The sequence below is a fragment of the Neodiprion fabricii genome, chromosome 2 (genome assembly GCF_021155785.1).
Source record: "Neodiprion fabricii isolate iyNeoFabr1 chromosome 2, iyNeoFabr1.1, whole genome shotgun sequence".
Classification (NCBI taxonomy): domain Eukaryota; kingdom Metazoa; phylum Arthropoda; class Insecta; order Hymenoptera; family Diprionidae; genus Neodiprion; species Neodiprion fabricii.
Genome location: NC_060240.1, coordinates 20,114,963 through 20,259,141, shown reverse-complemented (window position 1 = coordinate 20,259,141; position 144,179 = coordinate 20,114,963). Strand labels below are relative to the sequence as shown.

The 144,179-nt window shown below is 40.6% G+C and overlaps 3 protein-coding genes and 1 long non-coding RNA gene across 4 annotated transcripts; 3 read left to right on the top strand and 1 right to left on the bottom strand.

Annotated features, from left to right (window-relative positions):
- Positions 1-23,321: 23,321 nt before the first annotated feature.
- Positions 23,322-23,672, bottom strand: LOC124175581. The gene has a single exon (XM_046555980.1). It carries the CDS (start codon positions 23,670-23,672, stop codon positions 23,322-23,324), a length of 351 nt encoding a protein of 116 aa, XP_046411936.1.
- Positions 23,673-52,399: 28,727 nt separating this feature from the next.
- On the top strand, positions 52,400-104,113 carry LOC124175000. The gene is made up of 4 exons (XM_046554791.1): positions 52,400-52,529; positions 67,791-67,888; positions 103,427-103,700; positions 103,966-104,113. Exons 1-4 carry the CDS (start codon positions 52,492-52,494, stop codon positions 104,072-104,074), a joined length of 519 nt encoding a protein of 172 aa, XP_046410747.1. The 5' UTR covers positions 52,400-52,491; the 3' UTR covers positions 104,075-104,113.
- On the top strand, positions 94,532-95,485 carry LOC124175006. Its single transcript, XR_006869055.1, has 3 exons — positions 94,532-94,567; positions 94,842-95,166; positions 95,432-95,485. It is a non-coding gene; the product is annotated as an uncharacterized LOC124175006 (long non-coding RNA).
- Positions 104,114-133,445: 29,332 nt separating the features above from the next.
- Positions 133,446-134,876, top strand: LOC124175580. Its single transcript, XM_046555979.1, has 2 exons — positions 133,446-134,580; positions 134,695-134,876. The coding sequence occupies exons 1-2, from the start codon at positions 133,446-133,448 to the stop codon at positions 134,874-134,876; spliced, it is 1,317 nt and encodes a 438-aa protein (XP_046411935.1).
- Positions 134,877-144,179: the final 9,303 nt, after the last annotated feature.

Here is a 144,179-nt window from a genome sequence, read left to right as displayed (position 1 = left end):
GGAATCCCTTGCGTGCCAGATAGTTCCAGAACTGTGCGATTTCATGCATTGTGCATCCCGTTGGCGGAATCTCGACACCGGCATTCGCAACAAGATTACGCGCTTCTGCACGCTGGAAACTGGACCTAGCGAATCTCACCATCTCGTAATGCTCGTGCAGAGCGCCACTGCGGTTCGAGCCTCTCTCGGCGTGAGCCTTGGCTACAACGAGGGCACGAGGTAAACACAACCCGTCACTGTTGACAATCTGCACGACGGATTTTCTAAGTACCCCCGCGTGCGTGATCGGCTTCGGCTTTCCGCGACCATCCGGTACTCCAACACTGTGTACCGTCACGGTGAAGACGCTGTCGACGCCAAACTCTGATGCGCTCTGGGCTACGCTGAAAACTAACTTCCAGAGGTCACTGTACCGCGAATCCCTCACCGGCCGAAACGATAACCACGCAGGACCATGATTAAAACTCTCCGCGCTAAACGTGAAACCTATGTAGTCGCTACTCCGACACGTTGCTACGGCATACGCATGCAGGTCTCTGAACGCGTCCTCCAGCCACTCCACTAGATTAACACCCGATTCAGGGGCCGCGATCTTCATACGCAACTCACGCCCTGTGACCGCGAATTTACGAATGAATTTCGTTGATTCACCGATAACCGTGAAACGGTTACCCAGTGAATCAGCCCCGTCATCGGGTGCCTGACTTGACTCCTTCTCGCTCGCAGCTTCACTCTCCTGCTCCGATTCTCTCCCCATGTTTCCAGAGTATGCACCCTCTGTCTCGTCGTCGTCAGCATCGTCGTCGAATTCAAACGTCACGTCGGAAGCTGTCTGTGTCTCGTCATCGTCATCGGCATCGTCATCGTCTGACTCTAAAGTCACGTCAGAATCGTAACTCGGAGCCCTCCGGGCCCTACCCCCGCCGATCTGTATGCCCGAGGTACTGGCGCCCTCGTTCACGTGAAACGGTCGAACAGTTTGCATAAGACCCCCTGTTGTACATATAAAACAAAAATAAGACTAAACCCCATGGTAAAGCGTTTCAATCCGCAAGTATAGTTGAATTTCGCGGTTTTACTAGAAACGCACACCCTAGAGTACCCGCGTGATTAGCTCCCCTAAAAAATATCCTCGTCCATCGCCGGCGGAGTATAGCTCATCTGAGTGAATATTCCACTCTCGGGCGTCTGCGGCCACGAGAATATTATCGCCTCATCCATTGGGGATATAGAATGATTGTCTCCTTCTTCTTCTGCTACCGCCGGCTCATGAGCATCGACCGGATCTAATTACCCGCCTCACTAGAGAAGAAATTGCTCGTGAGTTCATATCAAAATACCTAGTCTGCATTTTTGTTTTCAAACTTTTCCTATATACCTTGAATTTCCAACACTCCTGACGGACCTGGACGTGACAACACTAAGGTCGACGCCTGTGATGAATCGATTTCAGCAACGGACACAATAACCTTCAGTACACGCGTGAAAGAAAATTTCTAGAACTCTTGGAACATCGCTCACGCACAACGTATTTACACACGGGTACTCCATGATATACGGCATATCGTACGGACAAATCATCTGGACTTACCGTCACGAGCTCCGACAGAAATCGGCTCCTCAGCGGTCCTATCGTTCACCATCGTCTCATTCACCCCTGTCTCTTCCGCAATCGCCAACTCCTCGCAGGCAACACAGCCCTCGAGAAGAGCTGCCTCGTTCTCGCTGGTATCATCCATCATGAATTCTAACACAAGGAAATTTTGATATACCACTCGCGCACAACGTATTTATACTGGACAACCCCCTGCTACGCCACAGCGTACGGACAATCATCCGGACTTACCGTCACGAGCGGTAGAAACCGGCTCCTCGGCGGGCCTCCCCAGTGCTACTCCTTGCGACGCAATCGTCTCATCGGTGACGTCGACGACGATATCGCAAAGAGCCGCCTCATTCTCCGCGAAGTCCTCCAGCATCGCGCGAAATTCTAACGGTTGGAAAACTTGATCTAAATTTTTCCATATTACATATTTTCTTTTATCTTTTTACCCCACTCTGAAGATCCGGTAATTCGAACTCCACACAAACGTACACTGCGCACAACACAAATAACAACTTACCGTTTCGCTCGTTGTACTCAGCCATCAGCGCCCGAACAACGGCGAAGCGGGTGGCACCCCGCTGACGAATCACACTTGCGGCTACACTAAGGCACTCGTAACCCCGCAACGCACCGGTGCTGTGGAGGTGCGCCAGGGCCCGTGCCCCGCAGACCGCCAGAAGCTCTCGCAAATGCCGAAGCAATTCCGCATGTGACATGCGGAACAACAGCTCCTGACGGAAAACAGGGCACATACGCACAAGACTCGCGTTAGCCCTCCTAGTCTGGCTAGCTGCCTTCACCACCGCGTAACGGAGATCGTTAATCGATTGCATTATTTTGAAGATTTTAAAAATATGGCAATAATTGAAACAGAATCGTTGTTTTCAGTAACACTGCGATTTTTTAACTGAGAAGATCTCCGAGCCCACAACTATTTATAAGTTCAACAGGTTGGGTTTTGTTTAGGCCAAATGCTATTACAATACGTTACCACGCCGCTCCTTAAGCTAAGTACTCGTATACGAAATTTTACTATGGTCCGCTAGCGTAAACCTTCCGCGGCGGTTCGCGGTGAGACACCCGCAGCCAGGGTGAAAATAATCCAAAGCCATCCGGACCCAACGCGGAGGCTGCCTGCTACATATGGCAAAACAAATCTATTGACAGCGATAATCATGGTTTTCTCATAATTAAACAAAGTTGTACAGCTGACGTCATTTATCCTGTTGAAAAACTTGCATGCCCTGAAGCCTACTTTGATTAACGGGAGAACGGGTATTCATCCAGACATATGAAATTTAAAGATAAAATAGAAAACGATCCGATGGATTCACTCGCAATTCCTACCTCAAATCGTGGAGCTGATTCGGCGGTTGGTGACGGTTTGAAACAAGTGTATTTGAGAACAATGTTAATACTCTTCTCATGCGACGTCTATGTATACCGCCATCGATAAACTGCAACTGTTTGTACCACCCTCAGAATAGGAAACGAGTTATAAACCTAATGCATACTGGACCTATGGAGATTGTAGACTCATCTTGCGACATCAAAATGATACAGCCAATGAGACCCCCTTTTGTATTCCTTCGTCCACTGAGGCATAACAATCAACATACCGTAAGAGCGTACGTTGGAAAAGCAGGGACCAGCCTACCGTCCGACACAAAGCCCAAACGTTGCAAGTATAAAACGGTCCATGCTGTATACACCCACAGCTCTTCCCATCATCTTTCTTCTGTCACAATGATTACGTATACGTCCCTCGATAGACTGCAACTGTTTGCACCACCCTAGGGAACGGAAACTAGATATAAACCTAATGCAGACCTACAGAGCTTGTAGACTCATCTTGCGAATACGAAATGATACACCCGGTGAGGCCCCCTTCGTATTTCCTCGTCGACCACTAAGGCATAGCAAACAACATATCCTATGGCTGTACGTTGGAAAAGCGGGGACCAGGCTACCGTCCGGCGCAAGGCCCAAACATTACGGGTATAATACGGTCCATGCTGTACACAACCACAACTCTTCTCATCATCTTTTCTGTTACAATGATTACATATACATCCCTTGATAGACTGCAACTGTTTGCACCAGCCTCAGAAACGGAAACGAGATATAAACCTAATGCAGACCTACGGAGATTGTAGACTCATCTTGCGACAACGAAATGATACACCCGGTGAGGCCCCTTTGTATTTCCTCGTCGACCACTAAGCCATAACGAACAACATACCCTAAGGCTGTACGTCGGAAAAGCGCGGGCCAGCCTACGAGCCGTCACAAGTCCCAAACATTACGTGTATAACATGAACCATGCTGTCTACACCCGTAACCCTTCCCATTATTTTCTTCTCTTGCAATGTCTTCGTATACATACCTCGATAGACTGCAACTGTTTGCACCGACCATAGCACCGAATTCGAGCTGTAAACCTAATGCAAGTTTGATACAGGCCTATCGAGATCGTTGGGTTTTCTGGCGACATATTTACATTTGTCTTACTCCCCATCGTGGAAACGAAACATAATCAACGGCGTAAGCTTGGTATAGTCTGGTAAGGAACGCCTGAATCATACGAGGCATTAGAATTTCGTTAATTCTTTTTAGTCACGCTGCAAACACCGTTTTGTAGAGTGGGGGTTACACCCTCTATATTCAAGTGAGATACAGAAGAGCGTCAGTCTTGCGACAACTACGGAAGAATCCTCACGTGAACTATGGCTACATCCAAATCTTCTGCACCAATGGGCAACGTGAATAAAATGTATAAAACATTTACGAAGGCTTTGAAAAAGACTGAGAAAAATCTGCTATTCTCGACAACGTATAGTCTAAATAATTCTTTTACTAAGAAAATAGTCATCGGTCTCGGTCTACGGCTCGACAATCAGTTTGAACCGGTCATCAAACTCGTCAACAACTCCTCCGGAGGCGTGCGTCTGACACCAGCGGCCTGGTCGCGACTCGCAGATGAGTTGGACAATATCTCCGAATACCTTGACATAGAAGGATACACCGATGCCCAATGGTATTTCAATCGGATTGAGCTTGGTGGCTGCAACGTCGAATTGTCAACAGCACACGGTGAGCGAGCCGTCAGATTCGAAATACCTACGGAATCCGAAGTCACCGAATCAGAAGATAAGGAATCAGACTGCCCAGACACGGCCACCCAGGATAAGAACTTTCAGTCACCCGCCAAACGCCAGAAAGTGTATCAACCCACCATTGTAATGCAGAAATCCATATTCAACGGACTTAAAGCTATAGTTGTGTGTGTCGACGAACGGCTACGAAGGCTTCAGCGTTTAGCCCATTCAGTAAACGAGTGCAAGAAATCATACGTCGCATACATAGCCGAGAAAGTGAATCTGACGCAACTCAAGGAACCGAGTCTTCATCGCATCAGGCAAATAGCGGAGAAGGAATACGGCGCTGTCCTAGAACACATCGCGTCGTCAGCGAATCCTGCCTTTGCCGAGAATTACCTCAGTATTGTTCTCCTTGAAATTACCCGGCTGTTTCCATCATACCTCGCTGCTGAAATCAAGCAGGCCATCGAAACTGAGGTTAAAGCCTTAGCCAGTCTCTGAACAAACTATTTCGACACTACCATCATTAAGCATCGGCATAACCTCCTGTCCGCTATTTCACAATGAAGACCAAAGGCACCGTACAACTTGAAATTAATCAAGAGGAAATATCAGACGTATGTGTTACCCTGAGAATTTTTTCGTGCGAAGAGACTCGGATCAACACGGCTACACCCCGCCAAGCGTACGCAGATGCTGTAGATGAACCATTGTACGTGCCCGAAGAACAGCCTTATCCATGGGTGGTACTGTCTATACTCGTGATTGCTATAATTATTATAAGTATAGTGGTGATGTGGGGCGCTGTAACTATAACAAATAAAAACATCCTGCTCCAACAACAAGCAAACAAATAGTAATAAATATGTATGTATTTGCACCTGTGTTAACCGAATAAACCTGCGAGGATGAGATTTGATTTTTCTACGCAATCCACCATTGAGTTCTGTTTCCTCACCCACCCACCCTGATCCTCGTACATCTAAGTATGTCTATAGTCTTGCATTAAGAAAGAGAGAGAGAGTGACCAGGTCTATATTTTCCAAACGCACGTAAACCTTAGGATAAACACTGACGGCTGGGTAAGGTCAGTGATACGAGCACCCGACACAGAGAGCAGGGATGGAGAAAGAACGAAAGCCGGGGTGGAAGACTTGTAACCCCAAACGTCCAAGTCGCAGAGTTCGCTTCGTGAACGGAGGTAGCGGGGCCAGATGTGTAGGTGGCCCCAGAATCGGCCGCACGGCCAGGGGCACCAGGGTAAGGGGAAGGAGATCGTCCAGTGGTCAGGGTGCACAGGCCCAGAGGCCATCCCGTAGAGTCTGGAATCTGATTCGCGGTCAACGGTAGCCGGGGTAAGGGGTCGTCACACGATATTCACCACGTGGCGAGGGTGTCGCGGGCGAAGGGCTGACGAGCCGCGGAACTTCGAGGCGGAAAAACCGCTCCTTGGTAAGGGGTTGCGGGAAAGGGGTGGTCGTCCGGAGAAGCTTCTAGAATAAAATACCTCCTAGACGAGGGGCTGCGGGGGAAGGGGAAGGGGCCCCAAAATTTGCTCCTTGGCGAGGGGCGGCGGGGGAAGGGGATGGCGTCCCAAAGTCACTCCTAGGCGAGGGGCGGCGGGGGAAGGGGAAGGCGCCCCAAAGTCACTCCTAGGCGAGGGGCCGGCGCCGGAGAGGGGTGCGAGGGGGGTTTGTTGTGACGCCCCAAAGTGCCCCTATACTACTCAGGCTGAATAACAATGATAGGACAGACCAGGCCACGATAGATCCTCTATAGCCGCTAATTATTTTTTGTTGTTTTAGCACCGGGTATATACAGGTTGTTTTAATATATCTCGAATAAATTTGTAATTACTTGCCCAAAATTAAAAAAATGCCGAGGCACGACGGACCCCCTCCAAAAATTTAAGAAAATGAAGAAAAAAGAAATAAAATATCCCCGCGTTAATTCTACGTTATCTATGACTACCAATGTGTAACAAAAAAAAATTATTCAATATTCCGGAGCACATAGCCGTTATTTACAATATCATTTTCAAGAATTTTTAAGGAAATTTATTTCTGTCCCAAAAGAATGTTGCATACTTCAATTTAATGTATATTAAACAAACCTGTAATAATATGTTGACATTTCAAAAAAAGTTTTGTTTGGGCGTCCACCGTGTCTCGGTTTTCACCACTACAACTTATAGAACTAAATTTTAATGATATTAAAAAATATTATTAACGTTCCAAAACATTTGCAACTCGAAATTACCAAACACAAATCTGTTATTATCTTGTAGAGAATTTTTAAACTCATTGTCAGAGAATTTGTTTTTCGACTGAAAATGAAGTCCACAATTCAAAAGAATTGCTGAAAGACATGCGAATAACGCACGGGACGTAAGATAATCGTTTACTGATATTAATTTTTTTCTCCTCTTACCATCCCATTTTTTATATTGGCAAACGCGAAGTCAATGGTTTATTTTTCAACTTTCCGCCGAGAAAATATTCCAAAAGATCCGGCGACGTACGCGTTGCGATTTTGTTAACGTATTGAAACGAGCCGGTTTATTTTGAGTAAATGTTTGTGTACATGGTAAAATATTCGAATTGTCGGCTGAGGCCCGGCCCAGTCGCATTTTCTGATTAATATAAAAAATCACGCCGTATAAAGAACATTTGTATGAAAAAACATTCATTTTAGGGTTCTTTTGAGAAAGATTTCAACTAACTGGTATCTTCAATGCCAAAATTAAAAAGGAGATAAGTTTTATGCGAGTTTATGGGTCAACCAATATTTGTTCAACACAATCAGATAATCGCCAAATTAAAATTCATTCGGATAAGGATTCTTCAAATGGCATGATTTCTCAGCTAGGCTGACAAATAATGAGTGCGGCCTGCACTCAATTTTCACGTAATACGCGAGAACGTTCGAGCATATAACTTTCTGATTGCTTCGAGTTTGTTGCAAATGTTTTTTGGTCGTTGTGTTCAAGGACAAACACCATACATACCCGAAGGTGCTATAGTTTTCAATTAAAGCTGGAATTTCTTAATGACAGATTTCTAATATGCTTCTTCTATAAAGGTGTGAGTTGTGTGTTTTCTTTTATCAACGATAGCGATATTTTTATGTTTGCAGTAAAATAAACGAATATGCAAAAACTCGTAATTTAAAAATTATATCATTCGAAACCGCTTTTGCGTATGCGTTTTGGTCCTAAAGGACAATGAGAAATCATCTGTTAAAAAAATCAGTAACCGATAGGTTCAGACGGTCTCGTTTTGATAGAGAATGCCTTACACATACAGACCGGTGGATGATCTGTTGAGTGTGCTTTTGCCATAAAAATGTTGTTCTCATCTGACTATTGAATTCTACGAATTTACTATTGCGATTTAGTAGAATCCGTGCCATTTCTTTATTTCGGTGTCAAATGGCAATATGTTGGAGTATTTTTGTTCAGAATCGTGTATAGAATGGGGCTGTTGAGCCCTTTTTTGCTCTTGAGATACGTAGACGTCTACATTTAGAGGTATGTATATCAAAGTCTAAATCGACAAAGGCACCCCCATAAGATACATTAAAGTTAACTCTGAGTTATCTTCACACAATTGAACAGAGGCTTGTATAGTATTATCGTTCTTTCAAATAAAAACCATGTTTCTCACTTTTTTGTATATTATAATTACATGAAAACTCTGGTAATAAGTAACAGTTCGAAACGGTGGCAGAATGAGTTACGTAAGAGGTGTAAGTTCAACCCTGAATATTTGATTAAGGGGGTACATGTACCTGGAGAGTTTGAAACAATCGATTTATTTTGCACCATCTGAAAGTCCCATGTCTTAAGAATGTTCTCTGTAAATTTCACATTCATATGTACAAAATTGGCATTATTATCTCATTTTGTATGACACGTGTTCGACTGTTCGAGCGCTCGAGCTCGCGGGAAGAATCACCCGCAGACAACGACCGAACCGACCCTTTCATGAAGCTGCCATTCTCACAACAATAGCATAACCGCATTTTAAACGCATTCTTCTCGGAGCAATATTTTCGAAACCGATGGATACGATATTTCGAGAAACGCTCGATAGATTCTTTTCAAATGTACACAAAATAGGTGGATACACACTTAGAGGTCGTTGACGATTCTACTTTTTAAAACTGACCTTTATTTTTTCAAAATTTTCCCAAGACGGCGGAATTTCACACGAATTCTTTGTACTAAGATTTCATTTAGCCGCCATTTATAAATAAAAATTGAAGGAAAATAAATGGCGATCCTCGATGAATTATAAAATATATTGACTTGAACAACTCGTTCCGTAACGTTTTTTTTGTTCCAGATTAATAATTTCCCCGTAAGAGTATCCACTGACTTCTTCGTCCGGCGAGCGTGTCCTTTTTTGCTTTCAAAATTTTTGGATCTCTCTTCACACGCTCGAAAAATATGTATATTGTGCAAGCAAATAGTACATTATATAACAAGGGAATAAAGTCGGAGATTATTTCCGCCAGTAAGTTATTTTCGTTTCGCTCGGGCGATAGGTAATTACCAAATAGTCGACTTTTATTCCTGCGTTGCATATAGTACTATATTTCCGACTCAACTTGTAACGTATCAGGTTCTATCATATTCTATCATATTTGATGCAAATCAAAATTTTTCGCAAATGCGGGAAAAATATATCACTCTCGTCCCGCTTTCCGGATCAAATAAGTTTACATTATCGTTGCGTCGGAAATGAAAAAATGTTTGAAGTCAGCTCATTTCTTTTTATGGGTTATGAAACAAAAAATTCAAAATTTGACTAATTTGCGACCCGGCGGGCACATGTGCTCCCTTTTATACAAGAACAAAAAAAAAAAAATTGTGTAGGAGTAGTGTATATAAGACAGTTCTACATCAAAGATGGCGGCGCTCCCCCCTAGCTCCCCCCTAGCTCCCCCCTAGCTCCCCCCCTAGCTCCCCCTAGCCACCCCCCTGATCATTTTTCACGGTTTGCCGCAAGATGGCTACTTTCATAGGATTTGATACACACACACACACGCGCACATAATGATTCCTGTCGAGACTTGTTTGGCGCTGGAAAGTCGCACATAAATCGGATCGGGTAAAAACCCGCTAGATCTATTAAAAAAATTCCAGGAAATTGCTCTTTGAGATGGTGCCGACAATGAACTTTGTTGGTGGTGATGCACTTAAACCAATCTGGGGCAGTGGGAGTGGTCCCATAAAAAATTCCTCGCACAATATGCGTGTCGAGACTTGTCCAATGGAAAAATTGTAGTGGGGGTGGGTGGTATATAAAGCGTACGTCTATCGTGATCGTCACTCTGTTCTCATCGTATTCTCATTGTGAACTGTTCTCGCTCGTGAAATAACCTCGAAATGCGATGGATCTAGCAAAAGTTGACCACGTCAGCCGCCTGGAGAATCTGCCAACCAAGAAGATGTCGGAACTCGAAATTGGGGGAGTGTATGACGTCATCGGGTTACGACTGGTCAAAACAAAATTCGAGGTACGTGTTCTGGCGACGATCGATGGAGAATACCACGTCTTCTTACCACCGAGAATCGCAAGAGTTCTACAAGAAGATTCCAGTCAGCTGACTGAAATGTGTAGCATGGCCGGGTAAAATCGTCTGCAAATGAAATACCTTGAATAGTCAGTCTTCCGCATACCATCCGTCAGTATATAATCGAGCGCAACATTCCCACTCCTCAACATGGCGATGATCCTAGACGTGCAATGTTTTATTGGTCATAACATGAAGTTTGTACCCAAGAAAGTCGCAGTCGTGAATGTAAACGGGTCAGGTCTGGATAACATCATTTTCAAGCCGCCCTATGATTTGGCAAGCTTACCACTAGAATGTAGAGCTACCAATCTATGGTTGACGCACAATCACCACGGAATATCATGGAATGCGGGCAACAAATCTCACGAGGATGTGACGAAGATTGTGAGAAAAATGGTTGAAAATGCGTGTTACGTATACGTCAAAGGGGGGGAGTGGGGGGGGGGGGGGGGGGAGAAGAAAGCATGGCTGACGGAGATTGTTGGTGGTACGACAAGGGTTATTAATATGGAAGATTTGCACATCATACCCCCTGCAATGGAAAAATTGAGGTATATGGAAGCGGCATCGTGGCACGACGCGAACCATGGATACTCTCCAGCGAATAACCTCCAGCAAGCAGCAGCGCCAGGCTCATTTTGGTATGATGACAACTTTGAATACATCCCGGCATACAATTGCGCCTTTGAAAATGTGCAGCGACTAAGGATTTGGTATTCGAAGGAGTGTACCAGCTCCCTCGAGAAATCCTTCCGTCTGTACAAAGAATTCGACGGTTTAAGGGGAATGATGTCCGAGGATATAGCTTTTTTACCAAAACAATTTATCTGCACGTTCGCATCAAACTCCATCAATGATGCGTGGTATAAACTACCAGAGAATATGAAAATGGACTACGTCATCGCAAATTTCCGCAGATGTAGCATACATTACACACCAGGACCCGATGGCGATATCGTGGATGGACCGAATCCTCTAATTGAAGACTGTTTAGGTTGCAATCGTGTGTATAGATAATATGGACAATATTTACCAAAATAACAATAGAATTCATTACGATTTATACAATTACATTCGGGTTCATATGTAGAATATTCAATAGAATTAATCTCAATTATATTATAGCTTATACATAGAATTAAAAAAATTTACTATTCGATAAAATTATAATCTAGAAATAGTATACATTACAAATATATATCTTCATAACTTTCACCCATTCTCGTCATACAAAATGTAAATGTTATAAATTTTTACTTGTGAAAAATATATAATCAATAATTGTGAATTTAGCGTGGTTTATTCCTCAAAATAATCCATAAAATCATTATCGTTATCCTGTTCGCTAACATTATCACCGTCATCATCATCATCGCTATTTTTGACATCTATAATTATTACGATAGTTTCATTCGCCCATTTTTCTACAATTATTTCCATACATATATCACCGTAATTCATATAATGTTGGCTGTTTGGTCTCACTCGAGCAGCTCGCGCGTCCTCAACGAGATCCCGAAGCTCCTCCAACGAGAACTCGCGTGTTGCTTCGGAAAAGCCCATAATTATCTCTTCCTCAGCCTCCTCATCCTCGCCCCAATCAACGATCGACCACTCATCATCATCATCACTTGCATGAGATGGCATTTTTTTTTCTTTCTAAAATTGATTCGCGATGAAAAATCTGTAAAAAGAGCAAGCCGAAATAAAAAAGTTGATGCTGCTGCGCTCATCATTTATATGCATGATAAATCTCCAATTCAAAAAAGTTTTCACCCATTCAAAATGAGTGATACGGAGAAGGTGTGGAAGATACTAGAATTTCATTTTGATGTAGTGCTACACACCAATCGTCGTCCGAATAATAACCATCATCGTCAGATCTATCGATATCTCCCAGCATTTGATGGATTTGATCAATCTCATCCAGAAGCAAACCGAATCTGATGCGTACGTCTTCGCAACCGTCAGAATCATTATCAAACTCAATGCCCACTTCCCATACATTGACCTCCACCCACTCGTCATCACCATCACCGCCATTCCAAACACCCTCCGTCTCCGCTTCCTCCTCCTCCGCCTCCTCCTCCTCCTCCTCATCCGCCACATCACTCGATGATGATGATGATTCTAGATGATGCTCGCCAGCCAAATTATGTTCAAACTCGCGATCATCATCACCAACACTATCGTCAATACATCGCTCGGGGTCGATAATTAGCGTATCAGCATTACTATCAGTCAATTCATCCTCATCATCCTCCTCATCATAAGCCGCCCCTCTGCACACCCGATTATATGTCGGCGATCGTGGTGGTGAATAAGGGTGGGGAGTTTGATGATTTTCCATCCGTTCATATTTTTTCGATATGATTCTATAATTTTTCCAGAATTTTTATGGATATGATGATAGGAAATATAGAAAAGTTGAAACGTATCGAAAAACTTTGTTAACACACTAATCAAATGCGATAATCATTACGGAATTCAATTCAACATTCACAGTATCGTGAGAGGATTGGCGAAGCACCATCTACATATATATGTGTATTCTATAAAGTACTCACAAAAAATATAAACTCGTTGAAGTCTTCAGATTTTTTAAATGAACACCGTTTTTTTTTTTTTTTCTCACAACTCACTTTATCAAAAACGCTTGTTTTCACACGAAGGATATTAAAAATTACTAGAGAAGTTTCAAACCGCTGTTCGAATTTATACTAAAGGAGTCGCACCCACCCTCCACCGAGCAAAAACCAGCCAGCCAATCATTCGTAGAGCATGCACCACGTGACATACAGACAAAAGAGTGACGCGGGGGAGGCAGTATAGGCTGGGAGAAAATTTTCTCAAGAGCTCGCCAGCTTTTCGTTTGCTGATTTTTGTCTCGTTGCATACCCCACGCTGATATGGTTGGGGATGTGCAGGCTCGGACTTGTTCGCTATAAAGAGTCGTAAAACCCAAAACTGTGTGTACACATACCAGCCGGTCAAGAGCGGGCAAGACAAGATTTGTCTCACACCAAACACTGTTCGCTACCTGCTTTTCGTTAAACGATTTTTCCCACCAGATGTCACACGCTGATGACCGACTTATAGAACCCAAAAACTGTATGTGCACATACCATCCGGTCAAGAGTTGGCAACACAAGATTTTCCAATTTTCGAAGCAAAGGCACCGTTCCGTTTGTCGTATGGGCTACTCCGCGTCAACCGGATCAGTCATCTTTCGGATATTTTTTTAATTAGGCACGTGGATTGTGTAGGGGGAGTTAGATTTTTGTGCCAAAGCGCGAATCTCATAATGCAAAATTCGATTTTTTATTAACAATAACAAATTAGACTCCCATTTTTTTCAAAAATTCATAACTTCGGCAAAAAATGAGATACAATATTTTTTTTTTTTCAAATTACGCAGAAAGCTCCATAGAATTTGAAAAAAAATACGAAATGGTAAAAAAAAGTTGTTATCAATTGTTTATTTAACAATTAATTTTTCAAAGATTTTTAAAACAGTGACTGACACGATCAAAAAATTTTTTTAAAATTCTGACATGTTCCTTAAACTGTACTACAACCTGTGAATTAATTCCCGAGGGGTGGTTTTCTTCGTTTTTGAGTAAAAATATCATTAAAGGTGTCGATGCGCATGAAATTGTGGCGCGCCGAGTCTCTACGTAATGGCGGGCGGCCGGTTGCCGTCCACCGCTACACCGCGGTGGCGTCGCAGCGTTATTTTAGTCATTTTCACGATGTAGGACATGATTGAAGAATCTGAAAAAAATACTGTACCTTCACGGGCCTGCTCAAAGCGATAAGTGAAGTTTCAAGAATGTGTTTTTATTTTAAAATAAGTAGCAAGTTATGTAATTATTATCATTTATGTGCACTCTCATGGTGTGTAACCGTTATTTTGAATCGAAACTTCACTTATCGCTTTGAGCAGGCCTTGTGAAGGTACAGTATTTTTTTCAGATTCTTCAATCATGTCCTACATCGTGAAAATGACTCTAAAATAACGCTGCGATACCACCGCGGGGTAGCGGTGGACGGCAACCGGCCGCCCGCCATTACGTAGAGACTCGGCGCGCCACAATTTCATGCGCATCGACACCTTTAATGATTTTTTACTCAAAAACGAAGGAAAACACCGCTCTGAAATTGATTCACAGGTTGTAGTACAGTTCAAGGAACATGTCAGAATTTTAAAAAAATTTTTTGATCGTGTCAGTCACTGTTTTAAAAATTTTTGAAAAATGAATTGTTGAATAAACAATTGATAACAACTTTTTTTTACCATTTCGTATTTTTTTTTAAATTCTATGGAGCTTTCTGCGTAATTTAAAAAAAAAAAAATATTGTATCTAATTTTTTGCCGAAGTTATGAATTTTTGAAAAAAATGGGAGTCTAATTTGTTATTGTTGATAAAAAAATCGAATTTTGCATTATGAGATTCGCGCTTTGGCACAAAAATCCAACTCCCCCTACACAATCCACATGCCAAATTAAAAAAATATCTGAGAGATGACTGATCCGGTTGACGCGGAATAGCCCGTATACGCCGATCTCGAATGTATATCAATCCCCGAACCTGTAGATGAATTTAAAACTCGTAAGACTTGTGAAATTCAAAAGCATATCCCGCACAGTGTGGGGTACTACGTACATTGCGCATACGATGAGACTTTATCGGAGTTCCACGGTGAACGCGGTGTCGATTGCATAAATTGGTTTATGCAACAGCTTGAAGATTTATCAATTCAAGTAGAGTCGAGCATCAAAAACATAATTCCGATAAAGTCTCTTACCCAAGTACAACGCGATCGTCACATGCGCGTGAAGAATTGTTATATTTGCAAATAACCGTTTACCCCTGAGGAGAAAAAGTGTGACGATCACTGTCACTTCACGGGTGAATATCGTGGTCCTGCTCATCATCGGTGTAATTTGAATTTCAGAGAGTCGCACACAATTCCAATAGTTTTCCACAATTTGTCCGGTTACGATTCTCACTTTTTAATAAAATCCCTCGCGTCAACTTTCCCCGGTAAAATTACACTGCTACCCATAAATAAGGAAACATATATATCCTTCACGAAACGCGTCGATGGAACAATGATGCACTTGAGATTCATCGATTCGTTTCGATTTATGACTAGCAGCATCGATAAACTTTCCACATATTTAACCGATAACGATAAACGCATAACACGTAAATTTTATAATAACCCGACTCAGTTCAGCTTGATAACCCGCAAAGGCGTTTTTCCCTATGAATACGTCGATTGTTGAAGGAAACTCGATGAAACGCGATTATCTGAAAAGACACATTTCTACTCTCATCTCACCAATTCAAATATTAGGGACGCCGATTACGAGCACGCGAAAACTGTTTGGGGGGAATTCCATGTAGAGTCATTGGGGGGCTATTCATATTTATATTTAAAGACCGGTGTTCCTTTGCTTGCCGATATTTTCGAAAATTTCCGCGCTAGCTGCTTCAAAATATACGATGTAGATCCGTTGCACTACTACACTGCACCGGGACTTGCTTTTGACGCGATGCTCAAGCATACTAATGTAAATTTGCAACTTTTAGACAACTTTGAAATGGTGTTATTTATCAAAAGAGCCATTCGAGGCAGCGTAGCGCAATGTTCCAATCGACACGCTCGGGCCAATAACAGATTCATGGGAAAAGATTTTGATCCGAACAAAGCGGAATCGTATCTCACGTATTTTGACGTGAATAACCTGTACGGTGCAGCTATGAGCATGCATTTACCAATCGGTTCGTTCGAGTGGGAGTATCAGCACATCGATATAACGAACCATCCGGACGATTCGCCGATCGGTTACTTTCTGGAGGTAGATTTGGACTATTCTGTGGAACTCCACGAGGATCACAAAGACTTACCTCTTTGTCCCGAACATTTTACTCCTCTAGGTAGTAAAAATGCCAAACTCGCGACCACCCTTCACCCCAAAAAAAAGTATACATTGCATTATAGAAATATGGAACAGTGTTTGAGTTTAGGATTAAAAGTAACGAAAGTGCACAGAATTTTGAAGTTTGCACAATCTCCATGGCTCGAGCCTTACATCACGCTCAATACAGACATGCGTCAGCAATCTAGGAATGAATTTGAGAAAAACTGTTACAAACTCATGAATAACGCTGTGTTCGGCAAGACTATGGAGAATGTGCGAAATCATAAAGATGTCAAATTGGTCACAAAATGGGAGGGAAGAGGTGGTGCGAGAACGCTTATTGCCCGAGCAAACTTTCACAGTGCACCGTATTTGGTACTGATATTTTTTTTTTTTTTTTTTTCAAAGAGGTACGAAAAAAGATCTTCAGAAGACACCGCCATCATTAATACTCCGCCGCCCATCCTACGGCGGATAACGATAGTCGGTAGTGTGGAGATTTTTACCCACTACAAAAACACTCCTCTTCCCCTCTCCCCGCAGATGTTACGGGTCCAGTCCGTGCTGCGTCTTGCGACGCCTACTCCTGGCTACTGGTCCCTTTCTGCAATCTTGTCTTTCAGAAGGTGCTGTGCGTAAGTTGCAACAGCTGACCAGTTTTCTTCTTGTTTGAGCATATAGGTAACCAGGCTTGGGGGGTAGAGCCTGGTGCCTATACTCTCTTCGATGCTGCTCCTGTAGTCCTTCCACCGAACACACTCGAAGAACGTGTGTTCGGCGTCGTCAATTTTGTCCGGGCAATACTTGCATGTCGGCCTGTCATGTAGTCTCATCCTGAAGAGGTAGTCGTTGAATTGGCCATGGCCCGTCAAGAACTGGGTCAGGAAGAAGTCCGTTTCTCCATGGTTCCGAGAAAGCCAGACGTTGATGTTCGGGATCAGGCGTTCCGTCCATCTACCCGTCACTCCCGTCGTCCATCGGTCCTGCCACTCCTGTAGCGTCTCTTTCTTTATTCTCGTTATTGCCTCTTTGGAGTTGTTGCCGTTCTTTTTAGCGTCGTAGAGCTTGGCTCTTTCGAACGCTAATAAATCGATGGGTGCTGCTTCCGCAATGACTAATACAGCCGCTTTAGAAACCGTGCGGTATGCGCAGGTAACCCTGAGTGCGCCTCGGCGCTGCACTGCTGCCATCTCGCGTCGGTATGTCTTCTGTTCTAAAATGTCTGCCCATATTTCTGCTCCGTAGAGCAATACTGAGTGGACTGTTTCTAAGAGGACCCTTCTCTTTTTGGTCCGTGGTCCTGTTGTATTCATCATGATCCTTGATAAACTGGATACCGTCTTGTTGGCCTTCGTGCATGCGTTTTCGAGGTGTTTCCGAAAAGATAGTTTCTCGTCGATCACTATTCCTAAGTAACGCAGTGTCCTGGTAGACCTCAATGTTGTCTCGCCCGTGTCGACAATGAAAGGTTTAGGAAACCATTTTTGTCGAGTCAGGACGACCATTTCAGTTTTTTGCTTGGCGAGTTTCAGGTGGTGCTTCTCAAGCCAAGTTTCAACAGCATTAATGGTTGCTCGAACTAGGATTTCTGCCTCCTCGGCGCTGTCCACCACTAATGTGGCTGCGACGTCGTCTGCAAAGCCCGTGAGTTCCACTTGCTTCGGTAACGGGATTTTCAGGAGCTCGTCGTAATCTGCGTTCCACAGATCGGGTCCCATAATTGAACCTTGCGGCACGCCGGCTGTGATGTCATGCTCTTGTGGGCCTTCCGTCGTTTCCGCTATCAGCTTCCGTTCGTCGAGATAGTCGTTTACTATTGCCAGATTTTCTGGCTCGGCTTCAAATTTGTATTCCAATGCATCCAAAATGTCGCCCCAATTAGCACTGTTGAAGGCGTTTTTAATGTCTAGTGTGAGGACAAGACACACCTTGCGAGCTTTGAGGCTACCAGACCATGCTTCTCTCGCCGTCCCTATGACCTTCTGGATCGCGCCGATTGTCGATCGGCCCTTTCGAAAGCCGTGTTGGTTAATAGCAAAACCTCCGGCACGGTCAATGTCGTTTCGAAGCCTTCCCTGAATGAGCTTCTCGAGTAGTTTTCCGGCAATGTCCAGCATGCAAAGTGGTTTAAAAGGTGTTATAGGAGTTCCCTTCCCATTGTCTAAAAGGACCAATCTTTGCCGCTTCCAGGTCGTGGGGAATGTGCCGGTTGCCAAACATGCATTGTACGAGCTCAGGAGTATTCCTGGGAATTCCAGGGCTACCGTCTTGATCACCGATGCCGGAATGCCATCGGGGCCAGGTGCCTTTCCTGTCTTGATGGTCTTAGCCGCATCTTGCAACTCCTTGGTTGTGAAAGGTGTTGTGCCGTTTTTTGCATAGTGCCTCTTCTTCCGCGGCTGGTGTTTTGGGAACAACTCCGCTATGATACTGTTCATTAGAACAGGCGGCTTCGGCGGTTCTGGTGAGGCTTTTCCAAGTCGTTTGACGACAATTTGGTAAGCTTTACCCCACATGTCTCTGTCAAGGTCATTGCAGATCTCCTGCCACAGTTTCGCTTTGCTTGCTTTAATAGCCCGGTTTAAGTTCTTTTTAGCCTGCTTGTACTCGGTCGAATGTAGGTTTTGGTCCCGAGAGCGTTTCGCAGCTCTCGTCGCTTCTCGACGTAGCTCGTGGCATGTTTTCCGAAGCTCTGCTATCTCTAGTGACCACCAATATGCCGGCCTATGAGAGCCTTGTTTTTTCAATCGTGGCATAGAAGCATCACATGCGGCAACAATCAATCCCATTGTTTTTGACACTAATGTTTCCGTCTCATTACGGGTATTCGGATTCGTGTTGTTCTGGAAAGACGACGAGTTTCGTGTCAGAGAAGTTCGCAGTGCGTCTAAATCGAGCTTCTTGGCATTCCACCTCCGCGGTTGATGATCACGACGAGGTACCGGAATAGCTGCCATCCAAATGCTGAATGTTACATATTGATGATCACTGTCACTGTATTCCTCTGATACTGTCCAATCCTCGATCATATTCGCGATCCTTGGAGTCGCCAACGTGATGTCGAGGATGGATTCCTGATATCCTGGTCTTCTGAAAGTCGTAGTATTTCCGGTGTTCAGCACTATGAGGTCAAGTCTTGCTGCAAAGTCTGCTACTTCGTTGCCTCTAGTGTCGGAGAAATCAGCACCCCATTCAGCTGATTTCGCGTTGAAATCACCAGCTACGATGACGTCCTGGTTGAACTTATCGATGATGTCTTCTATGTTTGCCATTTTCTGGCGGAACACACTAATCCCTTCATTGGGTAGAAGGTAGACGCTCATAATATAGGCTGTTGGAGTTTTGATCCAGACGTGTCCTGGTCCGCATCCGCTGCTGTCTACGGTGACGTTCTTCGTGTTTGCGATCCAGATCGCTGCCGTCCGGGTTTATCAGCGAACCATGTTCTGTCCTGGATGTTTAGATGTTACTCGCAGATGAGGCAGATATCGATCTTGTCTTCAAAGATACGCTGGTGCAGTAAATTTTGCGCCAAAGCGCACCTGTTCAGGTTGCCCTGTAATAAGCGCGTCATTTCGGCCCTCTCGCAGCTTCGGCAAGTGCGGTGCGAAATGCCTTACAAGCTCTGGAGCCGGCGATATGACATAAGCCATCCTGGACTTCTTTGTCCGGCGTACAAAGAAAGCACTTTGGCTTCACCGCGCAGTCTTGCGACTTGTGGTTTTCGCCGCCACACTTGTAGCAACAATTGCTCCTGTCGAGTCCCGTACAGCTACGTGTTTGGTGCCCATACCCAAGGCATTTGAAGCATCGGGTCACTTTTACGACTGGGCGAATGCGGCAGTTCACCCATCCAATTTTTATGCGAGCTTTATCGAGGGCCTGGGTTGCACTGGCCTCGTCTATCTCACAGAAGGCCGCACGTTGTCCTCTTGGTGTAACCTTGGTCAAGTTGACCCGTTTAATCTCCAGGTTTGTCGTGAAGTCCCGCTTGAGTGCTTCACGAACGTCAGTTTCGGTAGAGACTCCATCCAGATCAAGAATCTCTATCGTCGTCAGTGGTGTGAGTGTTTTCACCGTGCCGATGTTTGTGGTTGCTGTCTTTATCGCGGCAGCAAAAGCTGCGCTGTCTTCAGACTTGCGGCTCATCTCCAGCAGGACGCCTCCGCGCTTTGTTTGTGTGATAGACTTAATGTCTACGCCAGTCTTGCCCGGGTCTACCTTGGCCTTGATCTCTTTAAGGAGTTCGGCGTACGTGCGCCCCTCTGCTGGTTGGACAAGAACAGCCTTTGTTCTTGGTTTCCTTCTGTTCGCCTTACGATGGCTGTTTGCCAAAGGGCCATCTTTAACGTTTGGCTTTTGGGGCGCTTTCGCTGTTACTGTCGAGTCTTGTGGCACTTTTTCCTCCGTTTTTCTTCGCCGAGTCACATCCGCCCAGATGTTGTCGTTGGCCGGTTTTTTAGATGCTCGCGAATCTTGACCAGAAGCGGGGCTAGGTGTGGGTAGCGGCCTTTTTTTGGAGTTTGAATTCTTCAAGGTGGCTTCCGGTGTCTGCTGCGCATTTGGTTGGGGCTCCATCTGAGGAGATGTTTGCGTTGTTTGCGCCGTCCCGCTTGGTACCGTTTTCGGAGCACCAGTGTAGTCTTTTAGTGCCAGGTGATATGCTGTGTCGATCGACCTGACTAACTTCTTTATTTCTCCGTGAACGTTGGTCCTATCCTTGATGTACCACGCTAGCTCTTCAATTTTGGAGCCTAGTCTCTCCATCGGTGTTTGCCGACATCCACTGGTCAGTGCAGAGTTTACTCTGTCCCGGTGGGATGCGACCAAAACATTTTTCCTTCGTGTAGCTGGTGGGGCAATGTTCGTGCCCTGCTCGACGTCCATGAAGACGTCCTCTGCAGTCTCTTGGTTGTTGTTGTTTGTGTTATTTGTAGTCTCCATAAGTTTATGGAATACTCCAGAACAAAAGGTCGTCTCCGAACGCGATGCCTCCGGAAGTGAGGGGGTGATCACTCTAACAGCTACCCCATGACTGAGAGAGCGTGTGGCTATTGGAGCAGGGAAAGGCATCTGCTCCAGCCGTGCACCATATTCCATCACAGGCTTCCTCTTGCTCCCGTGGGTGCGGCACGTAGATGCCGGGAGTTTCCACGTACGCCGCGCTATAGGGATCATATCGCACATCTCTTTCGAGCAGCATCACCAAATCCGCTTGCGTACGTAACCCTTGGTCAGCTGTTGTGACCAAACCCTCCATCGCTGAAGGGGAGTTGGTATTTTTTGCCGCGGGAACTATTTTATTTCTTCTCCGACCCACACGAATACACGGCGGGCGGCTGTTTCCTCTTCAGCTCCCGTGTTGCTCATTTGGCACCACCCAGGGAGCACATATGGATTAAGGATTCCACGGACGCGAGCAACTTTACTCCCCAATGATATGGTTATCGTTGAAATGAATCGTGTCAAAGTTCACTTCGCCAAACCTATTTACGTCGGCGCATCAATTCTAGATCTGTCAAGAATCTTCCTCTACGATTTCCACTATAATTATATTAAAACCAACTTTTCGAATGAACAAGCTAAATTGATGCATACCGACACAGACAGCCTTATTTACAAATTCAATGTGCCTAATATCTACGATATCATCAAACCTGATGTAAATACAATGTTTGATACCCCTGACTATCCGCCCGACAATGTGTATGGTATTCCCCTTAAAAACAAAAAACAACTAGGGCTAGTGAAGGATGAAAATAATGATAAAATTATGACAGAGTTTTTGGGACTGCGAGCAAAGCTGTACACATTTACTACAATGGGTGAGGAAAAATGTGACAGTGGCGTAAAAGTGAGTAAGCGCGCCAAGGGTGTGAAAAATTCATCGATGAATAGCATCACGTTTGATAATTATAAGCGCTGTCTGACGGCTTACCAAGAGTTGACTCTTCCACAGTGTTCAATACGCAGCAAAAAACACGAAGTAGGCACGATTGTACAAAAAAATTGGCTCCGAGTTGGCAGGATGACATGCGGCAATTGATACCTGGACAGACCGACACCGTACCTTGGGGGTTTGTCCCAGCCCCCCAATAGCTATAGGATAAAACTGTAGACCTAGAATTGATGTAAATATTTCATGTTTGACGCCTCGAACGATTCAACATCGGGCGGAAACGTTTCATGATCAATACGATATTTAATGGATTTGAAGTTTCAAAATGCGAATTCATATACTCGACAATTATTTACTCATTTATTATTAATATATCAAGCAATTATTCACATTTATTCGTTCACCACGAGAAAAGTTTTCAGGAAATCAATAAAATTGTTCAGAAAACGAAAAAAAGTTTTCAGAAAATGAAAAAAGTTTTCAGAAAATGAAAAATGGTTTTCTGAAAACGAAAAAAAGTTTTCCAAAAAATAAAATGTGTAATAATCGTATGGAAAAATTGCATATTATCATTATCATTATCAATATTATTATTATTAATATTTTCATAGTACAGAGTATGGCACATGTGCGTACAAAGGAGATAGAATGTGGAAATATTTGTATATTCAAAATCTTTTATTGTAATTCGGAAAATACATACAAATCATGTTAAATGTCTATTTTATTCATCCAACTATTGTGCGAACTATCAAAACCCAACCACTTTACATAGAAGCCCCCCTCGATGGGATGATCTTGATGATCGGTAAGTTTGTAGGTGGATAGATTGGTATGTTTCACCTCACTCACGGTGAATATTTTTGTCGTCCAATTGGGTGTATAGCCTTTTTCGAATATATTCTTGTATTTGCTGATTCGAACTCGATCGCCTACACTGAATTTCTGCGCTCGATCGCTTCGTTTGATTTGTCGGGGCTTGTACACGCTACGATACGGCTGTTTTTCATTCGTCGTGCTAACATCCACCGGTTTCATCCGAATCGTGCGATGTTTGGTGTTGTTGTAGGACTTCATCAAATCATCAGAAATATTAATCCACTCGTACTATCCTTGGAGAGTGAACCGCTTTCACATTTTATTTTTCAATGTTCGATTAAAACGTTCGCATTTCGACGCCTTTAAGTTGCTAAATGTTGATTACATGTTGATATTGTGATGCTTCACCAGGGCTTTAAATTCGCTGTTGTAAAATTCTTTGCCTTGATCAACGTGTAGATGTGCAGATATACGGCTCTGGATCAGTACAGATTTCATGGCAGCAGTAAAATCTTTCCCACTCTTGGACTTTATCGGCACCGCCCACGCGTACTTGGAAAATATATCGATGATTGTTAATAGGTATTTGTATCCCTTGTTGTGCGTGCTGTATGCGGTCATATCGACGAGATCAGCTTGCCAGGTCTCATCCAGTCCGCGTACATCTACGAATCGGCGCGGATAGTTGCGTCGAGCCTGTCTGTGAAGTTCGGCAGCTATTACAGTCTTCATTGTTCCCAACTCTTAACCTTACAGTTTTTCGAATTGTCGTCCAACCACTCTGGTTCCTCAATCGATACTAGTTCCCTGCTGGTCTGTCCCGGCGTCGGTGTTGCTTGCTCCCCAATATGTTTGATGCAACTCAACGTGTTTTCTATGATTTTGTTATTTATGCGTAGCTGTTCCAACTCCTCGTTGTGATTATGCGCGGAACTCTCAAAATTTGATTCAAAAGTATCCACAATATCCACAGCCATAGATCGTAAAGCAGTATGGAGAACTTTTAGGGAAAGGGCATCGTTTTCCATCTGCGGATCAGCGATATTACATAATCGTTTGCTTTCTATATCGTACTGATTGTCGTTGGTGGTTTTGAATCCGACACCCGGAGGCCCTCGAATAAATTTTTTACCACCACCACGCTCCGAATGTCGTCCGATTATTTCTATGCTCATCACTGGACGGTCACTGAACAAATGATGATATTATGTTTACACGCCGCTAATAAACGATTCCGGCCTCGCGCAACTCTTCAATGATGGAAACTATTTCGTTGGAATGGTTGGTATTGCCTGCAGCCTGTGACGCCATAAGCAGCCGGAGGCGATCTACAATTTCAGTTGGATCATCCCAGCAGACGTAATCAACATCTTGCCCGTCCTTTCGCGCAATCTGATAGTCGGGTAAGCCTTTACCTGATTTTTTCGGCGAGCCAACGTGTTGTGCAATGAAATTTCTATACTTTGCGCTTTTTGAATCATCTCGGAGGCTTCCATCGACTTGGTAACGTTTTCGATGCGCATTTGTCGTCGTCACAATTTTTATATAATTATTCCTATCCACATCATTTACAATCAATGCATCGGGTCATTTTTTAAACAGTAATTCAAGTAATCCAGGTGTTCTCTCATAACTTTTATCCCCCACATTGACCAGATTATCAGTGAAATTGATCGGCGTATCACCAATCGTCATACCGTTTGTCAACTTTCGAACACCGTATGTGGTATCCAAATCCCTCTTTTTACTTAAGCTAGACATTTTCAAATATTGCGCCGTGGAATCCGTTGTTTTCTTCACCGGCGTACTTGTAGTAGAAATTTCACCAAACTTCAGTGTTTTATCATTTGCATCCATGAAATTCCCTTCATCCATATCCTCATCCACCTCATCATCATCACCATCATCATCCCCGGTACTCTCGTCATCTTATTCTTCTTCTTTTTTTATTGTCACATCTGGTAGTTCCGTTTTAATTTCACGTTTAACATGCTGCTGCTGCTGTCTTGAGGTATTGACCAATTCTTGCAACGGTGTTACTAAAGGCTTGAATACCTCTCCCATAACCTGTTCGGTCGTGTCCTTGTCCAACTTGAGCATCTCATGCTTCCGCCGTATGACATCGGATGCTTTTGATATTTCACTCAATGTATCGCTATGCTTACGAATCTTGGCACTCTCCATGTTGCCGGCTCGATTGTTGCAACGAAACTGTGCAAGTTTACGTTAGTTTATGCTTATAAAGCAGTCACACCCCTTCCTATATCGCCCCCCATTGATTCCGCTATCCTTGTCAATTACGATAAAACTGTAATTGTCATCATTCCAGCATGCCGAGCACAAGTCTTTGAATTGCTGATACGTCATGTCCGCGTTTACATGATCGTTGTAGATATGTTTCAGATTCATATCATCCTGCCAAAATAGCACCAATAAGTTTGCATTGTCACGCACTAGGTGTTTTGGAATGCGCGCATACGTTTGACTTAGATAAAAGCTATCGATTTCGCGATGCCTGCCCATGCTGAAGTATGCTCTGATATTATCCTGCTTTTCACAAGCCACATCGTCGAAAATCATAACAGAGTTGGGGCGAGCATGTTCCGGTTTTACAACCTCATCGTTCTCGCGAAACGGGAAATAACCCACTCCCTGCACGGGTTCTAGTAACTTTTGCTAAAATTGATACTTCGGCTGGATGAGAGATTTCGAATCGACGTAGACATTTTCGAATCGCAATCAATTGCTGTGGGTGATGAGTGCGAGAAGAGCGTTAGTTTTACCGCGATTGGATGGCCCGCAAAAAATTGCTCTTACGGTATTTGGCAGCAATTTTCCATGTCGTTTTCCTATCTTCCTCTTACCACGTCGAACCATTTTATCAAAATTCGTGATAGGTAGTTTACCGGGCTGATCTTGAAATCTCATGATGCTTCGTTAGCATGACAACGAGAACTAAGATGACGGAATATAAATTCCTCCTTTTATAGAAGTCACGTTAGTTGTTGCCCGACTATGAGGACGTGCACACGGAAGAAACGCGGTGGTGGTTTGTTGAATAAGATCATCAATCATCTCCCAGTTGAATTGCATGTGCCAGGGTATCAGTACTGCGGACCTGGAACGAAATTGGCTAAGAGGATCCAATCCGCTAGATGCCGCGTGTAAAGACCACGACATTGCATACGCAAAGAATCGCGATATCGCAGCGAGAAATCTTGCCGACAAAGCGCTCGCTGAGAAGGCGTGGAATCGCGTCTTGGCCAAGGACGCTAGTGTGGGTGAAAAGGCTGTACCCTGGAAAGTCACCAACACCATGAAAGCTAAATCTAAACTCGGAATGGGCTTAGCTGCGAAGCGGTTGAAACTTGGAGCGGCTGCGAAGAAGAAATCTAGAACTGGCGGCAAGAGTAAAAAGCCAAAGAGAACTGTGAATCTTAAATCCATCATCACAGCAGCAAAGGTCGCCATGCGACCGGGTTATGAAGCCGTCGAGTCGGCGTTGGCGGGTGCACGTGCGGCCGCGCGTGGGACTGGGAAGAATGTTCGTACGCCTCGCGTTATACCTGTGCCTGACAAGATTGTCGGCATCCTGCCGTTTCTCATTCCAATTCTGGCCGTTCTAAGCGCTACTGGGGCTCTTGCGGGTGGTGCTGCGGGTATAGCTCAAGCTGTCGATGAAGCCAGTGTCAACAAACATCAGTTGAACAAGGCCAAACGGCACAATGCAACAATGGAGGCGATTGCTTCGGGCAAGAGATTATACCTGCGACCCTACCGCAGCGGAATGGGCCTGTACTTACGTCCGGCAAAAAACTAATAAAGCTACTACACCGAGCTCTCACCGACATTGATTTACGCAACTATGCTAAAAATATGAAAATTTTTCATTTTCGTGGTGTTTTCATGCGGAATGATCTGCCAAAATCAGGACCGAAAATGCTGGAATCCGCAATTATTAATCTCGACGATGAAAACGGTCCAGGGACACATTGGGTTGCGTACAAGAAAAATGGTGACCATGTTGTGTATTTCGATAGTTTTGGTGATTTGACACCGCCTAAAGACTTGATGAGGTATCTCGGTGTTGGTAGCGTTGAATACAATCATAAGAGGTATCAGGAATATGATACTGTGATTTGCGGCCACTTGTGCCTCAAATTTCTCAGCGAACAACTATAAAAAGACAAGTGTTACATGAGCAAGCATTAGTCATGCCAAAATCGTTGACGTTAACACTGTCAGGCACATCCTCAGTGCTGGAGGCTCAATATTTCCCCCAAATCGAGTTATCACCAGAGAAGAACTATGTTCTCGGATTCGTCAAGTTCCTGACATTCAATTCAATACCCAATATTCATGAGAGGTGTAACAAATATACCTGAAACGAGCGGACAACAGCAGAGAGAGCATCGTGATACCCACGGGAAGCTATGAAATTGAGGATATTGAAAATTTTCTGCATAAGGAGCTACCCTCTAACATCACCCTTAGTCTGACAGCTAACAACAACGAGCTGAACAGTGAAGTCACATGCAATCATGTGGTAGACTTTAAGCCCAAAGATTCCATCGGCCGATTATTGGGATTTAAGGCGGTTGAGCTATAACGAAACGTTACTCATAAATCTGAATTACCCGTAGCCGCACTGAAGGTTAATACTTTACGCGTTGAGTGTAGCATAACTACGGGGGCGTACATAAACGGGCGTCAAGCTCACACGATTCACGAATTTTTCCCAACCGTTCCATCAGGATATAAGATTGTCGAAGTGCCCACCAACGTCATTTACCTGCCAATCGCCGTACAGTCGATACACTCTTTACAGCTGAGAATAGTTGATCAAGACGACGAGCTGATTCATTTTCGCGGCGAAACGATTACTGTACGTTCACACGTGAAATCACTCAAATAATGGGAATCGTGTTTGAGACGAGAAAGTTGGGCAAAAGTTATGAAAGTCAAACGTCATGGCCAAAAATCATCAGTCGCCCGACACCTCTGACAACGTTTACACCGCCTACGAGACTGACACATCTGAACGTTCGGTTTCTCCAGAGCCTGGGTCTTCGATTACGTGGAAATTTTGGAAAATAAGAATTCGTGTTCGCTGCATCCTGTATGTGTTACCATGGAAGAAATAATAAGAATACACAAAACTGTGGTATTCGACGAATCGATCGCGCACTCTGAGACTCATGCTCATCAGCCGTTTGCATTATCCACCTTCCAGAACAACGATGAAATCCATCTTGTTGTTCAACATCAAGACTTGTGTCTACTGCCCAGTAAAAGCTTTCTACACATTCATGGAAAAATCACAAAGGATGATGGTGTGGCAGCGGTGACGGTTACGAAATTGATCAATATGGCTATTTAGCATTTGTTTGAGGAAGTTTGCTACGAGTTGAACGGTGTAGAGATTGATCGGAATCAAAATGTTGGCATCACCAGCACTATGAAGGGTTACGTATCCTTGACTCCAGGCCAGCAATATAGTCTGGAGAATACCGGGTGGTTGAGTGGGGATAAGGAACTAACCGATGCCGCCGGAAATTTCGATGTTGTTTTACCGTTAAATTATGTGCTAGGCTTTGCCGAAGATTATCGTCGAGTCACCGTCAACGCTAAACACGAGTTAATTCTCACACGTTCCAACACTGATTTGAATGCCGTGATTCAGGCCTCCATCAAGGAAAACTTCAAAATCACCCTAAATAAAATCAAGTAGTTGTTGCCCTACATCAAACTGGCAGACGAACCGAAAATCGAGCTACTCAACTACATCGCCAAGGATCCGGCTATATCCATGAGTTTTCGTTCTTGGGAAACGTACGTGTATCTGATGCTCCCATCAACAACGCGGCATATATGGTCAGTCAAGACATCGACGCAGCTTGAGAAGCTGAGATATGTCGTTCTAGAATTTCAAACTGCAAGGAGAAACGAGCCGCTGAGAAATGCTGGCGTATTTGATCATTGTCGGATCAGAGATGTAAAACTCTTCCTCACCTCACAGTGCTATCCCTACGGAAATATGAATCTTGATATATACAATAATCAATACGCCATTCTCTCTGATATGTATGTTCGGTTTCGAATGACCTACTTTAACAAAGAAGCTGAGCCTTTGCTATCGAAGCGTGAATTCATAAACCAAGCTCCCCTTATCGTCATCGATTGCTCCAAGCAGAACGAAACATTGAAAACTGGACCTGTGGACATTCGATTGGAATTTGACTCTAGCATTACGTTCCCACCACACACTTCTGCCTACTGCATGATCTTGCATGACCGCTTTGTTGAATATAATCCGATTAGTGGTACTGTAAAAAAATTGGTATAAGTCAATTTTGGAATAATAATATGTTTAATTAATATGGATATTGAAAATAATATGTATAATTTTACTCGTTAAAATTTAGAATAAGATAATTCAGAATCGAATAATAAAACTAAACGTAATTGATGTTAAATAAAAAAATTATTAAAAGCATTTAAAACGCCACTTTGAACCTTCCTTCAGGGGTCATTTCCTGGAATTTTTTCAATAGATCTAGCGGGTTTTTACCCTATCCGATTTATGTGCGGCTTTCCGGCGCCAAACAAGTCTCGACAGGAATTATTTTGTGTGTGTGTGTGTGTGTGTGTGTGTGCGTGTGTGCGTGCGTGCGTGCGTGCGTGTGTGCCAAATCCTATGAAAATAGCCATCTTGCGGCAAACCGCAAAAATGGTCAACGTAGGGGGGGCGGCTACGGTTAGGGGGGAGCTAGGGGGGAGCGCGCCATTGTGTGGTCCAGAACTGGCATATATACACTACTTGTAGGGTCTTCGAGCAATTATCACTCTTACGCAATTCCAAAAAGAACAATATCATCAAAATTACTCTGCTCAATCATACAGTTATTCCACCCATGCCCTCAATTACAGAATAATGAAACAAAAATTTGAGTATTCTTTCATCTTGGATCACAATTTGCCTTCTCTCGTGTACTAGCCTTGTAGTGATAACCGGCAATGATGAAGACGTTCTCAACGGATCGCAGCTCTCGAATCGCAAGCGAATATCAACAATAATGGGATCCACTGCTGAACCATGCGGTCAACTACGGCTGCGTTTGTTGGGCAGCGTCTTGCCACCGCCGCCGATGTATTTTCACGAAACGTCATCCGCCGCCCCGTGAAAATCCAGCCTGTCTATAAATGTTACCGATTCTATACATGGCCGTATGATTAAGTCGCCTGACAACGCAGAGCCAGCCCCAATTGATCAAAAAAACCAAGAACCTGGCCCCCCCAATTTCACCTTTTGTAACTTTTTCCATCTTTATTTGTAAATAATTTTCGTGTTGGGAGGGCTTCATCGATTGAGCATTGCTTGAGGGTCACAACAAATAATGGCATTTAAACAATTTGTGGTCTTAAATACACAAATGACCGCACATCGTTGGGAAATATAAAGTCGGGTATTTCTTATTAGATTCTTACAAAACTCAGAAAATTTAGTCATGATTCAAACATTCAAACTCTTCAAGGAACACATCGTTAACATCAAACTCTTGAAAGAACATCGCTCAGATTGAAATTCTTTAAGGAACATCGAAGAATTCTTTTAATATAATATCGATGTATTGAATAATCGTAGTACATGTCTTGTTCACATCTTCGCATACACGTCTTTGCATCTTCGCACGAACACATCTTCGCATACACGTCTTTGCATCTTCGCACGAACACATCTTCGCTTTGAGGAATCATTCAATTATGTGCTGCAATACTCCTTCTGTAATAAAGAGTAAGCAAATTCACGACAATATGAGATTTGAAACCGCATGATACGTTATGAATATTCTATATAGTTCAAAAATAATCATTTTATTATTATTACCATTTTTATTGAGAGTACTCTCCAGCAAATCATTCATGCAGTCTTCAATCGCAACCTTTTCCATCAGAAAAATGATCACATCAAGAAATTAAATTTTTTATGTTCACAAACCATGCCAAAAAATATCTAAGCTATTTCCATTAAAAACTACTCAAATAATTACTATAAAGATATTATAAATATGCCATTATTATTATTACCCACCTTTTTATGCGAATTCTCTTTATCACCTTCATCAACTTTTAATGACCTTTTCAATGACCTTCTGAATCCTTTTCTCAGATTAGCAGGTTACATCACCTGATCATTGAGTATCTTGAGAACTCCCATATCTTGAGCTTGTAGAAATTCAGAGCCATCTACAATGAAAATTCGCCGACATTGATTCACAAGCCTCTTATGGAAAAACTGACAGATACGAATGAAATATTACGAACATTTATCTTCCTTCAGTGTAGCCTCAACTTCAATATGGACCCCTTCAACCATTGCATCATCGTGTAAATACTGTGCAATATTAACATTTAGTTTGAAGGTCCCAGCGGTGATAGCTCCTGAGCCATGGGTAGCGTGTCCAGTTTTTTGGTCCACGAATGGAACTTTGATGTACCCTTTAACACCTACGAACGTTAATCTCTCTATCTAATGAAAAAGTTTCAAACAAATGAACGTAGAAAAAGATTATAATAACAATAGTGAAAAAAAGATTATAATAACAATAGTATACGCATGAAGTTGGCGGTGGGGTGAGATCCCGAAAACAAAACAAAAAGCATCTAGCAACCCTTTGACAGCTGTCATCGGCTGTTTATGACAGTCTTTGACAAATATCTTTATAGGTATCTGTTTCTGACGGGCAAAAAATGAACATGCAAACGAAAATTATCAAGATGATTCCCGACGGGAATTGTCTTTTTCGCGCGTTGGCGTATTGTGTAAACGGCACTCAAGATCGACACGCAGAGGTGAGACTGAGTATCGTTTCAAATATAGTGGATAATTGGTCTACGTTTGCGGGTTTTATTACAGGTAATGAGTCAAACGGTGCTGTGATTAGGTCACCTGGTGATTACAAATCACATATGAATAAAAATGCAATATATGCAGCTGCGGACATTTTTGAGATATGTTTGACCGTGTATCGCGAAGAACAAATTCATCCACACCGGATCGGATCACAAAATGAAACACAATTCTCGCTACTCTTCACCGGCGACGGAGACAGTGGACACTTTGATGTCTTGCAGTACCAAAATAAAATTCAGATAGTGAGTAATAAGTATGAAAAGTAACAATCAAATAATAGTAAATCTAAATATATCACCAAACAGTCAAAAGGACAGGCAGGATTTACGATGACAGTGGAGAAAGGAGGAGTTTCAAGCAGCAGACAAGGCGATGAAGATGGTGGATGGTCGGAAATATTACAAAAGAAAGAGGAAAATAAAATCGTAAGTGCGAAGAACCAAATAAGCCATAGAATAATATCCATAAAATGTTCGTATGACCAGGTAAGAGGACGACCAGGATCGATGTTGGCCACAAGAGAAGGAGGTGTTTTGCGGAATGAACAGCAACACAAATATAGAGAAAAAAATAATATAAAGAAGATGATTTTGGAGAATAACGGGCAGAGCGGTAGCAAAAATAATTCAGCAAGTCAAGGAGAAGGATCGATATCAATAGAGAAGGAACACCAATTTTCAATCAACGAATGGAAGCTTCGATTGATGAAAAAAAGGAAAGTAAGCACAGAAGGAATTGAAGTGGACAGCAAGTGCAGACTTGTCATCAAATCAACATGAAGGAATTCGCCTGTCTACTAGACAATGCGTAAGGAAATAGTGAGGCGCGAAGCGCCGAACAACGAGGCGCGTAGCGCCGAGATGGGGTTGGCGCGCGAAGCGCGCAGGGGCGAAGCCTCTAGTAATTTATTAAAAATAATATCCGAAGAATTTTAATTGCATATATTGAAAGAAAATAATTATTATTGAAATGGTACAAACATATATTGCCACTTGAGTCTGCGATGGATTTTAGCTCGACGTTCTGAAATATCATTCCAGATTTATTCATGCCTTCAATTTCATGTTTGCGAAATAATTCGATCTTTGTGCGTGGGCGGATAAATAGTTCAGACGGAATTATATCATCAGAAGCTTTGTAATAGTCATGCTTAATCGGAATTACCAGTCCTCGAGAAACCCGAACTATCTATGGAAGAAACTTCATTTTTAGTTAATCACTCATCATTATTTATTTTATAATTACTATTTGATATAAAAACTATTGGTATTATACTAGCGATTCGAGGTGAAATACTGAACTCGTACAGCGTAGCTTTATCATTCCATGCCACTACTCGTACACGTGTACCATCACCGTTGTTCAAAGTGAATTTGAACAACGGTTTTTTCGCCACACCGACGAACCGTATGCTCTCGATGTCATCCACATAGCCCATGATAATTCTATAAATGCATAATAAAAGGAGAAATGGAATGAAAAAGATCGACCATAGTCTGCAATTTTTTTGTTGATAAAATTCGCTGTCGGTGATATGGTGACAACGGTTTTTCCGCCACACCGACGAACCGTATGCTGTGGATGCCATCCACATAGCCCATGATAATTCTATAAATGCATAATAAAAGGAGAAATGGAATGAAAAGATCGACCATAGTCTGCGATTTTTTTGTTCATAAAATTCGCTGTGGCTGATATGGTAACCATGTGGCAGAAAGAATTTATGATTCCAAAAATGAGGTGTGACATATGAAAAAAGAAAACTAAAATACTTACGTTGTATTATCATCCGCCGTTAACGCATCGAGTTCCTCGCTCGACTAAAATCGCTCCTACTAAATTTCTCCGTCACTTATTCACTCTTGTCGCTAAATAAATTTATTTGACACGATCGCGTCGCTAAATAAATGTATCTGACACGATCGCGATCGGATGAGCTGCAATTGTTTCTTACTTTTTTCTACGATCTGAAATACGCACATAAACAAACTCCGAACACGACATCGAAAGCCAATCAAAATAAGTTTATAGCAGCTTTAGAAATAACTCGAACTTCAAGATTTCGTAACAAATCTTCTTTTATAAGAGGATTGTTTATTAAACGAACAATAAGGATATGGACAAAAAAAAGTTTTTTGTCCAAATATGAAAGAGCACTGGTAATAATGGTTTTTAAAGAAATAATGGTTTCTTAGCATTAATTTTCAGCGACGAAGAAAAGGTGTCATTTAAAAAATGCGTTTTAAAATTTTATCGAATTTGTTTTATGAAAGAATTTTTTTCTAAAAATCATTGCTTTTATCGACTATCTAATCGTCAAAAACAAATTTTCGATAATCTCATAAGCAATGCACTTGATTATAACAATATTTCAAACAATCGAAGTAAAAAAAATTTGTAATCATTTTTGTATATTTTTCAATGATTAGAAACTGAAATAATCGAAACATTTTGAAAAAAAGTTTTTTTGGTAACTCTGTTCGATTTTTAAACATTTCCATTCTTTAAATTTTTGATTAAAACATGAAAAATCGAAATTGAAATAGTTTACAAATGGGGATCTCCTTCAAACCCTTTGAAGAAAGAATTCCAAAGGTTAAAAAAATTTTCTGGTCTTAGTTTGAAAATGACAAGGGTTTTTATGTTGATTCACAAATTATAAAAAACGACTTGATTAACAAGAGAATGATTAATTGACAAATCAGGGAAAATTGTTTTTTTACGGATTATTGTTCATTTATGTGTCTTAATGCTACCTGAATTTTTTTCGTCTCTGCATATTCATATTTAATGGGTTGAAAGATTTTTTGTTGTAAATATAAGCGAATCGTGCCGAGCGGACGATCATCACATCGTCCGTTTTCAGCCCTATTTCTACCTCCAGATTGAAATGATAAATATTGGTGGTAGAGTTCCGGAAGTTTAGACTTTCCTGTAGGAAATTTCTTGCTCTTTATGAATCTTTGTTTACATTTGCGATATCTGCAATAGTTTTCGTGATATTCTCGAAAAACGAAAACCCTTTGTTGTTACTCAATTGTTTACAACATTTGTAATTTTTTGTTGCGGATCTTGAATGTTCTCAAAACGTTTCAAGATGCTATTCTGAATCGAATGACAACTCAACCATATTTTTAGGAGAACTGTAATTGAAAATCGTAAAAAAGTGCTTATTGACTAGACTGGTTCGCTACTTTTGTACTATTTACTATCCTGCGAACAGCAGAAATTGCCATGCAGCGTTGTAGCAGACGCCTAGTATAGATTAACAATGCTTGTATCACTTGGGCATTAAAATGGCCTTATACATGTATCGCGCAATCCAAGAATAGTCAAGAATTGCCATACAGTATCGTAGTCAGTGCTTCACACTGGCCAAATTACTATTCACTATCGGTTACCTCTCGCCATGTATACCAGAATAGTACCCATACCAGCATAGAATCTGATACGTGTCATAAAGGAGCACATAATGGGATTCCGAGTTTTGAAAATTATGATTGCTAATGCAAAATATGCCACAATCAGTAGCAAAACTGATTAATGCGTAAAACATGAGTTACTGTTCGACTTGTTAGTATTTACTACCATACTATATTAGGTTTCAAACACTGCAAAGAATGGTACACTTTCCGAGTGTTACATTATGTAATGCCAAACGTGACTAGCGATTTATGTCATTTGTAAATATTGCCATACTAAAATCATTATTCTCTATTTCTTGTGTACGAAGTCATATGCGTAAAGCGTATGTCGATAGAATTGAGCATTGGGTATCAGAATTCTAAACTTCATTTCTCTCAGTGTAGTTCATGCGAATCAGGCTGCTCATCTTCCGGCTTACAGGAAAAAAGCTCCGACGACTGTCTCACTACAGTTGAAGATTTTGCAGCAGTGAAATTTGTTTTAATTTTTTCAATTTCTGCTTTACGAAGCCGCTGGCGATGCCGTTTGGTGACACAGTTGAGATCTTCTACCTTTCCTTTCCCCATTCCAAATTAATATATAAAAACCATGCAAATTATTTATTTAAGGCTGTATTATGTTATTTAATTTTAGGTTATGTTTCAGGAATACAGCAAATAAAATAATATATATGAAGTTTTTGTACATGATTCTGTCCCGTCTCCTCGCGACGTTGGTACGATACCTGACGAGGGTGTAAGTCTCGTCACCCCTTTGGTGGAGAAAAGGGGATGCCACGCCAAACGGGAACCCGCGCGCCAACTTAATATTGCGCGGTGCTTTATTTTGAAAAACTTAACGCTTTATTCACGTATATGGTTGTTACACCGAAGTTTAGAAGGATGAAGAAGTTAATGAGTCAAATAGTCGATGTGACGTTAAAGAAGTTATTAAGTCAAATCTTGGATGTGATGTTACTCGTTCTGTGGTTGTTGCTAGACTGACTTCCGTGATTGACAATTTCGAGATCCTTAGAGAAGAAGGCGTTGACGCTCACTTCATGATTCGAATAGTATGAGACCGATGATTGGTCAAGCGGACCGGAAACCCCAAGAAGGAAGTCCAGAGATCGCCAATCACGGAAGAGTGGTAATTTAAATTGCCAGATGGCAAATCTGGTGAACATGCCAAGAACATAAAAAATGTGCGTAGATGCACTCTATAATAAAACTATATTGCTGACAGCTGGCACACAGACCAAAAAGTGGAAGTTGTTGGATAGAGGGTGCCAGCTTATCAGACGAAGGTTTTATGGCCTTCGTTTATGGCGGTCAGGTACGAAAGCATGTTTCGCATCTGACCGTCCATCGGGTGAACATTTGGATATACACAGAAATCATTGAAAGACCTTACAAACTATATTATGCTAACTATAGTCTATTTAGTCTAAATGCTGCTCAGTACGCAACAGATTCACCTTCTCGTACCTCAAAGGATGCACTTGTTAAATGCAAGGTTATTTTTCGAGCACCTGCATGGCTCCTAATCGCATTTTATTCAAATGTTTAACACTTTTCAAACAGAAAACAAAAATTTCTACGAAAGAAATACAGAAAATTGTGCACATCACAAATATATAACATTGGTACGGAAAAATCTCGTTACACGAGTACGAGATCTTCGCAAATACCCAAGATTTGTAAACATGTTACGAATTAGGCCGGTAATGATTACAGAACATTGATATATTACTGTTTAGTAAAATTTAAAATATAACAAATACGTATAATTTGTCACTTAAAAGTGCCTTGTAACATTTACGTAACAAATTATACGTAATTGATGCGTTTTTAAGCCTACTAAACCCTAATGTATCACTGTTCCATAAACGGTACAAAACCAATCCATAAGATTTGTACGAGTCTTGAGTATATATAAAAATCTCGTAATCGAGTGATGAGAATTTTACATATCAATCTTATATAAATGATATATGCATAGTTTTCTGTAACTGTTGCATCACGAAAAAATGTATCAAACATTTCAACAATGATACATCAACATTACGTCATATAGTGGGAAGTGAAAAAGATGTCATCGCTGATACGTAAGATTTCCATCTTTCCTATCCATCACAAAGATGTAACTAAGAGATGGAACAAGTATATCAAGTTCACGTGAAAGATGGAAAATTTACGAGACTATGATGACAATTATATTATGTAGTCGTTACATCGATTGTGATGTAAAAATTCTGTAAATGATCTCAGATGTGTTTGCTGGGCACCTAATGCTTGAACTGAGAAAAGCTGTTATCTCTATGGTGAGCCGGTCGGTCAGCATTACATTACTGATGAAATACCTACACACACCTGATAAGATAGGATTGGTATCACTTATCAATGCCGATAAACCAGACACCCCTTACCGATAAAGATGAACTGCGACTGATGGCGTCATCTATGCTAATGTTTTTACCGCTAACGATTCCGTCGGTAAAATGTCTGACATCCAACGGCAAAAATTTAAAATGGCTGCTCGTCCGACAACGCAAAAATCTCATTATCGAACTGTCTGTCGCTAAAATGGAACAAAAATACAGGCAGCGCAATCTATGATAACGCTCCCGACGGTAACACCATCGTAAGTCTTACCCGTCGCGAGGTAACATACCGACTGTCGGTAAGGTAGGAATCAGGGGCTAGTCTGCTACTACACTGCCATTTTGTGATCCAGCACCCGCCTATTATATCTGCTATCATCATCTATATTTGCCTCATTATCAGTCACGCAGTTTTCACTTGACATCCTGTTATTAGGTTTCACTTTACTGTTTAGGAAATCGGATGCGTATGCCGGGTTATATTTTACATCATTGTCGAATATGTGATGCTTCCTAACCACCGAAACAATTTTATTCATTAAGAGTCATTGAAGTCCTTTTTGAGTTTGTTTTAAGATTTGCATTTTCTGCACGTTGATTTTCGGATACATTAGTCGTTATGATGACTTCAGACTGCTCATTGAGCTCTTCGTGTTTTTCAGGTACAGCATTCTCATGATAGAGAGATGTAACAAAATTTGACACGAGTCTCTTTGCAGAAGCACGGCAAAGCCGTTTTATCTCGTCAATTCCTGATGGATCTAGATTCATTGTTTGAAAATAGTACTCATACATTTGGATGAATTTTCATTAACTCCATCTGAATCAGGAATTTTATGAAGATTCATATGTTTCTTTTCGACTTCTACTTAAAAGTTTTACATTTTTTTTTCAAGCTTATTGACACATTCGTAGATCACTTGTTTTTCTTTCAAAGAGAGGCAATATTTTTCTCTGTCACGTTAAGATTTTTTCACAGTAATAAACGTTTTTATGTCGAATTTTTCTACGTGAGCGTTGGAACCCAGAAGTAGTTTTTTTCAGATCTTCGTTTATTGTTCTGGATTTGGTGTTTTTAGACATTTTAGTGTCGTGAAACCAACTCTTCTCCATGTATTTATAGAGTTCGTCGCACAAGGTTTAATGCGCTACAAAAGCGACATGGTCTAAAGCCAGTCAGTTGGTGTAAGTAGCACATACACAACGTGGCGGTAGCTCGCTGATATAACGACAGTTATGATGGGGCAACTGACGACAGTTTAAATCTGCTTCCGACTCCTTTCGACGAGCAACGTAACACCAACCATCAACGAACAGCAGAAATGATATGAATACGGGGTGACGTACAGCTCGTCAGCAAAACCGAAGCATAACGCCCGATTGACTCACCGTAGTAAACTTGGATCCGCGCCAAGCTGAAGCGGCAGGTAACTTCAGTTTTCGTATAAAGCAGTAGAAGAGCGACTTCAGATCAAAGCGATTTTAATACTTAGTGAAGTGAAAGATTATTCGTATAGTCAAAGGTTCATATCAAAGCCATGTAGCACTCAGAAGAAAATTTAACAAATAATTACCCTCACCCAGATCACTAGTTGACATCGTAAAGCGTTGATAGGAATAAAATCCGAGATTAAGTCTCTGTATCATATCAATTTTTTTTCTTGTATTATTACAACAGATATGACAGGTTTTGTTAACACTTTGCCGTCCGGCGACACCACAGTGGTGACGTGCGCAAACTGGTGGCCAACGGCCGGCGACAACACAGTGGTGACGTGCGCCAAATGGTGGCCAACGGCCGGCGAAAACACAGTGGTGTTGTGAGCACAGTATCGCTCGGGGTCGGTGACAACACTTTAGTGTCTGTAGCTTTCTGCTGGTGTTTTGTTGCGGTAACAATAAGTTACACAAGTGATCAAACTTTTTATTTGTATAAGTTCTTGTGCCCTTTTATAATGGCAGACGAAAGAGACGATACAAATATTTACGACGAATGAGCGGACGATTTGTCTGACGTTCCGGACGACTTGGTCGATTGGGAAGACATTAAAAATCAAAAAAGTGAGAGTGAAGCAGAATCGTCGGACGGTAGTGAGATACTTACAAGTAGAATTCGGCGAACGCTACGGTTGTCAACTGATTCGAATGAGTCAGACGAAAAAGACAGTACACAATGGTCAGAGTTTGATTTGCCGAGGACCAATAATGAATTCGAAGGATTTCCGGGTCCAAATATATTTCCCAAAGATACACAAAGCGTCAAGGATATCACAGAATTATATATTGGGAACGATTTATTTGAATACATTTGCAATGAAACCAACAAGTACCACCGTCAAAATTGCGATAAAAGGAAACCGGATAAAAAAAATGCCAAATTTGTGGATGTTACGGCACTCGAACTGAGAAAATGGTTTGGGCTTACTATCCTTATGGGTATCGTAAAAAAAGCAAGGATCGATGATTATTGGTCAACAAATCCGTTATTAGACACGCCGATATTTCGCAAAACGATGTCTCGCAACCGATTCAGACAAATATTATCATTTTTACATTTTTCTGACAACAACAATAAACCAAATAATCCCGACCGGCTTTGCAAAGTGCAATTTATAATTGATTACTTTTCCAAAAAATTTAAAGAAAATTTTAATCCAAGGCAAAACATTTCAATCGATGAAGGAATGATACCATGGCGTGGACGATTGAATTTTAATGTTTATAATCCGTCGAAAATTACGAAATATGGCATACTTATTCGGATGATGTGTGATTCAGTTACGGGATACATTTCTTCATTCAAAATATATTCCGGCGTTAGACAGCCATTAGGAAAAACAGTAATGTAACTATTGACATCTTGCTATGGAAAGTGGCATCATCTTTACATGGATAATTACTATAATAGTGTGGAACTTACAGAGAAATTGCTTGAAAAAAAAATACGAGTTTGTGGAACTATAAGGAAAAATAGAGGATTTCCGGAAAAATTAAAGCGCGCAAATCTCAATGTGTTTGAAGCTTGTCATCAACGGAAAGGTGAAGTACTTGCACAGGTATGGAGAGCTTCGAAAACTAAAACAATACGAATGATCTCTACAATACACAATGCCACTTTGGTTAACACGCAAAGAATATGTAAAAAGACTAATTGCACAATAAAAAAACCCGAAAGTGTATTAGATTATAACAAATACATGAAAGGAGTGGATCGGGCCGACCAATATTTGAGCTATTATCCAATCTACAGAAAATCTATAAAATGGTCAAAAAAAGTGTACATGTACTTTTTTAATTGCGCATTATTTAATGCGTTCCGTACATTTCAATACTTCAATAGAGAACAGAAGAGTCTTCGGTTTCACGATTTTTTATTGAAAGTGTGCGATTCGTGGATAAAAGGCCATGAACCTGCTGTTGAGCAAAACTTCGAGGTTGCCACTACATCGCGTGCGTCTCATTATGATCCGATTGACAGACTTTCCGGTCAAGTAAAGCAACACCAACTAGTCCTTATTTCCGAAACGAACAAACGAAAACGAAGACGCTGCCACGTATGTTCCAAAAACAAAAAAAGAAAAACAACAAACTTAATGTGCAAGTCTTGTGGAGTTGCCTTACATCTCGGAGACTGTTTTGCTGCGTACCATACGAAAGATAAATACTAAGTATCAAAGAAAATGCAAATAAACAAATATATAAAAGAAACAAAATTTATATTTATTTACATATTTATATCTTCGAAATTTCATGAAAGTAGGGGAACAGGGTTGAGAACTTATGAGAACTAACGACGAGATTAGTAAAACTTAACAATTTATAATCTCCCGATAATGTCAAGAACGGCCGGCGACAAGTCAAGTGATTCGAATAAGCGCTGCCGGCGCCAAGCGAATAAATATTTACGAATCGTGCGGACGGCAAAGTGTTAACTTGGACTAATGTATTTATTTATCATTAAAAATCTCGCTTCACCAATCACTTATTGCTTACCTATTTAATCGATTCAAAACACCAGTTCGAAGCCACTCAAAGTGATTGAGATTAGAGAGTTACAGTTTCCGAGAATCACTCATTTTATGCAATATTAGCACTTGGGGTGTCCGCGTCTGAAATTATTAGAGAGTGTTTCCAAGTCTAGTGGACAGCCACGGCTGAAAAACACTTGGTTTGAGAATAGAAAATTGTATTTTAGGCAATTGAAGGTTCGGAATCGGTTCCCAAGTTTATTTTAAGGAGCGGTTTCGACAGGAATAAGCCCTTGTATAAGTTCGCATAGAAGTGTGACCATGTATCTGCGGCGTGCAAATGTCCAAGTCTGAGAACAGTAGCATCGGTGACTAAAAACACACAAGTCTGTGAAAATTATGACTTTAGTAGAAATAAGCCGAGTCCACAAAAAGTTTTAGCTGTGTAGCTCAGTTTTTTTCGATTGACACACCCAAGAGCGCTCTTTCTGGCTTCAAAAAAAGTCGAACAATTTCATTTTGGTAAATATTAGCGACAAAACAGCTCAAAATAACGAGAAATTACGTGCAGCTCTCCAATTTTGCTTATGTTGCAATATATCAACTCTCAAGTTATGTCTCATTTGGCTAAATACACTTCTTCCCTTTTTCTTCTACAATATTTCCTTTACATCTTCTCGTTGTACTTTTCCCGTCATTCACAATAATTTAATTATATAATCAATCATTCAACTCCTCGATAAAATTTCCCCGTTAATCTCCCTTACCCTTTGTACGTGCACGTAGTCGACAGGTTACGAGCGTAAAATTGGCCGTAATGACATTACGGCTGCATGTGGATGCGGTCATCGATAGCCACTTGTTGATAATCACAATCATCCACCCCGTAACACCTCTAAGTGTTGTGCTCACTAAGACCCTGGTGAAGTACGGGAATTTTAGAAGATAGGCGTGATTATTCGCGATCGCTCGATTCTTATTGCCTTTAGGATCACGAAACATTTCAATTTTTCAAATCGATAATGTTGATGTTTATCATCGCGGAACGCTCGTTGGCAGACGTATTGGCCGGTGTTTCATACTTCTGCATTAGCATGGTAATATTCTCCAGATGCGGTGCCTAGGTGTTTCACGGGGGAATCTCGTTCGCCGCGGTTTTCCTTCCGGTAGAGCTCCACATGGGTTCTTTCTCTGTAACTTCATGACCGTAACCGTCCGTGGTGACAGCCTTACACTCATTGCTATCTTTCTTCGAAATTGCTGCGCTGTTTATTGTTGGGTTACCTCGCTGACATTGCCACTAATTTCCCGTTCGGTTTTGCAATGCATGGTCATTCTAAATATTAGTTTAAATACAGTGTTGCAATGTTACCCTCGTATTATTACTGTAAACTTGCAAGATATTTTTCTGAGGGAGAACTTAACAGAATTGACACAACACTGCTATGAGGTAACTGTAACAATACCAATCTTGCAGAGCGATTTTGCTGTTACCTAATGGCAGCATAACGTGCTGTACAAGACGGTATTTGAGTGATTGTTCGGTACTCTACGTACTCTAACTATTACCACGATTCCTCATCTGATATTACCATGCTTTAATTAGGATAACACTTTGACATTTATCTTAGAATGATTCTTCAATACCACATTCTACTGTAAAGTGTTCGACTTCCTGAACCGGTGGCGGACATCAATTACAGAAAAACTAGTACATCGAAGCATCGACACAGGCGAGGTAACGTAGGCAGTGACGGCGACACATTAAGGGCGTTGCCTATGCCTCGAAGAGCGCGCGCAAACAGAGACTCACGATTTTCCTTCTCATTTCCTCATTTTTCAAGATAATTAGGTTCTTAGGGGGTCATTTTGAAGGTAAAGGATAGATCTGTGTCGCCTTTTTTGCCGAATTTTCGATTTCGCTTTCAGATTTGCGTAAAACGTACTTGAAAGTACGTTATGTTTGAAGTGAAACACAGCGAACAGTGAATTTTTTTTCGCAATTCGGCGAAAAAGACGACACAGATCTATTCTTTATCTTCAAAATGACTCCCTAAGAACCTAAGTATCTTCAAAAATGAGGAAATGAGAAGGAAAATCACGAAGCATGAAACAGCAAATTTTTCGCGCAAAAGGCGGGCGGCTGCTAGCGCCACGACTGCGTTGGCCGGCGACCATGCGAATTACAGGCGAGGAGAGTAGACTCAACACCCCCCACTACAATTCCCCTCCTTCGAATCCTCGTCACTCGGCACGTGGATAGTGTTCCGCGCTTTTATTTTTGCCTGTGTTTTTCTACAGTGTTTTTTATTATTTCGAATCAGTATTTAATCCCGCGATGGCTAAGAAGAGAGGGAATGTGTCTTTGAAGAAGAAGAAACGACCCGGCATAAATATTTTGGCTAAATTTCAGGAAAAAAGGAGGTAAATCGAATTATTTATATGATTGATGGTGCACCCTCTCTGACTTCGAGATTCAATCACTTGAGTACGAACAATCGCAGGGCTTTAATTTAAGAAGGTACTCTCTAGAGCCGATAGTGCTGTTCATAATAGCAGTATACATTCATTCTCTAGTTTTTTTATACATACGAAAATATAAACTAAAATGCATTGTGACGTGTGGTACTAGCCCGGTTTGCATTAGTCGCTAAAATATGTCATTAATTTGTTACGTGTTCAGGTTAAATGATCGAAATCGATATTCGGCAATTAGCATGAGTGTTTACACTTTGTCGATCATAAGGAATATTCTTATCACTTATTGTGACTACCTAAGTATCCAAGGTAAAATTACAATGTACCTGACAGAATTTTCCATACAACGTAAATACGGCGCATACGTATTAGGCCACTAAAATACGCGCGTTTTGTTTTTTGAAATAAACTTGACGTAATTCTGGGGTAATCACACATGCACACATTACTTACAAATCAGCCACCTACAAAACTGTCATCAAATCAGATACTACTGCGAAGTATAATTTATTTAGAAACTAATAATGATTTTGATATACTATAACTAATGATGACAAAAAAAAAAAAAAAAATTGAAGTCAAAATTGAAATTCAAAAAAAAAAAAAAATTTTGATAAAAAAAAAATTGGAGTACGTGGTACTTGGCGGGCCCATGTTTATATTGCCATTACAACATTGATATAACTCGACTTGTATTTTCTTGTGCTTGTTTTAAAAAAGCCCGCCTTTTACCACTATCTCCGATTTTTTTTATTTCAATAAAAATTATTTTTTTTTTCAATTTCAATTTTGATTTCAATTTTTTTTTTTTTTCGTCTTTATATTACTTATAGTATATCAAAATCATCATTAGCTTCTAAATAAATTATACTTAGCAGCAGTATCTAATTTGTTGACAGTTTTGTAGGTGGCTGTTATGTGGGTGGCTGTCACATTAATATACTTGGCGAAAGGTTTTTGCACCAGAGGTGCTTTTTGGGAATATCAGTACCTTTTGTGGGATTTCGCTTGAACATTTAAAAATTTTGCTCGCTCGCTGCGCTCGCTCGATAGATTTTTGGGATACAGAATTAATATTTGAGACGACAATAATCGGTGGAAAAGCCAAGTTAGAGCTTTCTCATTATTACATGTATCAGGTCGAAGGTCTTCTACACATTACGAATAGGAAGTGGTGCTATTTTATAGTTTGGACGCCAAAGGGATTGATTTTTGATAAAATAAAACGTGACGATAAATTCTGGACCGAAAAAATGGAGAATAAATGAGCAGATTTCTTTTACTTTTGTTTGTAACCCGAGATCGTAGATTCTAGACGCGCCCGACAACGCTCAATCCGCGAACCCCCTCAAATCATCGAAGCCCAGAAAAGGCCGCGCGTAAGAAACAGTAAATTCACGACCGACAGACGACGAAACACTGTAATATAAATATATGTACATATGTACATAAATATAATAGCTTTGTATATAGCTTACGTGCAATATTTCTGTGATTTATGTTTAGTTAGTTATATGTATTACTGTGCTAAAAATTTGCTAGTCATATCGTTATAATTATATATCTGATTATTCATTCCAGGAATACTTTCTGCAGTCGGACCAGACTGCGTGTATACCTATATATTATGTAAATATTCTATAGCCTATTTTTTCATTACTATCTGTGACCTGCACTCGTGACGTACTACTTTCCATAGTTTGCGCTTTCTATAGAATTCATTTAGCCATATAGTGTATACAATGCTCGATGCTTTGTTATATCAATTTTCTTTATCAAGATTACTGTCATGTTTCACTTATACTGTTTCAATTTAATTTCTATGAGATCCTTCTCATACAGATTTCGTGATTATGTTTATTAATTTTAAACGAGTTCAATTTTACTTTTACCATTTCATATTATTTTTTATCATTTTGTATTTGTTTGGTGCAAACCCGATCATGGTTGGGAGGTAGGGACGGGTTAGGCGGGTCTCTGTTTGATAGCGACCTCCACGTGGTGAGACCTGGGAGATTGATGATATTTTCGTTGTTATATCATGAATTTGCTCACAGCTATTCGTTGCATTTTCAATTTAAAATGACCTGTGACGACGTCTGGCCGGTATTCGTAAATAGTTAGGTATTATTTTCGAGACTGTATTAGGAACAGCTCTCAGCCGATCAAGCTATGCTTTGAGCTGCCTCAAGACAGTCCTGCAAATCGAACCTGACTATGAATACCGGCTATTAGACTCTTACCAGTCACGTGATCGCATTGCGTAGAAATACGGACGCCGGTGAATATAATTTTCGTTGAAATATGAAGAATGTATATCTATATCAACATACGTATAAGGAATTCTACGTCACGTCAATCAAAAAATGGCCTCGTATTTTTTCAATCTATTCATACTTTTTTTCACATGAAATAAAGGTAAAAAGAATCGACACGCATTTTGGTGTTCGTCCGAATTATGTTTGTTTTCGAAAGTTACAAGATAATCATTCAATTTTGATGCAAAAGGAGCTCGCATATATCCGGTTCTATTCGACGTAAAGACATCATTTACAGTGCGTTCGGAAGGTGAACGAATAAGCTTTCATAAAAAAATGCAATGTTGAACATTATTGAAAATCCCAATTTTTATAAACAATTCAAATGTTTGTTGATTTTTACCTCATTAATGACAAGTTTTTGAATTATAAAAAAAATAGTTTCGGGTTCCTTATTAAATTCTGTATTACTAGTAAATTTTTCAAGTGGAATCTGAAAGGAGTCTACTTTTTTTTCTATTATTCATCAGGTGCTGCGTCGTGCCGAGCGCGATACACTGGGCTGTTTAAAAGTATTTGAAACCGAATGCCCGTGAGGGGTGGAAGAGGCTAGCCCGCGTCACCCGCCCCACTCCGGCGACAGCTCGGTTGCTCCGTCTCACTTGTTTCTTTACCCTCTCTCTCGCCACGGTTAACGCGGGAAGCGGAGTAGCCCGCGCTTTCTAGCTAGGCAACGCCCTTAACGGTCGCGCATAGTGACACGAGACACGCCAGCAGGCGAAGAGCTGTCATTAACCTGTTCGCTACGACGATACCGCCAGGTTAAAATTTTGAAAACGACACTTCGTGAACTGGTCATCCTTTCTTCTTCCACATTCCTTGCGTTCAGTCGGCGAAGCTTATGAACCTAAGTTCTGCGAATCTCGATTGTAAACCATGTGGCCTGTGTGCAAGTTGAAATTGAAGATGTCAAGTCAGGTGTAAAAATTATATATACTTCATAGCAGTACACAAATGTAAGCTCGCTTGCGGAATAGCGGATGGAATGTTGTATGCAGATTGTTGGTGCGAGACCATTGCACACTGAGATAGTAACTGTTGCAACGTTAAGCTGCTGTTACCCTCAGTTGCGGACTTACAGATGATATTTTGGCGCAATTCCCTAATTATCCTGACTTTTGAACAACAGCAGAATCTACTCGTTGAGCACGAGACGTAAGACGTTTCAGTGTCAATTTTGAGGCATAATTAGGTATAATACGATACGATAATAATTGAAGATTCCATTGTATGGTTGACTCGGCTTAGGGACTCGGACGAACAGGTAGAATAGCGATAATCAAAGGCAGCTAGCGATTGATAAATACATAAATAGTAAGCTTAAGTTAGTGGTAATGAACAGATCAATCAGTAGTATATTGTTGATTGAATTTACAGGTTCTGAATCAGTCAAGTAAAGCCTACAAGACTTGGCAATAACTGACTAGGATTTATTCTATATGTTAACAGCAATTAATAAATCTAACCGTAGCAGTTCGTGGGAATTCTCGAGAAAATGAAGTCAAACCATAGCTTTTACCAAAAGATGATAGTTAGCAAAGAAAATTAGATGCAGGACGGTATAAACGATATAATTTTACGTCCCAACCGATAATTACGGTGATACTCTCTGTGTACCATAACTTACCGACGTGCAATTACCATAGGAGAGTGTCACATGCTCATACCATAGCTTTAAAATCCATATCGAGATCCAGATACAGTTACCATCTCTGTGAGAAATGATCCAGCACCGACAATCTGCATATAACATATCGTCTGTTATTTTGCAACCGAGATTACATTTGTGTGATGCTGTGCAATATATTTAATTTTTATTCTTAAGGGGGTAGTCTGCTTTAGAGGCTTCGAAAAATCGATTTTTTTCTTTTGCATAAATGTCTTCCTAAACTATCTAAGGATGTGTCCCTTAAATTTCAGAAGCAAATTCAAAATATTTTCGGAGTTACAGAAGAAATAGTGAGCAAGCGTCGAGCAGCTATACGAGCGGTTTTTTCAAGTTTTCAACCAGTTTTTCGAAGAGTCTGAACCAGTTTTTTGAAGAGTCTGAAGGGCAACTCTATGGACCAGGAATCGCTGATTAGCATATTAATGCGGTAAGTTCAAGAAAATTACGATTTTTTATGTACGAAAACTTTAAAGCCCGTTTTCTCGAGTTTTCATTTTCACAAGTTTTAGGAAACGGTGCCGGCGATAGCAAAAACAATATATGTCCGATCGAAAAAAATCAAAGTGATCTAGCTTCAGTATTAAATTATCTTCTATTTGAACTAAAAAAGTTGGACAAAAGTATTATTTTAATTACTTGTCTTGCAACTTGAAGTGAATTTTTTTTTTCAACAAAGTGAATTTTTTTTTCAAGCTTCGAAAAAATTTGGAATTTCATCATTTCTTCGGTATTTTTTTAGTTCATATAGAAAAGGAACTTGAAAAAACTAAAAAAAAATTTGGTTCGACTGTTTCAGATGCATCGCACGACCCCCACCACCGGCACCGATTTAAAAGTGCAGACTCCAGGCGCCCGGAAAAACTGTTATAACTTTTAAAAATTTCAATATTTTTTAATAATAAAAATTGTTCCTTAAAGCTTAAATATCATACACTATCATCTCAAAATTTCGTTTTACCGCAATCATTTCCTTCCCTTTCAAAAAAATTGCTGAAAAAACGCGTTTTTTCGGCTTCTAAAGCAGACTACCCCCTTAACTCTATATCATTAACTTCAACTCACACATAGACTGCACGGTATACAATGGAAATTCGCAGAACTCAGGTTCATAAAACTCGCTGATTGCCCGCAATGAACATGACAAAAGAAAGGATGAATAGTTCATAAAGTGTCATTTTCAGAACTAAAAAATGCATTCTTGCAACCAAGTATCCTGTTAGCACTGCACTGATTGGCCTCCTCAAAACCGATTGTCATGTATTGACGTAACTCAATACTAATCAGGAGTCTTTCATAAAACTCCCACTATTGAAGATCTTTTTCAAACAAGACTGATGCAATGAAGAATCACTTTATACGCCAGAGAAAACAGAATCAAATCAAAGGCAGGACCAATCAAGACTTCGGACAATTCGGAGCACTTCGAAATTACCAGCAGTGCAAATTATTCTAAATCATAGACTGCGCATATTCAGAAACTCCGAACTTTAATACAACCAAATAAGTAAATAACACCATTGTAAAGCAAAACCTCAAATATCGATTACAAGAACACCTTATTGTTAATAAATGTGTATTTAAATTAAAATGTTGTGTACATAGAATGATTTTAATCGTACATAGTGATTATTTGCATGACCCACAACAACATAATTCTAGATTGAGACAGGCTGAACGAAGAATCGATACGAGCAGATCATCGAAGTTCGTGAACCTAAATACCACAAGATTTGTAAATCGAGCTTACATAAAACATCACGCAGTAAATGAAAGATTTCTCGCGACCTTCACCCCAGAACGCAACAATAATACGAAAATCTACTGAAAATCACACGTTACTGGGCGACATGATTTTACCCAATTTTTCAAGGGCAACGCTACGGTAATTATTGATCTATTGATTTCGAGCAAGAGAGTACAACCTTTATTAAAAACCGGTAGTTGTTGAAATTGATAATAGCTTGGAATAGTAGTGACAAAGAATTATACAGAATTCTTGGTAGATGTCAACTGCCGGAAACATTGAAGTCAATCGTTAAGTCACAAGAATCTGTAGCTTAGACGAGAGAATATCAAATAAAGTAAATTGCGGGGGCCAATTTAAAAGGTAATTTTCGATACATAGTCGATCTAATAATTTTCGATACTCAAAAATTCAAGAGATTACTCGTTGAGAAATTCTTAAACATAATTTGTTTGAGAGATGACAAAACTATCAGAAATTTTGAGAGCTTTACTACGACAAAATCAAATATCATAAACGAGACTTTAATTGATGAGGAGATATTATATTGCAAAGAAATATGAATAATATAACAAGTCATATAATTAATACAAGATCGCCAGCAAGAAAATAGCAAAAGATCGGTAGTATTGAACGGCTTGATGAACGCCCGGATCTACTCCAAGGAAGTCGATTCACGATACAAATTCATGCACAATAGGAAATAAAATGGAATAAGCGGCACGGGAAATAAATATAATTGACACTAATAGTACAGAAAATGAAAAAAAATAAAGATACCTCAAAATACGATAAAAATCACACAAGCAGTCTAACAAGCAGAGAAAGTTACAAGCAAGTCCGAAAAACTCCCATATACGAGAAAAATAATTGTTTGACAGATACAAGAGCGCTCAACGACACAAATTCAACTAATCAAGGAAATCATGCAGTCCCACAAAGACTTAAAGTACTTTAGAGCTGTGGACCATGATTTACAATGATACTAAGCATCACACAATGCAAGTAAAAGGATAATTGAGGTACAAGAAAACAGATGATTTGAGCAACTTCGTGACGGTGCTCAGGCACACAGACACTAAATTTCAATCCAAATAAACTTAACGACAGCAAAGAAGGTCACAAAAAAAAGGTGAGTGAAAAAGGAAAAGAAATGACGCAAGAAATAAAATAACAGAAACGATAGTAATTAGGAAACGATACCCCGAAGGACAAAAAAAGTTGGAATTAAGCTGACGAAAATCTATAGAGGTAACGAGCGAGGAAGAAACGGTGTCGACTCCTGGCGGGTTGAGTATAGAGTAGACGAAGGTCGGAGTTTGGCTCGATGATGTCGCTAGTGTCGTGAGGTAATTTTTCTTCTAGATGATTAGTCGTTTGATCTCCACTACAATTGGCTCATCCCGCTCCGCGTTCGCAGCGTTTATCGGTGACGAGTACTTCATGCGTTTACTGATACTATCGATAGATGTTGCATGATGTTCGTCCTGTGACTTTTTCGTTGACACCTGTTTGTACGGCATTGCTGTTGTAGTACCTTATCAACTAGCTGGTTGCCTATTGTTACAGATCCACTGGTGAAGACATACGCAAGATATCTCTTGGCCGCAAGCTTTCCGGCTGGAGAGCGACGGCATAACGCACCTCAAAGTTGCTTCCACCAGTGGCGTCGTGTTCTGCCCACGATATGACCAAGTTCCTCGCCGATAGGAATGTTGCATCAAGTCCTCTGGATACTTTTGACCTTGATAATAACCACTGAAACGGTAGTAATAAAGAATCAGTCCGGCGACTACCCGGAAAGTTTACGGGACAGGAAGTTGTGATTACACTCCCTCCGTGACCCTGCATGCCATCTCCACGGTATCCCGGAAAACGAGTGGCTGGTTCTTCGAGAGAAATGGCCACTCGGCTGTGGAGAGAACTTTTGTATGCTCCTCATACTTCTCTGTACGCTGGCAATTGGAGTAGTAAGACAAGTTTAGGTAACCGGTAGACACGGGCCCAGGTGCTTTGTAAGGCACACCACGTCTTGCACATCAGGTAGATGAGGTCATACAGAGAATAATGCGTAATAATCAAAGTTAATGTTGGCCCTCAGTGGTCAAAAGCTTAGTCATCCTGGTACCTTATTTGTTTGGGCAAAACTGCGAAATACAGACTCTGCAAAGAAAGAATTAGTTACTAGTAGTTTATCGTCTAATTTGTATCTAGTTCGCTTGAAGTACCGCGTAGGGATGCGTTTTTCAGGAGTTTCGTCGGACGCGTACCTTTGTGACGATCCGTTCTAAAACGCCACGTTATACTGTATATGGATTGACATGGATCGTAAAGCTATGGTATGAGCATGTGACGCTCGCTTATGATAATGGCACGTCGGTAAGTTACGATGCAGAGAGGGTAATGCCGTAATTAGCGGCCGGGTCGTAACAGTACTTTACCGTTTTTATGAAGGATTTCTATACTCTTACCATTTCGGTTGGGTGCAGTTTGTAAGTGCTCTCTTACGTTTGTTCTTAATCCAACTGTCAACGATTTCAAGTGGTGTACGAGGGGTAGGTCTTCTGTGGTTTTCATTGCTAGAACGTCCTGGGCGAGTCTCAAACCAGCTTTTCCACATAACGGATTGGTTGCCGACGTTAGTAGCAGCATCAGGTGGCGATCCATTAAAGATGAGTATTGACGGAATGAATCTGTGGCCGGCTTTAAGGTGCCGCTGACCTGGATCTAAAAGTTGTAATTGATCGAAGCGCCCTCTGCGTAAGTTTCCTCGGTTCTAAACCATTCGAAGGTGGTACTCTCCACCGGGGAGTAGCGCAACACAATATTAGACAAAACGCGGTCGGTAAGAGGCCTGAATCTGAGTCGGTAACCATACCAACAGGATTGACCCGAATTTTGCATGCAAATAATGACGTCATGTGTGTAGCGACTGCATCACGACCGAACTGATTATTTTGATGGTTTTACGGTGAATATAGCAAATGGGACATTCTTTGACGAATCGGAGAGATTTAGATAAAAATCGACCGACACAATTTTGATGTAGCTTAAAATTTTTTCACGGGTTCTATATAGAAAAAATACGGATACGTATTCGAGGATTTTTTTATTTTACATATTTCGTAACATAGAGGGGATCGAAAATTTGATAATTTGGTGTTTTCTGGCACGGAGAACTCATTTTCAAAAATTCATAACGCCGGTTCTGTTTGAGCTGAAAAGTTCGTTTTTTCAACCCAAAGCTAATAAAATGAATTTTAATGCAACAATTGTTTCATTTACGATTAACCGAAATTTATATTGTTATAAATAATTAATATGTTTAAATCGATTTTTAGCAATTGCCTTCACCTCGTAGCGAGTTCTCAGCACGACCATCGTATTCTCCATCAATTCAAAATATGTTATGGATAAAAAATTTGACGTAGAATACGATGGTTGTGCTAAGAACTCGCTACGAGATTGGGGCAATTGTTAAAGATCGATTAAAACATATTAATTGTTTATAACAGTATAAATTTCGGAATAATCGTTAATGAAACAATTGTTGTAATAAAATTCATTTCATTAGCTTTGAGATGAAAAAAACGAACTTTCCAGCTCAAATAGAATTGGCGTTATGAATTTTTGAAAGTGAGTCCTCCAAGCCAAAAAATACCAAATTATCAAATTTTCGATCCCCTCTATTTTACGAAATATGTGAAATAAAAAACATGAGAGCTGTCATGGGACAGCCGGTACGAACGAAGTTCCTTACGCTATATTACTGCTCATTGAATAAATTAAGAACGTTTAATTGAAGAATAATTAAATGAAAAATTCATTGTTTATTAAGAAGAAAACGACAGAGATTTAGTGAGCGCGCGCGAGAGAGGCAAAGAGACGCTATACTGATGCCGCTTGTTTTCTTTCCGAGCGCTGTGTGAGAGAGAGAGAGAGAAAGTGGGAAAGCTATGAGAAAGAAAGAGAGGCAAAGTATAGACGTACGCTGTGAGAGAGCGCGCTGCGGCCCAAAGTATAGTTGTACGCTGTAGGAGAGAGAAAGAGGGGCGAAGTATAGTCGTGCGCTGTGAGTGAGAGAGACCGCTGCTGCCGTCTCCCACCCCAAGCGCTGAGACAGAGAGAGAGAGCGCGCGCACACGCTGGAATAGAGAGAGAGAGAGAGAGGGAGATCGCGCGCACTATAGCAAACGAGCACTATAGCCAAAAAGTGTCGGTTTTTTGGTGTCGTTTTTTTCCGCCTAGCCCCTACGGTGAACGAGCGATAAGGAACTTCGTTCCAAAATCCTCGAATACGTATCCGTATTTTTTCGGTATAGAACTCGTCGAAAAAAATTTCAGCTGAATCAAAAATGTGTCGGTCACAAAGGTGTTTGGTTGTAAAAGAATGTCCCATATACATTAAAACGTATCGCGCAATATTAATTTTACACAGCACGAAGTATTTTCAAAATGATTTCATAAATATCACCATTCACCATTCGTAAATATTTGGAAATATGTTCGAAAAATACGATTGAAACAAAACGGGTACGAATCGTTGTGGTTTCGTTTTATGAAGTTACGCCATCGGTCGCCCCCCTCCCCCCCCCACCTCCCAACTCCGCTACTCCTTGTCGGCAAACTTGAATGGTCATGTTTATTTTCCGTCCGTGCATTACATTGTATTCGATTATTCGCTCAGTCTACGAATAGTGACTGTGCGCGAGAAAAAAAAACTTTGTGTCGGCAGACGACTGTGCTCGACATTTTATATTTCCAAAATAAAGAGTATTTCTCATTCTTCTTCAGAGGTTTTCTATGAGGTACATACATGATTATCTCTGGTGAGTATTTATACATATATATATATGTACATTATAGAGTCGTATAAAACGTGCACCCCGACTTACGTTTTTTTCGACTTACGCCGTCAATGCCGGAACGACCCATAGCGTAACTTCGGGGTATTACTATATCGGAATCATTCTGAAATTGTACATCGCTTGTTACACACAACTCTACTGACAATAATGAAATAATTTTATGTTCGAAGCTATTTTACTAGTGAAAAGGGTTTCAAAAAATGATTATATATAATATTGTAACACTTTATTCATGTTACTATGGATATATGAAACAATTGTTGACATCGACGTTGAGGATTATTTTTATACCCTCTGAAATATTAAATGCAAGCAAACAGTATCTGAGATTCGAGGTACTATGAAGCTGCGGGTTGTGCGAAACAGTTCCTTCTCCCGGTTGATGGGAGTTTATAACATCCTTTGCGAAGTAATGTAATTTGAACATAGTTCACCACTCCATGAAGATATCCTCGCGGCATGTGACATTGCGTCCGTCCAACGGTTACGACGAATTATCCTGTAAAATATAAGCGTGTTCATGTGGTTGTTTCGCTTTTTCAATGCAAAATCCATAACATGATGAGTACTTGTCGATAAAAATATACTTTGGCAGAGAATTCGTGCCCTCCCCTCCTTATCATATAAAGACACATACAAATACATGGGTCCTCTTCTGTTCTCTTACAACCATGTGTCGGCGACATCTCACTATACCCAAAAATGTTAAAAGCGAATGGTCGAATCTGATGAAATGGAATAATGTGATTAAAAATTTGCATGGTCTTGAATAATCCGAAAAGTTGAGATAATTCTTTTGAAATTAAGATATTCATTTTTTACGAATCACTCTAAATTTCACCGTGTTCAATATTTTACTACCGATAGCAGATATCTAACGTATGGTCATTCGGAATGAATATGAATGGGAAATTCCTCGTCAAACCCGACGGATTATTTGTAATCGGAAAGATTTTTTACAGAATGTATAAAATGGTAGAAGCCTCGCCAAAAAATGGTACCATTAAACAATTCGTTCGTTAATAACAATTACAATGTTCAATGTTTCCGGATAAACCAAAGTTTTCTACGAAAGCTTATCCTCTCTGCTCGCGAATGTGCTGTGAATCATTTTTCTACGTCAAATAGAACCGGAGATGAGATATTGATTCTTCAAGTTTGCTGCGCGCTCATTTTGCAACAAAATTAAATGACTCGGCGCTTCCGGAAAGAAAATCGTAGAAATAGGTTTTGACTTTTTATGCTCATATATCACTTCGAAAAAGCTTTCATTGTTTTGGAAAATACGCGGTCATTTTTTGTCAGGATGATATTTCGGACTCAAGAACCTAAATTTCGTCCCAACTGACGTTTTATGGTTTATATGATGAAATAATAACAGTCGTATTATTTATTTTCCTCAAGATTTGAAATTTCTCGCATATTTGCATCGTACTTAGGGTATATGTCAACACGTGTAAATTTCACCAATTATCGGAAAAAAAAATTACCGTACGATTATAATAATTGAACCCTCCGAGCATTCGAATCTAGGCTCCGATAAAATTCTTGTTCTGCACACTCCTAACGAAAAATCAAAATGATTATATATCAATAAAACAGAGAAAAAAAAATTTGCAACACGTATACAATTTGGTTACTGAATATCTTAAAAAATGTATAACAAATCATTTGAACATTCACAAGAGATTACCGGCAAACCGCTAATGCGCCAGTAATCGATCTGAATCTCCGTAGGTCGTAATTTCAATCGAGAGCGGGTGTCGTTCTAGCTGACAGTCGTATGACAGGCTCGATAAACATATTTCCCATCAGGATGTTTAGAGATTCTAATGTCTTTATGCCATTATTCATGTAATCATTTCCTGGAATTCTTGTAACGCGTCGCGGCATGCTCACAGGAATGTGTAATGGCTATGTACTTAAATAACATAAAATGGTTCTAATTTAAATAATATTCTGATCACCTCCAATATTTCACAAACGAATATCACGCACAGTACTACAAATTCAGCAACATAGGCGGCTGAAATATTTTAAATACCTCACAACTAAATACATATGATAGATATATTCGAAAGCTTGATTGTATGAAAAACTCAAAATTATACTAGTATGGAATTTTGTATTCTAACGATTACCTGCACCACGATAAATGTACAACACAAATTACGTCACAGGAGATTCGTCACGAAGAATTTTTATCTGTCACACGACTGCCCGCTAGAACGATATAACCCTATCTCTCGATTGAAATTACGGACAACTGTGAGTAACTGTGATTTGTACATTCATCAGAAACGTGGTACGAGGAAACAAATCTGAAATATTATTTATTTGGCTTGGTCCTTTGCCTTACTTGCAGCCCTGTTTTCTTTTTCCTGACGAGCGTCTAAAATGTACTGTGGTTCTCTGATCTCCATATTTCTTAGCAGGCGGCTGTCAATGATCTCAGGTACCATACAACATTTATAGAATCTCGTCAAGAAGGGTTGCATTTTTTTAGACCAGAAGTCGGCGTTGCTCTCAACGACTATACTTTTCATACCTCGTGGTGTCCAAACAGCAAAGATGCAGTACTTTCTACGGGTGACGTGCAGCTGACCTTGCACTTGGTAGAAGTACTCGTGACTCTCGTTCATGTTCTCGCCTCGGCTGTCAAAAATACGATGCACATTTCCTTTTTTTTGTGCGATCGCTTCTTCCGGGGCGAAGTTCTTTATGGAAAACGGGCACTTGATTTCCACAATCCCATCGTCGCCGATTACACCGTCTGGCGACGCGCCGATGTACGGTAGCTCCTCATCGATGAACAACCCACACTCCGTGATGTTGATATTGCGCTCGGTGGCCAATTGTTTTCGCGCCTGTTCTTCGCATTGCCGGCCATATTCAATAGCAGGAAGCCGCAACGGTGTCGGAAACAGCAGCGATTTGACGGTGTTTTTACACGATGTATCACTTCGCATGCGACACACTCGTCCAAAATTCGATGCAGTCAATATCTTTTTCCGTATTGACAGCCAACGCTCGCTTTGTCCTTGCTGCCTTGTTGTCCGTTCAATTTCATCGCGGTTCGCTTGCCATTCGAGCAGCTGATCGTAGTGATACTGCGTTTTTATTGCGTTTTCTTCCGCCGATAAGTCGGGACGTTGACAATTAGGTCCGTAGTCTTCGGTTGTGTTCGAACGTCCAACTTTTCGCGATGTTGCACTCGAGTCGTTTTTCTTTTCAGCTTTTCGTTTCTCGGCACACCTGTCTCTGCTTGCTGCTTTATTCTCATTCCTCCGAATGTGCCGCTCTTCCATGTGCCTCAACGTCGCTGTTGGTTCCTCATTGACAGCTTCACTCAATACGCTCAAAGATTTATTCGTATTGAACTGTAGGACAGCCGCGGCACATCTTCCGGTATACGAACCTCTGGCCCCGTAATTTATTCGTTTACCACCGATGTATTTGCAAATGATGGAATTGTACCTCTCCACGCTATTGCTGTTTACGCCTAATATTATGCTGTCAGAGTAGCAACGTAGACTAGAAAAGGCTTCCTGTATCTTGTCGTACAGTCCGAAAGCCTTTAGAGCTGGAACGTGGTTTTCTTCGCCTTCTTTCAACGATCCGTCGCAAAAGTACCCCAGTTCAGCGCACTTCTTATGCTCACCAAACACGTGGCTCGGGATATTCAAAATATCTCCAGAAAGCTTCCGGGCCTTCAGGCTTGTGGGACCGTCTTCCGTCGATCTGAACTTTGCAGCCTTCGATACGGCAGTTCGCAGCCTCAGTACGCTACCTTCTACAACTTGGCGCAATTTCCCTATGCGACCTTTATTTTTCAGCGTGTCTTTTATTTTCGTTGCCAGATTACGCAACAAATGATTGATGCATTCGACCTTCTTAACAATCATATTCGGGTACGGATTGCTGTCCAAGATCTTCTTGTACACGCTACTGTCTCCATCGGCGATCAAAGTGGAGTAGATAAGTCCATGCGTATCAATGCTGGACGTGAATCCGTCGACGATAGCGTCACTCTCCATGCTGGTCGAACTGCGGTTTCGATCCCAATTTTTGTAGCACGTGTGCTCCGTAGGTTCCTTCCCAGTACGGGCCGCCCTCTCACACGTGGCACAAAATTTATTACGCACTCCGATGAAGAGGACCTTCTGCGTATGATACCCGACGATCGCTCCAACTCCAGACAGAGAGTCGTACTTTCCGGTTCGGTAAGATCGTTTCATCCAGCTACCATCCGCTACGACGGGAATATGAGGGATGCCATCAACGACGTCACCTCGCTTGAGAGCTAATTCCTTCTCAAGTTCTCCAGCAGCTCGCATTTCATCGTGGGCGGCATTCATGAACTGGACCGTTATATCGTTCTCGTACCTCAGATAGGTCCGCTGCGAGATGTTTGGGATATCAACCGCTGCAAGGAGTTGTTCCAATTGTGAATACCCTATTCCGCTCGTAATGCATCCGGCCACCGCGCTATGATGTATGTCCATGGATTGAAGATTTTCCGGTTCAGTCCAGACGCTGTCTTTGTAAAGGCACATTTGGCATTGAAAAAACACTTGTGTCTTCAAGCCTTGCCGGCGCGAATCCACGATTACCAGGGAACTCATCGGACAATTTAGGGCCGGTGCGTGATTCCCGAATTTCCGAATGAAATCAGTGAAAAGATGCTCCAAGTTTACAATACGGCGGCCATCGATGTGCGCTTCTTTTAAACGGTACGAGTCGGGTTCAGCGTCAGATACAACCAACTCGTAATCGGACAGGCCGTCTTCTTCAGGCCATTCAAAGTCGGATACTGCAGCGGCTCTCTCTATGTCGCAATCGTTGTCGCGAACGTTATCGTGGTCCCCAAGTTCTTCTGCGTCGCTATCATCATCTTCTGATTGCAAGATGCGCAACAGTTCGGGAGTCGACATGCGTCGGCGAGTACCTCCAGACGTGCTCGGTTCGTCGAGGTTCAATACGACCTCGAGTGGTTCACCTGCCTGCGCAGGCGGGGTCTCGGCGTGCGTAGCAGCAGCTATCGTAGCCGAAGAGTTGGCGGTCTCTTCGGCTGTTGCACGATTGAACGCCGCGCGGCGCCGCCTACACAAAGAGAAGATGGACAAATTCACTAGCAAATACCTCGCGGACCTCACTTCTAATTATCTTCGGAAACTAAATTTGCCGAAAATAGCTCATTGCCCGGTATAATCAGAGATACAGAATAAAAAACAATTTCTCAACGGCACGGAAAATGAAAGCCAAAACAAGTTTTCTTATCTTATCCACTACCGGCGTTTGTTGTAATAATAACAATAATAAGCAAATTGTTGTAAACAACATGTTGGAACATTTTAATTATTGTATGTCGCGTCACCATACTTTTCTAACTGTGTTACAACTTGATCACCATGCACTTGTCTAACACTATGACAACTTGTTTTGGTTTCATTACGCATCTTTATCCCAAATACACCTTACTGATAATTTTTATAGTTTCTGAAATACAAGAGGTCATTTTTGTGAAAGCAAAAGATATTTTTTCTTTCACTTCAAATCGGCGTAACTTTATTCAGTATTGATATTTATTTTTGAAACTTTAACACGACAAACTTGAATGTATCCCTCGACTTTGAAGCCCATTTACAATCCTGAATATAAAATATAAACAAAATTGCGATTTTTTCCAAAGATTTCATGCAGGATTCCTTATTATACTATACAATGAAAAAGTTGTACGACGAAATTTGAAGTTTTCATTTTTCAATCACACCAACATTTTAACAATGCTTCGAAGAAGGTTTGTGAAAGTTTTCGGCTTCCTACCTATTATTGTTCTGGAGCATTGTTAATTTTTCTACGAGCGCGTGTCGGGGTCATCTTTATTAGTCCAGGCAAAGCGTGATTTCGCTGAGAATTTTGGATAGAACGCTATTTTTTTTTTTAATTCTCTGGGGCGTCGGCCATGAGTGTAAAACTCAGTTTCCGGTTCCGAAAGGGTTAGCGAACGGCCGCCATATTGAGATCAAGGGTGTGATTGGTATTTGTTATTTACCTCCGTAACCGTGAGGCTGACAAAAATTTTGTCAAGAGCTTTTTTGTAGTTGATACAATTACCCATAACTTTTTCCCATAACTTTTTGCACTAATGTTAATAATAAAAAAATTATAAACCAAAAACGATGAAAAATTAGGGAATAGAAAACTTTGAGGCAAGATTATTAATTAATTTCAAATCTGACAATAAAAATGCATCTAACCTCTTTTATAGAGGATTTTGTTCTAAACAATTTGAATTATCATTTTTTCTTTCGCTTCGTTGTTATTGATTCTTACGGTAATTAAATTCTATTATTTCTTCTTCATTTAATTTAAACGGAATACATCCGAATTCCTTTCTTCTTTTATTTGTTCCTGAAAGTAAATAATAATAATCCGAAGTTTAGCAATTTATAAGAATATAAAACTCGTATGATTATTAAATTCTTAATTATTCGTAATCGAGAAAAAAAACTGTCGTTTCTCGAAAGTTTATTCGTTCTGTTTTTAGTTTTAAAAGGTATCCATTGCTTACGGATTATTGGAATTTATTATATGACGTTGAGGTTAATTATTTTTTTATTTAATTAATTTGAATTGACTGAATGTTAATAATTCGAAATGATTTCTAATAGAGAATTTTTAAATTCAATGATTTGTTTGAATTCATTCAGATATAATATTTTTGTTTTCAAATATCGAATTAATATAAAACTGTAAAAACGAATTCTTTAGTTATTTTTCGCTATATTTAAATTTCAAAATAGTTGATGAGTGATTTCGAGCCGTTTTTTTCCTTTTATTATATTGTTCTGTTTGAAAGTATAATTTACAAATTATTAGTCAGTATTTACCATAAGAATCAATAACAACGAAGCGAAAAAAAAAAAAATAATAAGTCTAATTGTTTATAACAAAATCCTCTATAAAAAAGGTTGGATGCATTTTTATTGTCAGATTTCAAATTAATTAATAATCTTGCCTCAAGGTTTTCTATTCCCTAATTTTTCATCGTTCTTTCGATTCCAATTTTGATAAGGATTCGCCCTGTCAAGTATTTGCTGTGAATTACGAATCACCCTGCATAGCAAGTGCAGATTTGCCAGGATTCTTGTAAATGATATCTATAATTGCATAACAGAAATTTGCAGTATATATTTTTTATAAAACACTTACCATTGCAACGAACGATTCGTTCGTCGGCGCGTCAAATTTAACCTTTTTTTCGATTCAGCCGTGCGACGTGACTTATCCATTGTTGCACTCACAAAATTATTGTTTTTTGTAACAAATATATGTATACACACTGGCTGCGTGAAAATTTGCACGTGATTAGAACTTGTGACACGGCAAATTACCAAAACACTCGCGTTTGCTTCGTTCGCCGCGAAAAGTGGATGTAGACGGTACGCGAGCAAACGCTGAAGTGACGGCCGCGCGGATAGTGGGGGACAGTGGCGTGTGTGAAGCGCAAGCGTCGCCGCCAAAGGACACCGAAGAGAGTCAGTCGTTCACGAACCTTCGACAACGATGAACCGTAAGTAATTTGTTACCAATCATAATATTTGGCGCGTAAATACTTTTTTCCACGCAGAAAATGCATTCTTTCGCATTATTGGTGTTATCGAAAAACATCAATAGCGTACAAAATATTTTAAGGTAGTAGGTCCAATCCAAAGCCATTCGCAAAAAGCCAAATTCCGTAATAATCAAAATTATGTTAATCCTCACATAATACGTGAAAAATGTTGATCTTACATCTTCATAGGTTTTTTTTATGTAATGTATGTATATCATTTGAGCTATAAATAACAGGGTGGCTACTGGTCAGGGAATTCTGGAAAACCTGTAAAAGCCTGTGAATTCGGAAATTCTGGAATAGTCATCGAAATGTCGTGGATTTTTTTTCGGAAACTCCGGGAATTGTTAACTATGTTTTTTATTATGAAAATACGTCCCACTGTTTTCATTGTGAAATTCAACATTTTTTACGTCGAAATCCACGCGAAATTATCGAAATCAAAAATTTTGTACTCGTTAATCATTTTTTTCGCATACCTATTCTACGCTCTCTGTTGTTAAATATTTATTAACACATGACAAATGTTGATTTTCACACATGTCTGAAAATAATTAACGGCGAGACCAATGGTACGTGGGTACGATCAACGATACACATAAACATTGTAAATAATTAAATGACAATAAACTTTGCAATGTACCATCGCAGTGTTAACAAAATTTGCGAATAACGCGTAATATTCCGTTACCGCAGCGCACGAACGCTGTACAAGCCGCTCGCACACCGAGCGTTTTTTTATAAAATCATTCATAGTTACAATATTTATAACCCGATTACACTGAAACTTTCGTAGTTACCTTCTCTAGTACTCTGGTTCGCTTTACTCACAGCAGCAATACGCGTTGCAACTTCCCTTTCTGACGTTTCACTTTTCTTGAGTTAGATCCCCATTACAAACGTGCGTAAGAGCTTTGATTTGGAAAGCTTCGCTTCAAAAAGATCTTGCGGATAGAGAAACGCGATCTTAGTTTATTCAGGTTTTGAATTGGGGCGTTAATTTTTCTGTTTGTTTTTTTTTGTTTTTTTGAGCCACCCTCTATTCAGCTTCAGCAGCTCGAGAATATTTATAAACCGCACTAAATTAGGGATTCGAATGCACAATTTCAGTAAAATATCAAATGATCGATTAATCGATAAATTATTACCGATTCAATCGAGTCTTATTCCATAATTTTTTTTCGACTCGATTAATCGATGTATCGATTATTTTTAGCTTAGTGGCCATCGCGATCCGGTATATAGGCTGTGAATTCGGGACCAAGATTTTGATGAATTATATTATTCGTGAGCGATATATTTTTCTGTATCTCCAAGTACTGTATGTATACCTAAACACCTGGCAACTGCCGCACTAGCAACGCAGATGTAGGGAAGGTCGCTCGCGTTGATTTTGATAAATCGTTGATTTGGCATGGGACTAATTTTGCGAACTTTATTTTTTAGCAAATATCAATGAAGGATATATGAATCCGGCGGGGATTCAGGTGGACCCCGACCAGCCAGCACCTCCGGGCGTTGAGGCACAGCCTCAATGGCCCGGAGGTGTGAATGTGCGGCTGAGGCCCCCGGTCCCACTCCAACAGCCGGGGGTGGCGTGGGGGGTCACCCCGAATCCCCAGCATCCGGGATACCACTGGGGCTACGCGCCGCCCCAGTGGTATGGTTGGCGGCAGGCGCCCCAACAGCCCCTAACGCCGGTAAGTAATCTTGTGTTTTCGTACGCAATTACGCGTGTGCTTATGCATTTTCTTTGCCTAGATTCCGGAATTGTACGGCGACCGACAGGGGCTGTTGATGGCGGCCCCTTTACAGCCGCCACCGCCGCCAATCCGATCCCCGGCGATGGTGGTTCCGCCCCCCTCACCTGCTGCCTCCTCGGCGGCGAGGCCTGATCGGGCGGCTAGCCCGACGCTTGAGGTACGTCCCCAACTACATATTTGATTGTTTCCAATTTTTTTTTTTGCAGTTATTGAAAGAGTCTGTCTAAGAATTAAAAAGTGGTTTAATTGTGTAATTTTCAAAAACTATGCAGTAGCCAGTATAATGTAACGATGACCGTCAGTAGATATCTTCGCGAAGCATACCATATTTTTCTGACACATTTTTATTGCCCAAGGAGTTGGGATGTTATACCCTCGCCGCGTGTGAACCGCTGTATACTGTCACTGCCGTGGCGAAACAGTTTTACTTTTCACTGTTTTCGTATTTTATAATTTGATATAGAATAGCTGCTCATCGGTCAAATATGCTCGTGACATTGGATCACAATTATTTGGTTGTTGATAGGAACGGATCACGGAGGCCGTCCGGGTGGCAGTGGAAGCCGCTATGGCCACCGGCGGTCCCGTTCCTCGAGGGGAAGGCAGCCGCCGCAACCGAAACCGCCGCCGTCGAGGAGGTGGTCGGCGAAATCGAAGGGGCGGGAGAGGGGGGGGGAACCAACCCACCTTTAATTTCTACTAAATATTTTTTTTTTATAATAAACTATAATTTTTCAAAATACTCTCCTTGATCTGGTCAGTACTATTCATCCCACAACTTCCCATAATCCTCCTATTTACGAATCACGTTCAAGAAAACCCTACCGTGCAGCCCGAGGGGGAAATAACTCGGTGAATTGTCGTGCCGATAGGTTTGTGAATTCATTATAATGCACCTGAATTAATGAAAATTAATTGAATTAATACGAAATAACTGAAAACTGAACTACTAAAAGTTCTAACTGAAATAATGAGAATTAACTGAAAAATAAATGAATTCTGGAAAATGAAGTCAAGCTGATTTGAATTAGTTTGGATTCATGCCCGAATTATCTGTTTACTGCGAAATAAAATTAAGATATTACTACGGTAAGCTCTGTGGTGTGTAATCGAGCTCGGTTTTTTTAAAACTTTTCATTTGGATAACGGTTAATATCTTTACAAATTTTTAACACAATTGTTTCATGCATTTACTAGAAAATCAGGGTTGAAGTCAGCACTCGTAACACGTATTCCCTATACCGATACAATAAAACGCGAATGTTTTTTTTATATTGTACTTTACCCGTCCGCGTCAATCTGATGGAAAATAAATATCTGGCAGAGAAGAAATGCAGGTAATAATGTTTAAAATATTAGGAATTTTTCATTCATAGCACTTATTGATACACACGTAAAAAGTCCTATATTCATGACAAAATCTCTCGTGCGATGGTTGAGGGAATCAATTTTACTTATTGATCAATGTTTTATTTCTGCATTGTTTGGCAATTTCGCCAGACATCATTGATGTTACATAAGTTATTTCGTCATTAGAAAAATTGCTTCATGAAAGTTCCTCATTTGATAGAAATTCACGGAAAACTGTTATTGTTTCACATTCAATAAACTAGAGGGAGGATTATAATATAAACGAGTGGTATTGAATTTCAAAAAAGGAGGGATAGTACTTGGAATCCGAAGAAGTTGATTCCTTCGAGAGTTCCAAATTTCTGTGAAATCTTACAAGATTGGAGTGAATCCGTAGAAAATTGTAACGTCTTCGAATGATTTTTTATGGTTTTTCGTAGCAATTTTCAGTTGGGCGCATGATTGACCGTGCCGGACTTTGATGTACAGCAGTAACACATACCCTGACTTCGTAGGTCGTATACGATGCGGAAACCAACCCAAAACTCACTAGCGTATCCGTAGCGTATACCACCTACGAGAAGTCACGGTATGTAGTTTTATAACGATTTCTACCAAATGAGTAACTTTCAGGTAATTCGTCTAATGTAAAAAAAAAATTTGGTAGCATCATTCAGAACTAGGCGTAATTGACCAATGAAATGAAGCAAATTTTAGCATGAAATCCTTATTTGTTGAGAATTAAAAACAGAAAAAATTGGCAAGCAAATCTTCATCAGAGTTTTCACAAGGATCGGCCCTGTAAAATATTTGCAACGAATCTTGAACCATTGGATGCGGTAATTGTATGTATGTACAGTGACATAGGTTTTTTGCGGGATGTATTTCTACTATTGTTAAACACATCCGGTTCAGAAACAATTTCACGTATATATTAGGGTAATCTTTAAAACAGGTTCGGACGATTGTCAACCGCCCCCCCCCCCCCCTCCCCCAAATTTGCTATAAATAAATAAATAATGGTCTGTTCAAGAGCACAATTTTTTACCTCAACCCTAAACCCTCATGCCTATACTTGCGTGTTTTCTGCAATTTCGGTATTAATTTTACTGCCGCATCTAATCTTTCGGTCAATAATCTGTAAGTATGACAATTTTGCGGACATCGATGCTCCTATTAGATGAGGATATCCGGAGCGTATATGGGGCATTCTATGTCAATTATTCTCCATTTATATCTGCCTTTTCGACGAACAGGAATTATAGGATAGGTATTTTCGTTTTTGTTAATGATTTTCTATCAAATCGATGAAAAAAGGCAGATTTAAGTGGTGCGTACTCGATGTAGAATGCCCCAAAACCCTTCAATAAAATGAAAAAGAATAATTTTTTTTGCGGAACTACGACTCAAAACGAGAAAAGAAACAGTATGTTATTTTAATATCGGGTTTTGGAAAAGCCATGAGCATTTAAAAAAAAATTGTGCGAAATTTTGATAAATTTAAGGTGTTTGGATGGGTTGAGACAAACATCTAAAATATTTCAGAAAGACTGCTTTTGGCAGGTACAAGAAAGTGTAAAATTTTCGGTAGAATCAAAATTGGTCGGGGTCACGGGTTGGTCGGTTTCGCATGGAATGCCTCGTTCACATACAGTCGGGTACGTGCGATTACGAATAGTTACCGCGATTGTGAACTGATGTTACAATTTCCAAACGATGCCTTATGATATGCACGAATTTCAAAATCTAGCGGTTATTCTGAGTGAGTTGTACATTTTTTCGTATCCACCTAAAAGCCTATGCTCTCGTCGGCACTGCAGATTGTTGCTTTAGCAGAAACATAGGACGTGTGCGTATTACCATGTCGTTTTACCATCTGGTACCGCTTCGGTCGACTACAACGCTTCTGGAGTTTCAACGTTGAACTAAATTACAGACTTCTCGTGCATCAGAACGGGCTCCTGTCACCTGAAAATCGCCCGCACAAATCGTGACATATTTACAGAAAACTGACTGGTGCTATAGGTTTTCCCGGATTACGTGTGTGTTTTTGTACGTCTGTATCTCCCTGGCAAAAGTGAAAGAAATTCTGATATCGTACAAACGGTGAATATTCAACAAGTCGCTAGCCCGATCGGCCATCTTTGACGCGACGTGATTTTATTGAGTTCATCATTATTTTTATTAGACGTTATCAGTGATCTGCGATAGTAGTGACTGAGATACAGACGTACAATTTTATTCAAGCTATTTTTTAAAAATTTTCCCAGTCAGATTCATACCCCCGTTTTATCAGGATTTGTGCGGGCGATTTCCCCGCTTCTGACGTCACGAAATATATATAGGACATGCCAGGTCAGCGGGACCTTAAGAACTGGGTCCACGTCACCACGAACAGAAATCCTCCACAATATTGACGACGTGTATGGAAATTCAGCTATTACAATTGGTGATTGGAAGCTTCTTCAAGGTACGCAAGATTCACTATTTTGGATGGCGCACATTGGTCGGATATTATACAAAATGCGAGCAAAATAACAAAAGAAAAAATTAAAACTAGTTATTTCCTACGGCGCCATTACAATTTCAGATGTACCAATAAAACTGAAATACGTAGTGATACAGGAAAACAAATTTCTGCATTGTGTTACACTACGTACGCTAATTTTCGTTCTATGTAACGTACAATACCAGTTCATAAGTCCGCTGTCAGTTTTAGAATTTTCGATCGATCGGGACAAAAATTCGATATCTCTCCCAAAAAGAGGCGTTAATAAATGTTCCAGGTCGCATTGCAAGATGAAGCGTAGCAGTTTCGTTATGATATTGTTCCAAATTTTCTACAATTTTATTAGCGTTTACTAGATGATATTGAACATGGTAAATTTTCGCAATTTTCATCTTTCATGAAGTTGCGCGTAATTTTGTAGAAATAAGAATGGGAATTTTTTCTCGTCAGAACTTCGAACAAGGAGCAAGATTCTGTTTTAATTTCGTCGTGTGAAAAAGTTGTGATTTTTTTTATAAATTCGTTTCAATTTTTGTACAGTAATTAAGTTTTGGGAAAATCTGTCGGATCTTGAGAAATATGGGGTTAATCCTTTGCACTCGAGCGGCGCTGATACGGTGCCCGGCCGATTTCAAGTGTGAACTCGAGCGGCGCTGCTGCAGCGCCCGAGTGATTTGACGTCTTGAATCGAGCGACACTGCTACGGCACTTATCAAATTTTGTTGTTTTCGAAATGTAAATGAATAAACTGGTGAAATTTCATTATTTGTATACGCTTGTTTGTTTATAAATTTTGTTGAAGTACCTGTAAAATGTTTACCTAATTTGGCCGAAATCGTCTCGAGTTGCTGTTTCGCGCAAACAAAAAAGGCATCGAGTACAAAGGGTTGAAAGTTGTGTACTAAGACGAACAGTTACATCATTTCATTTTTACCATGTCAGAATTTTTTTACAATTTCATTCTGAAATTAGTTTATGACTATTTTTTTATTTATTTTATTTTTTACTGCCAGTTCCCGCCATACCGGTAAGAGTATGTCCCCAGAGGTCTACGGTAGACTTGTGCGGGGCAAGGGAAGAGATAGATTAATGACCATCATTATGCGGCTGCAGTCGTCTTAAGAAGTTCTTTAGAAACACCCGCATTCGCACAAGGGACAAGAGAAACTGCAGAAAACCTTGGTGTAGCCGGACCGAGTTCAAACCTCAACCCACCGATTCAGCGCCTGAACGGAGTGACCCTTCTTACAATTCTTGCGAGCTGCCACTTAGGTACTTCTTGACAGGCTGGGGATTTGAACTCAGGTCCTCCCGTTTCGTTGTCTCGCATGCTACGCACTACGCTACTACGTTCGGTATTGATAGTAAAAATTCCTTAAGTTGTCTTATCTTTTGCACTGCTTATTGGGCTTATTGTTTGTTTAAATTCTTTATCAGAACAGATAAGGGGTGAAATTGATTGATTAGGAGAGGTGAGTTTGGTAAAGGGGATAACAAATGGATGAAATAGGGAAAAGCGAAACCCAGGCTGGAACTAGGGCTTACAAGGAACGTCTTTCCGCTGACATTCTTAGATTTTAATGAAATTTATATATGTTATTCTACATCAAAATCGAAGAGACATGTATTTTTTTTCATTGGCGGAAGAACGTTTCTAGGGGGTGAAATTGTCCTTTGAAATTGAGACCTCCGAGGGGTTCTTTTCAGGTTTAACCTATTTTCACTTGAGATAATCGAATGCACCCAAATGGATAATTACCATAATGATAAACGATGAAAAATGCAACTGGTTTCATATCGGGGGGTTGCATAGGAAATAAGTTATAGGGGTTGAAATTCATAAAATCGTTATAACAAAAAAAACTATTGCACCTATCTCGATGGATTATACATATTTTTTTTTTTATTTATTGTTATATTATTTTTTTTATTATTATACATATGGGTTTTCACGTTTTTCTCGCAAATCAAGTTAAGGGGGTGAACTACCCCTATGTATGTTTACATTTAATCCCAATAAAACGGCAGTAATTCTTTTTTTCTTATTCCTTCTCCTAGTGATATGTTTTTTTTTTTAATTTACTACAACCCCATCACGTATATAGCATTTAATGAACGGTTTTATCTAGGAGCCAACTTATTTATAGATCGATCTTTCGTTGAAAAAGTATTTATATATGACTCATCGATAATTCTGACTGATTTATATTTGGCAATGAAATAACATAAGCATACGATAAGCGCTTACACATATTCGTTTCGGTAGATAAGACAAAGTTTTGGGATGAGGCACAGAAAAACTGCGTAGTCAAGTAAAAAAAACAGAGCGTATAATATGCTTGTATCTTTTATTGATAATATGTCAACAGTTTAACAAAATAATCACTATAGCAATAAATAGAAGTAAGTATATAATCATATGCTCTATTAGCCGTTGTAAGTACTGTAGTAATGATAGTCATTGAAAAAGTGTTTGAAACATAACGACTTTTTACACCAGGAACAGCGAACAATAGCAACATTTCACATCCTGGAACTTCACAGTGTGAGTTGCAGGATTCTTCAAATGCAAAGCGTACAGGATTCTTAAAATTCGCTGGTTTTTCTTCTATGTAACCACTTTTGTACCAAGAAGATTTGAAAAGATCGATATAACGTGGTGACGACAGTTGGTTATGAAAAAGTGACTGAAGCTTTATGATATTGTTTCTCAAATGCAAATCAATATCATAATTCATCAAAAGACAATTATCAGAAAAATATCTAACAAAATTTTTCCATACTCGGAATCCAAAAACATCGAGGGGCTGGATTTTTGCGGTAGTTCCTTTAGGTATAATCGTTACTTTGACATCTCTATTTGAAGGTTTCAGATCAAGTACAGCTTGGGGACAGTGTCCAGTCCAAGAATCAATCAGTTATAAAGATTTTGAACGAACTTTCGGGAAAAATACATGCTGCAACCAAATTTTAAAATGATCTGAGAATAGAAAAACTTGTTATTTTTTCATTCGAAAAAATGTCCATACAAAAACAGTGGGTATAATTTATATCTGAAGTAAGCTTCCCAGACTTGGATACGTCTCTGTATACATTATCTGGTCTGAAAAGCGTTTTCTCCACTATTGGACCAATCTTGCTAGTTGTTTCTTTTAAAACCAAAAATAGAGGACATAGCAGCTTGCCGTCGGCTGATAAAGTCGGCTGAATAGTGTAACTGTGGCTCGCAGAAGAGACTGATTGTACAACACATTGTACTTGCTTCTCTCCTTTGACTGCTAAAGTTCTTCCGAAATGCATTTCGAGTTTGGGAGCCACTCCGATCTGATCTTGATCCGAATTTTGAGAAAAAACGTATCACTAAAAGAAGAAATAAGAAAAAAAAGAATTACTGCCGTTTGATTGAGATTACATGTAAATATACATAGGAATAGTTCACTCACTCGACCTGATTTTCGAGAAAAACGCAAAAACCCATATTTATTATTTTTTTTTCGCTCTTCAAAGTGCAATTGAATCCATCGAGATAGGTGCAATAATTTTTTTGTTATAACGATTTTATGAATTTCAACCCCCATAACTTTTTTCTTATGCAACCCCCCGATATGAAACCAGTTGGATTTGTCATCGTTTATCATTAAGGTAATTATACATTTGGGTGCATTCGATTATCTCAAGTGAAAATAGGTGAAATCTGAAAAGTACCCCTCGAAGGTCTTAACTTCAAAGGATAATTTCACCCCCTAGGAACGTTTTTCTGCCGATAAAAAAAATACGCGGCTCTTAGATTTTGAAGTAGAATAACATATATAAATTTCATCAAAATCGAAGGATGTCAGCGAAAAGACTTCCCTTGTTAGTTATTTGGATCCAACTGCACGTAGTTGAAAATGGTTTACAAGGGAAGGCCACGACGTTCGGATCACGGATTTTCTTCAAACTTTGCACACTTTTCGGACTCCATTAGAACAACATAATGTTCAAATAGCAAGGCGAACTACGATGGCGTTTTCGCGAAAATCGCAAGAGAAATCTTACGAAGCAGATGAAGGACACTTGTCATATTCTTTTTCATATATATTACAATTCAAAGGTAATCTAACGAAAAAGTACGTGTATTTGCATGAACCTTTATCGAATTTCCAATTTTATATTGCTATGAAAGAATGTGAATTCAAAAATTTAGTGATTTCGAAAAATTAACGACGGAGTCAGAAATCGAACCTGGCGTTTAGAGATGCTTAGCTGGAGCCTTACTCCACTAGACCCCCTAGTCTAGATATTATTGATTCTGATGAAATGTCCGACGAAATTTTTCCAACCCCTAAAACCATAAATGTCAATGGGTTGAATTTTTCCGGTTGTTCCTTTAGGAATAATTTTCGACTCAACGTCTCTATTCGGAGGCGTTGCCTCACGGACAGCTGCAGGGCCATGGAGACTAGATGTAAGAAGGCCGAACACATATGGCGGAATCGTCGAAAAGTGAATCGTGAAAGTGATGAAAGATCTTGTAGTTCTGGATGTATCCGCAAGCGATACCAGCGCCTGGTTACGAATAAGATACATACGTGAGGATCGGTTTTGGTACCGCCGCCAGGCGGGTAAAATCCGCGGATCGTTCGTCACTTTCACAGTCCATTTTGCCAGCATTGGCTTCGGCCTCCTTACCTCCAGTCTCCATGTGCAGGGCAGTGGCTACTCCATGAATCAATCAATAGTAAACTTTTTGAACCAACGTTGGGGAAAAAACAAGATGCAACCAAGTTTCAAAATGTTTTGAGAATATAATAATATGATATTTAGTAGATATATAATTATTATAAGTATATTAAAAAAGTTAACCAGGTTAACTAATTAGCTAACCATCAGCTTAGCCGGTTAACTCAAATTAGCTAAGCTAATAAGCTCATCAGCTAATTTTTGACCGGCTAAAAGTTAAATTAATTTTCAAAGATACATGTATATATGATATAGGAGTGACTATTCACACGTAAAAAAGCCGCATTAAGTCCACGCAGCGGGAATATAAGGCCCTTAAATCCACGCCGCGCGAATTTAAGGGCTTTATAGTCACGCTGCGTAGATTTAACGTAACTTTTTTTTTTTTACGTATGAACATTGCTGTCCATATGGTATATGTATATATAATTACAATTGTGGCGCGATGGTGAAATTCAATTCTAAATTCAATAAAATTGAACGGTGCTCATTGAAGATCAATTTATTACTTAATGTCTAATATAAACAATTTGAATTAATATTAAATTAACATGACTGATTGTCTATCAACATTTTTCAATCAGTTTCTTCTATCATTTTACGATTTTGATACAAAAATATCAATAAATTAGCGTTATCTGGTAATAAACAACTCCTTTTAGTGGAAATAACATTTCCTGCTGTTGAAAATACTCGTTCGGATGGTGTACTCGAGGATGGGATGCCCAAATATCTTCTTGCATACGTAGCTAAAATTGGGTACTTATGACGCTTAGAGTTCCACCACAGCAGAGGATTATCTCCTTTTGGGATAGTTAACTCTCTGTCATACTTGCCGATTTCTTTTTCAATAGCAGTCTTATTTTCAAAACTTAGTGTTCGCTCAAGGTCCCCTGATAAACCTCGTTCAGGATCGAAGAGGTACTCCAAGTCTTTTTCTCTTTGATCTTTGGCCGAAGTTTGAAATTCATGATGCGTATTCTCAACTGATATTATTTCTAATGAGGCATAACTTTTTGTCGATAGGGTTGAGATTCATCGCGTAAGTCTTTATACCTGAAATATAAAGTACAATTGACTATAGTTAATTAATATAGTGAAAATATTATAAAATAAAATTTGTTGAAACAAGATCGACTTTGCACGCACGTAAGGGTGTAAGACTTCTCATTGATTTCGAATTAAATGTGAATGAAATAAATACCGTGGATCTAAGTAGCATGCAAGCCCACATACAGCAACACTTGTAGTTTTTAAGAACCTAGTTCTTAACTCGTCTTCCAATATATCCTTCAACAAGCGTATCCCTTCGCTGTCATCATCTTTCGGCTGTAAAAATTTTTTAACCATTATTCTTGTAGCAACATCGAAAGGTTCTAAGATCTTTTTAACATCAGCTATATAATCCCAATCATCATTGCTCAAGAGCAATTTTTTCATTAATTCAGCAGTTGTCTCTTCTTTATCTAACAAAACAGATGTTATTGCATCACGTTGTTCTATAACACGTCCAATCATTGCGAAAGCTGAATTCCAGCGAGTAGGGCAGTGACTTATTAAACGATGATTCGGCAAACGTAATTTTTTTGAGCATAAGTTAGAGCTGTACTCGCTTTATTCGAGTGCTTAAAATGCCCAACTAGAGCAGAAATTTTTCGTAAACAATCAGATAAAACTTCATCTTTTCAACGACACATTGTAGGGAATGACAGCAACAGCGAACGCTCACATCTATTTCAGTATCATTGCTCCAATAATCTCATATGGCAGCAACCATATAAGGTGCATTATCGTGGACAACAGCTATAACTTTTTCATATACATTCCAACTCGACAGTCCTTCTTTTGAATGATTGTAAGTATTTTTCGCAGTGTGACTTTCAGACATTTCTAATATATCCAGCGTAAATGAACGCAGGTTCCATTGGTCATCAATCGCGTGTGCAGTGATTGTGACAACTGAATCATTGGCACGTGAAGACCAACCATCGGTTGTAATCGAAATATTTGGAAAATTGTTCATAGTCGAAATCAATTTGTTCCGAACAACGTCATAAATGCCTTGCAGACGATTCCTAATAACTGATACGCTTGTTTTAGTATACTCAGGACAAAAGTCCTTAGAAATTGCTCGATTCCAGGTCCTTCGGCAAACGATAATGGAAGCATATCCATAGCGATCATCTTGACCAATGAAATAGTAATAGCTTCAGACTTGGGATTCTATAAGAAAAACAAGGAAAAAAATATCATTGGACTTGATATAATTTATAAATACATAAATCAATATCGCAAATTGACAAAATATACAGGGTGTCCCTAAATTGAGGGACACGGACCAGCCAGCGTGATACCTGACTGAAATGCAACCGAGAATTTCTTTACCGGAAGGTCGTCCGACGCATAGTTTTTGAATTATAAGCGATAGCGTTAAGCCAATCAGAGTGCACCATTTCATCTGGATTTGCCGCCACGGAAATTGCTGTTTTGTTCGTCTGGGTGAATTATTATTATTCGGTTACAAAGTAAATATCGGCACCTCCCCTCACTCGCTGCTGTACCCCTTCTCGAGCGCTGACCTCGGTATTGTTGCCGCGGCACACGCTGCCGGCCGCACACCCACGGACGCACACTCGTGTGTGTGAAAATAAGCGAATGCCCAGCTACACAATACTACCAAACACACATCTACGAGTGAAAATAAAAATAAATCTCGAAATAAATCAGCCGATTTAAGATTTGATGTTATAAAACATCTCCAATCATCGATGTATGCATAAAACTAGAGATTTTAGACGATTGATATGCCGTTAGGGTTCATAATTAGTCATTCAATCAATCTGAATTATGCTTTCCGAATATTTTCTGTGTCTTTGCAACATAACTTTTCCACTAGTTTGAAATTCATCATTGACATACGATTCTTCAATAATGCGAGGAAACAACAACTCGCTGAATTGACGTGTCAATAGGTTTGTGAATCAATTACAATTCACCTGATGTAACACAAAATAACTGAATAAATGAGAATTCTCGGAATCACTAAAAATGATAACTGAAATCATGAGAATTATTTGAGATATAACTGAATTAGGAAGAGTTGTGATAAGTCAAGTTACTTTGAATAACTTTAGATTCGTGCCAAAATTTTATGTTTAGAGAGAAAAATAATTAAATTCAAGTAAAAAAGTAATTTTAAATGAAGAAGAAGAAAATTTCCAAATACCTGAATTCAAATGAAGCAATTTGAATTTAATAAATCTATCCGAATTTGAGGTAAAATAATAATTATTATTTGGACCAAAATATTTTGAATAAGACTATGAATTATCAAAATATCTCTTCTGATATCAAGACTACACGCAGAAATTTACCAAATCGATTAATTTTTACCAATTCAATCGAGCCGTGTCCGATTATTTTATTGAAATCGATTAATCGATACATCGATTATTCTCAGATAAGTGGCCATCACTAGCATTGATCTCAACAATTTGAACGTTACTTGCCACTCCAGACCCACATTGAATCGACGAGGAAATAACTGGGAATTCGAATGACACCATATTTTTTTGAGTTGAATTAATTGAATTTATTCATGTAATTCGACTTCATTTTTCTGGTCTAAATAATAATTATTATTTTTTCTTAAATTCGGGTAGATTTATTAAATTCAAATTGCTTCATTTGAATTCAGGTATTTGGAAATTTTCTTCTTCTTCATTTAAAATTACTTTTTTACTTGAATTTAATTATTTTTCTCTCTAAACATAAAATTTTGGCACGAATCTAAAGTTATTCAAAGTAACTTGACTTATCACAACTCTTCCTAATTCAGTTATATCTCAAATAATTCTCATGATTTCAGTTATCATTTTTAGTGATTCCGAGAATTCTCATTTATTCAGTTATTTTGTGTTACATCAGGTGAATTGTAATTGATTCACAAACCTATTGACACGTCAATTCAGCGAGTTGTTGTTTCCTCGCATTATTGAAGAATCGTATGTCAATGATGAATTTCAAACTAGTGGAAAAGTTATGTTGCAAAGACACAGAAAATGTTCGGAAAGCATAATTCAGATTGATTGAATGACTAATTATGAACCCTAACGGCATATCAATCGTCTAAAATCTCTAGTTTTATGCATACATCGATGATTGGAGATGTTTTATAACATCAAATCTTAAATCGGCTGATTTATTTCGAGATTTATTTTTATTTTCACTCGTAGATGTGTGTTTGGTAGTATTGTGTAGCTGGGCATTCGCTTATTTTCACACACACGAGTGTGCGTCCGTGGGTGTGCGGCCGGCAGCGTGTACCGCGGCAACAATACCGAGGTCAGCGCTCGAGAAGGGGTACAGCAGCGAGTGAGGGGAGGTGCCGATATTTACTTTGTAACCGAATAATAATAATTCACCCAGACGAACAAAACAGCAATTTCCGTGGCGGCAAATCCAGATGAAATGGTGCACTCTGATTGGCTTAACGCTATCGCTTATAATTCAAAAACTATGCGTCGGACGACCTTCCGGTAAAGAAATTCTCGGTTGCATTTCAGTCAGGTATCACGCTGGCTGGCCCGTGTCCCTCAATTTAGGGACACCCTGTATAGAATTTTGACAATCAACTTGATTCTTCAACAAAATTACTCACGTTGCGAGTATAATATTTTCTAGTAGGTAATTTGCGCCGCTTCTCATGATTATTTTCAGTGCTTGAACCTGTTTAAGGGTCTGGATTTTCTGTAGTTAGTCTTCTTCGTTTATTTCCAGTAGAATTCAATTCAATTTCATCTTCGGATCTATTACATTCATGAATTTTAGGTTATTTATTGATAGCAGTGGTGAATCTAAATAAAAATACTTATTATCTTATAAAAATTAGACACATTTCATTTACAGTAATAAAAAAAAACACAGATATTATGAATTTACGTACTGAGACTCGGAATCACCTTCGTTGATTAAAGTAGCTGCTTGGTCTTTGTCAGGATGCTTATTCTTCATGTGGTATCGCAAAGATGATGTAGTTTTTTTAACATTACAATGAACTTCACAATATTTGCACTTCGCATATCCATTTGTGAGTTGAACAAAATGTTTCCGTATCGGAGCCATGATAAATAACAATTTGAATCAATATTTTTTATGTTCAAGTGTGAGTAGTGTATATATGAGAGTTCTGATTAAAGATGGCGGCGCTCCCCCCCCCCCCCCCCCCCCAATCCGCAGCGCCCAACCCATCCGCGGTGGCGCCCCCCCCTGCCCCCCTCCCAATCCGCGGCGGTCCCGCCCCCCCTCCCCTTCCGTCGCACATTTTCGGGTTTTGCTGCTAGATGGCTGTCTTCATAGGATTTGACACACGCACACACACAAAATAATTCCTGTCGAGACTTGTTTGGCGCCGGAAAGCCGCACATAAATCGGATAGGGTAAAAACCCGCTGGATCTATTGAAAAAATTCCAGGAAATGACCCCTGAAGGAAGGTTTAAAACGGCGTTTTGAATGCTTTTAACAATTTTTTTATTTAACATCAATTACATTTAGTTTTTTTATTCTATTCTAAATTATCTTATTCTAAATTTTAACGAGTAAAATTATACATATTATTTTCAATATCCATATTAATTAAACATATTATTATTCCAAAATTGACTTATACCAATTTTTTAACAGTACCACTGATCGGATTATATTCGACAATGCGATCATGCAAGATCATGCAGTAGGCAGAAGTGTGTGGTGGAAACGTAATGCTACAGTCAAATTCCGATCGAATGTCCACAGGTCCAGTTTTCGATGTTTCGTTCTGCTTGGAGCAATCGATGACGATGAGGGGAGCTTGGTTTATGAATTCACGCCTCGATAGCAAAGGCTCAGCTTCTTTGTTATAGTAGCTCATTTGAAACCGAATATACATATCATGGAGAATGGCGTATTGATTATTGTATATATCAAGATTCACATTTCCGTAGGGATAGCACTGTGAGTTGAGGAAGAGTCTTACATCTCTGATCCGACAATGATCAAATACGCCAGCATTTTTCAGCGGCTTGTTTCTCCTTGCAGTTTGAAATCCTAGAACGACATATCTCGGCTTCTCAAGCTGCGTCGATGTCTTGACTGACCATATATGCCGCGTTGTTGACGGGAGCATCGGATACACGTACGTTTCCCAAGAACGAAAACTCATGGATATGGCGGGATCCGTGGCGATGTAGTTGAGTAGCTGGATTTTCGGTTTATCTGCCAGTTTGATGTAGGGCAACAACTACTCGATTTTATTCAGGGTGATTTTAAAGTTTTCCGTCGCCGAGGTCTGAATCACGGCATTCAAATCTGTGTTGGAACGTGTGAGAATTAACTCATGTTTAGCGTTGACGATGCCTCGACGATAATCTTCGGCGAAGTCTAGCACATAATTTAACGGTAAAACAACATCGAAATTTCCGGCGGCATCGGTTAGTTCCTTATCCCCACTCAACCACCCGGTAGTGCTGGTGATGCCAACATTTTTATTCCGATCAATCTCTACACCGTTTAACTCGTAGCGAACTTCCTCAAACAAATGACAAACAGCCATATTGATCAATTTCGCAACCGTCACCGCAGCTACACCATCATCCTTTGTGATTTTTCCATAAATGTGTAGAGAGCTTTTACTGGACAGTGGACACAAGTCTTGATGTGGAACAAGAATATGGATTTCATTGTTGTTCTGGAAGGTGGATGATGCAAACGGCTGATGAGCATGAATCTCAGTGTGCGCGATCGATTCGTCGAATACCACAGGTTTCTGTATTCTTATTATTTCTTCCATGGTAACACACACATGATGCAGAGAACACGAATTCTTATTTTCCAAAATTTCCACGTAATCGAAGACCCAGGCTCTGGAAAAACCGAACGTTCAGAGGTGTCAGTCTCGTAGACGGTGTAAACGTTGTCAGAGATGTCGGGCGACTGATGATTTTTGGCCGTGACGTTTGAGTTTTGTAACTTTTGCCCAACTTTCTCGTCTCAAACACGATTCCCATTATTTGAGTGATTTCACGTGTAAACGTACAGTAATCGTTTCGCCGCGAAAATGAATCAGCTCGTCGTCTTGATCGACTATTCTCAGCTGTGAATGATGTATCGACTGTCGGGCTCGATGCCTGTTTATGTACGCCCCTGTGGTTATGCCACACTCAACGCGTAAAGTATTAACCTTCAGTATGGCTACGGGTAATTCAGATTTATGAGCAACGTTTCGTGATAGCTCAACCGCCTTAAATCCCAATAGTCGGCCGATGGAATCTTTGGGCCTAAAATCTACCACATGATTGCATGTGACTTCACTGTTCAGCTCGTTGTTGTTAGCTGTCAGACTAAGGGTGATGTCGGAGAGTAGCTCCTTATGCAAAAAATTTACAATATCCTCAATTTCATAGCTTCCCGTGGGTATCGCGATGCTCTCTCTGCTGTTGTCCGCTCGTTTCAGGTATAATTTATTACACCTCTCATGAATATTGGGTATTGAATTGAATGTCAGGAACTCGACGAGTCCGAGAACATAGTTCTTCTCTGGTGATAAGTCGATTTGGGGGAAATATTGAGCCTCCATTACGGAGGATGTGCCTGACAGTGTTAACGTCAACGATTCCGGCATGACTAATGCTTGCTCATGTAACACCTGTCTTTTTATAGCTGTTCGCTGAGAAATTTGAGACACAAGTGGCCGCAAATCACAGTATCATATTCTTGATACCTCTCATGATTGTATTCAACGCTACCAACACCGAGATACCTAAGCAAGTCCTTAGGCGGTTTCAAATCACCGAAACTATCGAAATACACAACATGGTCACCATTTTTCTTGTACGCAGCCCAATGTGTCCCCGGACCGTTTTTATTGTCAAGATCAATAATTGCAAATTCTCGCATTTTTGGTCCTGATTTCGGCAGATCATTCCGCATGAAAACATCGCGAAAATGCGGAATTTTCATATTTTTAGCATAGTTGCGTAAATCAATGTTGGTGAGAGCTCAGTGTGGCAGCTTTACCAGTTTTTTGTCGGACGAAAGTACAGGCCAATTCCGCTGCAGTAGGGTCGCAGGTATAATCCCTTGCCCAAAGCAATCGCCTCCATTGTTGCATTGTGCCGTTTGGCCTTGTTCAACTGATGTTTGTTGACACTAGCTTCGTCGACAGCTTGAGTTATACCCGCAGCACTACCCGCAAGAGCCCCAGTAGCGCTTAGAACGGCCAGAATTGGAATGAGAAACGGCGGGATGCCGCCAATTTTATCAGGCACAGGTATAACGCGAGGCAAACGAATATTCTTCCCAGTCCCACGCGCAGCCGCACGAGCACCCGCCAAAGCCGACTCGACAGCTTTATAACCCGGTCGCATGGCGACCTTTGCTGTTGTGATGATGGATTTAAGAATCACAGTTCTCTTCCGCTGTTTACTCTTCCCGTCAGTTCCAGATTTTTTCTTTGCAGCCACTCCAAGTTTCGACCGCTTTGCAGCTAAGCCCATTCCGAGTTTAGATTTAGCTTTCATGGTGTTGGTGACTCCCCAGGCTACAGTCTCTTCACTTACACCAGCGTCCTTGGCCAAGACGCGATTCCACGCCTTTTTAGCGAGCGCTTTGTCGGCAAGATTTCTCGCTGCAATATCGCAATTCTTTGCGTATGCAATGTCTTTACACGCGGCATCCAGCGGATTGATCCCCAAATCTCCACGAGCCAACCTCTTGGCCAATTTCGTTTCAGGTCCGCAGTACTGATACCCTGGCACATGCAATTCAACTGGGAGATGATTGATGATTTTATTTAACAAACCACCACCGCGTTTCTTCCGTGTGCACATCCTCATAGTCGGGCAACAACTAACGTGACTTCTATGAAAGGCGGAATTTATATACCGTCATCTCAGTTTTCGTTGTCATGCTAACGAAGCATCATGAGATTTCAAGATCAACCCGATAAACTACCTATCGCAAATTTCGATAAAATGGTTCGACGTGTTAAGAGAAAGATAGGAAAACGACATGGAAAATTGCTGCCAAATACCGTGAGAGCAATTTTTTGCGGGCCATCCAATTGCAATAAAACTAACGCTCTTCTCGCACTCATCATCCACGGCAATGGATTGCGATTCGAAAATGTCTACGTCTATTTGAAATCTCTCAACCAACCAATGTATCAATTTTTGCGAAAGTTACTAGAACCCGTGCAGGGAGTGGGTTATTTCCCGTTTCGCGAGAACGATGAGGTTGTAAAACCGGAACATGCTCGCCCCAGCTCTGTTATGATTTTCGACGATGTGGCTTGTGAAAAGCAGGATAATATCAGAGCATACTTCAGCATGGGCAGGCATCGCGAAATCGATAGCTTTTATCTAAGTCAAACGTATGCGCGCATTCCAAAACACCTAGTGCGTGACAATGCAAACTTATTGGTGCTATTTCAGCAGGATGATATGAATCTGAAACATATCTACAACGATCATGTGAACGCGGACATGACGTATCAGCAATTTAAAGACTTGTGCTCGGCATGCTGGAATGATGACAATTACAGTTTTATCGTATTTGACAAGGATAGCGGAATCAATGGGGGGCGATATAGAAAGGGGTTTGACTGCTTTATAAGCATAAACCAACATAAACTTGCACGGTTTCGTTGCAACAATCGAGCCGGCAACATGGAGAGTGCCAAGATTCGTAAGCATAGCGACACATTGAGTGGAATATCAAAAGCATTTGATGTCATACGGCGGAAGCATGAGATGCTTAAGTTGGACAAGGACACGACCGAACAGGTTATGGGAGAGGTATTCAAGCCTTTAGTAACACCGTTGCAAGAATTGGTTGATACCTCAAGACAGCAGCAGCAGCATGTTAAACGTGAAATTAAAACGGAACTACCGGATGTGACAATAAAAAAAGGAGAAGAAAAAGATGACGAGAGTACCGGGGATGATGATGATGATGATGAGGAGGATGAGGATATGGATGATGGGAATTTCATGGATGCAAATGATAAAACACTGAAGTTTGGTGAAATTTCTACTACAAGTACGCCGGTGAAGAAAACAACGGATTCCACGGCGCAATATTTGAAAATGTTTAGCTTAAGTAAAAAGAGGGATTTGGATACCACATACGGTGTTCGAAAGTTGACAAACGGTATGACGATTGGTGATACGCCGATCAATTTCACTGAAAATCTGGTCAATGTGGGGGATCAAAGTTATGACAGAACACATGGATTACTTGAATTACTGTTTAAAAAATGACCCGATGCATTGATTGTAAATGATGTGGATAGGAATAATTACATAAAAATTGTAACGACGACAAATGCACATCGAAAACGTTACCAAGCCGATGGAAGCCTTCGAGATGATTTAAAAAGCGCGAAGTGTAGAAATTTCATTGCGCAACACGTTGGCTCGCCGAAAAAATCAGGTACAGGATTACCCGTCTATAAGATTGCGCGAAAGGAGGGGCAGGATGTTGATTACGACTACTGGGATGATCCAAATGAAATTGTAGATCGTCTCCGGCTGCTTATTGCGTTACAGGCTGCAGGCAATACCAGCCATTCCAACGAAATAGTCTTCATTATTGAGGAGTTGCGCGAGGCTGGAATCGTTTATTAGCGACGTGTAAACGTAAAATCATCATTTGTTCAGTGACCGTCCAGTGATGAGCATAGACATATTCGGGCGACACTCGGAGCGTGGTGGGGGTAAAAGACTCATTCGATGGCCTCCCGGTGTTGGATTCAAAACCACCAACGACAATCAGTATGATTTGGACGGTAAACGATTGTGTAACATAGCTGATCCGCAGCACTCCACCGATGCCGTTTCCCTAAAAGTTCTCAATACTGCTTTACAGTCTATGGCTGCGGATATTGTGGATACTTTTCAATCAAATTTTGAGAGTATCGCGCATAATCACAACGAGGAGTTGAAACAGCTACGCATAAATAACAAAATCATTGAAAATATGTTGAGTCGCATCAAACATATTGGGGAGCAGGCAACACCAACGTTGGGACAGACCAGCAGGGAATTAGTATCGATTGAGGAACCAGAGAGGTTGGACGTCAATTCGAAAAATTGATAGGTGAAGAGTTGCGATTAATGAAGACTGTAATAGCCGCCGAACTTCACAGACAGGCTCGACTCAACCATCCGCGTCGATTCGTAGATGTACGCGGACTGGATGAGACCTGGCAAGTTGATCTCGTCGATATGACCGCATACAGCTCGTGCAACAAGGGATACAAATACCTACTAACAATCATCGATATATTTTCCACGTACGCGTGGGCGGTGCCGATAAAGTCCAAGATTGGGAAAGATGCGGCTGCTGCTATGAAATCTGTACTGACCCAGAGCCGTATACCTGCACATCTATACGTTGATCAATGCAAAGAATTTCTCAACAGCAAAATGAAAGCCCTCATGATGCAGCACAATATCAACATGTATTTGACACTCAGCAACTTAAAGGCGTCGATATGCGAACGTTTTTAGTCGAATATTGAAAAAATAAAATGTGGATGCGGTTTACTCTCCTAGGATTTCACAAGTGGATTAATATTTTGGGTCGATTTAATGAAGTCCTACAATAGCACCAATCATCGCATGATTCGAATAAAACTTACAGGATGTTAGCACGGAGAATGAAAAACAGCTGTATCGTAGCATGTACAAGCCTCGACAAATCAATCGAAGTGATCGAGCGCGGAAATTTAGTGTAGGTGATCGAGTTCGAATCAGCAAGTACAAGAATGTATTTGAAAAATGCTTTACACCCAATTGGACGACAGAAATATTCACCGTGACTGAGGTGAAAAATACCAATCCACCCACCTACAAACTTACCGATTATCAAGATCATCCCATCGAGGGGGGCTTCTACGAGAAAGAGCTCGCCAAAATGAAATATCCCGACGGCTACCATGTGGAGAAAGTATTACGCAAACGGGGGAATCTGTTCTGTGTGAAGTGGTTGGGTTTTGATAGTTCGCACAATAGTTGGATGAATAAAACAGACATGTAACATAGTATGTATGTATTTTCCGAATTACAATAAAAGATTTTGAATATACATATATTGCAACATTTTATCTCCTTTGTACGCACATGTGCCATACTATGTACTACGAAAATAATAATAATTATAATAATAATAAATATAATGATAATACTAATAATAATATGCAATTTTTCCATACGATTATTACACATTTTGTTTTTCGGAAAACTTTTTTCCATTTTCTGAAAACTTTTTCTCATTTTCTAAAAACTTTTTTTCATTTTGTTACGTCCTCCAGACTTCATATTCCTTTTCCACGCTCTCAGTTACGTTACGCTCTGTAGTCTACTCTTATCGTTCGCGAGTCAGCAGGTTCTCCTGTAACTTGTGCCTAGCTTGCCTGCTACGTCCCGCAAAACCAGGCAGATCCATCCTAGCGCTTAAGCAAGACACCTATCCCTTCAAACGAAGATCGTACCTTTTTCCCTCGACCGACTCCATTGCATTGACTACTAATAAACAATCATATACTTTAAATCATTTATCTTCCCTTAATACCGATCCCTTTCTATTCCATTCATTTCCTGCATTGGGAGTAGAAGCACGCGAGTGCATAGTCGACGTGAACGGACCCTACAATAGCCAAATAACACCTTGGCTGGGCGTGGAGTAAGCTCCGATTACCGCTCATCGGAGCCTACGCAATCTACCCCGTAATAATTTTCTGAAAACTTTTTTTTGTTTTCTGAAAACTTTACTCGTGGTAAACAAATGAATATGAATAATTGCTTGATATATTAATAATAAATAAATAAATGATTGTTAAGTATATGAATTCGCATTTTGAAACTTCAAATCCATCAAATATCGCATTGATCGTGAAACGTTTCCGCCCAGTGGTGGATCGTTCAAGGCGTCAAACATCAAATATTTACATCAATTCTACGTCTACGGTTTATCCTATAGCTATTGGGGGGCTGGGACAAACCCCCAAGGTACAGTGTCGGTCTGTCCAGGTATCAATTGCCGCTTGTCATCCTGCCAACTCAGAGCCAATTTTTTTTTGTACGATCGTGCTTACTTCGTGTTTTTTGCTGCGTATTAAACACTGTGGAAGAGTCAACTCTTGGTAAGCCGTCAGACAGCGCTTATAATCATCAAACATGATGCTATTTATCGATGAATTTCTTACAACCTTGGCGCGCTTACTCACTTTTACGCCACTGTCATATTTTTCCCCATCCTCACCCATCGTAGTAGATGTGTACAGCTTTGCTCGCAGTCCCACAAACTCTGTCATAATTTTACCATTATTTTCATCCTTCATTAGCCCTAGTTGTTTGTTGTTTTTAAGGGAATACCATACACATTGTCGGGCGGATAGTCAGAGGTATCAAACGTTGTATCTACATCACGTTTGATGATATCGTAGATATTAGGCACATTGAATTGATAAATAAGGCTGTCTGTGTCGGTATGCATCAATTCAGCTTGTTCATTCGAAAAGTTGGTTTGAATATAATTATAGTGGAAATCGTAGAGGAAGATTTTTGACGGATCTAGAATTCATGCGCCGATGTAAATAGGTTTGGCGACGTGAACTTTGACACGATTCATTTCAATGATAACCATATCAGTGCCAAATACGGTGCAGCTGTGAAAGCTTGCTCGGGCAATAAGCGTTCTCGCACCACCTCTTCCCTCCCATTTTGTGACCAATTTGACGTCTGCATGATTTCGCACATTCTCCGTAGTTTTGCCGAACACCGCGTTATTCATGAGTTTATAAAAGTTTTTCTCAAATTCATTCCTAGATTGTTGACGCATGTCTGTATTGAGCTTGATGTAAGGCTCGAGCCATGGAGATTGTGCAAACTTCAAAATTCTGCTCACTTTCGTTACTTTTAATCCTAAACTCAAACACTGTTTCAAATTTCTACAATGCAATATATACTTTTTTTTGGGGTGAAGGGTGGTCGTGAGTTTGGCATTTTTACTACCTGGAGGAGTAAAATGTTCGGGACAAAGAGTCTTTGTGATCCTCGTGGAGTTCCACAGAATAGTCCAAATCTACCTCCAGAAAGTAACCGATCGGCGAATCATCCGGATGGTTCGTTATATCGATGTGCTGATACTCCTACTCGAACAAACCGATTGATAAATGCATGCTCATAGCTGCACCGTACAGGTTATTCACGCCAAAACACGTGAGATACGATTCCGCTTTGTTCGGATCAAAATCTTTTCCCATGAATCTATTATCGGCCCGAGCGTGTCGATTCGAACATTGCGCTCCGCCGCCTCGAATGTCTCTTTCAATAGATAACACCATTTCAGGGTTGTCTAAAAGTTGCATATTTACATTAGTATGCTTGAGCATCGCGTCAAAAGCAAGTCCCGGTGCAGTGTAGTAGTGCAACGGATCTAAATCGTATGTTTTGAAGCAGCTAGCGCGGAAATTTTCGAAAATATCGGCAAGCAAAAGAACATCGGTCTTCAAATATGAATCTGAATAGCCCCCCTATGACTCTGAATGGAATTCCCTCCAAACAGTTTTCGCGTGCTCGTAATCGGTGTCTGAAATATTTGCATCGCAGAGGTGCAAGTAGAAATGCTTTTTTGCAGGTAATCGCGGTTCATCGAGTTTCCCCCAACAATCGACGTATTCACAGGGAAAAACGCCTTTGCGTGTCATCAAACTGAACTGAGTCGGGTTATTATAAAATTTACGTGTTATGCGTTTATCGTTATCGGTCAAATATGTGGAAAGTTTATCGATGCTGCTAGTCGTAAATCGAAACGAATCGATGAATCTCAAGTTTATCATTGTTCCATCGACGCGTTTCGTGAAGGATATATATTTTTCCTTATTTATGGGTAGCAGTGTAATTTTACCGGGGAAAGTTGACGCGAGGGATTTTATTAAAAAGTGAGAATCGAAACCGGACAAATTGTGGAAAACTATTGGAATTGTGTGCGACTCTCTGAAATTCAAATTACACCGATTATGAGCAGGACCACGATATTTACCCGTGAAGTGACAGTGATCGTAACACTTTTTCTCCTCAGGGATAGACGGTTCTTCACAAATATAACAATTCTTTGCGCGCATGTGATGATCGCGTTGCACTTGGGTAGGAGACTTCATCGGAATTATGTTTTTGATTCGTGACTCTACTTAAATTGATAAATCCATAAGCTGTTTCATAAACCAATCTATGCAATCGACACCGCGTTTACCGTGAAACTCCGATCAAGTCTCATCGTACGCGAAATGTACATAGTACGCTACACTGTGCGGGACATGCTTTTGAATTTCACAAGTCTTACGAGTTTCAAATTCATCTACAGGTTCAGGGATTTATATACATTCGAGATCGGCGTATACGACAAATGGAACGGTGCCTTTGTTTTGAAAATTGGAAAATACTAAATCTTTACACTTGGGAAACTCCATGCGTACTTTATTTAGCGTAATACAATCTTGTCGGTGATTGTCGTAGGCATGTTTCACGCTGAAGTGGCACAAACATCTGTCACATAAAACAGTCTACCATCATGATTAGACAATTGTTTGCTCACCAATCGGGAAAGATCTTCAATCCAAGCAAAGTGGAATCTCGGTGCAAACTCACCAGTCATATCGTCTTTCGGATTACTCTCAACCATCAGAAGATGGATCGTGTCAATGTTCACGCTATGCAAATTTCTACTCAAATAAATTGGCACGATGGCGCTTTTATTTGATTTTGCATGATGCGAAAAAGTTTGAGATTCTATACCATATACATTGATGCGCAAATTATTCAATCTCTCAAGCTTTTTCACATCATGTATAGTAGCAGGGAATTTGATACCTGTACAGTCCAACTCAGAAATATATCGATGGTAACGGCTAGTCCTATCGGTGTTCATCTTGACCGGGTGGAGGGCTGCTGTGACGGACCAGAGAAGTCATCTTTCGTCCTCGTTCCTCACGTTGATCACAGCCTTTTTATGCCGAATGTCTTGAGGCAGCTCGACGAATGTTGAAGCCCCCGCAGCGAGAGGCTGGTAGCGATTGATATTTACAGCGATGTTGAGGATCTCAATCATACTCCAGCCGGAATCACGTTGCTCGAAATCTTCCACCTTTGACAGCAGATCACCCCGTGCACGTATAAACCAGCCATTTATATCGCTCGATGGGAGAAGAATCGCCACGTTGGAGGTGTTGAAACTCTTGACTTCGGTGGAGATCTCTTTGTGCTTGACATTTTCGAATTTTCATGATAATATGAGGTTAACCTTCACATTTCCCTCCTCGCGCAGTATCAGCTCCAACTTCTCGGTGCCGACGCGCTGCACATCGTCCAGAAAGGCGTTCAAATTTTTATGACGGAGATTCGTGACAACCCCCGTTCTGATTCGGCTGGCAAAAACGTTATCCACGTCGTCCCATTGTACACCCGCAGGAGTACCGATATTTCCACCCGTCACCACTGTGCGCTGCTGCAACTGCTTGACCTTCGTCACCCAAGATTGCAGGAGTGCGATCGTATGTTGGATCCGTATTTTCGCACCAACAGTCGTTCCTCGTTGCATAGAAACATCACGTAGAACTTGGACATTCGCAATTCCAATATTAGCCCAATGATTGATGACAGCGTCATTCTCTCCTCCGGATGGTTGCTCTCTCAGCAAATTGTACGTCCCCTCCATCTGCTCCGCAAGTCCCATTTACGCTTCGACTGCCATGACTTCAACGGCTATAAGTAACAATTGTATGTCAGAGAAAATGAACGTTATAGGCTTTCGACTTGCACGTATCGTGTAAGACTGATGAGTCTGCATCGGATGCGTTGAGCTTATATATAGGCTGATTGGTGCGCACTGCGTTCTGCGCATATCGGGGGGAAAGATGACGTCAAAGATGCGGTGCGCACTGCGTTCTGTGCATATTGGAGGGAAAAATGGCGTCAGAGCTGCGGTGCGCACTGCGTTCTGCGCATATCGGAGGGAAAAATGACGTCAGAGATGCGATGCGCACTGCGTTCTGCGCATATCGGAGGGAAAAATGACGTCAGAGATGCGATGCGCACTGCGTTCTGCTCATATCAGAGAAAAAAATGACGTCAGAGATGCGGTGCGCACTGAGTTCTGCGCATATCGGAGGGAAAAATGACGTCAGAGATGTGGTGCGCACTGCGTTCTGCTCATCTCGGCTTGACCGGCTGATATGTGTACACAGTTTTGAGTTTTTTGAATTGTTAAGCCGCGTGGGACATGCGGTGGAAACAATCGCTCAACGAAAAGCAGGTAGCGAACAGTGTTTGGCGTGAGAAAAATCTTGTCTTGCCGACCCTTCACCGGATGGTATGTGAACACACAGTTTTGGGTTTTACGACTCTTCATAACGAACAAGTCCGAGCCTGCACATCCCCAACCATATTGGCGTGGAGTATGAAACGAGAAAAAAATCGGCAAACGAAAAGCTGGTAGTATACAATACAATAATTGGAGAAAAAAAATGGGCGAATGAAACTATCGTAATAATTATAGATGTCGAAAATGGCGATGATGATGGGATATAGGAGATCAGGAGTGGAGGGAGTATTTCATGGGATTATTAGGCGGGGTAGAAAGCAAGGTAACTCCTGATCTCCTATTTCTTCATTCACCCTCTTCCACTTCTTTCTTTCCCTATCAACTATCTCCCATACCTTGCTTTCTGTCCTTGCTTCCGCTGCTTCTTTTATGAATCCCTCATTTTCTTTCTTTTTTCTCTCCTCGCATAGCCTATTATATTCCCTTCTTCCCTTTCTATACGCGTCCCCTTCCTCCTCCCCCTTTCTCCATTTTCTTAGACTCTGCCTAACTTCCGCTTTTTTTCGCCTACATTCCTCATCCCACCATCCCTTTTTCGCTTCCCTCCCCCTCCCTCCTACATCTAAGGCTCGTCCAAACTCCCTTATTCTTTTCTCCATCTCTTTACCTACATCCACTTCTCCTATCCCCTCCCATTTGACTTCTGTTCTAAACCTCATCCTACCCTCCTCCGTCCAGTCTCCTCTACTAGTTCCCCCTACTCTTTTTCCCTTCCTTGTCCTAGCCACTGCCCCCCTCAACCACACTATTACCGGGTGATGATCCGAGTCAACCCTATCCCCAATCTCTATCCTTTTGACCCTATCCCTCACCTCGATGTCTCCTATAGCGTAGTCTATCACCGTCACCCCTGCCCCTCCTACATACGTAAATTCCCCCTCCTCATCCCCCTCTATGTTCCCGTTCATTATTGCCCATCCTGTCTCATCTAAAAATTGCACCAGCTGCCTACCTTCCGCGTTTATTTTCCTGTCCTTTGATTTTTTACTCCTACACTCCTCCTCTCCTTCTCCCCAGCATCCTCCCCCCTCCTGCCCTGTCCTGGCATTAAAATCACCCCCAACTAGCACTTTTACCCCTCCCTCTATCTCTTCTGCACGCTCCTTTAATTCCCCTATCTTCTCTTTTAGGTCCCCATTTACGTATATTCCTACTACTACCCATTTTTCGCCCCCTACACTTATTTTCCTTGCTATCATGCCGTCTTTTACCTCTTCCCTCCCTCCCGCCCCACTTACTATCTCCCTTCTTACCCCTGACAGCATTCCGCCTATTGCTCTTCCCTTCCTATTTTTTCGAACCGCATACTGCACTTCCCATTTATACCTTACTGGGAACTTATTTCTAATCCTTTCCCATCCCTTCTTTTCTATCCATGTCTCCATTAGAAATATTACATCCCACTCCCCTAGCCCCCTCCAGAAATCTTCATCCTTTCTTGCGAGCCCCGCCACATTCCAAAAAGCTACTTTCCACCCCTCCCTTTCTGTCTCGCCTACTCCCCTCTCTCTCCTCCTTATCTCCCTCCCTACCTGCCTCTGTCCGCCCCCACTACCCATTCCCCCGACTGCCTTTCCCTACGTACCCTTTCCTGTGCTTCTATACTTCCCTCTTGTCTTTCCTCGCTTGCTGGCCTTTCCCTATCGCTTTCCCCTAATTTTCCCCTACCCTCCCTTTGCCCCTCTTTCCTCGCTCTCCCTGTACCGTTCCTAAGCACCTCTCCTATCTCATCCCACTTCCACATTTTCCCTTCTATCCAGATCTTTGCATACCCTATTTTTACTCTGTTTCCCCTTCTTTCCTCAATAGCTGCTACCTCCCTCAACTTCCATTTCATTCTTCTCTCTGCCCAGGTGAGATCCTCGTCTATTCTCTCCTCCCTCCCTTTACGGAGGCCTTTTCTTCCCATTACCTGCCTCTTTTGCTCCCTATTTCCTAGTCTTGCTATCCATATCCCCTTTTCTCCCGCCTTTTTCGCGCCTACCTCCCACATATCCTTTACCTCGACCTCTACCCCTATCAGCTGCAAAATCTTTATCAACTCTTCCTTTTCTCTTCCCTTCTCAAGTCTCGCTTCTCTCACTACTATATTTCCCCTTCTTTCTTCCCTTTCTTTCCTCTCTATGGCCCACTCCATCTCTTTTAATCTATCTATTGTTACCTGCGCCACTTCCGCATTCCCCTGTACCTGCCTTTCTACCCCTCCTTCTGCACTCTTCTTTTCTAATTCTATCAGCCTCTCCTTTACCCTTTCCATCTCCCCTCCTTTCCGCTCTTCTACCTCTTCTAGTCTTTTACCTAGATCCCTTATCATTTCCTTCATCTCCCCCCTCTCTACTTCCCACTGCTCTTCCCTTCTAGTCATTTCGCCTTTAATCTTTTCCATTTCTTCCCTGATCCCCCTTCCCTGCCCTTTGACCTCCTCTAGACCTATCTTTAGCTCTTCCCTAATCAATCTTAGCATATTTTGTATAGCCCCTCCCTCTGCCTTCCCTTTCTCCCCTGTCTTACCCTCCGGCGATCGGTGCACTTTCCTGCTTTTCCCAAATACTCTTTCTCTTTCCTGCAACTCGTCTACCTCCTCCTCCCCTTTTTCCCCTTCCTCCTTCCGCTTTCTCTTCCATAAGTCTAGCACCGTCGCCGTCGCTCCCAGGCTATGCCTCCTATCCCTCCCTAACGCTGCTACTGCCCCCGGCCTACCTTTCTTTTTCTCCTCCTCTTCCCTGTTCGCCCCTTCTTTTTGGCCACCCGCGTTACTCATATTCTTTCTCTCCTTCACCGCTCCCTACCTTATCTATCCGCCGCCTACCTGTCTACTCTATCCCCCTTCTTACTCCCTAGGTGTCACTGCCTATTCCTATCTTATTTGAATCGTTGCCGTCCGCCGGCTCTTCCTACCTAACCTCAAAAACTCTCCCCCTTCTTTCTTTTTTCACCCGCCCTTCTCTTCTATTCCTGCCTCCCTATTCCCTTCACCCGACCTCCCGTCTATGTCTTCCCCGCTCCTTCTCTGCCCTATTTCCTTTTCTCCTCACCTTTGCTTTCCTGCTAAATTCTCGCCTTTTCTCTCGCACTCTTTCGCACACCTGTCACTCACATTCAAAACGGAAACGGAGGTCAAGAAAATCTATTTTATTATTTTTTTTTTTTGTGTCTTTTACTTAATTAAGTGTATCCTTCAATAAAGCAAGTATAGGTTAACTATATGCTATCTGCATGTTAATGAAGTACAAAAATCTTTAGAAACGTGATCGGCCGTAGCTTCTGCATTTATAACTGAGACAGGAGCCGATAAATAAGAAAAGGTTTGTTTTACTAGCCAATCATCATGAACCTTATGAATAGTTCTGAGTAGCTCTAAAGAAATGCTCGATTCCTCCTCACGAGAACGGGAACTAACTCGAGCAAAAGAAGTTTCTAGGGAAACTCGCAAATAAACGATCAAATCTACTCTGAGCTCAGACGAGCGAATGAGAAGATCAAAATTTCTCATCAATAAATGAGATTCGAAGACGCGAAAATTACCCAACCTTCGACGAGCTTCTACAAAACAATTGCAACTGAACATCGATCTTTCCATCACCTTTACAGGCAATGGAGTCGTCTGAAGATGTCTATCTAACATAACCATTTGAGCGAAATGCTGAAAATAACAGCAATAACGATCTGGGTCCTGATACATCAAATCTAAGAGATTACTTTCAGCTACGTCTCGATATTTCTCAAGAGGTTCTGAAAGTGTACAGACCTGGCGATCTGCTAAAAACCTCTAGGTGAAAGTTGTTTTTCCGCATCCGATGTTTCCTTCAATAATGATCGTAAGCGGTCGAGTTTCACTCAAATGAATTCCAAAAGGCAAATTCTTTTCCCAATCGATGACCGACTGTAAAGAAGGTCAAGTCGATCACAGTCGTCAAGGGTGTTCGTTTGAAGATCTAACCTCGAAGGATGTTCCTGGTCTCGGAGAGACTGTTCCAGGTTGATCTTCTTCAAAAGGAGCAAGACGATCCAAGTGAACCACTTTCTGACGCGAATGAGGAGATCTTCGGATTCTATAAACAACATTATTTATCCGATTAACAAATAAGTGAGGGCCTTCCCAATTTCTTTGCAGTTTTGGACATCGTCCTTTCTGTCCACGGGGTCGGAAGAGCCAGACAGAATCTCCAGGATTGAATTTCATATCTCTGGCTCAAATATCATAAGGAGTTTTTAATTTATCTGAAGCCATAGAAATTCTATTTCTAGCAAAGTGATGAATTTCTTCTGAACGTTGTTGTAATAAAAAGGCATAATCTGTTTGATGCTGTCTTTGTACAGGAACAGGGCCTTTCTCTTAATCTTATGAAAGTCGAAGATTTCTTCCAGTAAGCATGAGGGCTGGCGTCTGCTTCGTCGTCTCATGAATCGCAGATCTGTAAGATAAGAGGAAGAAAGGGATCCAGGAGTCCCAGTCTCTCTAATTCTGCTCTACGAAGGACGACAAATACTGTAGCAAGGTTCGATTCAATCGCTCTATCATGCCATCAGATTGCGGATGCAAAGGAGTCGTACGAGTTTTTCTAACCCCTAAAATCTGAGTAACCTCTTTCATTAAGGTTGACTCAAAATTTCGGCCTTGATCAGTATGAAGTTCTGGAGGAACTCCGTGTCTACAAATAAACTCTTTAACCAATGCTTGTGCTACAGTGAAGGCTCCTTGATCAGCGAGAGAAACCACTTCAGGCCACTTAGTAAAATAATCAGGAATAACCAGAGCATATTCATTTTCAGAATGGGTTATCGGGAGAGGTCCGAGAATGTCCATCGCTATCCTTTCAAATGGAGCTCCCACGTTGTAAATTTGAAGAGAGCTTTGTCCCTTCGCTCGAGGTCCTTTGTTTGCCGTGCAGATTCGACATCTTCGACACCAATCTTCAACGTCCATCCGGCAACGGGGCCAAAAGTAGAAGTTGCGAATTCTGCCTAGAGTTTCATTTGAAGCGAAGTGTCCGCCTGCAGGAGAATCATGATAAAGAGCAAGAATCTCCGGAACTCGTGTCCTGGGAACCGAAAGTTGCCACCTGATTTCTTTCAAGTCTGCAGATTCTCATTTTCGGTATAAAATTCCATCAATTAAAAGGATATAGTCCAATTGAGTCCAATAAATTTTCAAATCTGGCTCGGCTAAAGATATATCCTGCCAGTCCGGGCGAGTTTCCACTTCTTTCCAAGACTTCACTTGAGTCAAAGTGTCGTCCTCTTGTTGCGATTTTCTCCATTCCTCCTGGTTATTTCCGAGAGAAATCTTCCGTATTATAAGAGAGGGGTCACGGTTTTTCTCTAATCGTGCACACTGTTTACACTCTGGCATTTCCTCGCAGGGTCTTTGAGAGAGAGCATCGGCGTTTCCATGATGAATTCCTGCTCGATGACGAATGTCAAAATCGTACTGACTGAGCCTTTCTAACCATCTAGCTACCTGTCCTTCGAGAGATTTGAACGAAAGTTGCCACCTGAGAGAAGCATGATCTGTACGTATCAAAAATCTCCTACCGTACAAAATGGTGAAAATGTACTACGATCTTAACAACAGCTAGAAGTTCTCTACGAGTGACACAATAATTCCTCTCAGTTCTACTCAAAACTCTGCTGAAATAGCTTATCACTCTCTCCTGACCTCCCTGAATTTGTTACAGAACCCCGCCTATTCCTGAAAGAGAGGCATCCGTATCTACAATGAAAGGAAGTTCGACCTCTGGATAAGCTAAAATCGGCGAAGAAATAAGATTTTCTTTTAATTTCTTGAAAGCTTCTTCGCATTCCGGGGTCCAGTCAAAAGGAATCTTGATTCCGGTCAAGTAATGGAGAGGTTCAGCTATACTAGCAAAACCTTTTACAAATCTTCTGTAATACGTACAAAGGCCGAAAAAAGCTTTTAATTTGTTCTTTACTCTTACGTGTCGGCCAAGAAGAAACCTTCTTGATTTTGGATGGGTCGGTCTTTACACCTTGTGCTGAGACGATATGTCCGAGGAAGCCTACTTCTTTCTGGAACAGATGGCATTTTTTCGGGCTCATTTTCAGGCCTGCTCACTTCAGCCTAGTGAAAACTTGTCTGCGATTTTGAACTTCCTCTTCAAAGTTCTTGCCAAAAACGATTATATCGTCTAAATAGACGAGGCATATTTTGCCAGTGATCCCGTGGAGAACAGCCTCCATCATTCGTTCAAAGGTAGCCGGGGCATTACTCAAACCAAACGGCATAACCTTGAACTGCCATAATCCTCCTAAACCCGTCACAAAAGCTGTTTTTTCTTCATCTAGAGGATCCATTTCGACCTGCCAGTATCCGCTCTGAAGATCTATGGTGCTGAACCAAGTTGCACCAGCTATCAGGTCCAGTGTCTCGTCGATTCTGGGTCGAGGGTAAGAATCTTTCTTCGTTATATCGTTCAGCTTCCTGTAATCGATACAAAATCGTTTGGATCCGTCCTTTTTGTTAACAAGGACGATTGATGAGGCCCAGGGACTAGACGATGGTTCAATCACATCGTTCACTAGCATGTCCTCTACAAGCTTCTTCACCTCTTTTCGGGCGTTGAAAGCGAGTCTTCGAGGAGCTTGTTTTATTAGTGAACTCTCTCCGACGTCGATCTTGTGCTTGACAGAAGTACATCGGCCCTTATCACCACTATCTTTGGCGAAAGAATCTATGAATTCTAGCAAACGAGATTTAAACGATTCTACCTGAGCTAGATTTAACGAAATCGAAGATTTCTCCACAAGGCTCTGTCAATGTCAAGGGAAATGTTGTTGAAAATCATCTTCTGAGAGTTCTATTTCCCGGATTCTAGAAGGAGTCCAATAAATTTCATTTCCATTGGTACAAAGAGTTATTTCGCGATTGTTTGAAGCTAGTGAATTTCTCTTAGTCGAGATAACACAGTTATAAGCTGTAAGAAAGTCTATTCCCAAAATACCTTCATCCTCTATATCTGCTATAAAAACCTTATGTGGAGAGTCGATACATCCAAAAAGGTTAATTTGGTCAGTAACCTGTCTTAAAACCGGGGTCGTCTCTCTAGTGGCTGTCCGCAGAGATAAAGAGGGAACAATCTGGTCATCAGATTTAAAGAGATCCGATCGAACTACGGTTACTTCCGTGCCGGTGTCTATTACCCATAGCCAATCGACGCCATTTACAGTACCGCGCGCGTAAAGACAAGACTGTCGTAGACTTTTGATTAAAAACTGTTATCTAAGAGGGCTTCCACTCTTAACAATCTGCGCTGATTTTCGCCCCGACAAATCACTGGAATTAGTTATTTGGACGAGTTCCTGTTGAAGAACTCGACTGAGGATTTGCTTCCCCTTTTTCTATATCTTTCTCACGCCAGTTATAAGAGTTTGGATTCGAACTCTGCATCGGTTCTCCACTAATTTTTTTAATTAGAAAACAATGATTGGCGTCATGACCAATTTTCTAACAAAATAAGCAACACAATACAGTTTGTTCAGATGCAACTACGCTTTTAATTTCGCGTCTGTCATTCTGATCTTGAAAAGAACCACAATTTCCTTGTTTAAAATTATTATTACTTTTTTCATTTCTATAATTCTGAGGCTTGGTCTTCTCCGTGCGCTCAAAATCCCGTCTTTCTGAGGTGACTTTTGACACCTCGATTTGGCGAAATTTATTTGACATAAAACATTGCTTACGCATGGCCTCCACCTCGAGAGCCTTAGCCGTTGCCTCCCGTAGGGAAGTGAGACCCAAAGTCCCAACGGCCATTTTAATTTACGAGTCAGTAATTGCATTTAGAGAAGCCTGTGTTGCTAATAAATTTCTAGACGGTTCATGGTCTGATAATGTTACTCGAGATAGTCGTTTTATATCCTGACTAAGAGACGCGAGGTCCTCGTCACGTCCTTGTCTCCTCGTTTGTAATTGTGCTGCATAAAGTTTTGTTAAATGGTCATTGCCATATCTTAATTTTAGTGCAGAGCTAAGTTTGTCATAGTCTGAAATTTTTTCCTCTGATAATGCTATTAAAACGTTTAACGCGGGAGTTCGCAAACAAGAGGCAAGGCTGTAGGTCTTCATGGTGGAGTCCCACTGATCATGCTTTGGTATTGTATCAAATTGTTTCTCGTACTCAGCCCATGAGACTTTTCCATCGAACATAGGCGGTTTCAAAAAGCAAATGGGTTTCTCATAAATTTGAGAAGCAACCCCTAGTTATCTTGAATTATTCAATTGACTAAGATGAGAAAAGCGAGGCTGAACATGAAACAGAGGCTTGGAAAAGATTACCTCGTTATCTACTCTCGTTCCACGGTTTGTGGATTCGTCCACTTCTCTAATAAAAGGCACAGACCTTGAATTATGAGCTTCTTGGGATCGTCCTGGGTATTGGACCTCCCCAACAGCTGGAGAGGGAATAGGAGAAGAGAGAGGAGTAGCAGCTCCGGAACCTCGCGGGGTGACGGCCAGTTCTCTAGAGCCGTTCACCTGATGTACCGTCTGAAGAGCCGCTACAGTTGTCTGGAACAGGTCGTGTAGACTGGTCTCCGAACGTTCCTAAGCCTCACGATCTCCGCTGTTCTTGTTGATTGGAGAGTTCTTGTTTTCGCTGCTCCTGTTTGTCCAGAAGCAGCTGGAGAAGTTGTTGTTGTTGCTGGTTAGCTGCATCCAGAAGCTTGTAAAGTGATAAATCCAAATTTTGAATTTATCCGCGGTTAAAATCGAATTCTATAATCGAAGAATTAATCGATCCTCGATTTCTCATTTCCCCCCCCTCCGATCACACTACTGAGTTCGCTTTCGTGAGCTCGGTCTCTTGGCTCTGGGACGTCGAAGGGACCGGTCATCCGCTTATCTCTCTATAATCTACTCAACGGAAACTGGCCAGTAATTAAAACAAGATTTAACGTGGAGAAAATATCGAAATCATCAACTTCGGTTCCGGATTCCAGTCCCAGGGCAGGAGCCAACGTGGGAAAAAACGAGCATCATAGATAAGTCAAAATTTAAATATTTGTTTATTCAAGAATCTCACCGAACTCCGAGACAAATCAGAAAACGATGTATAAATTGGAATAAGTGTGTGTGTGTATCTGTATGTGACTGTGTGTGAAAATATGTGCCTCATATGTTAAATAAAAGTAAAAATAATATGAATTGATCTTACAAGCTGCCGTTGATGTCGTTCGGCGGCTTCTTGTTGCTGATTCATAAGCCTCAGTAGATCGATCTGTGTGATCGAGAACACTGAAGTTACGGGGAAAGGGTCCTTTGAAGGTGAAGAAATTGTCTCGGGAACCCGCGGATTTTCCGTGATGGAAGGTCTTCTCCGGCACTTTCCCTTCGACGAGAGCGTGTCAAACGACTATTGCTCATGGTTAATAATATTTCACGCACTGAATTGACTCGATTAAAACTCTTTATTCCACTTCTGACACTAGTGTAACGTTTTCAGACGTTACGAAAATGAATATGGATTCGTGAGTTTAATTATCGAGCCAGAATCAAAAGCGTAAATAAAATGCTGAGAAAAAGCTTCAATTGCAGGGTACGTGTTTCTGGTTTTAAGTCTGAAACAAGACTGATTTTACAATAATGTTGGTTGACGCAGCAACCTTATTCTTTTTAGAGACATAAGAGGTTTATAAACGTCTTTTATCTATGATGACTGCTGGATCATTAAAAGGGGGCAAAACGGGTGATTTCACTCTTTGTAACAATATAATTTTTTCCTCATTTTCGACTACCCGGGTTGGTTGATGTTAATCTCTTCGTTATAGTTTTCGTCCTCAATGTCATCTTTTAACTCGAGTTTAACGATCGTTGTCTGTGCCCAGAAAAAATTGGGCTTCCATTGATATTCTGTCATTTTCGACCTTACTCTCGATGATAACTTCTGGTGCATTCTTGCATGATTCATTACAAAATCCGCACACAATAGAGCACTTCAACTAAGCTTTCCTGCAGTTACATGCTCCACTGCATCCTTTTTTGCATTTGCATGAAATGAAATTCAATAAGGTCTCGGGTGCTGGTGACTTTGTCATTGTTAATGGATAAATAGCACTGGTTCGCTGACCCTGTCTCAGTTGAGCTAGGACCTCGGGCGCATAGTTTGTTGCCATGCCCCTTTTTCGATATAGGGAGGGGAGAAAAGGACGTTCGTTTCGAGCGTCATAAAAGGAACAACGTAAGACGAGGGACGGTTTATACCTGCTTTTGAAAACATTTGTACAGAACCCACCGAACGAAAATTGAAACGTTTATGCTGAATACCAATAATATTCTGTACAAAGTCACGACACGGCAGAACATTTATATCTAGCAACAAAAACCATTTCAATTTGAAATACGTTTTGCCATATAATTTTATTTCAGTGTGAAAAAGCAGTAAAAATAATATAATGTTATTTGTTTTTTCGAAATTTACCACGAAAAAACTGATTTAACTATTTTGTAAACAAATTTCGATCTTTCTCTGCTATAATTCGATACATGTGAGACTTACAAAAAAAAGTTCAGAAGAAAAACTGTTTGAAATTTTATTATCTTCAAGTTTGTATTAAACGTTTTTAGTCGTAGGATCAACCGTTGAGGTATTATGTTGAAAAAAACAGATTTTAGCACCTTTCATCCAAGATCGCGGCCAGGGCGACCATTCCTCGAGGTCACAAACTGGATTTTTCATCAGAGTACAAACTTCAACGACATATTCCAAAATTATAACTACACTACCTTTTGTAGGGTGTGTCTTTTCTTTCTTATCCCTACTGACTGGACCAAGTCACTGGGGTTAGAATCGGTGGTTGGTAAGCTAATATTGTTCCGCGTGGTGGACTGTACTATTTTCACCATTTTCACACTGTTACGTCCGGCGTACCACCTCTATCTATTTTTCCTACTCGTTAACTCTCCCACAGTTCTTATATTAATATCACGTTCTTTGCGCTGTCCTCTTATCTCTACCTAGACTCATGCTACTCACTATCGCCTTTACTCAGCTAATTCTATTCCCTTCCTTCAGCATCCTCACACCTTTCCTGCACCCGTGCGGTTTGTTTCTGAGGACAATTGGGAGATTTAAAATAGGTTTTAACTCTCAACAACGTCTCATCTAGACATCTTATATATCTTTTGCATAGCACACTTCCTTCCTACCGCTAACTCAACTTCTACGCAATAAACATATAATCTATATATCAAACATACCCGAGGTTATTCAAAGCCGAACCTGTTCATTTTTACCGCTCGGGAGTAAACCCCTTTCACGGAAGTAACGACACTATTCTTCGTATTTTCGAATATGGATGATAAAATACCATTCGCCTCAATTCTCCCATCAGTTTGTATGGCTGCCTCAAATCGCTTGATTCCCGCATCCTAAGCACAAACAAAATGGCTCCATATCAAGGTTTCTCAGATTTGTGATTGATACAAAATATAATGTAAATGAGATCGTAATCCAGACAAATGGCTGCCTATCTATCCCAATGAATTAAACGAATTATCACTACGTATAATCGTATTATTGGGCGGCAGAAAGACTATTTTCTATTTTGCCACCTAGCCTTGGCCACGTGATCAGCTAGCTCACGGTGTATATCGGCACCGGGTCGCAATGATCGTTCGAGGCTCCCGGCAATCGAAGTTAAGCAAATTTCTCTTGGGAAGAGGATCGTGGTGGACTTGGTAGAAATTAAACAGAATGTAAATTAACAGCGTACCTTGTTTATTTTCTTTCTCGCTGATCTTCAAACTCCCACTCACTCACTCTTTAGCTTCTCTTCACTTTCTTTTACAATAAAACACCTGTTGCGTACTACGACAGTGTAGCACGAAGTATCCTCACCCAGCCGCGCCTTGAACACAAACTGGCGTAACAATAGCTCGGCTACATGAGTCTTTGCCTGTCATGGCTGTTCGGCGCGCGTATTTCAAGCTGGACCAATCTCGACTGATGTCTTTAAAAGTCTACGAAGAGGCAAGTTAGGTTTGCCTCACCACAACAGATTCGGTGCCAGCTGGTGAAAGCGCCGTCTGCGTTAATCGATTGAGCGCGATTATTACCCACCGCAGGAGTGTTGACATCACCTCCGGTAATGAGGTGTTCCCGGAATTTCTCCATCCAAGACTGCAAGAGCTCGACTGCGTGTTGAATCTGGTATTTCGAAATCATGTTTATTCTTGGATGCATGGGAATGTCACCTAAAAATTTCATATTTTCTCGTCTAACGTTGATCCAATGATCGGTCGTTCTGTTGCGCTCTTGCCCTGGAGACAGGGTGCTCATCAAATCGTGAGCGTCTCCCATCGCGCCGACGAGATCCTTGCATGCTTCACCAGCCATGACTTTAACATCTTCATGCCTAACTCCTGGCCAGATTTATTGCGACATTTTGTTACAACCAGATGAATAGTTTTGAAAATATAACAATATTTGGAAACCAAGTCGCAATGAGATTGTACACTTATGCAAACGTTGACAAAACTTTGAAAGATAACGAAAAGTTATGTTGAAAAGTTTTTTAGGTTTTGATAAGTTCTACGAAAGAGTCAACGAGAGCATATGGCTATGTCTAATAATTTAGCCAAAAAAAGAACTCGAACGCATTAGCAAACCAACGGACTGCTAGTATACTGTGAAGGTGATTCTAATCTTTTTTTCAAGAATTTAGTGAAGTGAATAATTTATTATTTTATTGCTGATTCATTTTATTCACGATTTAAGAATGTATTACATTTATCAGTTTATTGAATATTGTTACACATCATATATCGACCGACCCATGACAACAAACGCATTTCTGCGGGCATTCTAGAATTGACGTATTTCGTCATCCTCTTATTGTTAGATCGGATGAATTTCGATAGACGCAATAGTCGTGTAAACGAAGTCTTATACATATCTTGTAGAGTCGATTGAGATATGTCGGTTCTAGTCACCCGATGAAATACGTCAATAGTAGATGGCCTACCATACTATGTCTGTTCCCATCAGATCCTCTGATATTTGCAACAAATTCAGTTTGTAATTTGCAAATACCCAATGGTTGAATTCACAGAATTTCGTATACATGTTAGTCAGCATTTCTTACACATTTTCATGTATGTATAAATTTATAATCGGATTTGATATGCACCTCAATGTCTTAAATTCACGCTTAGGTTTCTAGCTTTAATTTTCGTCTTTTAACATTTTTCTACTTTTTCTCGTTAGAGAGATTACGAAATTCGAGCATTGTGCGCGCAAATGGGGTCGTTTTCAACTGATATGCGACGTTTGGCAGTGGCTAAAATTTTTAAATTATTTCACTGTTATACCTACATTTACTGATATAAGTTTTTTGTGCAGGAAGTACTTACAATGGCGTCTGGGACGATTGGTATGGACCTTCAGGTAGAGGGGATGCTTATAATATTGAGGCGGTCATCGGAAGTCCAGCTGGTCAAGCTGTCGCAAGTGTGGGTTTTGTTATAATTGCACAAAAGGCTCGTGACATTCGTGAAAAAGCATCTGTAAGCTGCACTCCTAAGAACGTCACCTTACCAGTCTGCAGTCCACTTCAAGCTCCGTGCCTTTTCCGGATTCATGAAGATCCATGTGAAAAAAATAACCGTGCTCATGCGTATGTATTCAATAATTTACATGATAGTAAACTAGCGTAGTTCACGAATGTATTGTAGAAGTAAAGGGGGGGGGGGGGGAGGGGGGGGACTGGTCAAAATGTACCGCCCGGAAAATTTTTCGGTGTATCTCCGAATCAGCTCATCTGCATCGTTTTTTGGCACCGCCGTGGATGTTTCTTGACAAACAGATTTCGATAAAAGTATGAAATCAATCTAAATCGACGAAACTTTACGTCGTGTGAGACATTTTTTTGTTCTCTTCAGGTTCAAGAGTAAAATGTTTTTCACAAAAGTTGTGCGCCGTGTTGTCCTCTACAAGACAAGTTTTCTACTAACATTACGTAGCATTGTTAGTTTGACCGTAAATCACTAGTAAATAAAAGAATTGATTGTTGACTTTACTGTCAGTAATTCGCAGGCTTTCGACTCAATAAATGTCTGTTCCGGTATTACTAATAAAATGAATGAATTACAATTTCATAATGTGTGCCTAAGGACATATTCATAACTGTTTGGGGGTTGACAAAACTTACAATCTGATAAATCTGGAGTAGCCAGCTTCAAAGTTCGTTTTTTTTTGGGACTTGACATACCATTCTGTCTCATAATTGTCGGACATTTCTGTATCTGTAAGGTAGCTTGCCTTTGGAAAAATGCTGAGCTGCAGTTTCGGTAAATGGAGCTATGTAGTAAATTTCCTGTTAATCCAATGAAAGAGCTATTAGTCAGAACAGAATATTGTAAAAAAAAGAGAGAAGTAAACGGAAATACTAAAGTGAAAAATCCTTGTCAAAATCATAAAAAGAATCTATTTCAACGAATAGAAATTTGGATGGATTGATGATGTTAATACAGGAAAATATCCACGGTTATTCTATACAAGTTACCTACCGAGTACTCTGACGGGAATAATTCTTTAATTGAGCTTGCAACTTGATCGAATTGATTTGAATTGATCATTTTTAACCGTTCCATAATCAGAAATCAATTGATTGGCATTTACATTGGCTAAATTCTCACGAGTAGACTTTGACGACAATCCGTTATCTCTTTTGAAAACAGCTAAAACCTGTTTTCCGTTAGGATATTGATTCAAGATGTATTCTAACCACTGTAAACAGAAGTTCTGCTTTATGAATAGTTCACAGACAGAAGGACTGATTAGACATATATTATAGACAAACATCGATCAACAACTACAGAGCAAATACAACGTAATGTTTTATCAAAGGTTGCTAGAGACAGAAGTGACAAAAAAATACATTTGCTAATATAATCTCAGTAGCCAGGATAAAAATCATTATGATGCAGCATTAACAAACTACAATGTTTCTGCGACGACTTCATTAATTCCTTTCTGAGATGGGTGAATCACACGAGTAAATAAATGTGACCTTAGTGATTCTGTCCTGATGTTTAGATACGATTTATCGGAATGAACTATTGTAATAATCAAGTTGAGTGCTTGAAATATAAATAGAGACAGAGATTACCGATTTCGTAAGAGGTTTGCATCCTGAGATCTTTTCAAGTAAATCTGGTCCTGAAGAACAATTTTGGCGCTTTAAGGGCTGTGGAGTTGGCAATTTTGTAAGAGCTTTACTACACCCTGCAACTGATGCGGGGGAATCTGGGTCTGAAACACCTTTTTGTGATTTCAAAGGTTGCTGGATTACCTCTTTGATATTATCTTTCCCATTTTCAACATTTTCTTCTTCAAACTCGTAAATTAAAGTATCAAAAATTGGTTGATCTATCAGGTCTAGGTCTAAAATAATTTTCGTAGATCCATTACACGAAGCATTATGATTATCATCTATGGTAACCTGCAAGTGACGGTTATTGTCAATTTATAAACACGTGAAATTCTAATGACAAAAAAAAATTGAGTTGCTTTTTCTCACTTCAAGCAGTAACATATTATCATTTACATACAGTTCCGTATTCTATGAACGTTATAGCTTACTGTATTTGCTTCCTCCGATAGGAGCCGTATGAATTTCATTCGGTGGCCAATAGGTTTGATTGAAGCAGCTATAAGATCTGGTGTTAGATCCCACCATATATCTATATCAATCATGTTATCTGGAATCAGGAATGCAACAAAAAAAAAAAATATCAATAGGCTGTAATTTTAACCTTGAAGATTTATATCAGGGTTCAACAGACCCTACCTATATTGAGATGAATCTGGAGCTGGCAGCAAAGTTTACAACCAAACGTGCTGAAATTCATGAAATTGAGACACTGGCATACAAGAATAAAAAATGTACGAAATTTAATACAAAGCTAATACTTTTATAGAAGTTTCGTGAATAAATCTGTACGAAGTTTAGCACATTTGACTGCTAACTCTAGCTGCTAGTTTCAGCTTCATTAATTCAAGCCTGTTCAAGCTTTTTCAAACCTAAATCAATTCACTTCTATTGACTAAAATTTTCAATCAGTATACTAGGTTCATTTTCGTTAATTCAGAGTCACTGACGTTTATCCCCATAAGATGTATTCTACTATTTAACAACAAATGTCATCTCTATTGATACTAGAAGTATGAAATCTAACTCCCTAACAAACTCGATCGAGTCAGTCAAGAAAACCATACAGCGGTATTCAAAAGACACAGAAGATTGGGATGAATTTGTATACAGGGTGAGTCAGGTAAAACGGCCAGAATGGGAGGAGCTCAGTTAACGGATAAGGCCGTACCTCTTAGCGAATCTGGAGCGAGTCAATTGAAACACCGAGAATGGGAGGAGCTTTGTTGATGGATTAGGCCGTAGCCCGCGTGTTGATATCAAAGTAAAGTCCGCAGTCTGCCTACAGGTATTCAGTGGTAATACGAAATAAAGTCACGATATGACAACAAATGAGGGATCATAATAAGAGTTTATTGCCTCACTTGTTGTCATATCGTGACTTTATTTCGTATTACCACTGAACACCTGTACGCAGACTGCAAACTTTACTTTGATATCAACACGTGGGCTATGGCCCAATCCGTCAACAAAGCTCCTCCCATTCTCGGTGTTTCAATTGACTTGCTCCAGATTGGCTAAGAGGTACGGTCTGATCCGTTAACTGAGCTCCTCCCATTCTGGCCGTTTTGACTGACTCGCCCTGTATATGACTGGATGTAACATGAACAGGGTTAGTAAGGCTGGCAGCTGCAGTCGCACCTGAATTTCAGGTTGATATTTACTAGCCGGCTCTACCGTAGCGCAGCAAGTCAAGACGGTGGGATAGTAACTAATATTCAAATGAAATAACCTGATTATTAGCAAGGGTTGAAAATTTTGAGGGATTTAATTTTTTAAACAAAATAACTTTCACTTAAGCGAATTGGAGGTAAGAGTTATCCATTCATTCAGTGAAATTATTAGAAACAAGGTTCTTTGGATTCTTTCAATATCGGGGCGGTCAGAGTTTCCAATTCCTGCAATACTGAGAATGGTACCACATTGGCGTATAAAAATACAAAGACCAACGTTGTCACAACCTTACAGAGAAGAAAATTCTTAGCTTCGCATTGCAGCGGAGTCAAAGACGAGGCGACTGTCTGAGACGGCGAGGAATGACGTCGAGGCCCTATGGACAAGGAAAACTTTGGGCGTAGGGCTACGGCGTCAATCCTCACAGTCTCCGGCCCCTCTTATTTGACTTCGCTGCGATACAAAACAAAGATTTTTTTTCGCTGTAGGCCTGTCACAGCATCGGTCTTCGTATTCTCCTGTCTATGTGGTGTCGTCCGCAGTGTTGCAGGAATTGGAAACTTTGACCGCCCTAATATTGATAGAATCTAGAGACAACTTTGTTTCTAATAATCTCACTATTTGAGTGAATGAATCTTACCTTCAAGTCACCTCAGTAGAACTTATTTCATTTGAAAAATTGATTTCTCAAAATTTTTAACTGATTAATAGTAAGCAGTAGAATAAAATGGAGAAGAAAAATTTCGTGGAGCCAAATAAGATTTAGTTATTTCAAATAAAGCTCGATAGAAATGTGTCAGTAGTTGAATAAAAAACTCGGTAATGAATATTATTTGGCTGAATTAAAATTTCATAATGATAACTATACATTCACTCCGCCATATCCTGGTATAAGCTTGTTAATAGAAAATACTCTTTTCTCAGTGTATATTCTATAGATGCAGATACTAATGTAGTTTGCATCTTTCTATGTACTTTCAAGCTGCTTACGAAGGGGATTAACATAAAATGGTGGCAGCTTCGCATCTTTATTATACCTACATCAGAAATGGCGGCAGCTTCGCATGTTTATTATACCTACTGTGACATGGATTTTTCCCGCTCCTCGGTCACTCGGAGAAAGTGACCGAGAACTTACCGCGTGCACAATAATTTGGCGTCTACGATGTACCCTGGATCTAAAAACAATATCACGAAGTTTTGTTGGGCGTCTGGCATGATTAACACGCCTCGAAATCATTAATGCGCTATACCTCGGGCATATGCTCGATAGATCAGTACCGCGGAGAGGGGAGGGGTAATTTTTGGAGAGAGAGAGAGAGAGAGAGAGAGAGAGAGAGAGAGAGAGAGAGACACTCGAAATACAAACGCTATTTAACAAAACAAGTAAAATAAAATCTTATATTTCCCAATAGCGGTAATACAAAAACAAAAAAAAAATAATCCAAAAGGCACTCATCGCGATTCTAAAAATAAACAGAAAATTACACGTAACCTACTCTATTTCTTACTCTACTGAGCTCGCGGCTCCCTAACTAAAATGTCACTCAACGATCTCAAAATCTTCATACGCAATTCTGAATTGACAAATTCGCCATTTTTTCTCCATGGCGATTATTGCTCGAAACCGAAACTAGAATTAATCACTCAAAACCGAAACTAAAACTGATCACTCGACGGTGCGCCGTCGGGCTACCGAACAGACGGCGTTCTCAATCTCACCTGAGATCTCACCCGACTCGGAGCTTTAACGCTACCGCGAGCTGTCCTAAATCTAAACGTGACAACATAACTTACCTATAGCTTATTTTCCACTTATCTCAACTAAACGAATCCGCAAACGTGACTATATTTCAAACGCAACTAAAACTCAATACTCAAACTTCTCGTCTCAACCGCTGCTCAACGCAACGGCAATTTCGACTATACATCACCTCAACTCGAATAAACACTATATTAACTAAACGGCAACTTAACTAAGAGCAAGCACCACTAAATTTAACTTCAACTAAACACGAGCTCAAGGTTACACAACTCAATTTACATTATACTAACGAACGGGTACGGAACTCAATGCAGGCGCAACTAAACGTAACCTACACTATACGCTATCGTAACGCATCCGAAATCGAATCTTCTCAGAATCCTCCAAAACGTTATTCGCTAATTCGAGCACTCCAATTCGGCACTTCCCGACCTACTCGAGAGGTGACACTGAAAAACCCGATAACGCGGCTCGACCCGGTACAGCGAAATTCGGCTATAGTTGATTTCACAAACGAGAGAGACTCAACTAAAACCCGTGACTCTACTCAACTTTCTCAGGAACTCAAAATTTACTTTACTCTAACACGCGTACTCAGGCTACGGTCATCAAGCAAAAGAATCGGCGAAAGAATTTCGAGTACTTTTCTACAACGCAAATTCAAAACGGCTATCCGTTACTCGGCAAGCCTTTTCGTAATTATGCTCGAAATTCAATCGCGGGGATAGAAGCAGCGCTTACCTTCTACATCCTTACAACCCCCTTTCCATTTCCCTCGCGATTTTTGGGCGACTCCATTACTTCGCGAAACTCCCCAAAACGTGACTACTTATCACGACCGCCAGAACTAGACTGGTTTCAAAAACCTACAACCTGCGGCAACACGGATCTCGATACGCGACCCTATACGTGACGTCATACCCACAAAAATACGCAATAATCGATCTGTCATCCATTTCGTCGATCGCGCAACTCGACGCGTACCTTCAATAGCATTGCTGCGCAGAACTTAAAGCTAGATCGCAATCTCATCCTCCGCGCAGCTCCATGACGTCTTGGCGGTGAGCGTGGTGCTCCCTCGTCGCTAGTCGGTCCGTCGCAAGTTCGCTAGACAATTGTTGGCGGGGTGAAGTGGGAGAGGCTGCGACGCGCCGGCCGTCAGCGGGAATTGCGTCCACCTTGGATTCCCGCGACGCGAGGATCTGCGTCGGCTCCCCCTCCGCAGCCTCGACATCCTTCCCTCGCAATTGTCGATAGTCCGCCACTTTGCAATTTCCTTGAATTCGGTGTCGACTTCTTGCCTGATGCCGTTGTAGCTCGAAAAATTAAAAAAAAAAAAAACCTGAAATATCTTACGCTATTCGCTAAGGTGTCCCCTCTCGTAGTTTCGGATGCGCGACTCTAGTCCTGGCGTTCTTTTGCAAAAACTTCGGGACTCAATTTCGGAAATTCCCAAATTTTGGTTTCGCCCAGGGTTCAAGGAGACCCTTGTAACGGGCATTAAAAATGCCACGTTGCACTACATAAGCTATTTTCATTCGATTAATAAATGCGTAGTTGTTTGAAGAAAAATATCTTTCTGTTCAAGCAAAATTTATTTAATGTGGTAGAAATTTCGGTAAAACGAATCATTACATCATTGCCCCAAATCAAATTCTATATGAGTAGATTTTTAGTTGAATCTGTGTAAATTGAGCCAAAGTAAATTTGTGAAAACCTATTCCAAAAAAATTGTAGGACAATAGCGGCGATATCCAGTTTGTTTAATGAATCTATAACCCCGGCTACGTTTCATATCCACGTGGGTCTGAATCGAATATACAAGCTGGAAGTGAACATTATGAATACGATATATAAAATGTACTAACCTTAAAATATTCGGATATATTCTATCAATCATCGGCCGGTTAGCACTGTTCGGGTTTCTTCGTCCATTGTTCTCACGGAATTTTGTGTAGAAGACCGTGGCTATTTCTATCTTTTATCTGAGACACGTGCCCACAATTGGTTGATGCGTAGCTCGGTCTTCAACACGAACCTCATCCCGCCACGGACGAAATAGGAAAGAAAGACATGTCCGGATTACCGAGTCACGCGCGCCACCGAGCATGCGCGTTCGTTGCTAGGCGCCTTGCGTCGACCTATCGCGCAGAGTTCGCTGACTGAACTCTATGTTATACGCGGAAAATAAGGGTGACGCTACAGCAGCGAAGGATAAATTCCAAAGGAAGCGCCAAAAGTAATAGAGAAATTGACATCTATCGACGAATTTCCGCTTTGCTTTGGCGCACTTTTTAAATAATGTAAAGTCGGAAAGTACCTTGATGATATGTAATGAATGTATCTTTTACAAGCCATGTTGAAACACTGTCCTCCGCAATGAATAGTAAAAGTAATATAAAATGAAAATGAAAGGCAGATTCGTTCACAGCAATCAAATCAACAAATGTGTAAACAAATGAGTGTGAACTTAGCAGATATTAATGACATTTTTGAATTAATAAAAAAGCAAATAAAAAGGTAATAAGTGGAAAAGAAAAAAATGCATGTTTAGAAAATTAAAAATTTAGAATGTGCATTTTTTTTAATTTCAATTTTGTAATTATTGCCTGAGTTTATTTATTTTTTTCAAATTGTTTTGTCTGCCAAATTCACACTCATGTAAATGAAATAATGATTTTTGGAAAATACATTTCTGACAATTGAGAAATCATCATGTGCAAAATTAGAAGGAACTATAGTGAAAATATGTAAGTATTATACCACAATAAAATCACAGATATGTTTCACAGAAGTACACAAAGTGAAGGAATAATGACTGACTATATGAGTTAGATAATATAACAATAATATTTGAATGACGCACAAATAGCTGTAGAGGCAGCCCAGGAAAATATAGCCTTACTGTGAATAAATAACTGACCCACGGAATAATGAAACAAAAAAATTAAAATAGGGAGAATTTATTGATTCTACACCAATAATTGACACTATTTGGGAGAAAATAACAGTTTCTCGAATCAAATGAATCAATCTCTGGCTCGAATAAACGTACATGTGATCGAGGAATCTGTCTCGAAGAATTATTTATTTTTCAGAAACGAGTTTTTTATTTGACGCCAATAATTGATACTACTTGGGGGAAAATAACATTTTCTTGATTAGAATTAGTCATTAACTGGCTTGAATAAACCTATATGTGATCAAGGGATCTGTTTCAAAGAATTATTCATTTTTCGGATGCTCGCTCTCCATTGCATAATTGCGCTTCGTGTATCTGCGCTTCGCTGAATCACTTTTTGCTGCTTGGCTTTTTGAATTTTCGCTTAAACACTCATCACTTTTTTCACCTACAATATTTCTCCCCTCGTCATTTACGGTAGTATTCTTATCTTTGCGATGAGGTTCATTACAATTTACACATTCCCCTCTTCCAAGATCGTGACCTAAGTCAGTCCGAAAAATCTGATTGTTATGACGGTTTGTTACAAATCCATCGTCGAATCGTACCTATATTACAACTAACAAGTGAAAGCTGTTCAACTATAACGGCTTTCGAGTTTTTACTTATGTCTTTGTGATAATTTTTGGCGTCAATTATTTCGTTATCAAAGAATGTGTTTTTTCTATTGCCATGTTTGATCGTTTTTGATCAAATTGATTTTTTTATACTGTGCCTACTATATCGCTTCTTAATAAATCAAATCTTGTGCGTGTTTCTCTTTTGAACATTAATGCTGATGGTGTTTCATTCGTAGTAGCGTGTGGAGTGTTACGGTGATCGATTAATAATCTGCTCATCGCACAGTCTAGAGGATATCCGTCTTTGATCATTTTGTCAACTTTCGTTCTTACGGTTTCAACGAAGTTTTCCGCTGCGACGTTGGTGGCTGGATAGTAAGGCGGAGAAAACGTGTCTTTGATTTTGTACATTTTCAAGAACTTTCTGAATCCATCACTTGACAATTGCGGGCTGTTATCTCATACCAAATGCTTTGGGATACCGTATCTAGAGAAAATTTCGTCTAATACTTTAAACAGCTTTTGTATAGTTGTGTCTCTTTTCGTGTTTGTTACTTCAGTCCATTCTGAATGCGCATCTTCCACTATCAAAAACATGCAATTGTGGAAAGGACCCGTGAAATTGATATGCATTCTTGACCAAGGGGTGCTCGGCCATTGCCAAGGTGTTAGTGATGTTTTCGTCGGTTCCGGTCTATTTTCTAAGCAAATTTTACAGCTATTCGCTAAATTTTCGATATCTCCATCTAAGTACGGCCACCAAGAATAATTTGTAGCCAGCTGCTTCACTTTTACTACTCCCATGTGTGACGAATGTAATTCTTTCAAAATGTATTTTCGCGATGTCTCTGGTATGACAATTCTATAACCCAATGTTAAACTGCCATTTTCTATTTCTAATTCGCGGCGTTTTTTGAAGAAATTATTCTCTATAGGAGGCAAGTCCGCTGTTTTTGGCCACTCGTTTCCTTCGTAATGCACGATTTTCTTTAGAGTTTTATCATTAGATGTCGCTGTAGCAGCTGTCTTTAAATCAATGTTTGAACAATTATTTTGGATATAATTAATGCAGGTATATTCATTTTCGAAAACATGTGTCTTGTCTTTTATTGGCAGTCTGGATAATGCGTCGTAGTTTCCGTTCGCTTTTGATTTAACCACTTCGATTGTATATTTATATGAAGGATTAATGTATATTTATAACCTGATAAGAAATATGCCCAACGTTGAAGTCGACTGTGAATCATGGTTGACATATTCTTATTCCCGAAGATGAACTCCAAGGGTTCGTGATCAGTCTTTAATATAATCTCATTATAGCAAATGTACTGATAGAATTTTTTGAGACCGAATATTATTGCCCCAACCTCTTTATCTATTATGGCTCTGTGACGTTCATTTTTTGGGAAGATTTTTGAAGCAAATGCCATTGGTCTCTCCGAACCATCGTGAAATCTGTGTGATAAGATGGCTGATAAGCCGATATCGCTCGCATCGTATGTGCGTAATAATTGATCATTAGGGTCGTATAATGTTAATATCTTATCGGATATTATTTGTTCTTCGACCTAATCAAAGGCTTTTTGACACCCATCGGTCCCTAACCATTTTTTACTTTTAAGCAGTTCGTATAATGGTCATATGTAGTCTGCTCTATCTTGCAAGAATCTCTCATGAAAAATTACTAATCATAAGAATGCTTCTAATTATTTGACGTTAGTAGGTATTGGTGCGTTTTCTATTGCTTCTATTTTTGACGGGCTTGCGTGTGATTCTTTTTCACTTATTTTGAAACTAAGTATTTCTATTTCGTTTCTAAAAAAATCACATCTGAGCAAATTAATCCGTAATCCGGCTTTTTCTAACCCCGAAAAAATTTCTGTAAATATGTCAATGTGCTCTTAGTAGTATAACAAGGAGAGTTCTGGATAAAAACACCTTCTTTACTGACCAAGCCGACCAATCCGCCTATACGTGCATCCCGGACGCAAACTCTTGAAGGTTACCCCCACTCTCGTGAGATAAAACGTGCTCTGCCGACCGTTCGTCGGTAAGAAAATCTCCCAAATGACCGTGATCGTTGATAAAAAATCCTCCAAATGACCATGATCGTTGGTAAAAAATGTCTGAAATTGCCGTGGTGTGACCCCTTGTGGGATAAATTGTGCTCTTTGTCGGTGAAGAAAATCATGCTCATCGAGCGGGAACGATAACTGCATTACCGAGCGCACTCCGTGAATCCTCAGGCGTTCGAGCGGACCCCGTGGATCCTCACACGTTCGACCGAGAATCCTGGCATGTGTCAGGTTTTGAGAGCTTCAAGAAGGTTCGAGAAGATTCTCACGGCCTTGAACGGATCTAGACTGACGAACAATTCGTCCGACATGTTTCGACTCGACGGTGAACGGCATGCGGTCAAAGGATTTCGGTGCGACGTTGAATTCAGAAAGACCCGCTCTGGGCTTAAACGAATTTCAGACAAACAATTCTCGGATTCGTCCGACGAAAACAATACTCGGAATGGTCTGACGAGTTTCGACTTGACGGTGAGTGGTCAACGGATTGCGGTACGACGTCGAATTTTGGAAGGTTCTGAAATTTGTATGCGGATGCTTCGACCCTGAACGAATGTAGGCTGAAAAACAATGCGTTCGATAAGTTTCGACTTGACGGCGAGCGGTCCGGGACCGTGAGAAAAAGCTTCTTTGACCCTGAAAGATTCTCGGATTCGTCCGACGAAAATGATACTCTGAATCGTCCGACGAGTTTCTACTTGATGGTGAGCGGCCTGCCGATAATGGATTGCGGTGCGACGTTGAATTCTGGAATGTTCTAACGTACAATCGAAGACACATCATTTCGGTAGCTTCTAGAAGTTTTTCAATGATTCTGTGTGCCTGGTGGGAGGAATACGGCTATAAAAGACTGAATTTCAGGTCAGAAAGACAGTCTTGCATCTTCAGCTCTCATGAGGAGAGCTTGAAATAAAGCAGAACTAAAACAGCGAATCGATCTGTTCTTAAAAAATATTCACGACTTGAAAACCGTTATAAACCAGAAGTCAGAACTCAACAAAGTGACAAAAAAGTTCGCAAATCTAAATTTATGAAAAAACACGTAACTGCTAAACATTTAAAAAAAATGGATTTCACAAAACTGAACAAAGTTGCAAGCATGAACGAATTTCTGCCGACGAAGAAATTGACGGAGCTAGAAATTTTCAAAATCTACAGAGTCACCAACATTCGACGAGTCCAAACGAGGTTCGTACATCGTGTCGTCACAGATCTGAATGACGAATTCAGCGTATTCTTACCGGCACGGATTGTGCGACTGCTGAACGAGGACGAGACCCAATACCAGAAATTGCTGCAGACGATGGAGGAGGAGCGGTTGCTCTTGCAGTATCTGGGCAGCCAGTATGGTCAAATTGAATTCAAAGATGCGTCGACTCTTGCCTAATTTGTACACCGTACCTGGACAATGTATGCAGCGTCTCCTTCTTACCAGCATGTACCGTGCGACTATTGAACGTGATCAAGGACCAATTTCAAAAACTTAACAAACAAAAACTTTCGAAGAAGTTTCCAGTTATTCTACGTTTCATAACCTTTAAGAAAATTGTATAAATTTTTTCACAAAGCTTTTATTTTTTTTTCTGCTGTACATCAACTAGATACACTACTAATACTACTATTTCGTTGCATGCTGTTGTTTACAGCTCTCTAAAACATACAATAATTCTGCGAATTTAAGATATGTATCATACACAAAATTATTTATCAAATTTTTTCTAAGAGTTGTGGAATAATATTTTAGAATCGTAGGACATGTATTACAAAAGTTTCAAGGTTTTCGTTGTTCAAAAGAAAAAAAGCAAAAAAAAAAATAAATAAGATAGAAACGTAAGACATGTATGAGGTATTCCACACCATTTCACCTAATCGGTGAAGGTCACCGACGCCGATCTTGGTGTCAATTTTTGTCTCAATTGGTCTATCGAAAAAAAAGAACACGTGTTCGGCCGTTTTTCGATTAGGCCACCTGTGTCGATTTTATGAATTTTCCAATTTTTCAACTTACTCGAAACAGACTTTTTCCAACTGGCTCTATCTTCAAGAGCTTTCATTCTTTTCAAAAAATGATAAAAGTATAAAATGTGTCAATAAGTCCAGGCTTTCTGAAAAAAAATGTTTGAAAATTTTTCAAACCACACAATTCTAAAATTTTTTCGAAAAAAAAATCAAAATTTTCTGAATTGCGACACCTTCGATTTTCCTAAAACTTTTCACTTGCATTCGACCAATTACAATGAAGTTTTCCTCTGAAGGAAATTATGGACTTCCCATTTGTTCGGGAGTTACACCATCATAAGTGCCGAAAAATTGGAAATATTTTACGCAAATCAATCTTAACTTCGATCAGACAAGTTTTCATGTTATAAAAATGCGTGTTTGCTGAAAAAAAAACTTTTCGGAATATCCCAAACAATATAAATAAAAACGAGATCACAATTTTTCTTTTCTATGCCAAATATATTTTCAGGTAGAAAATTTCTAAATATAAATACAATAAGTTTTTACGTGGTTTGCCGATAATCAAATGAGTTCGACATTCGGTCGATTCCGAATAAGACTTTGAGCGAACTTTGCCATCCGCAAGTGGAATTAATGCGTCTAAAAAGATTTTCATGCCAATGTGTTCAAAATGTCGTAAAACGTCGAGCAAACACATTTTTTTCAAAATTCAGTAAGTATATGTGTGTGTGTGTGTAGTTGACGCTCTCTAACTTTCGTGAATTTCAAGCTATGGTTATGATTTTTTTTCCACAAATTGGGTAGCGTACGAGGTCGATTGGTATTGAATTGCGTGTACTGTATGTGACAAAAATAGTTGTACGCTCTCTAACTTTCGTGAATTTGAAGCGATGGTTATGATTTTTTTTTCACAAATTGGGTAGCGTACGAGGTCGATTGGTATGGAATTTGACAAGAATCCCTTAAGGTGTTTAGATTTCACAAAATTTTGAAAAATCGAGCTAATCGCTCTAAATTACGTAAATTTAGAGCTATGGAGCTGAATTTATTTACACAAATGAATTGGAGGACAAGGATGATTAAGATTGAATTTCACAAGGGATTCTTGAGGGATTCAAAAATCATTAGAACACACTATGATTGATTTCCGTTGATTTTTTGGATTTTTCGATACTTATGATGGTGTAACTCCTAAACGAATCGGAAGTCCATAATTTCTTTTGGAGGAAAACTTGATTGTAACTGATCGAATGCAAGTAAAAAGTTTCAGGAAAATCGAAGGTGTCGCAATTCAGAAAATTTTGATTTTTTTTCGGAAAAATTGTAGAATTGTGAGGTTGGAAAAATTTTCAAAATTTTTTTTCAGAAAGCCTGGACTTATTGACACATTTTATACTTTTATCATTTTTTGAAAAGAATGAAAGCTCTTGAAGATAGAGCCAGTTGAAAAAAGTCTGTTTCGAAAAAGTTGAAAAATTGGGAAATTCATGAAATCGACACAGGTGGCCTAATCGAAAAACGGCCGAACACATATTCTTTTTTTTCGATAGACGAATTGAGAAAAAAATTGACACCAAGATCGGCGTCGGTGACCTTCACCGATTAGGTGGAATGGTGTGGAATATACGAAATATACGAAAGTTTCAAGGTTTTCGTTGTTAAAGAGAAGAAAAAGGAGAATAAATTTGTTCTAAAAGTTGTGTAATTGGATAAAAATTTTTCTTACATTCTTTCAAACAGAAAATTCCCCTTTTCATCACGTACCAGACAGGCCGCCACACCCGCCTGATAAACGATCACGTGATTTCGAGGGTTGTTATCGTCATTACGGTCACCGTTCGCCATGTGCACGCTCATTGCCAATCTTACTGACTGTACCAGAAAATCGTAAGGTATTCCGAATATCCACTCTATAGGCACCCGCACATGTTGTGAAATGTTTACATACTCCATTTTCTTTTTTTCTTGAAAATAATCTGAAAACAACGCACATCCGTTAAATTATTTCTATTCACTCAAGTAAAATCGAAAATTGTTCTACACTCAGGGTAAAAAAACTGTATGAGTGCACTGATTTCAATCACCCACCTTCACAGTCTGCAAGCTCAACAGTTAATGATTTCATCAGACGGACGGAGCACCCCACTCTTCGTACAGCTTCTGTTGTGAAAACGTGCCTTTAGGTCGCGCCACCTATGGTGTTTCTATAGAGTCGTAGACGACCGCTGAGTCAGTACTTGTGGACACGGGCCACAGAGCAGACACGCTCCTAAACACACGCTCTCGCTATCCTACTATTTTATACCTTATTTCTCGTGTACTTCATTTGTATATACCCGTCAGTCCCGAGTCCTCAACATGGTGTCAGAAGTCGGTATTTGAACTGAACTTCAACGAGATAAAAAAGTGTAAGGTTAGCGCACATTCCTTTATCGTGTAACTGTTGCCGTGCAAAAAAAAAAAAAGGAGAACAAGATGGCGAATGGTCGACAAACATCAAGAGGTGCGACGCAGACGGCTAACGAAGCTTCAAATACTACGTCTAACGTTAATTCTCCCCGAGAATTTGAGTTTACTAAACCAGAGGCATGGTCGGTTTGGATTAAACGTTTGAAGAGATATTTATCTGTGGCTGGCCTGACAAATAAGTCAGAAAAAGAAAAAGTTGATTTGCTATGCTACACAATGGGCGAAGAAGCCGAAGATATCTTGTTACGTATATTTCCTAACCTCGTGAATGAGACTCTTTACAGTGAGGTTAAGAAAAGATTTGACGAGTATTTTTCTCCAAAAAAGAACGTTATATTTGAGAGATACAAGTTTAACTCGAGATTCCAAGAAGAATCTGAAAGTGTTGACTCTTTTATTACGGCTTTGCACGCGTTAGCTGAAAAATGCGATTATGAAACATTAAAAGATGATCTTATTCGTGATCGCATCGTCATCGGGATAAAAGATGTTAGAGCTTCTGAACGATTACAGCTCACTCCAAATCTCACGCTAGAAAATGCAATTACGTTAGTGCGACAAGCGGAGATGCAAGAAAAGCAAAATAAAGTTTTGCGCTCAAAGAGCCCAGAAAAAAGTGAAGTGAATCGTATTATAAAAAAGAAGCCGAGTGTTAAAAAAAGTAACGAGAAACATGGAGATACAGCGAAAAGCGAAAATTGCTCTCGCTGCGGTTTACGAAAACATCATTCGAAGAAGTGCCCTGCACTCAACTCAACTTGTCGAAACTGCGGGAAGAAGAACCACTGGGACAAGGTGTGTCGGAGCAAGTCGATCAACGCCATACACGGTGCGGATCCCGAAGAAGACGACACGAGCGAAGATGTTTTCAACACACACTTCATCGGAGCAGTGAAACGTAAACAAAACAATTCTCGCGATTACACAGCAGAGTTCGAGGTTTTAAATCTTGGTAAAAACGTTACGTTTAATATAGATACGTGTGCAGATGTTTCTTGTATTCCATATAAATTTGCAGAGCGCGAATTTCATAGTAAAATCCAAAATACTAAACAAGTTATTTACAGCGCGGATGGTAAAAAAATGTCAGTCATGGGTTTTGTGTACTTGAAGTTAAAAAAAGCAAACGTTGTAGAAAATGTAAAAGCCTATGTAATTAAAGGATTAGATCGATTTTTATTAGGCAAGCCAGACATTGAACAATTCAATTTAGTAAAATTTGTTAATGCTTTGGAAACTAAAAAAATTGCCGAAAAGTCTTATTGTAAATTTGATCCGATAAAAGAGTATCCAAACGTTTTTAATGGCTTAGGAAAATTTAAACGTAAGTTAACTATACCATTAAAAGAAAATATTAAGCCGCATGCGCAAACGACCCCTCGCGTTGTACCTATTCCTTTGATGAAAAAATTAAAAGAAAATTTGATTGATATGCAAAAAAAAGGCATTATAGCTCCAGTAAACGAACCGACGGAATGGTGTAGTCCAATTGTATGCGCGCCAAAAGGTGACGGTATTAGAGTTTGCGGAGATTATACGATTTTAAATGATAGTGTCAAACGCAGTGTTTATCTAATTTTAAAGGTGGATGTAGCCTTAGCTAGAATAAAAGGTGCGAAATTTTTCTCAAAACTAGATGCAAATTCCGGGTATAATCAAGTCGAATTATCCGAGGAAAGTCAAGCTCTAACTACTTTTATTACCCCTTTCGGTAGATTCAAAAGTAAGCGTTTGCCATTTGGTATAAATTGCGCGTCAGATTATTTTTCGGAAATGTTCGCGAAATTATTTGCCGATTTACCAAATGTCATCTGTCAAGTTGACGACGTTATGATTTTTGCGGAAACGATAGATGAGCACGATCAACTATTGAGAACTGTGCTGGAACGGTTAGATAACGAAGGCGTCACCGCCAATAAATCTAAATGCTGTTTCGGTGTCACTGTAATTGATTTTTTAGGCCACCGAATATCTCAGAAAGGTATAGAAATATTACCTGAAAGATTAGAAGCCATAAGCAAATTTCCAAAACCGAACGATGTTAAAAGCTTACAGCAATTTTTAGGTACAATTAATTTTGTAGCCAAGTTCGTTCCCAACAAATCGATGCTATTAGAGCCGCTTACCGCATTGTTAAAAAGTGATACTGAATTTGTATGGGGTGAATCACAAAAGAAAGCCTTTCAAAGCTTAAGATCTGCATTATTAAAAGCACCGGTTTTAGCTCACTTCGATTATGAAAAAGATGTAATCATTCAAGCTGACGCGTCAAGTTACGGTCTCGGAGCCGCACTTATGCAGCAAAATAAAGACGGAACGTGCGAAATCGTGGCATATGTATCGAGAACGCTTACGTCAACAGAACGTAAATACAGCCAAATTGAAAAAGAAGCTTTGGCGCTCTCAGCTGCCTCAGATAAATTTAAAGATTACATAACAGGCATAGAGGTAACTTTGGAGACGGATCATAAACCGCTGCTGAAAATTTTAAAAACAAAACCTTTGGACGAAATAACTCCTCGTTTGCAAAGAATTCGAATGCGTCTTATGCGTTATAATTATAAAATTGTTCATGTACCGGGAAAACAATTAGTATTAGCGAATACACTTTCACGTTATCCATTGGAATGTAATACAAAATATGACCTTTGCGACGAAGCCGATGCTTATGTAAATCTCATTATTAAAAGTTTACCTGTACAACAAAATTACTTACAAAAAATAGGCGAAGAACAAAAAACTGATTTTATTTGTTCAAAAATAATTGACTATTGTTTAAATAAGTGGCCAGAGAAGACTCAGTTACCAGACGGTTTATTTCCTTATTTTCAACTTAAAGAAAGTTTTTCATATGTACAAGATTTGTTGCTATATAATGACAGATTAGTAATTCCACCTTCTCTGCAACTTGAGATTTTAAATAAATTGCATGAAGGACACTTGGGAATAAGCAAATGTCGTGATAGAGCTAAACAATCAATCTGGTGGCTGGGACTAGGCACACAATTAAAAAATCTCATTGAATTCTGTCCAAAATGTATAGAAAATAGAAGCAATGTAAAAGAACCATTTGTAACAGAAAATTTTCCGGACAGACCTTGGCAAAAAATCGGAACTGATTTTTTTAAGCTGAAAAAATGGTATATGATTACCACCGATTATTATTCTCGTTTTTTCGAAATATCAGAAATGCCTTCTTTGACTGAAGAAAATACAATTGAAAAATGTTAAGAGTTATTCAGTAGGTATGGTAATCCTGAATGTATACGAAGCGACGGCGGAACTCAGTTCTCAAAAAAGTTTCTACAATTTTGTAAAAAGTTAGATATAATTCATGTAACTAGCTCGCCAAAATATTCTCAAAGTAATGGTGAAGTTGAGTCCGCAGTAAAGATCGCAAAAAAGATAATCGCGAAATCGGATGATGTCTATTTAGGTTTACAAGCGTATAGAACATCTCCACTTGAAAACGGTTATTCACCTGCGGAATTAATGTTTTCGCGTAAAATCAGATCGATTGTTCCTATGCATCTGAAACAATTAGGTACTTTTATTGATCATGAAAAAATCTCAATTAAAGAAAAAGAGAGAAAAGATAAGCAGGAATATTATTATAATAAGCGTCATCGCGTGACAAATTTATCTAAATTATCTGTAAAAGACAAAGTTTGGGTTATTGATATGCGACGCTACGCTGAAATCACTGAGATATGTGATAGCCCTAATGCATACATGGTTAAAACCACGAGTGGAAGTATTGTAAAGCGTAATAGATGGCTTTTGATTCCAGCACCTTACATCGAAAAGGTGAACTCACGTAACAAGGATCCAGTTATCCTACCGTGCGAATTAACTCAGGTATCTCAATCACGTAACAATGTAAATCCTGAAAATAATGTATCCTTGCGTGTAACAAATCAAAATGCTAATAATATATCTGTAAACCAAGAAGCGAACAGTAATCAATGTTCCGAAATGCAGTCAACAGCTGTTCAACAAGTATTGCCGATTAGGTCCAATACGAACGAAGATGTACGTAAGTCAAGTCGCAACAGACAACCGACAAAACGCTTTGGCATTGATTAATGTAATTCACCTATGTAAATCCTTCTATCGTAATCCATTACATAAATGTGTAATATTATAAAATATGGATCTTTAATAAAAAAGGAAGGATGTTGTGAAAACGTGCCTTTAGGTCGCGCCACCTATGGTGTTTCTATAGAGTCGTAGACGGCCGCTGAGTCAGTACTTGTGGACACGGGCCACAGAGCAGACACGCTCCTAAACACACGCTCTCGCTATCCTACTATTTTATACCTTATTTCTCGTGTACTTCATTTGTATAAACCCGTCAGTCCCGAGTCCTCAACCGCTTCTTCATATGTTTGAGGTTCACGATTACACTAATACGAAATCATAAGGTGGTTGATACTTGTCGGTTACGTTTGCAGGATATATCCTTCTCACTCTGTCCTACTGCACTAGTGCTTAGACCTCGAAATCGTGAAAATGACACCGTGGGGCAAAGTAAAATATCCCTGTAACGCTCTCGGTGAACGATATCTACTAAGCCTATCACAGTTCCATGTATAACTCTAGCGATTCGTTCACTTTTACGGCTCTCTCACGTACATGAGGCCTGCGAAACTTCTTCGCCAAGTTCCAAGAACTGCCTTGCCATTTTCCACGCGCTGCAAGTTCGTTCGAGTAATATCTTAAAATTTTTTTCACTGAAGAATATTGCATACGGTGTTCACGAATTTTCGGCAATGTGTGAGTCACGTCGTTGTTTACACATGAAAGGGACCGTGTCAGCGTTGAGCGGTCATTCAAGAGTAAGCTTTGCAACTCTATCTGTGTGAAGTGCGTGATCGAAAGAAGAAGAAACATGGATTCCGAAAAGTGTTTGAAATTGATACAAATCATGGATACGGCGTTCAAGATCTTATCTGAAAAACCGTCACCGGCAGAGATTGCGAAATGGATTCGATTCGGAACCCAAAATACCAGACTTTTGAATAAAATCTTACGTAACTACGCCTCAACAATCGGGGAGAAGACAAGAATTTTGACTACAATTGGAATTCTGAAATCGTTGACAGTCAAATTTCAACAATTTCAAAAAGTGGGTGACGGATTACGAAGCCGATGAAGAAGCGATTGAGTACGGTGGGAAGATTTGGAAACAGCTTTCGAGAGTGGAATTCGAACAGGAGTCATTATCAATCTGCCGCATAAAGATTTGAACAGGTTTTTGGAAGATGCGAAACACCTCTTCGTTGCAAGACTGAAGAAAATGCTACGAAAAGTGAAAACTTTACAAGCAAACTGTGTGTTGTGTTGTAAATTCAATATAACGAAAAACGATGAACTTGTTGAAGAAATGAAATATTTTATCACCAGAAACCAGATCATCCTCCAGCCAGCTGACATACACGGGTGGTTCGAAGAGAACGTAAAGTAAAAAGTGTTGGCCAAGGTGGTAGATTTTCAAGAGAAAGACTCTGGTTGGTCGCTAACTGAAATAATCAATTTGACTTTGAATATCAGCAAGTACGTGCCGCTGCGAGGCGGTGTGTTCACATACACACCGCTACCCAAAAATATTCAAGATAAGAAGGCTGTCGTCAACATCCGTAAAAGCGACTCATATTGCTTTCTATGGTCGGTCACCGCAGCCCTCTTTCCAGCCAATAACAATCCCAGCGAAATCACTTCATATCCACATTTCAGCTCAGTGCTACAATACGACGGTTTACATTTTCCAATGTCTTTAGACCAGATTCCAAAATTTGAGAAACTTAACAAACTCCCAATTAACGTTTATGGTATAGATAGTACGGAAAAACAAAAGCGCAGTGATATTGTACCCATCTATTTAAGCCGAAACAAGTCTGATAAACCTACAATCCATCTTTTAGTGATAGAGTCTGAAAACGACGATGACGATGATGGAATGGAAAATATTGAAAAGAATGTGACACATCATTTTGCATGGATGCGGAATTTATCGTGGTTGACAAGTATCCAAATTTCTGAACGTAATAGTCTTACTTGGTTGTGCGATAGGTGCCTATCACACTTTCAATCTGTAAGGTGTTTGTTCGAGCACAATGTAGATTGCATGAATTTGAATAAAACCAAAGTTGTCTTACCAGAAGAAGAGGACAAGATTCTCAAATTTGAAAATTTTTAACACAAAGAAACTGATCCGTTCTGCGTTTACGCAGATCTAGGATGTTTACTGCAGCCCACCCTTCAAAGTTTTGGGAAAAATAGAACAATTTATCAGAAGCATCTTCCGTATAGTGTAGCTTACTATCTACATTGTGCGTTTGACGATTCGCTTCTAAAATTCAAAATTGATGGCGGAGAAACTTGCATCCAATGGTTTGTGAATGAGTTAAAGGAATTGGCACATTCGTTAGAGGGATACTACATGACTGTTGTACAGATGGAACCACTAAATTTCAATCAGATCAACGAATTTGATTTATCGGCGGTCTGTCATATTTGTGAAAAACCGTTTACACCCACAGACGTGAAACATCGGGATCACTGTCATTTCACGGGAAAGTACCGTGGTGCAGCTCACCGCAGCTGTAATCTAAATTACCAAAATTCGCACACTATCCCAGTGATATTCCACAATCTGTCGGGTTACGATTCGCATTTTCTGATCACAGCCCTGGCAACGTCATTTGAAGGTACTGTTGAACTATTACCTGTTAATGAATACAAGTACATTTCGTTGAAAATATGTAAATTTGAACAACTGGTGAATTTGAAAAATTAACGACGGAGCCAGGAATCGAACCTGGTATCTAGCGATGCTTTACCGGATACTTACTCCACTAGACCACCTAGCCGCCCTGACTCTGTTGTCATTAATTTCTCTCATAACCAGTGAGTTCAAATTTGTTTTCATGTGCCCGATTTGTATGAGTAAGAATTTCTTCTCTGCATGCACGATGTAAAGAGACCGTAGTGAGTAGATGTTATGTTTACCCTTTCAATCCTTTGCTTCCGATGAGAAGCCCGTAAGACGGCAATGCCATCTAATAAATGAGATGCGGGTGTGCAAATCATTAATCTACGAGTGAATTTTGTTGAAAATATGTTATACAAATCGGGCACATGAAAACAAATTTGAACTCACTAGTTATAAGAGAAATTAATGACAACAGAGTCAGGGCGGCTAGGTGGTCTACTGGAGTAAGTCTCCGGTAAAGCATCGCTAGATACCAGGTTCAATTCCTGGCTCCGTCGTTAATTTATCAAATTCACCAGTTGTTCAAATTTACATATTTTCAACAAAATTCTCTCGTAGATTAATGATTTGCACACCCACATCTCATTTATTAGACGGCATTGCCGTCTTACGGGCTTCTCATCGGAAGCAAAGGATTGAAAGGGTAAACATAACATCTACACACTACAGTCTCCTTACATCGTGCATGCAGAGAAGAAATTCTTACACAAGTACATTTCCTTCACTAAATTCGTTAAGGGAACGAATGTAACCTTCCGTTTCATAGATTCGTACCGTTTCATGCCTAGCAGCCTCGATAAATTATCATCGTATCTGGACGATTGTCAAAAAACAATAACACGTGAATTCTGCAGTAGCTTGCACAAACTTCAGTTACTGAGTAGGTAAGGTGTCTTCCCGTACGGATACATAGAAGGTTGGGAGAAGCTCGAGGAGAAACATTTACTAGCCACAGAAAAGTTCTATTCAAAATTGAATGACGGGAATATATCAGACGACGATTACGCACACGCGTGCGACGTATGGCGAACTTTGAACGTTCGGGTGAGTATTCGGACTTGTATTTACAGACGGACGTGTTTTCACTGGCTGACGTTCTCAAAATTTTCGACAAAACTGCTGGACGACGTACAAACTGGACCCATTACATTACCACACAGCGCCCGGTCTGTCGTTTGATGCAATATTAAAATGTACAGGCATCGAGCTCGAGCTTCTCACCGACGTAGATATGGTTATGTTTATCGAAAAAAGTATTCGAGGTGGTGTGTCACAGTGTCCGAACAGATACGCAAAGGCCAGCAATAGATATATGGAAGAGAAATTCGATCCAGAAGTCGAAGAATCTTATCTCATGTACTTTGGCGTTGATAATTTGTACGTTGCGGCTATGAACTTTGCTCTGCCGTGTAATTCCTTCGAATGAGTATCGGGTTTCAGAAAGTGCGACGTTCTTGCCATCTCGAACGATGCGGAGTTTGGTTACATGCTGGAGGTAGATTTGGAATATCCTGAGGAACTGCGTGAAACTCATAAAGATTTACCATTGTGTCCGGAGCACTATGTACCTCTAATTTCGAACAATAAACAGCTGAAATTGACGACCACGCTACTTTCCAAGAAAAACTACGTTGTTCACTATAGCGTTTTGAAACAATGCTCACAATTAGGCCTAAAATCACTCAAAATTCACAGAGTTCTCAAATTCAGGTAAACCCCGTGGCTCAAAAAATACATAGATTTGAATACTGATTTGGGGAAAAAATCTCACAACAAATTCGAGAAAAATTTTTACAAACTCAAGAACAACGCAGTTTTTGGCAAAACAATGGAAAACGTGCGGAAGTACAAAGATGTTCGACTGATCACCGAATGGGATGGACCGTACGGTGCTAGAGCTACTATAGCCAAACATAATTTTCACAGCTGCACCGTTTTCGACAAAGAGATGATTATCGTCGAAATGAGTAAGACCAAAGTCAAGTTGGATAAATCATTGTATGCAGGTTTCTCCATCCTGGATTTGTCTGAAACACATATCTACGATTTTCATCGTAATTATATTAAACGGAAATTTGGCAACCGAACAAAATTAATGTATACGGATACCGACAGTTTGATTGACAACTTCACCGTCCCCGACATACACGAACATATGAAGAAGGACTTGCATAAATTCGATACGTCTGATTATCCGCTTGATATCGCTCATGGAATGCCTCTAGCGAACAAAAAAGTTCTCGGCTTAATGAAAGATGAAAATAACCGGAAAATAATTTTGGAATTTGTAGGATTAAGAGCAAAATTGTACGCATTCCTAGTCTTGCGAGATGAGAAAGACAATAAACGTGCCAAAGGTGTGAAAAGATCAGCGTTGAGAAAAATAACTTTCAACGATTATTTGGAATGTGCTTTGAAAGGAGAAACTTTTTCTACAAAACAGCATTTGATATTAAGTCGAAAGCACGAGGTATACACTGTAGAACAGCAGAAAGTGGCGCTGAGCTGGAATGACGACAAGCGGATCATGTTTCACAACAGAACCGACACGCTTCTGTGGAGTTACAAGCCTGCACCTTAGCTTTGTAATTACCACATCGTAATCTATGTAGGACTTAATTTATAACTGTACCATGATGTATAAGATATTATTATGTAGGATGGTGAATGAGAACAGTCCGAAATATGGAAAATTGTACAACGATGCATATGTCTGTCGAATGTCTAAAGAATAAAGATGCATACTTGTTTTGTGTCGGATATAAAATGAATAGGCACATACGTTTTTACAAAAAATTCATTTATTCAAATGTTACATGTCCGATTCGTTTATTAAACTGTTGTGTGTATTGTCAAAACCTAACCTTTCAACTTATATTTTCCTTCAACGCTTCTTGAGCACCTGCTCCACCGGATAAATATCCGGATGTTGAACCTTGAGGAGCTCTTGTTCGTAGATACTACCAGCGATAGGTCGATTTCGGTAGTCTTTGAGCTTGTACGTCACAGGATAAGTATTTTCCACTCGACTTATCGTGAATATTTCAGTCGTCCAATTGGGAGTGTAACATTTTCCGAAAACATTTTTGAATTTGTTGATTGGAACTTTGTCGCCAGATTTAAATTTTGCCGATATGGTAACTATTGCTCGAAGCCCTCCGTACGCCTGACGTACTAACAGCTTTTTGTTTGCAACGATGACATCCGACTGTTTCATTCTTATCGTTCGGTGTTTGACGTTGTTGTAAGCCGAAACCAAATCAGCTGAAATGTCGAGCCACTTGTAGCTTCCTTGCATGCCAAACCGTGTCCACATCTTACCTTTCAGCGTCAGATTGAAACGTTCACATATCGAAGCCTTCAAATTACTGTACGTGGAGTAAAGTTTGATTCCGTAGCGTGTCATAAGAGATTCAAATTTTGAGTTTTAAAATTCCGTTCCTCTGTCGACGTATAAATTATTCGGTACCCGTCCTTGGACAAGCACAGATTCCATTGCCTTCCTAATATCATCTTCAGACTTGCTGTTTATCGGTATAGCCCACGCATACTTTGAAAAAAAATCAATGACTGTGAGCATGTACTTGTAACCTTTGTTCTGTCCAGCGTACGACATCATATCAACAAGATCCGCCTGCCAGGTCTCGTCGATGCCGCGCACGTCTACACATCTACGCGGGTAATTCCGGCGTGCAGGCTTATGCAGTTCCGTCACCAGTGCTTGCTTTTTCTCGTTCATATTCCACCGCTCCTAGTCTGGTGTCCAATTCGGAAATGATTCCTGCGTTTCGAATCGACAGGTCTCTGCCTGTTTTAAAGTCTGTGTAGGAGGTATCCAAGGCTTTCTCCGTGGTGATCTCCAGAGCTTTGATGATTTGATCAAGGTTGTCGATTTGTTTTCGCAGCACGTTGAATTTCCATCTTGAGGTTTCTGAAGTTACAGTATTGTTCGGCTTTGCGGGATCTGCGACATTGCACAGTCTCTTATTCCGTATATCGAATGCCCGTCCGCAGTTATTCGAAACCCGACACCTGGAGGACCGCGAGTGCTCGCAACGGTGTTTTTCTTCAGCTGACGTCCGAACACGTCGACGCTCATCTCGTAATGATTGCAGTGTCGACGAGAATTGGCTAATAAATGATTCCGGCTTCCCGTAATTCTTCCAGAATCGGCATGATTTCATTTTTGTGACTTGTATTCCCAGCCGCTTGAGACGCCGAAGCAAACAAAGACGTTCCACCAGCTCATTAGCGTCGTCCCCGAAAATATAATCTGCTTGAACACCTTGTCGAGTAAACCAAGCCTGAGGTAGCAGAACACCTTTGCCCGTACGCTTCGACATCTCTGACGATGGTGATACGCCTTTGCCTGACGTAGAAATATTGAGCAGCTCAGAAATTGAATGCTTGAGTTTGGCGCTCTGAGCGTTTCGGATAGGCTCGGTGGCGCTATAGTACTTTCTGTGAGCATTTGTTGCGAGAAGGATATTTCTGTAACCTTCCTTGTCGTAGCCGGTAACGTGAGCGCTGTTGGGCATCTTTTCAAACAGCAGCTCCAGCAGTCCTTGAGTTTTCGGATAGAGCGTACCGCCTATGCGAATGGAATTGCGCTTGAAGCTCATCGGTGAGTCAGCAACCATCAGCCCGGCAGTAGAAAGACTCCGTACCCCGTACACGGTATCTAACCCGTGCTGTTTTTGTTTATCGGTGAGCATCTCAAGATATTCATTTTCTGATCTCACCGACGATTCCCTGGCAGTTTGATTCTCTTCCTCTGCAGTTGCGAAAGAATCTTCTGCTTTTATTTCGTTTTTCGGCTCATCCTTTGTTTCAGTTTCGAGTTCTTCCTTCACCTCTTCCTTGACAAGTTCCGTGCCTCGAGAAACATTGACTAATTCCAGCAGCGGGGTTACCACAGGTTTGAAGACATCCTTCGTTGTTTCCTGCAGCGACTCTTTTTCCGTCTTGAGGATTCTGTGCTTACGACGAATCGCATTACTCGCTTGAGCGATACGATGCAAGACTTCTTCTTCCTTACGACTTCCCTGCATGTTGACACAACTAGTTCTGGAAAGCTACTGTTTCGTCGCCTTCTGAAATCGTGTATTTTATTCTTTGTCATGTTCATAAAATTGTCAAATCCCCTCCTATACCGACCATTACCGAGCTCTCTATCCTTGTCGAGCACTACGAACCCATATTTGTCACCGTTCCGGCATGCCGCACACAAGTCTTCGAACTCTACGTACGACATATCAGTGTTTACATGATCGTTGTACACATGTCTCAGATTCATCTCGTCTTGTTTAAATAAGACCAGCAAGTTCGTGTTGTCGCGCACGAGAAGCTCAGGGATTCGAGCGTACGTCTGACAAAGATAGAAACAGTCTACATCGTGATTTCTATCCATACAAAAGTTCGCGCGTATGTTATCCTGCTTCTCGCACGCTACGTCATTGACTATCATGATCGAGTCAGGTTGCATCTCATTTGCTGCAATGACGTGCTTGTACTCGTTGAAGGGGTGATACTCAACACCATCGACATTTTCGAGCACTTGACTCAGAAACTTGTATTTCGGTTGATTGAGAGATTTTGAGTAAACGTACAGGTTTTCGAATTTCAAACCGTTCGGATGCGTTATTAGCGCAAATAATGCGTTGGTTCTTCCACAGTTAGATAGTCCGCAGAATACCGCACGTACACTACTCGGCAACAATTCGTCACGACGTTTTTTCCGTTTTGTACTCTGCTGCGTAAATTTGTCGGAATTCATCACAGGCAGCTTGGTCGATTGTGTCTCGAACCTCATCCCGAACGTGACTGGCTGGATTTTCTATAAATGCATCGTTCATAACAACTTTTTCTCAGTCGAAGAGCGGACATGATTGTGCATACACGTGATCGTGAGCGATCCTTGACAACGCGATGAAGTGGAAAAGGTTTGGTAAATAGCAATATCAACTAACTCCCGGTGGAGTTGCATGTTCCGGGTTACCAATACTGCGGTTCTGGTACGAAGTTGACGAAAAGACTCGCAAGAGACGATTCCGGAATCAATCCTCTCGACGCAGCGTTCCGGAAAACGATATAGCGTATTCGAAAAATCGTGAGAACCTTGAAGCTAGAAGCGTCGCGGATAAAATATTAGCCGAAAAAGCCTGGAAACGGGTTCTCGTGAAAGACGCAAATTTGGGTGGAAAGGCAGCCGCTTGGGCTGTAGCTAACACGATAAAGGTGAAAACAAAGTTAGGCATGGTGTGTCAAAATCCAAAGAACGTTTCCTGGAACAAAATCGTACGTGTGGCAAAACAGTCTATGATCCGGAGCTACAACGCGAAAACGAGCATCAAGTCTACACTCGAAGGTGCTTGAGAAGCTGTAAAAAAAGGAGGCGGTAAACATAATGTCCGATCACCGCGCGTTCTACTGGTACCCTCAAAAGTTGGCGGATTTCCACCTTTTCTCAAACATATTATTTCCAGTCTCAGCGCCACGGGTCCATTCGCGGGGGGTGCTGCGGGTATTGAGAAGGCTGTAAACGATGCGAGTGCGGCTGAACAAAGATTGGAGGAGAGCAAACGAAATAACAAAACGATGGAAGCGATCGCTTAAGGTAAAGCTCTTCATCTTAAACCGTACAAAAAGGGTTTAGGTCTTCATCTTTCAAAGAAGTACCAGTGAAGCTACCACGCTGAGCATTGACCAACTGGAATTTGCTGAAGTATGCGAAAATCATAAAAATTTCCCAATTTCGAGGTATTTTCATGCGCAACGAAATGCCCAAAAACGGACCGCGTAGAAACGAGGCAGCTGTACGTCAATCTTGACGATCAGGATGGCCCTGGGACACACTGGGTATATAAGAACGCGACAACGATGTCGACAGTTTATTTTGACAGTTTCGGTCATCTTCAACCTCCGTTAGAACTCGTGAAATATCTTGATGTTGGAAGCGTTAAGGATAACGATAAAAGATATCAGGGTTACGATACATTTGATTGGAGACACTTGTATCTGAAATTTTTAAGCGATGAGCTATATAAACATGACGCGTAATTTAATAACTTCAGCCCAACACTTGCGGTCATGGATGATTCGTTTGTGTGAATGATATCGGGAACGTCTTCGATTCTCGAAGCGCAATATTTTCCTCCGATCAAACTTGCTCTGAACAAAAATTATGTTCCCGGTCTCGTTGAACTGTTAACCTTCAATTCCATTTCCAACGTTGATGTCGGTCCCAATAAAATATACGTAGCCGATAAGGTAGTCACTATATTCACTGGCAGCTACGAAATTGAGGATATTGAAAAGTATGTTCAAAACGCGTTCAAAAATACCACCATTGAAATCAACATGAAGCCTAACAACGATACGATATGCATCGAAATCAAATGTAACCATATCGTAAATTCGGAACCTGACAATTCTATTGGTCAGCTTCTCGGATCTACGCCGTGCGTATTGGCAGCTAACCAAACTCACTATTCGGATATGCCTGTAACTATTCTCGAGGTCGACGCGTTGCGAGTCGAATGCAGTATTACAACGGGCGCCTACGTCAATGGCCATAAAGTGCATATTATTCACGAATTTTTTCCTATCGTTTCACCGGGATATAAGATCGTGGTAGTGCCATCGCACGTCATTTACCGTCCGATCACCGTCAAGACCATAGATCACGTACAGCTTCGGTTGGTCGATCAAGACAGATACCTGGTGAATTCTCGCGGAGTAGTCATAACTATGAGACTGCACATCAAATCGCAATGAAAGATGGGTATTGTATATACCAGTTCGTCCAAAAAGAGTTATATTAGTCAGTCATCGATCGATTCCCGAACTGCTAACTCGTCGTAACGTGGAGTTCCTGATAGCTTTGGGTCTAAAGCTGACACCTTCCGGAAAAGGAATTTCCGACAAATAAAACTGCGATTCTGCTGTTTTGTTGTCTGCTACGTACCATGGAGAAGGAAATCTTGAGCATTCCAACACCTGTCGTCTTTGACAAATTAATCGCCCATCAAGAAATATACGCACACAAACCGTACGCATCGTCAACTTTTGATAACAGCGATGAGATTCAAATCACCGTTCAGCATCAGGACTTATGCGTATCACCGGGCAAGAGTTCGCTGCATATCTCTGGAAAATTGCTCAAATCGGACGGCACTGCAGCAGCGATCACAACTTTAGTCAATAACGCCATCTGCCATTTTTTCGAAGATGTAGGGTACGAACTAAACGCTGTAAAGATTGATAAATGTAGAAACGTTGGTCTGACTATCCTGCTGAAAGGTTTCGCTTTGCTCAACGCTGGTCGCAGTTGGCTTACGAGAAATGCTGGATGGCTCAATGTTAAGGAAACGAAAAAATTAACTGATGCCGATAGCAACTTTGACGTAGTTATTCCCTTGAGCATGATATTAGGCTTCGCTGAAGACTATCGCAAGATCATCGTTAACGCGAAACACGAGCTGATTCTTACAAGTTCAAAAAGTGATTTTGATGCCATCGTTCAAGATCAAGAAAAAGATTTCAGAATCGTGATCGATCAGGTGGAATGGTTTGTACCCTATGTGAAGCTGTCGGATCAACGAAAAATCGCACTGTTCAAGTTCATTGAGAAAGATACGCCAGTGTCCATGAGCTTCCGCAGTTGGGAGTTGTACGAATATCCTTTGCTACCGGCAACCACGAAACACGTTTGGACTGTGAAAACGTCCACCCATTCGGAAAAACCACGATTTGTCATGCTCGGTTTTCAAACGAATCGAAAAAACAAAGCCGGCAAAAATGCCAGTCATCTTGATCACTGTAACATTACTGACGTCAAGCTCTTCTTGAATTCCGAGTATTATCCGTACGGTAACCTGAACTTGGACATGAGACGCAATCGCTTTGCATTACTGTACGAGATGTACGCAAACTTTCAAGCCACCTACTACGGCAAAGAACTTGAGCCTCTGTTGACGAAGAGCGAATTTTTACAGTACGAACCTATGATTTTCATCGACTGTTCGAAACAAAACGACGCTCTGAAATCTGGACCGGTAGATATTCATATCAAATTCGAGGCTAAAAATAACTCTCCTACTGGTACATCTGCCTTCTGCTTGAATTTTACATGATCGTATAATTGAATATAACCCGCTGAGTGGTGGGGTGAGGAAATTGGTATAAAAACCTTGAACGTTGTGACAATCGATTCAGTGTTTTTCACGATGGAGTTTATAGTCGACGTACAAGGATTCAGAAGACCGGGTCCCGGTTTTACACCAAAAGAGTTGGCAGTTGTATCACTCAACGAAGATACCAACCTGTCAATTTTCCTCTTCGAACCTCCGTACGATTGGAATTATTTACTCGCTCTATTCAAATGCGAAAATTTTTGACTGTCACGGAATTATCATGGATTATCCTGGGAAGGTGGTGATTTACCTCTAGAGAAACTCGATTTCACCATCGAATGTATGTCGCTATGTAATGCTTCAACAGTTCACGTAAAAGGTTTTGAGAAGAAAAGTTGGCTGTAGAAAATTCTGGGTGAAGAAGTTGAAGTCGTTGATTTAATGGATTTGGATTGTCCATCGTTGTAGAAATTGAATAAAATGTCAGATACGAATTTAAACTGTAGGCATCATGCTACGTCATGTCCAAACTGTGCAGCTCAATACGTATTGTTACTGCGAAATTTTTCACTCAAACACAAAAGACAATCGGTATCTACTCGAACAGTTATTCATTCTCATTGCCTAAAGCATGGGTACGATATCGTTGAGTGAGAAATATGTAATTACACTCATATATCAGCATTATGAATTTCATGTAAAACTGTAATCCGAAGTTGTTTTTTTCAATAAAATATTTTGCAACGTCAATATCAACCGTTAATTCAGAACCTCTGTCCAGCTAGTTAAGAGTTTATTTCAGAACCTTCCAGAATTCAACGTCGCATCACTATCCGTTGTCGGCAGGCCGCTCACAGTCAAGTATAAACTCGTCGGACGATTCCGAATATTGTTTTCGTCCAACGATTTCGAAAATCTTTCATGGTCAAAGAAGCTCTTTCTCACGGTCCCGGACCGCTCGCTGTCAAGTCGAAACTTGTCGAACGCATTGTTTGTCAGCCTACATTCGTTCAGGGTCGAAGCATCCACATACAAATTCCAGAACCTTTCAGAATTCTACGTCGCACCGCAATGCGTTGGCGGCAGGCCGCTCACCGTTAAGTCTAAACTCGTCGGACCATTCCGAGTATTGTTTTCGTCGGACGATTCCGAGAATTGTTTGTCTGAAATTCGTTCAAGGCCAGAGCGGGTCTTTCTGAATTCAACGTCGCACCGAAATCTTTCGACCGCATGCCGCTCACCTTCGAGTCGAAACACGTCGGACGAATTGTTTGTCTGTCTAGATTCGTTCAAGGCCGTGAGAATCTTCTCGAACCTTCTTGAAGCTCTCAAAACCTGACACATGCCAGGATTCTCGGTCGGACGTGTGAGGATCCACGGGGTCCGCTCGAACGCCTGAGGATTTACGGAATGCGCTCGGTAATGCAGTTGTCGATCCCGCTCGATGAGCATGATTTTTTTACCGTTAAAGAGCACAATTTATCCCGCAAGGGGTAACACCACGGCAATTTCAGACATTTTTTACCAACGATCATGGTCATTTGGAGTATTTTTCAATGACGATCATGGCCATTTGGAGGATTTTTTACCAACGATCATGGTCATTTGGGAGATTTTTTTACCGACGAGCGGTCGACAGAGCACGTTTCATCTTACGAGAGTGGGGGTAACCTTCAACAGTTTGCGTCTGGGATGCACGTATAAGCGGAATGGTCGGCTTAGTCGGTAAAGAAGGTGTTTCTATCCAGAACTCTCCTTGTTATACTACTGCTCTTGATCTGTTCGTCCGGTACAATAAATGATATCTATGTAAATTTCTGTGTGCGGAACTCCGTTTAGAATTTCCTCAAGTATATGTTGGCATTTCGCGGGACTAGACGCTACACCTTTACCTAGGCGCGTGTATCGGTGTCATCCCTCGTGCGTTATTTTTGTGAGTGCATCTTTGGACTCATCATCCAACTCAAATTGCATAAACGCATGCTTTCAATCAATTTGAGACCATTTATGACCTACTTACAGCGTATTGAACATTTTTTCTTTCAAAGGTATACGGTGCCTCTTGATAATTATCTGAGGATTTACGGTTAATTTGAAGTTACCGCAAATTCGAACTTCTCCGTTTCTTTTTTGAGCACCGGAACAATAGGTGTTGCCCAAGCGCTGCATTTTACCGGTTCTAAGTTACCTAGTTTGTACTGCTTTCACCCCCTCTTCAAATACCGAGTGAATTTCCGACTTGCCGGACTATTCGATACCACAACTTCCTCACGCGATAAAGTGCTGATTAGATTTCTCGTTCGAATCAACTTTGATTGCTATGTTCCGTGTCGTTCGAGATAAGGTGTACTTTTTCTGATTCATCCTCTTCACCAAATGTAATGGCCGTGGATATCCGGAGGAGTTTTACCAATAACGTAGGAAGGGACAAATGCTAATAATACTTTATTCGTGATTACATACAGCTTATATACATGTGATCCGAGCGCGGCGTCTTGCCGGGTGCTCGGGAGACGACTGACTGTCTCCGATATCTACTATCGCGTATGTGCTTGAGGCACCTCACACACATTCTTGCTCATACACATACTTGAGGCACCTCACATTCACATTCCGTTCTCTCACACCATATCGGATATACTCTAGCCAGCGACTTGGGATTTGAAACCACTGTGAAATCGGAAAGTAAATGATATGCAAGGGCACTTCCACGACTTTATATCTCGGCGGAACGATATGCGATAGGGAAAATTTTTTGAATAGTATGCACTTTGCGCTCGTTGACTTAGGTATCCGTTGTAATGCTGCATTCAACTTGCATTGCAATGACTTTGAAAATAGCTACAGGTATATCCGAATGGTGAGTTTGGTTAGCTGCCAATACGCGTGGTGTAAATCCGAGAAGCTAACCAATAGAATTGTCAGGTTCAAAATTTATGATCTGGTCACATTTGATTTTGCATGACGTATTATTGCTGAGCTTTATGCTGATTTTAATGTCGGTATTTTTCAACGTGGTTTGAACATACTTTCCAATATCCTTAATTTCGAAGCTGCCAGAAAATATGGTGACTACTTCATCGGCTATGTATATTTAATTGTTACCGACATCAACGTTGGGAATGGAATTGAAGGTTAACAGTTCAACGAGACCGAGAACATAATTTTTGTTCAGAGCAAGTTCGATCGAAAAATATTGCGCTTCGAGAATCGAAGACGTTCCCGATTTCGTTAACACAAAGGAATCATCCATGACCGCAAGTGTTGGGCTAAAGTTATTAAATTACGCATCATGTTTATATAGCTCATCGCTTAAAAATTTCAGATACAAGTGCCTCCAATTAAATGTATCGTAATCCTGATATCTTTCATCGTTATTCTTAACGCTACCAAGATCGAGATATTTCACGAGTTCTAACGGAGGTTAAAGATGACCGGAACTGTCAAAATAAACTGTCGACATCGTTGCCGCGTTTCTTATATACCCAGTGTGTCCCAGGGCCATCTTTATCGTCAAGAGTCACGTACAGCTGCCTCGTTTCTACGCGGTCCGTTTTTGGGCATTTCGTTACGCATGAAAATACCTCGGAATTGGGGAATTTTTATGATATTCGCATACTTTAGCAAATCCCAGTTGGTCAATGCTCAGGGTGGTAGCTTCACTCGTATTTTTTTGAAAGATGAAGACCGAAACCCTTTTTGTACGGTTTAAGATGAAGAGCTTTACCTTAAGCGATCGCTTCTATCGTTTTGTTATTCCGTTTCCTCTCCTCCAATCTTCGTTTAGCCGCGCTCGCATCGTTTACAGCCTTCTCAATATCCGCAGCATCCCCCGCGAATGGACCCGTGGCGCTGAGGCTGGAAATAATATGTATGAGACAAGGTGGAAATCCGCCAACTTTTGAGAGTACCGGCAGGACGCGTGGTGATTTGACGTTACGCCCACCGCCTTCTTTTTTCACAGTTTCTCGAGCACCTTTGAGTGTATCCTTAATGCTTGTTTTCGCGTTGTGGCTCGGAATCATAGACGTTTAATTTTGATTAAAACGGTTATTTGGTTGGTAGTCATCTCTTCTTGAGCTTTTCCCAGTTATTGATGTACTTGTACGGAAAAACACCTTTTTTGGTCAATAATTGAATTCATCCAAGGTACTGCAAAATTTGCGTATAATTGTTTTTTGATTATCACCCAAGTACAATGCTAATTTCTCAAGGCTGCTGGGCATCAAACAGAACAAATCTAGGAATCTAAACTTTACATCCTTTTGAATAAGAATTTCTTCTCTACATGCACGACGTAAGGAGACTGTAGTGTGTAGATGTTCATGTTTACCCTTTTCAATCCTTTGCTTTCGATGAGAAGCCCGTAAGACGGCAATGCCGTCTCATAAATGAGATGCGGGTGTGCAAATCATTAATCTACGAGAGAATTTTGTTGAGAATATGTAAATTTGAACAACTGGTGAATTTGAAAAATTAACGACGGAGCCAGGAATTGAACCTGGAATCTAGCGATGCTTTACCGGAGACTTACTCCACTAGACCACCTAGCCGCCCTGACTCTGTTGTCATTAATTTCTCTCATAACCAGTGAGTTCAAATTTGTTTTCATGTGCCCGATTTGTATGAGTAAGAATTTCTTCTCTGCATGCACGATGTAAGGAGACTGTAGTGTGTAGATGTTTATGTTTACCCTTTCAATCCTTTGCTTCCGATGAGAAGCCCGTAAGACGGCAATGCCGTCTAATAAATGAGATGCGGGTGTGCAAAGCATTAATCTACGAGAGAATTTTGTTGAGAATATGTAAATTTGAACAACTGGTGAATTTGAAAAATTAACGACGGAGCCAGGAATCGAACCTGGAATCTAGCGATGCTTTACCGGAGACTTACATCCTTTACATTACATCCTTCACATCCTTTTCCTTGATATATTGATAAACGAAATGTACTTCTCTTCATTAATGAATAAAAGCTGAATAGTCTCCTCGAAACATGTTGCCAATGCTTTCATCAGAAAATGTGCATCGTAACCTGATAGATTGGGGCATATCACTGGGATAGCATGTGAATTTTGATAATGTAGATTACAGCCTCGGTGAGCAGCACCATGGTAGTTTCCTGTGAAATGACAGCGATCACGATGTTCCGTGTCATTCAGAGTCAATGGTTTTTTACAAATGTGACACACTGTTGTTGAACAAAATTCGTTAATTTGGTTTGAATTGAGCGGTTTCAAAGATACATTGGTTTTGAAATATGCTTCTAACGAATGTGCTAATTCCTTCAATTTATTGACGAACCATTGAATGCAGGTTTCCCGGCGATCAATTTTCAATTTTGAAATTAAATCGTCAAACGCACAAGGCAGATAATAAGCTACACTATATGGGGAATATGCTTTCGATGAATTGTTCTTTTTTTTCCCGCTGCTTTTAAGTGGGTTTTAACGAACATTCAAAATTTGCGTGAATACAGAATGGGACAACTTCTTTATGTTTGAAATTTTTGAATTTGATAATCTTGTCCTCTTCTTCTGATACCATAATTTTGCATTCATTCAAATTCGTACAATGTACACCGTGCTCCAACAAATATCTTTCAGAGTCAAAGTGCGTCGGACATCTATCACATAACCAAATATGACTTGCATGTTTTGAAATTTGAGGACTTGTTAATCGCGATCAATTTTGAATCTATGCAAAATGATGTGTTACTTCCTTTTCATCATTTTCGATATCATCATCATCCTCGTCATAATCAATAATTTCAGTCTCTCACACCAAAAGACGAATGACAAGTTTATCAGACTCAATTCGGCTCAGATAAACGGTTACAATTTCACTACGCTTTTATTTTTTAGCATATTCTATACCATAGATTTTCATCAATAGTACGTTCAGTTTTTCAAATATTGGAATTTGATTTAAAAACATCGGAAAATTCGAACCATCGTACCGTAGCACTGAGCTGAAATGCGGATACGAAGTAACTACGCTGGGATTCTTGCTGTTAGCTGGAAAGAGAGCTGCGGTCACCGACCAAAGAAACCAATATGAGTCGCTGTTACGAACGTGACAGCACCTTGAATATCCTTAGGTAGCTGTGTGTGTGTGAACACTACTCCTCGTAATGGCACGTATTTGTCAATATTCACAGAGAAATTGATTATCTCGGTCAACAACCAGTCAGAGTCTCTTTTTCGGAAATCCACCACTTTAGCCGACGCTTTTTGCCTTGGTTCTCTTTGAACCACCTGTGTATATCAGTTGTTTGGAGGATGATTCGATTTTTGGTATTAAAAAATTTAATTTCTTTTGTAATTTCAGCGTTTTTCGTTATACTGAATTCACAGGACAAGATATAGTCCGCTTATAAACTCCCAGAATGTGTAGCATCTTCTTTAGTCTTGCAACAACGAGGTGTTTAGCATCTTCCAAGTACCTGCAGAAATCCTTATGCCGCAGATTGATTACGGATCCCGTTTCAATGCGGATCTCGAAAGCTGTCTCCAAATCTTCCTACCGTACTTGATCGCTTCTTTGTCGGCTTTGCAATCTGTCACTCTCTTTTTCAAACTGTTCACATTCAACTGTCAACGATTTGAAGATACCAATTGTGGTCGCAATTCGTGTCTTCTGTCCGTTCGTTGAGGCATCTTTTCGTAAAATTTCATTCAAAAGGCTGGTATTTTGGTTCCAAATCCAGTCCACTTTTGAATCTCTGTCGATGAATATTTCTCATTTAAAACCTTGAACGGAGTCTCCATGATTTTAATTAATTTCAAACATTTTTCGGAATCTATGTTTGTTTCCTCTTGTTTCAATCGCACACTTGCCAGAGATATAGTAACAAGACATGTTATAGAATGACTGTTCTACGCTCCTGCAGTCTCTTTTATGGGCGGAAAACATGACTCACACATTGATGAAAATTCGCGAACGTTATTCCAACAAAAACTTAGAGATAATTCTTTAACGAAACTGGAGCGGGTGTAAGATGGTGGGGCAGTTCTTTGAATTTGGCGAAGAACTTTCGCACGTCTCACGTACGAGCGAGAAAGAGAGAAAACGGTATTTATTGTGCGCCCTGGCACTATATCCCCTCAAGCGCATTACATATAGCTTTGAGGTTAACAATAGTAGTATAAAAATAAATAAAAAGATATAACAGTATATGCATAATTAAAATAAAAATTCAAATAAAATAAAAAGTAAATAAAAATACAACACGTAGTGCTTTACAAATTCAAAAATGAATAAGAAATAAACAAAGAAAAATAGCGTGATCCTCGCTTCACGTCCACCGACAAGCTACTCGATCCACCAGCGATGGCGTAGAGGCGAGTAGAAGCACGCTTTACATTAGTAAAATTAACTATCTTCAAGTTACAGCGTTATTCAATCGTCAATAAGTGCGCAGAAAGTCGTTTTCTGAAAGTTTCCATTGTAGCAGCTTGTCGTACCGATGCTGGCAAATTATTCCAGAACGAAGGTGCTGCTCCTGCGAAAGAATTTTTGTAGAGTTCCGTCCTACATGATAGTGGCTGCAGCCAGTCTCTGGGTCATCGCGAACTCCTATGTGCGTTCCCGTTTTGGAGCGCAAGTCTGTCGTATAGGAACTTTGGAATGCGGTTGTTAAGTACTTGATACGTTACGCACCCTAGGAAGTACAACCTTCTACCTTTAGTTTTGAGCCAATAGAGTTGCCGGTAATATGCAGAGATGTGAGCATCGCGCCTAATATCCAACGTGAAGCGAATGCATGCATTTAGAGGGCGACCAACGGCAAGGTCTTGTTCGTTCGTTATATCAAGATATATTAGACAACAGTAATCTAAGTGAGGAAATACAAGCGCGGAGACTAGTTGCGCTCTCAACTTTGGAGGGAGCAGACATCTGCATTGCTTAAGCTGATAGATGATGCCATTTATTTTTTTTGCAATCTTCGTTGCGTTGGAATTCCAAGATAGAGGTCTACTGATGGTTGTACCCAAACAAGTAACATCGTTAGAGAATGGGACCTTCACATTGCCAGCCATCACCGGCGGAAGGTCGTCGAACTTAATGATGGCAATAAAACGGCGTGTGCCAATCACAATGGATTTAGACTTTTCGCTGTTTAGAAGAAGGCCCAAATCGGCAGCCCAGATGAAGACGGCCTTAATATCTTCATTGACAGCCCTGATACCCTCCACAAGGTCATCAGGCTTGCAATGTAAATAGACTTGCAGATCGTCAGCATAGAAATTGTAACTACAATTTCTAAGTACGTTGTTAAACCCATGTAGATACATTAAAAATAGAAGAGGACTGAGTACTGAGCCCTGTGGAACCCCATTCCTGATGTTTAACCACTCAGATTGTGCCTCAGTATGACTGTCTTGTGTGGATTGTAGTCTCCCTGTTAGATACAAGCAGATCCACTGCAGCGTAGACTGCGAGAAATTAAGCGCGCGAAGTTTTTCGAAGAGTTTCTCATGCCGGACACGATCAAATGCCTCAGAAAAGTCAAAAAGTATCAAAATAGTGACTTTACGTGAGTCCCCAGCCTTACGATGATCTTTGAGCACGCGCAAGAGAGCTGACTGCGTATTATGGCCAGCGCGATATGCCGATTGGCAAGGGTCTAGCAAGGCATGCATATGAAGGTGGTTCATAATCGGATCGGCCACTATCTTTTGCAGGCACTTTGAAAGAGCACAGAGAATAGAGATGGGACGGTATCCATTTGAAGTGGTCGGGAATTTTACCTTAGGAAGCGGGCAAACGAAGGCGCACTTTCACATGGTGGAAAAAATTCCTGACATGACCGAGATAGAGAAGAGATGGTGGATCATGGGCCGAATGCAGGGAAGAGCAAGTCGAATCATCTTAGTGCAGAGTTCGTCAACTCCGATGGCTGATGGTTTTGAGTGATAAATAGCCTTGTCGAGGATGTCGTAACTTATGTTAAGAAAATAGAACTTATCGTCTCTATACTCGCGTCCTCCCAGGTAATAAACCGACGGCTGTTTGTAAGTCGGATCGATGCTAGCAGATGCGAAATGCTTGTTAAGGCAGGTAACGGAGGTAGCTAAGGGTTTAGCACTATCTCGAGATTTAATAAGTCCCAGACACCGTAATTCGTTCCAGGTAGAGGCGGCACTTGTGAAGGCCGAGAAAAATCGGTTGCAGTACGTAGCTTTGACTGTTTCAATCGTGGCTTGCACAGAGTTTCTGAGAAGCTTGAATCTGTTATGTGCGTCCAAAGTGCTTCTCTTTTACCATTCTCTTCTCGCCCTATCCCTCGCCCTCATTAACGTTTTGATCTCAACAGTTAGCCAAGGCGCAGGTGCCCTTTTGGCTTTCACCTTGGTTATTAGAGCATATATGTCCAGCCAATATGTAAGACAGGTGTTGAGTATAGACAGTTTATGTTCTAGATTGTTTGTATCGTAAAAAATACCCCAGTCCATACTGCTAAGCTGTGTTGGGAAAGCAGCACTATTGAAAGATCTTAAATCGCGACATGAGAACTGACGCGGAGGGAGCCTATCAACTTTCGGATTGTACTTAATATAAATAA

Bases quoted from the DNA above. Each gene is read 5' to 3' on its own strand.
- LOC124175000 (XM_046554791.1), top strand. From the start codon at position 52,492: ATGAGTATTGACGGAATGAATCTGTGGCCGGCTTTAAG. The intron at 52,530-67,790 runs GTGCCGCTGACC...CGGGACCTTAAG, and splicing joins AATCTGTGGCCGGCTTTAAG to AACTGGGTCCACGTCACCAC. The intron at 103,701-103,965 runs GTATGTATTCAA...TGTTCTCTTCAG, and splicing joins AAAAATAACCGTGCTCATGC to GTTCAAGAGTAAAATGTTTT.
- LOC124175580 (XM_046555979.1), top strand. From the start codon at position 133,446: ATGGAGAAGGAAATCTTGAGCATTCCAACACCTGTCGTCTTTGACAAA. The intron at 134,581-134,694 runs GTACATCTGCCT...CAATCGATTCAG, and splicing joins TAAAAATAACTCTCCTACTG to TGTTTTTCACGATGGAGTTT.
- LOC124175581 (XM_046555980.1), bottom strand. From the start codon at position 23,672: ATGAAGACTGTAATAGCTGCCGAACTTCACAGACAGGCTCGACGCAAC.